Raw genomic sequence first — 104719 nt, forward strand, 5'->3', positions numbered from 1 at the left:
CGATACAATCAAAATACACTGACTGGCTTTTGCGAAGAATTATATCGTCATCAAAAACAAAAAATGTAGAGAAGGTGTTTAAATAAATTGTTAATTATGTGGAATTAACTCAGTTTTTTTATATTGAGACTTTGATTTCATTTAAAATTGGTTTGGCTAGAGCATAAGAATAAACGATAAGGCGTGTATTTAATGTTCAGAATCTATCAAAGTCTTTCACATTCAAATTGAAAAAAATGTGCAGACATCTGATCCCAATATTATACCTTCTAATTTAATTTGAGACTGTAATTCGAATTGACTCGTTTTTCATACCCGATTGTACTCCATGACATTTACCCAGGTGTGAAAGACAGGCAATATATACCTAAAGTGTGAGACATGTCTTTTACATACATGTCACAATGCATATACATGCATACTGCGTTGTTACGTGTTTATGACCAGACTATTTAAAAAATCAATAATTATATAGTGATAACAGGCACACATAGCAACAAGATGGGGAATTATCGAGGGGGTTGAAGGGGACTTATGCCCCCTTTCTGATGTTCAAAAACGGGGGGGGGGGGGGTGTATTTTCGGTAATTTTACTCTGTAAATTTAATAACTGAAATTTTAAAGACCGATCAAGACAAGACCCGCACATAGGCAAGGTTTAGAGCCTAACGCCCTTCCCTCCCAAGTTTGGCAAATTTAGGACAATCCATTTCATGCGCGGGTCTAAAAGGGGGCAGGGGGATCCAGAGCCCCCCCTCCCCCCGCAAAATTCCAATTTCTTTAAATTACATTTCATAATTACCAAAAATATGCCTCAGAGACCCCCCCCCGTCAAGCTCAAAAAACCGTCCCCCCCCCCCCCCGGAAAAAAAAATTCTGGATCATTCAGTTTTATCACGGTCAATACTGTTTGAAACTAAGTCTATAGCTTTCTCCTACCCTGCACCACACCCCTCAATGTAAAACGATCTTATGTGCCTAGAAAGGAGTCCAATTCTACAACACATGTAAGGAAAAAAATGTGAAGAGCTATCATCTCCATCGTCGCAAGCCTCGACCAAGTACGATCCTCAATCATCTTGTAGGAGAGAGCTTTGCAGACTCCGGACCGTAGCTTGAGACGATGCATCAGACCAGAATTTAATTTTTTTTCATTTAGAATTAAGAAATCAATTTATTCTTTACTAGCGATGTATCTCGGCCAAAACTTATAGGTTTTATTGGGAGATTACATGAATTTGTGTACTTGCACGTATATGCATGTTGTTTTCTTTCTGTGGTTTAGGCGGACGGGGAAATTAAGAGTTGGAGGGCATTGTCCATGATATTTCTCATTTCAGAGGCCTAAGCTAGCTTATCTCAAGAATCGTCTCTCCAATGATTCACCCCATACACATCATATAACCTCACATTTATCTGTATGGTACAGTATCCTATATTCATGCAAGCTTGGTTACGACATTTGTGCATAATTTTCAAATGACTCCTATATGTTACTAAGAACAGTTATGTTTTTATTTTATATCAATAAATAAATCAATTAAGCGAAAATACACCCAACTCCATCCCACCCAACTGAGGCAAAAATAATGTTAATCATAAAAATAAATAAAAGAACTTATCAAAAACTATATATCAAGACTTTTTATTGACATTTTAAACAAATACAAAGTAGATACTCAAAGCACAGAACATGAACATACAATATAAATAAAGCACTGAATATCTAACTTCAGAACATGAACTTTGTACCAATGGATCTCTTTCAAAAAGTACTTTGTTATCACCATAAACACTGATTCAAAAACCAAGCTACTTATAAATACATATGCAATTCACAGCGAAAATATAGGAGATAGGTTCAGTTTATAGGAAAAAATATCCTTGTAAATGAATTAAGGATTATGTACTTAATATCTTTTATAGCAACAATTCCATAGCCGAATGGAAAAAGAGCTGGGCTTCGCGTCGGTTGACAATGGTTTTCTCGGGGTGTCAATTTCAACTGTTACCCTCCCAAACAGGCACTATTTATATAGTATACATTGTATATGAAAATAATGTCCTTTTTTATTCCTGATGCTCCAGTAATCATTTAATGGATTAGTTTGTTCTAAAGTGTAAATCTACATTCAAAGTTAAACAGAGTAAGATGTTTATAGTTCTTATGAAACTTAAAAGTGTTATTAAAACAGATAGATGTATATAAATATGCAATATGTTGTGGATTTCATTTAATATATGTAGACAATTTCATACAAAATACACAGACAGTTAGGAGGGAATAGCTGATATTGTTCTTAGGTAAAACACATGTACATGTATCATATGGATGAATTTGATTGCTACAGAATTTATACTCATGTATCTACATCTTATGGAAAAAAAACCAATCAAACAAAAAACAGTTATACTGACAAAGCCCTACCCCTTTCTCACCAGTTTTAATAAATTTGTTTGTAAATATGTACCGGTATATGAATATACTCTTTCCTCAAACTTTTAAAACTGCCATTGAATAAATTTTCCAGTCATCGATGTTCAGTTAATTATGAACCAATGATATGCTCTTTTGTGGTTCATTTGGATTATGATGGGAATGATCATTTCAGAGAAAGATTACAAGTGGATTTGTGTATTTTTTTCTACAATGGTTGACCTCTTTAAAAATAGAAATATAATTTCACCGTTTGAGACAGTCATTACTGGCGTGCCACTAGTTCTCGCCAGTACATTGTGACATCACAATGTACTGGCGAGAAATGGTACTCGGCGAGAACTAGTCGCAGGCCAGTAGAGTTAAGGTATCATGATTTAATATGATTTTTTTAACGAACTGGTTTTGGGACATTTTAAACTTCAGAAATGGGGGAATGATTTATTAAAATTTAAAGGGTAGCTATTTCAATCTAATTAATATGAGGATACATTCAGTAGCAATAAAATTCACTCCCAATATTTCAATTCTCTACAACTAAGTACAGTAAAATTGTACAAAAAATACATGTAACAATAAATTTTACAAACAAAAAATCATGACTGATACTTTTTTGGCCTGAGTCAGCATAAAGTTTATACAAGTATAATCTAATTTTCATAGTCAATCAAGAAGTGCATTCAAAACAGAAACTGTATTTTTAAAACAATCCTGAAGAGAAAAATGACCAAGTAAATGACTAAACAAAAATCAGGCAAAACATGGGAAATGCAAAGAAGCAAATTCTTTTCAGTTCATCAATAAATGTTTTTCAATTAAAGCACTGTAAAGTTGAAAACACTTGATTAAAGCATCACTCTTTTTAAAAGTAAATACATGTATAAGTTTTACATGGCAACATTTTCTTTCTATGCTCAATCTACATGGATACATATAAAAATGTTCTAATCAAAGTGATAATCATTTACTGAGTTTCCTTTTTTCCTTTTCAAGGCAAATCATTCTAAATATCAAAAACATTCAACACTAACATAAAAACTCTACAACATTCCGTAAGTCTTATACATGTACTACATTTGAATTTCTCTCATGTTAATAAATAAGTGGCAAATTTGAATAACTAAGAAAGTCTGCTACAAGAACTTGGTATTGTGAAAATTCCACGATACTCCATCCCCCTCTTGTTTGACCCATGGGCAAGGGAAGAGGAACTGAATGGCCCAGTTAGGACCAAACACAGACCTCATTTGTTCCCAGAAATTAGTCTGGTAAATTTTTTGGCCTTTTACCAACTCATAGCTAGTCTGACCATTTAGGATCAGATTTATCTGCCAGAAGAAAATGTACACACAAAAAAGTCCAGTTGATATGGTGATATAAAACCAGAAAATGGCCAAGAAAGTATAAAATGATGATTTACCAACAATAGTGATGACAAGAGCATATGGCAGGAAATATTTAAAGAACTCTGTGCCTAAAAATGAGACATAATGGATGCTTAGATATTGCTCCAAATAATATAGGCCAAAAGCAGTACCAACAATGCCATAAAAGGCCCACAAGATAAAGTGCCTTTGATTGTGAAAACCAATGCAGCATCCTGTGAAAAAGCAGTGGTGGTCTCTTTTTAGTATACATCGTTCACAAATGCTACAGTGGCGAGCCCTAGGTGGGACATTTTGGTCACATTTGGTGCACTTTGTCCAATCCTGGTGCGTAGAGTCATTGAACATGGGTAGGTCAGATGCAGTGCTGTAAACAGATTTGACACTATTCAGAATGGTTAGTACCCATTGTCCGAGGGCGTTGATTGTCAGGTACCAGAAAAACAGTCGTTGATAGAAAAATGAAAAGTCTGGATCCTCCTGCAGTTCATTGTGGTATATCCCGGGGAGGCACACACTGGAAGCAACCCAGTGCAAAAGAGTGATGAAGGCCAAAACATATATCATTCCACCATAATTCAGTATCACCAGGAGGTTTTTTGTGTATACCGGCCGATGGTTGGGAGGCCGGTCTTGGTATGTGTCTAGGGTTAGCATTAGGCTTTGTGTAAACTCAAAAAACTTCACAAACAAATTCAGCATGGCTCTGAAAGAACGAAAAATAAGAACAGATTTTCAATTTCAACACAATGATCAATTCCTTTTTTATTTGAGACTTTTCAAACTGCACAGGCTTAACTTCCGGGAAAATTAATGTAATTATTGGTTGTCCAATTATTATTTCTGGCAAAATAAGTAAAAACTAACTTTTCATAACGTCTCAGATTATAAAGAAGTTAATTAATCTTTGTTGACATTATATTCTCACTGGCATTACCTTTTTAGGGCTCGAGAAACCCGAAAAAGATTCTGAATGAAGATACTGACGTACTTTCGTTTTCATTTAATGGGAACCAATTTAAGGAAAAAGCAACTTGTACGACGAATGGATAGTCATTCCACCTCTCAAAATATTTGTCTTTTTATCCAGATTAAAATTTTAATTTTATCCTTATAAATGTTGAAGACTTAAAGAATCAACCGAATTTTTATATATTTTTATTAACCAGTAAAGTACCTTAAATGTACGAAACGAATAGATCACTGTTCAACTTGTATCGCACTTATGTAAATTGGTCCTCCGCCCTTTTCTTTGTCGGTGAAGGTCATTTCCAATGCATTTGGGAAGGAAAAAACGAATTTGCAATAACTTTGAATAAATCAAGTTGTTTGAAAAAGCAGGTAAAACAATTATTTAACAAGTAATAATCTGAAGGTAAAGACTTTATCATAAACGTATTGTTGAACCAAATGAAGGCAAAGTTAGCATTGACACGAACGACCGTTCCGCCATTTTTATTATAAAGCTCAATATTTCGAAATTTGCGTTTTGTGAAACTTTTAAAAATCATAACAAACTCACGTGGATAGTTGTGAACGTTGTGAAATAAGCATGATCAAAGCCTTTGTTTTTGCCACCTGCTAAATAAAGATGATCTTACCAGTCAGACATATAAATTTGATAAATGAAAGCAGTGTTTATTTTTAAGATTAATTGAATTTGGCTGCAATTATGTCCAGCTCTCCCTTGTTTAATATTTTTATATCTGACCAACTCCCCCTCCCCCCTCCTCTCTCAACCCCCCCCCCCCCAAAAAAAAATTAAGAGGGCTAGTTAAATGTCTATTTAAGTTGTGTCATAATTTGATAAAAAAAAAAATGGCTGGAGAATGCCTTACATTATTGTATGGTTGTTAAGAAATTAACGGAAAGGCTAAGAAATTGTTTGATCAAGGTGGAGCGAACAAGGCCGGTTTAAAGCGCTAACAATTATCAGAGTGAAAGGACTCTGGGCGAATTGACTCAGGCAAACAGGTAGATTGCATGGGCAAACAAACTCATACCTTTTAAAATCATCCTCATATTAGCTCTTTGTTTGATTCATTTTTGAAATAAATCTTGCTTTAGAATCCTTAACAGGTCTGTTTATTGGCTATGGTCATGATGGTACTCAGACCATTAACAGCAGGTTAAAGTCTGTGTGCCTCAGACAGTTAATTTTGTTTTATTTTATGTGTGTTATTGAGAACAAGACATTCTTTTACAGTAATATGATAACTCAAACCATTTATGTTTGTTTATATTATTGATGCAGATTTTAGACTGGATGATCCCAATGTTATAAATCAGCAGTTGTTGACGTTCATCACATCAGATCCCTATGTAATACAGAGGCAAAGAATCCTCACAAGTACAGCTGCTGACAAATTAGATATGTATTGTCATCCTACAGCAGAATGTTATAGACAGAGAAATTTTCTTTATATTTGATCTTACAGAGGAAGGAGAACCTCAGTGAGAGGCAGATAATGCAGGAAATCAATTACCCTTCCATATATATCAAAAGTGACATGTAAGTAAATACATAAATACATATAACAATAAAGATGTCCTTATTAGAAAATGAATCATGAATGTCAAAGTCATATATTTCCAATTGCTACACTTATACATAAATGGTACTCATGTTTATTTTATAGATTGAATAGACAAGATGGGGTAAATCAAGAGAACTTGGATTACTCATATGAAGGTATCAAATTCTTTTTGTTTGAATAAAAAACTACTGTATTCATTTCTTAAATATAACATCATTCATGAAATACAATTTTATAATTAAAATGGAGAAAATGTATCACATGATTGCCGCCTAAATTTCAGAGGCAACAAGAGGCAAAATTTACACTGTAACGCAGTGGAAAGAATGTCTTTTTAATTGCATTTTTTTTTATGTACTATGTATATTGATATTAGAAGGTTTGATCCTCAACAAAACAAAACTTTTAGTAGGTTTATTAATGAATAATGACTGTTAATGAAGATCAAACATGTTCATGAGTTGATTTTCTTTTTTTAAAATGCACAATGCCTCCATGATTCCAGGTTGTAATGTATGTGGTGAAAATCATGACACAGAGTGCTGTCCAGAACTTGGACTTCTGCCCGCGGAAATCCAGAGTCCAGCTACAACCAAGTAAATTGCTTTGAGAACCTAATTTTTATCCATCACATTCTTTTGTCAGTGCAGAACCTTCTACAGATTCTCAAAAACTTAGGACCATGAATTTATTTCAACAATAAAATATTTACTCAACTGCAGAAAAAATCATTTAGCCTTAATAGGTAAACATCATATTAAGCGTTAATGATGAAAGCTTGTTTTTTTAAGTACCTGTACATGTCCACGTACTCATTAACAGAACAGAACAGAACATTACAAATGAAATGGATATAATTTTATTACTTTAATTGATAATACATGCCGATGAATGATGGTAGTTTTAAGAACAAAATGATTCAAAATTTTCTGAAGACAATGTTTCTGATCCTACACATGTAAATGTATTTCACAAATGTTGTCCATATTGATCATAGCTTGCTACATTAGTGACATAGACTGACTACAGCATTGATGTCGTTGTAACATTTTCAGGGCCCGACTGACCCTGCCACAGTCCATGCAGGCAGTGGATTTACCGGGCCAGGAGGTAGCAGTGCTCACCCAGGGGCCTATCAGCAAGAATACACATTACGGCCCATTTGAGGCCAAGAAGACAACGCATGAATTCAGTGATGACTCTTTGTTCTTATTGAAGGTTGTTCAACAATTGATGATTTTAGAATTACTAGTTAGACTCCTGATGGAAAGCTTTTTCAATTTTCTATATTTCATGCCGTGTTCGTTATCTCAGTAAATATGTTGCAGGTGATTGTCAAGGACTCCATCATCAGTTTGGATACAACCAATGAGAATGAGTGTAATTGGCTCTGCCTCGTCCGAGCTGCAACTGATGCAAGTATGTATACTGTGTACAGGATTATTTCACCACGTATAGTTTTGGCCCTTTTACCTGAATTCGCCCAGACACAGTTGTATTGAAAGAGAAATAATTGAAGACATCGGAATTTGCCCATTCTTAAATTTTCCCGCTGACAAGGGCAAAAATAAAACGGGGATTAATATTCCCCCGTATATAGTATATCAAATCTTTATTGATATTTGTAAAAGACTGTTTCTTACTAAAGTTGTTACATACTCATCAGCAGAGAAACAAAATTTAGTTACTGTCCTGCATGATTATCGTACCTACAATGTAGTTCATTTAATCGTTAGATCATTTTAAGATTTTCTCCGTGATCTTGTTTTTATCTAGCTGAACAAAACCTGATAGCATACCAGATGGGGACCAGTATATTCTACACCGCTGTCAGGGATATAGAAGCGGGAGAGGAGCTCAGAGTCTGGTACGCTGCTCCTTACGCGAAAAAAATCGGGAAAAGTATCACACCTGATGGAGTCAGCAGAGGTATTTATGAATTTTTTGTATTTGTATTCAATTGACATGATATATATTTGATAACATATAATAATAATTCATTGGTATACATGTAGTTAGTCTTAAATTTTGTTTGATTTTCCTGTACTTGTATCTTAATATTAAAAAAAATAATTGTATCACAATTTCTCTCAGTGCACTAGCTCTCTACAAAGACCTTGATTATCTATGCATGAAATGTTAAAAGTAAAAATTTTAGAATTAAAAAACTGCATGTACTGTCTATGAAAAAATAAAATACATGTCTGTCAAGTTTGTTAAAAGGTCTACAAGATATAGATAAATTGCTGTAAGTTAAGGTGGAATAACACACATTGAAAAAGCCACTCAAATTAACTATAAATTATTCAATTATGAAAGATATGATGATAAATAAACTGTACAAGTGTCAAATAAGCGAAAAATTTGCAGTTTGGGGATAAAAAATGAATATCTAAAAAATTCAATATGAAGTATCAACAAAAACCCTGCGTGATTTGAGCTTGGGATATATGGATCATAAGCCCGACACTTTATCCAACCGGCTATGGAGTAAGTTACAGATTGCTGTCGATAAAATCCTTTTAATAAATTGAAGTGTCAGAGGTCAGCCATTTTGTGATAATGTGTTATTCAACCTTAACTTGAGAAGTTAAAAGTACTTCTAAATGCATGTACATGCACCCTTTTTGATGAATATGTTGTTGATTTTTAGTCATGCTAAACATGGAGGTGATATACCCCTCCATTGAAGATGCTCCTGAAGGCTTCTCTCTGGAAGGGACCCATGAAAATCTCACCCAGGGGGAGGGAACTCCTCAGGAGACAACACTCAGCCTCCCTGATCACGAGGCTGGGTCCCAGGAACTGGTACAGGCTGCCCAACATGTGGAGATGACGGACAGAGAACAGCAGACTGTCATAATACACCAAGAGGTATTGAGCTGAGAAGACCTGGCCCAAGGGCCATAAAACTTAGACGAGCTCACTTTTGATCTCTGTCTCACTTTTTCACTATAGGTTCCTTTTGTAAAGATGAGACTTATATCAAAAGTAAGCTTGTTTAAGTTTTATGGCCCTGGGGTCTGATCAATGCTTAAGTTCTGAAGTTGAAAATTCAAGTGATTGTTTAATAATGTTCCTCTCTCTCTCTCTCTCTCTCTCTCTCTCTCTCTCTCTCGCTCTCTCTCTCCACATTATGTAAGCAATTCTGCATGTATGTTTAAATTTATACACTTGCTAACACTTCAGCAGCAGCAGTCAGCACCCAGCAGCCAAGCTGTGGTTGAGGACCAGGAGTCTGATGTTGTCACAGAGAGAACCGACCTTCCCAAGTATGGCTGTCAGCGATGTGAACAAATATTTACCACCGAGAATGACCTGGCTCATCATCTCATGCTGCACCTGTCTCAAACAGAAGAGTAAGCACATTTAGTTTATTATTGTTTATTTACTAATGTAATCAACACAAATAGTTTAAAATATTTTTGCACCAAAAAAGAGATTAAATTTTTTTTAAAGTTGTGAGTACCCCTTGGCCATGTAATGTGATAATTCAAGTGATCAATTTCTAAAAAAAAAAATTCTCATTATGTAATACAAAATTGATTTTGTTTTATTTTAGAAAGCGGAAAAGAGGAAGAAACTTCAAAAATGGTTCTTTTGATGAGGATGATAAAGACCCTGAAGACCAATTAGAGGTAAAAGAAGAGGTGAATGAAGAGGACTGGGCAGCCATTGAGGAGGATGATCCCAGTGATCCAGATTTTAAGGGGGAGGAAAACGCCGCATTTACGGTTTATGAAGTGTACAAAGGTCGACCTAGAAGAAGCATTAGAAGCAAACGCAAGATAGACAAAGATTTCCTTTATCTCTCCAATGCCAAAAAAACAAGAAAAACGGCCGCAGAAAAGAGAGATGAGAACTCCTCAGAAGAGACAACACCCTCAGAGTCGGAAGAAAGGAGGGTACAGAATGGAAAATCTGGGGATGGAAATGTGTCAAATTCTAACATTGATAGTCAGGGGCAAGAGGTTAAAGTGAAGAGAGGGAGAGGCAGACCTCGGAAGAAACCGATTGCTGTTAAAAGCACTAATCATATAGGTAGTACATCTTGCGCTAATGTACAAACTAACTCTATGCAAGGTGAAAAACAAACAGAGAATGCTGAGGATTTTGACAATGAAAATGTGTCAAAAACTGAAAGGAAAATGAAGGATGACCAGAGCAGTGACAATCACAATGATTTTGCTACTGATAATCAGTCATTACTATTAACAGAGCAACACAGAAATGATGTACAAGAGCAACATGGAAATGATGTACAAGAGCAACATGGAAATGATGTACAAGCTCAAGGAGACACTGATGATGGAACGCATCAAATTAACAATGAGGAAAATGCAGAGCTCTTGAATGAGCAACAAAAGCAGACTACTAATGTAGATTTAGATGCATCTTTGCAGGAAGGTAATGATGATTCTGTAGCAATTTCAAATGCAGAAACAACCCAAAATACAGAATTGGGTGAAACTGCTGCAGAAATGATATACCCAGAGAAAGAGGTGGCAGATATATCTGCTGTTGTAAATGAATCTATAACTGAGGGGGAAGAAGGTGTGTTGGAATCCAATGAACAAATTTCTCAAGGGTCTACTGACCAGCCCCTGATAGAAATGGACATTGCAGAGGAAGAGGAGACACAGACTCCACTTACAGAAATTGACAATCAGGCCATTATGAGTGAAATGAAAAGAATAAAAAATCTGGAAAAACTGAGAACCAAATACAAAAATCTGTGCAAGTACTGTGGGAAGCACTTTAAGAATATACATCATCTGAAATTACATCTTCCAATGCACACTGGAAAGTTTTCTTGTCGATATTGTGGTTTTAACTTTGCCCGGAAGGAGAGTATGTTGAAACATGACTGCAAGATAAAGAAAGTCATTAACTTAGTGGAGAAAGATGGTAGCGAGGTTTTTCAGTGTATTCTATGTGACAAAGAAATGGAGAATGTAAAGGAAGCAAAAGACCATTTTATGTTTCACAAGAAGGAGGTAAGATGTCTCGACTGTAACCAGATGTTTGGACGTCAACAGCTGCTAAGGGATCACATTTGTCCCAAAGCTCCACAAAAGCTTATCAAATGTGACATCTGTAAGCATCCTTTCCCTTCAGAAAAATCTCTGCTTCGACACTTAGCCATGCACACTGATATCTTTAAATGCCCAAACTGTTTGAAAACATTTGCCAGAAAAGACTCTCAGTTAAAACACATCCTGGTATGCTGTCCAGAGAAAGCAGAGGAATATAAAGTATACGCTTGTAGCAAGTGTCGGAAGGGTTTTGCCACCAAGCTAGGTCTGGATAAGCACGAGAATTTGTGTGAACAGGAATTTTGTGAAAACTGTAACAAGGTATTTGATTCAATTGAAATGCTGAAGAAGCACCAAGAGACCTGTAATCAAACTAAAATTTATGTTAAGAAAGACAAGGTCTTGTTTCCTTGTAGCATATGTAAAAAATCATTCAGGAATCTTAGCTACTTGAATCGGCATAAAGAACTGCACAATGACCAGCTTGAGTGTTCTATTTGCAAGAAGGTGTTCAAAGCAGAAAACGATTTGGACGACCACTTTAAATTCTGCTCAGCTAGCAAAACTATCAGCCAAAAAGGATTTGCACCTTGTGACATGTGTGATCAAGTTTTCTATTCTGTTAAGGAATACAAGGAACATTATTTTACTCATACCCACCCCTACTACTGCAAGAAATGCGGTAAGCGGTTTGTAAAGGTGGGGACCTTGCACACCCATCAATGTTTACAAGACACGTCATTGGTGGAGTGCCACCATTGCCAACAGCAGTTTCCCGGACAGGTAGCACTGAAGACTCACATTAGAAAGGAGCACAGGAAAAGTATTCAGTGCAAGATCTGTCAGAAGAACTACATCACTAGCAAGGAGTTTGAAACGCACATGTGCGTGGATGAATTCGGGAACCCCACAGAGTTTGTTGCAGACAAGGACTTCTCTCTACCTGGAGAAAAACCGGTCTGTCATATGTGTGGAAAAGAATTCACAACTACGAGTAATCTGAATAAACACATGAAAATACATGGCGAGAAAAATGTAGAATGTAAATACTGTGGGAAAATGTTTCATCATGAGGAATATTTGAAAGTTCATATTGATGGGGTTCATGAGAAAAAACACAAATTTCAGTGTGAAGAATGTGGAAAATTCCTCACATCTAAACCAGGGCTAACCTCTCATATGAAGCAATTCCACTCAGATGAGAAAATTGTGTACCCTTGCTCAGAATGTGGCAAAGTCTTTAGTCAGAAGGGTAACAGGAAAATGCACATGTATTCTCACATGAAGGAGAAACTGTTCAAATGTGAAGTGTGTGAAAAAACATTCAAATATCCGGAGCAGCTCAAGAAACACAAATTCATACATATGGCAGGGGAGAAACTGAAGTGTGATTCATGTGACAAATTATTTCCAAAACAAGTTGATCTTGAAAAGCACATGCAGACAGCACACAATGGTCTTATGTATGTGTGCAATTTGTGCAATGCTCGTTGTGCACACAAGCACACCTTGCTGAGACATTACAAGCGCAAACACCCGCAGTATGTAGAACAAACCAAACAGGACAGCTTTGTGAATTCACTGGCACAGAAAGTAGATATGGGAGAAGATGCATCCATGGTAACCTACACCTATGTCAATGAATCAATGGGAATCCCCATGGAAACTGTCACCATAGAAGAGAACGCTCTACCTCAAATGGCCGCCCAGGCCCTGAAGACGTTGTCAGGATTGACCTCAGATCAACAGATTCTTACCACCACCAACCTGCAGGGGTTTTCATCGGCGGACATCATCAATGTGCCCTCCATTGATGGGAATTTCCAGATTCAGAATCTGGTCCAGGATCCAAACAGTTCTGACGACCAGCAGACTGTTGTCATTCTTCAGATCGTGAACCAGGAAAATGAGCAGGGGATGGTTTCTGAAGAGGTTGAGGTCATTGGTAATGTTGTTGACCTTCCAGAAGTCAAGGACGCCGAGCATGGACAATATGTTGCGCTTACATAGGACGTTTCTTGATATATGCACCAGATATACCTCTGTCGTAATTTCCAACAAATTTGTAGTTTTAAAACAATGCAAGCATTTTCTGCAGTAAATTTTCACATGTACATTATTTACTTAATGTTAATTTGCACGAAAACAGTAAGAAGGGGAAAATCTAAGATGCATATATATTACCGGTATCAGATTCAGTTCAAAAGTAATTTTCTTTCAATTAGTATGGGTTCATACTTCATAATAGTTGTAAAACATCCCACTGTAAAAATTCAAAGACTTTGTGACATTACACCCACATGTTTTTTCTTCTGATTTTTTCCCCATCTATATGGTCTTTTCACAATTTATCCTGGTTAAGTTGGACAGTCTCAGTATATATATAATTCCAGAAGGTGTGGAATTGTTAGTCTTCCTGCGGTTTGTTTAACATTGTTGAATTGTTATCTCAGTCCAAAATTTTTAAGATTGAACTATATATTTTGTGTGATTTTTTATGGTTAACATACCTTATTTAAGATCTAAAATCAAATAAATGGTTTTTCATTTGATTGTTATTTTGTACATTTAATATTAAGTTGGCAAAAATACTGGACAGAAGGGGATTATAAGTTGTTTTCTCACAGAAAATATAAGTTAACGAAATGCCAATTTGCTTCATTAAACACGTAATGCACTATGCATATACTGTATTGAGACCTCAATGTTTGGTTTTAATTTATACCAATTGAATAAATAATGCCATGTTTATTATATTAATAGAGGGCGGTAGTGGTTTGATAAAGAGTCTAAAAACAATAATCGGACAAATATTTCGACGATTGAGATACGAGTTCGTATCGAACACTCACATACGTATATATTATCGTTAGTGAGAGGTCAAGAAAAACACCCTTAACTACATTGTATTTGATTTTGGGTTAGTTTACTATACAAATAAAAAACTAATATACATGTTTGGTTTAATTTAAGCTTTATTACATTTCATCGCTACATTTTCCATTTCTTATTCGAATTTGAAAAATATTTTTTTCCCACAATCTATAGCCCATTCTCGTTGATGATTGCACCAAATTCAATATCCTTTAGCAAAAAAATCATTATCTGTCATAAACGACGCCGGAATTCCTACCTTCGATGAAAACTAAAAATAGAACTTTAATGTAGTGAGTTGATGTTATGTGCGCAGTGAACTGTGTTCAGTTTTCAAAGCAACTGTCATACACAATTGTTGGTATTTAGAAATGGGTTTTATAATGAAGAAACTACTGGATTTGCGAACGACATTCATCTTTACTCTAGCATGTCTACTTACTATGACTACTGCAGGTATTTGTGAACAAAGTATTAATATTTCATATGGATACATTTCATACATTTGATCAATTTCAAATTGGTTATGTTATGTGATTAATGCAACTGTAATTGTAATATCTCGTATCAAGTAGCAGCAACTATGTCTTGGAAATTCTTGGTCGTCTTTGGTACCACAAATTTTTGAACATATTTGTAACTTTTGGAAAATTTAAATTCGTGATTTTTTTCTCGGGAAATAAAGGGGAAATATACATACCTTCAATAAGTGGCTATCAAATGCCTTTGGTTTTATCATTTGCTAATTTGAATCCTTGTGTAGATCTTAATGCAAACGTTTTTCGAGAGAGGGACACGAACGTGATACGATCACTACAAGACTTCACCGCGATACGAAAGACTTCATGAAAAACTTTAAATTTAGTACGACGCACGAAGAGGATTTAAAGTTATGTAACGTCTCATGTCGTATATGGACAGTCGCCATCCTTTCACGGAAACTTTGTGTAGAAATCGTATTGAAATCGTCTAATTCTTTAAAGAACATTACAGCCAGGTCATTATCATCTTGCAATACACAGAACTGGCTGTAAAGTCTTAGAGAAGTCGTTCGTTATCCTTATGAGATCGTGACCTGATCCGATCTTTAAAAAATAAGCTGTGTATTTTTTAAAACCAAACAATCATGAATACCGATTCTATCCAACAAGCAAGATCCTGGTTAATCTTGTAGGGATGTAATGTCGGGAATATATCAACGAATTTGATTGATAGGAGCTATTGTCATTAATCATGTACAATAAATTGGCGTACGCTAAAGCCCACAGTCAAATAAATTAAACACAATTTAATATAATTATTATAATAGCACGACTTAGTATTCTCCGTTACATCACTATATCAACGTGCTGTCAACTACTAAGTTAATGTATATACATGTACCAACTTTACCCATCCACCCCTTTCAAGTCTCTCTTTGAGCAAGACACTCACTCTAATTTGATCGTATGGACATACTAGTATATGGTTTACGACTTGGTTTAAATTTGCTCTTGTGTTTTGTTTTTGTATGTTTGACAAAGTAAATGTTGAATATCTTATTTTAAACCTGTCGAAATTTCACTAGTTTTGATTAAACAACGAATAACTGTCGTGTCATTGAGACGTTTTGGACATCTTTTTGTAAACAGTAGACAAATATGATCGTCAGAATGTTCTAATGAAATTTGTTACACTTTGAAAGCTAGAGGAAATATATCGCAAGTTTTAAATCAACTTTTCAAATATGTGACATCGGTTGGTTGCCTAAGGGTATTTAATTAAAAATGGATAATATGTAATTTGTCACAGTCGTAGTAATTGTTTTAATACAAGGCCTTTTTTATTTTTACATAATTGAAAATCGGGGCTTTGACACCGATGCTTAAAATGAAATGTAACTTATATAGATGAACTGCCATACCAGGGGCATATTAACGATCTCAGATCCTCAGCAATGTTCAATATCTCTAAATTATCCTGAATTTTTATATTCGTACCATATAAATCTGCCTTTTATACATAGACAAATCTAACTAGTATTATAGTGTTCATATAATACTCACAGTTATTCAACGATCTGTTGCTTGGCTTGGTGGCTCCACAGAGACCTACTACATACTAGTAAAGGTGAAGGGTTCGAACCACCATAAAGCCGTTTTTATATTTTTCTAATGTGTTCTCTTTTTGTATATTTATTCAATTATATCCATCGTGGCCCAAATTGCAATAACTTCGTAAAATGCATGGATGCCATCAAAAAATATCTTTTTATTTTTTTCATTTAGAAAGTTTGAAGGATAAATAAATTTTTTATGATGAAATAAAATACATCTTGAGGATTGGAAAACCTTAATTCCAACAAACAGACGCTCATGTTCATGTTTCATTGCAGACCACGCGAACTGTCAAAGACTTCAGGCTAGTTCTTTCAGGAAGGCCTATTGTTACCAGGAAAGCGTCTACCTGGCTTGTTCAGAACTCTGTACAGGGTCCCTACTGCTGCCGGAGAAGTACGTCGATGCTGGTAAGTGTACACGGACGCCAGTATTAAACTAAACTGTGTCTAAAAAATGCCGTTTTTAGCTTACTGAGACAAAGTCGGGAGAAGCATCCGACCTGGTTTAAGTTTTCTGAGCAGACCAGATGTATCAAATGTTATATTGACCTCCTTAGTCACGTGCAGGTGGATATAACGTTCTGGGTTTTTTCCTTGATTGTTGGATATCAGCCAATTAGAGGGCTAGGAATTAATCAATCATATAATAATATACAGTTATTGCTGTTTTAATCATATTGTACAATATTATATGATATTATAATCATATCACATGATTCAATATTGTGAATCATCAAATGATACAATGTCGTATAATACCAATATTAAATGACACAATATTATCACATGATACAATATCATAATAAATATCAAATCACATTATCATAGTATTCAATATTATATCATATGATATAATATCATATCACATGATACCAACACAATTTATGATAACATATCAAATCATGACATACTCATATTTTGATACATATAACATCGTATCATATGATACAATATTATGGTGTATCATGACACAAATTTGATGCATAGTACGATACAATATTGTATAGTAGTCTGTTAATTGATAAATATTGTAGTTTTCAATACGTCATAAAATTAACATGTAATATGATACAATATTATATCTTATGATTTTAAACAATATTGTGTCATACCAAACAATTCAATTATCCCAAAAAAATCATAAGATATGATTTTAATATAGTATGATAAAGGGCTTTAAAAAGGGGGATCTCATAAAGGTGATTCCATGTCTCGGTGAGCTCTGTAATCTTTGATGACTTATGTTTGAAAATGTGTGTTGGGAGGGGGGAGACTTATCTGAAATCTTGAAATCTCAGATGAATTCTTATCTGCAAAAATAAAGAAATAATTCCCGCCAATCTTCAAAATCCAAAAAATGGGGGGTAACCCCCCCCCCCCCCCCGCTTTTGATGCTACGTACCTGTATGTTAAGGCATTATATGTTTAGTAGCATTATTTTTTCGACCTTATCTTCCACAGATTGTCCATGGGGAAACAACGCCAACGTACTTAGTAACGCACTGGACAGTTTTTGTCTCCAGAGCATCACTCCCCCTAAATGTAGTGAAATCTGCACGGACCCTCAAACCACGGCTTCCAGAGCGCTTGGTTGGAAATGCTGCAAAGCCTGCGTTGATGTCTGCAATGACGCCCCGTCACGTGATTCGAATTTTGAGGATAGATATCCGGCTGTATATCCTTAATTTTCTACCTCATCATTGAGAAATATTAATAAATTCGTTGTATTATATTGACTTACAAAAATCTTTGCTCGTACTTTGTTCTTAATAGAAATTGTTGCATACATTAATAATAGTTATTACATGCATGTATAAACTCTTTTGCGCATTATACGAATCACCATAGAACTATATACATGTGCATGTACTTGTTAAAATAAAGTAGATATACAAGAAATCATATACCAAGAAATCTTGATTTTGTGCTTTCGTTACATGTATTGTGCCGTATCTATATTTTATACGCTTAATGTCAAACAATCTGGTGCGTGTTAAATGTACCCTTCGTACATGTGTATATATATATAGAAGAGGTTATTATGACATAGAAAGGGTCAGGGATAGGTGAATTTGTTACACTAATGCGTATCCTTATATATAGCTTGGTGAAGATATCTTAAACATTGTTTTCAAGCCGAATGAAAAAAGGAGAAAAACACAAAATCTATAAAAACAACCAAACTTCATAAATTCTGATATAAATTTTTCATACAGATCAACCTTAAATTTTGAGACACATGACTTAAAGTTAAATTGCTATCCTATAAACTAGTATTAACATGAGAAAGAAATCTTAAAACTTGACTTTAAAATTTTAGTATTTTTCTATATTTTTATAAAGAGCTAACTTCTTTTGAAGGAGATCAGTGCCGTATAAAAATGGCCACGGCCATCGAATCCTCTTAATTACAAAATTCTTGCATGCCATGTTGCATGTTGACATAGCTATCTTGTATGTCGACATAATTTATTTTACATGTCGACATATTTGACAGAAAAATAACTTGCATACATGGGGCAGAATTATGCCACCATAGAATTTCGATTTTTCCACATTATTTTGAGGAAAAAAGGTTTGTCCAACATACTCAAATGAACTGATGTTGTATACACGGTTTAAGTTCTAATGGAACGTCCTCTTCCTGATAGTTGACAACAAGATATTTCCATAGTTTCACATTATGTATATATGGTAAGAATGCACTATCTTTGTCAAGATAAGCCGTTCACTCGTATTGGTATAGTATTTGACCTTTAATTGCTTGTTGTATACCGTGAACTTTCCTGTAGTACAAACTATTCCCTTCTGTAGAGCATGATTTGGTTTATTGCTGTCGCCGTTCCTTGTTTATTATTTGGTAAGTGTCACCACATAATGAATAACTTATACAAAAGTACTTATATATTATATAACTAAATACAATGAAATTATCATACATACGGCACCGTATGCTATAAGGAACTCTGCGCTGTAAAAAAGATTTCACTTTTCATCGATCTTGCAGGCACGTAGCATCGGGGGGGGGGGGGGGGGCAGCTCCTTTTTCTGCCCCCTCCTTTTTCTGCCCCCTTTTTCTAGCAGCAAATATTTTTCTTAAATTTCCATATGAAAAATTGAATCATCATGGAGTTGCCCCCCCCCCCCCACTTTTTGGGGGTATATAAAAAAATGAAATGAATCGAAAATAAAGTAATAAAGAGTGAAATTGAAGTTATTGATATACTTCACTTCAGTGGATTAGGATTTGTGGGGGTTTTTTTGGGTGCGAGAAAGAGGGTGATCTTTTGTTTATTTTTTTGAAAAAAAAAAAATTATTGTGAGGGAGGGTAGGGGGCTGTTTCCCTTTTTTTGGAAAAAAATAATAATTGCCTTATAATTGATATTACATTTACTAGGCTCGTTACACGCACACGATCCATCATGCCGTACAGTAGAAGACTGCTACAGGTATGCTTTGATACAGGTACGATTTCATCACCTGATACAGGTAAACAAATTTAAGCAAGGTTTGGTACTGGTATGATACCGATGTTAATGGAAATGTTAAAGGTGTGTTTTGATTCTCGTGGCATTTTTGCAGACAAAATTTCCATTGCCATAGTGGGCATATTATCGTCTGCAGCGGAGATGGCCGCAAACGACACGAACCTAGATGTACTTGTAAAGGTGATGCTTTTTAATCTGAATGCAAAAATGTCAACCTTTTTCACTTTATAGCCCCCTTTTTACATATCCAGCACCATACATTGATTTTGAATCTTATTATACGTTTAAATATAATAGATCTTCATTTGTCCTCATCAACTCATGAAACCGCAACAGCAACTCAGTCTGCCATTCCATCAACTCACGCTGTCGCCACGTCAACTCACGCTGCTACAACGCTACCTCACGCTGCAATGACGACAACTCAAGAACCAAGTGGTCGGTATACAAGTATATATATATATGTAGATCTATATAATGTAAGCGAGCGATATACTGAAAGTTCCCTCAGCTGTATGCGAAAACGTGCACATACATTATACATCAATAAAGTTCCACTGTGAAACGTCTTTGGAACAGCTTTTATCGATGCGGCCATGCAATTTTCCTTCTCTAAAATATTCACAGATACGCCCGTCCTTCCTCTTTAAATTAGTTTTTATTTCAATGTATTTTATCATTCACGCCTTTAAAAAGTTAATCTCTCTCTTCGATTCGCTACTGTCACTCCTTAAAGATATTAAAACCAATGCTATCTTATCCGGAACAGTTTATTTTTAGTAAATGGTGGATGGTCATTCTGGACAGAATGGTCATCTTGCAGTGCATCATGTGACCAAGGAACTCAGACAAGAAATCGCACCTGCTCAAATCCAGCGCCCAAAAATGATGGATTGTCTTGTGCTGGCGAAAATTCTCAGATTCAGATTTGTTCCTTGTTTCCTTGTGCAGGTTAGAAAAGATCCAATCGCTCTTGCTAATTCAATAAAAAAAATGCAACAGAAAAAGATACTAATAGTTTATAATTAAATGATCGAACATGAAATCTAATATTCGTTAATATGTTATATACTAGTACTACTGTAGTTACGTATACACGTAATAGATAATATCTTTTTTTAAAAACAACAATACCCCCCCCCCCCAAAAAAAAATATGATAAGGAAGAAGTAATTGGTTATCGAAAGTAGTTATGATGTTATGTAATATGACACTGATATTGCAGTCGACGGTTACATGAGTGAGTGGGGTAGTTGGGGTGGCTGTAGCGCCACCTGTGGGGGTGGATACCAGATGAGGACAAGGACTTGTCATGACCCGATCTATGGCGGGAAACCGTGCCAGGGAGACACCGTGGAGGTCAATCCTTCCTGTAACAACCAGTCATGTCCAGGTAACTGATGATAATGTGATATATATTTACCGTGTTTATTCACTGTTATTCTATTATATTTGCGTGTGGTAAAATTTTGCGATTCGCAAATTAATCTTATGGGAAAATTAATGTGCCGGGATCGTATCATGATACGCGGTTGCAGTCTAGAAGACACACTGTTATATATTATTTCATAACGAATAAATTTTACATTCAGCTATTTAACAAAAAAATACGTTTGGTGCATGTTTTTGTTTAAAGCCTTAAAATGAAAAAATACAGATGTACATCTATTTAAGGGGCATGGTCACGATTTTGGTCAAAAATTATTTTTTCGATTTCAATGTTTACAATGCTTTAGTAAGGCATTTTTAATAGGCAACCAAAATTTGAGTGTCATTTGATGAGTTATAAGCGAGTTACAGAGCTTACAGTTCTTCGCTATGTAAACAAAGTGTTTGTTTCATTTCGAATGTTGAAGTTAAAATTCCAGTTTTAGACCTAAAATAAATGTGTTAATCGTTAGTAACTGTTTATTTATGCTTTAAATGAATAAGATAGACAAACCAGCTTTAAAAAGATTTTTTACTGGTATATTGAACCTATGTAAACAAAAACAGGGCACGAGCCTTGTTTATATGACGAAGAATTGTGAGCCCTGTATCTTGCTTAAAATTCAACGACTGGCACCCAAATTTCATTTGATCATTAGAAATGCATTCCTTAAGCATTGCAAATAATAAAAATAAAATTTGACCAACATCGTAACCATGCCCCTTTAAAGTCATATCAAATGTTTAGATCACGATTAATACCCCTCGCAGATATATAAAGCATGTGAAGTTCAATGTTTGTACTATTTAAAATATTTTTTATATGATTCTTGTGTTTTCATGCCTAACAATCTTAGATACAAGTTCATCCTCGACTCGGCCAACAATGGCACCATCAACAACTCCTGCGGCTCCAGCCCAAAACATGCCAGGTTTGTATGTCAAATGCCAGGTTTGTATGTCAACAAATCAAACCACCACCTATCTAATAATTCAGTAAAACCCGCATCTCAAATGATCTCGTGCAAATATTCCTTTTATGTCACTTTACAACAACAACAACACACCCCCCCCCCCCCCCGCCGCCAAAAGTGTGTCGCTTTTATTCGCAAAACTTTCACGTCTATTCGCGATTAATTAATTTTTTTAATCTTCAAAAATGAGATCAAAAGGCTTTCGTAAAAACTAAAATGCAAACAAAACAAAATAAAATCAACAACACCAGTTCCCTGTTACCCTCTCCGCCCCAACCAAAAAACCCCCAAAAACACAAAACAAACGCTTCAATCTAAAGAGATATTTTTGTACATATTGGCCGTAGTTTGCGATAGATTCAATGTTCTCAATCTGTAATTAATTAGAAAAGATAACTGACACCAAAGCAACGATAATAACAAACAACCGGTAGTATTTTCCTTACATTGGTTCGAAAAATTCAATTTAAGGAGGCCGAGTGATCAAATAATTTACCGCCCTGAATCTGCCTTAAATTTGAACATATGATATAATTTTCAGCTATAAAAGAAAAAATTCAATATATTTTTTCTTTGAAATCTGAGCTTGATATAGCCTAAAAATGACCATGCAGCCCTCTAAGTTTCAAATAAATGATAAATACAGGGGGCGTATTTCAGGGTTGTCTAGAATCGTGTGAGATTCTTTATCTATTACGTTCCATTGTTTGATATATCCACGTATTGTCAGGAATGAACTTTCCCAGCACCCTTGTTCTGACATTAATACAATAACAACAGAGAACACTGAATGACCTATATCCTAAATTAAGGACGTGTTTCTCCTTCCCTCCTGATCTTACACAGGCACGTAGCATCGTTTTTGAAAGTGGGGGGGCCAAACTCATCCAAAAATTCTTGACAAGCAACCCAAAATCTACAAAATCCTAATCCGTGGGGGGGGGGGGGGGGGGGGGGGGGGGGGTGTTAGCCGGCGTAGTATATAACTTCAATTTCAGTCCTCATTTCCTTATCTTCATATTAATTTTTTACATGCTCCCAAAAAAGTGGGGGGGGGGGGGCAACCCCATGATAATTCTATTTTTATATGTTAATTTAAAAAAAAAAGGTTAGTTGCTGCGAGAAAAAGTGGGCCCCTGGCCCCCTCTGATGCTACGTGCCTGTTACATCTTTAAATAAAAAAAATATTCCATGTAAGATATACACGAATTACGTGTTTAAGTGCATAGGTTCATTTCGCCAAATTCGGTAAAGCGATTTTGAATCTTGTCCAGTTTTGAGGATGCGGTTTCGTATAAACAACTATACTCTGTCCCGAGTTTTTGCTTCCACCACTTTTTGCTTGATATTTCGATAATCATAAAAATACCTATGTGCTCAAACTACGTTTATCCACTAATATGAAAAATGTCCGATTATCTTTTTTGAAACGCCCCCTCTATGCCGCTTAAGGTTTCAACACACATCCCAAAATAGAAAGTCGACGGGGATTTTGCATTGCATCAGCCATTAAAAAGCCCGGATGATTGAGAAATTGTGCGAGGTATCCCGAGTACTTCCGAATGGAGAAAAGATGTAAACATTTCCCATTATAAATCCCCGTAAGAAATTTGTTTTCGTTCCTGTGAACTTTATGAGTGAAAAATGATAATTGTTCAATGAAGATATCTTTGATATATTCCCTTTCATCGATTTCAACTGTATTTCTTTCACAGGTATGTGTATTTTTGTTAAAAATTACCAAAAAGTGATGGAAGCTGTAACTTGGGACAGACTATAAGTACTTCCAAGAAAGTTTGAAACTATGATAATTTTAATTAATTAAAATTAACTATAAGAAGTCAATATTTGATTTCAGTCATTCAGTTTTTGCAGGTCGTATACCTAAAGTATGTCAATTTTTAAAAGAAAAGGACACTCGCATTAAATAACACTGTGACTGACGCGCTCTGAAATAAAAGACTGTATGTAATTTGACACGCTTCAAATTCATTATTAGTATCTCTGGAGATAATGTCAGACTACGCAGATCTAGTACATTATATGTATATAATGCTTCTGATGTATGAACTCTTTTCAAGTACGACACCGGCGACAGATATTCTAACTAGTTTTTATAAAAATCTATTTCAACAGCAAAGTATTTTTAATTGAAAATTCGACAAAATATTCTGAACATCATGCATTTCAAAAAATTATCTCTTTGAATTTTGGCCCTACCAATTCACAAAGACTATAATTGTGATACAACTTGCTTACACAATGAATTGGATTTGTAGTGGATGGCTATATGGGCGAGTGGGGGAGCTGGAGTGCTTGTAGCGCCACCTGTGGGGGTGGCTACCAGATTAGGACGAGGACCTGTCACGACCCCCTTTTTGGCGGGAAAAATTGCACGGGAGAGGTGGTTGACCTCAATCCATCGTGTAATACTCAGTCATGTCCAAGCCAAAGTGAGGCTCTTATTTACTCGATATTTTTCTTTTTAAGATTATTTTCAAATTGACCAAAAAAGTGAAATGATTCTCAGAGTTCCGTTTTTTTTCATGTTTTTTAATTTTTTTTTAATCTTCGCTAGCCAAGGGTCCGATTCGTTTATGACGAGAATAAAGGATAGCAAAGATGTATATTTCATCTTTCCATCGCATAAAACTGTATCACATTTCCAATATATTCATGTAATGGACGTCTAACATTTGTAAGAATAATGATCCCGCGACGCAAACATTCCATTTCGCAATAAAGCATAGACGATAAGTACTCATAACAATTAACCGTCTTGAAAGTCTTAACATTGAGATCCAGAGGTTTTCGAACCTCCTCATGAATTCAAGTTACTTTTTAAATTATCAAAAGATTTATCCCGGGAACATTTTTTGAACAGTTACCGGAATGGCTTGCCCATCTTGTGATGACCAACTGAACTGTACTTGGAACCAGACCTGTATTGTTGGGAGTATATGTATGATCCGCTCCTATGATGGTTATCCCTTTACAACGCACTGCATCGACGTATGTATCTATACATAACGTGCTTCTTCAAATCAAAACATATTTTATCAAGAATCACATAATTGCGCCATGCTTACTCCCTGTGTATCAAAACATGACTATAAACTTTGACTCAAGAAATTGGCATGAACGTTCAAGAGATTAAACTTTAATTTGAAGAAAATATTTGAAAGATCCTATATGGAAGCATACCAGCTTAGTGGATACTAGTACAATTTTATCAAGTGTCAGGTAATAATTTAATTCATTTCAGGCCACAGACTGTGAGATTATGAAGAATTCGCTGCCCCATTGTGAAGTATATTGTTGTACCGACAAGGCATGTTTGTCAAAATATCTGGGGGTATAGACACATCAATCCCATATACAGCTGACCAAGTTTTGTGTTGTTTATTTGTGATAAATACAATTTGACTGGGTGTATGACACATAGGTGTCACATTTCAGTAAATGGGTCTTATGGAATGCTATGCTCACCTGGGGAAAATTTCATTTGATACATGTATAGAACCTGTATATAAATGTAAACCAAACTTTATCATCAACATTCAACAAGGTTAGTAGCCTCAATAAGACAATTGTGCTACACTTGTAAATAAAATTATTTACATGAAAGTTCATCTTAAATCTTACAAGAACCCTTCTGAGGCCTCTTCTAAAATTTGATTTGAAATAAGCAATAGAAGACACAAAAAATAGACACTCTAACCTCTCATAATGCATAATCTAATTTATTAATATAAAAAGTTTTTTTTTTCTAAAAAAAAAAATAACATAAAAATATTCATGTACAAGTATATGTTTTGCAAATAAAAGATCACAGACAACGAGGGAGATGAGATGATAAATAGTCTATCTATAAACTAGATCTTCATGTATAAAACTCTGTATAAAATGAGTCCCTTTCTCCTCTAGTATGCTCTTGGTGGACGATTCCTGGCAGATTGATCTAAAAACAGAAAACTACTCTTTGATCTTGTTCACACGTATGTTATAGATAACAATGTGAAGGTCAGTGCAACTGTCAGATAACCTACATTCCAGCACAGCAACATCCTTGTAAATCTAATATTAGTACAAGTAAACTTAAGTTTATTATTACTTATTTATTAAATATTAGTTATAATTGAGCTAAAATAAACAAAGATTCATGTAACTACATGTACAAGGTTACCATTGTATTAATTTTGATCAAGTTATTTGCAACAAATACCGGTATATGCAAAAGTTTTTCTTCTAGATTTTACAAACAATTAAAACAGATATTTTGATGGTTTACCTCCAAATTCTGAGAATTCTGTTTCTGAGTCGTAGCGTGGAATTTGCCACCCTCCACTGGTAGACCGTACTGACTCCTTGAATGGAAAATTTAATTTATTTAATGGTGATGAGTGGAAAGAAAAATACAAACATGTTATAGTACTGGTGATAGGTGGCATAAGAAAGTATTCAAGCGTATGAATCTATTAAAATCATTTTATTAACTTCTACCCTTAGTCTTGTGTACTGGTATATAAAATGAGTTAAAAAAGAAACTGAAAAAATAAAATTGTTTGAACAAGCAACAAATCTCTTAGATGGTCTAATTTCTTTTAAAAAAGTAGTTCCTATTTAAAAAATAATAAATACTGTACTCTATATAGTTGATAGATAAACAATGATTATAAGATCATTTTAATAAAAATTTACTCTTCTAAAGCATGTAAATACGACACACTGTCATACACTTCTATACATGTATTTATATTGGATAAGGCTATTATAATGACCGAACTCATGTACTTGCTCAGTAACTAAAACAGATATCTAAACTTACACAGTGTTTGCTATTCTAATATAAATCATAACCCTGCCAAAACAACTATATCTGGAAAGAATTTTATTTTGATAGGTATTAAAGAGTATGAATGAGTTGACAGACATTTATTTTGACAGCTGTACTGTGCTACTAAAGCCCTGTAACAGTGTAGGTCCAGTACATACCACCGACTGCATGCTTTGGGCGGTTGGGTTCCACGTTTTGATCGGTACACCTCTACCATGAACACTGTCCAAGGACTGAAGAGGAGAGGGTTCAAATCTCTCTGGGGCAGTTTGGTTCAAGTTTTTTCTATTGAAAGAAAACTCATGAACTTCAAAAATACTGCACAGTTCAACTGGTAATTGAAAGCCATGTATGTAAATTAAATTCTATATTGTAATTTGCTGGTGGTTTACTTCTCCATTTAAACTGAAAAAAGTTTCCTTAACTTCATAAATGAAATACCTTTCGGATATTGAGACACTTTTCCTGGATAAAGGGAGGTCTGGTGATGTTTTAGAGTTTCGAGGATAGAAAATATCACCTACAAATAAATGTATACATAAATCTATACAGCTTTACACACATATGCAATAATGTACATTATTACATTTGTCACAATCTCAGTAAGAGATTATACATGAAAAATAATTTATCTAAAACTTTTTCTTTACTGTGAAAATGAGCAAGATATTGAAATCTTTGGAACTAATCTTGTATCATATTATTTTTATATTACGTACCATCAGAATCTTCCCCAACATTCCACACTGGTCTTCTCTAAAACAAATAAAAGACAATTTAAAAAAATATATATATGGTAAATGAATGAAAAGCCCCATGGCCCACATAGCTCACCACTCTCCATCTTTGACCCAATAATTAGATATGCTTTGAATGCTGTTCAAAGAGCTGGATTTCATTACAGCAATTAGCTTTTAATAAAACACGAGGTTTAATATACATAATACCAGTACATTCATGTCAGTAAATGAAATGTGTTACTGACCGGCCCTGTGACTTGTGACACACTTTCAAATTCTTCATCGCTGTCCCCAGGGGAAGATCGGAACCCAGACATACCTAAAGACATAAAAAATGGTCATCTGTTAAAATACCTGTTACAATTATTGTAGTAATGTAAAGTAAAATGCAGGGTAAAATTAAAAAAAAAAATTATATTCCATGAAATGTTAATAAAGAGGTAATTTCTGATTAAAGTTTTTTTTTTTACAACTTAGGGAGTTGGCATATTACGATTGTTTCTCTTGATCATTTAATATCTAACTTTCAAATCTATATAATGAATATTGGTAACACTTTTTTGCAAAGTCTAGTAGTTCATGAGGTACATCAATATCATCTTATCAGTACTTGTATAAAACTAGTACCAGTACATAAATAGTGCCTATTTGGAAGGGTAAGAGTTGAAATTGACATCCCGAGAAAACCATTGTCAACCGACGCGAAGTGGAGGTTGACAAGGGTTTTCCAGGGGTGTCAATTTCAACTCTTACCCTCCCAAACAGGCACTATTTGTTTAATTATACTGAATGTCTTCATTTTAAAGATTATTTACTGCTTATATTATATATAGTAATGACATTAATTCTATGGCGAACCGTACGTGCATAATTTACGCGCATGTAACAATTCGCTGTGTTACCCGTTGCCAAGTGCGTTGCTATTGCTGAGGGTTATAGAACGGATTATCAACTGCCTCTAAACTAATCAGATTTTAGTATTTAACATTAAAGTATAATAATCATTATGGTTTTTATATATAACAGACATTTCTTCCTATCATTCTAAATATCAACTGAAGGCTGCTAGCTATAACTCCTGTTAGTTGATCTAATTACTTCAATTAAGAAACTATCACCAAAAAAATTGTATCTGACCTATTTTGAAAAATAACCCTACCAGTTGCAGGTCTTTCCTCGTCTGAGTCAAACAGATCGTCTATCTTCGAGGATTTATAGTTAACATCTCCTGCAAGCAAAAATTCATCCCCTATAATACAAGTTCATATAAATCAGAATATTTTTGTTACAGTTAAAATAGATATCTCATTTACAGATTTATACAACAAATTATCTGCATAAATCTTGCAAAAGTAAAGAATTTTTAAACTGTACAGTGATTTTTAATCATATTGTTGTTGAAAATGGCAAACTTTTAGATTATTCAAGTATTTCCACATTTATAGTGATATCTGATATTATTCCATCCAAAAAAGAATTGCATTAAGTTCAATTCTATCATTGAAAAAAATATTTTTAATTATAGGATAAATGTTTGAGTTAACGTAATTTGCGTTGTTATAAAAAAAGTTAATATAACTCTCACTATATGATAAGCTCATTTATGATTATACATTTTTCCATTGGCATTTGCTATGAAATCATCCAGTTTAAAAAGCTTATTTCTGTCAAATATTGCTTGCAAAGACAGCTGAAAACTGTGTGCATTGTAAAAAACTATCATAACATAGGTTTTTTGGGGGGAAAATCATTTTGAAAAGAGTAATAGTGATGGTGACCACTTCCAATGATCTCAAGCAGAGAATGCACAAATAAAAGACTGTTAGTATCAAAACAAATAAAAAAACAGTTATTTATACTGTCATGTCTATCAGTGAACTTCAATAATTTTAACAATCATACGGGTACTTGTTCTGTCATCATGTATGAGTGATACATCAAAATATTTATAAATTTCATAATAAAATAATATCTATAAATTTCATAATACATGTACCAGTATATGTACTTGATTTGACCTACATGTTTATCTTTATTTGGTGATGCAAAACATACATGTATACAAAGATAATTTTTCATTTTTTCATTTTTGTAAGGCAAGCACTGGTGAAGTTTGTATGAAAACAACATCTTGAAACCATTGATAGAATTAAAAGAAGGTTATTGTCATACAGACCTACGTAACTCTCTGCCGGCTCTGCACCTGCGTAAAGACTGAAAAAACGTAAAAGACTCTAAGAGAAGTTCAAGTACTATATACAGATCAAGAAAATCTACACTATTTACTAGTATCTATCAGTCTGATTGTAAAGGTTCCTCAACCCAAAACCCTGGGCCTACATCCAAAAACTCCAAAAATGCCCCCCCCCCCCCCCCCAAAGACCTTGTTTGACCTTCTTTAATCAAGTGACACTTGATTTACAAAGACATGAGCCATCTGAACAAAATCATAATTGTTTAGATGTAGAGTACCAACTATTCACCTACAGCTCAAATATTCAATACATACATACATACATACATACATGTATGTAGTAATTGTACCGGTAGTTTGTGATCAAAACTTCCTGAAACATGAAAGTTCAATCCAATAAATATATGGAGATCTTTGCTGAAACATAATTGACACCCTATAAGCAGCATCCCTATCAAAACAAATTTTGCAAACATGAGATTTAGGCCTGAAGTAACCTTGACAGGTACTTGAAAAAAAACCAAAAATGCAATCTCGTACCAGTAATTGATTTATTCCCCTCATTACTATTTATAGACATACCACAAATGGATATGTATAACCTTCACATTCAACTGAACAGAAATTAGCAGAACAACTGGAAGTGAGATTGGTTGTGGGGTAGAGACCGTTAATTGGTGTTACAGGAAAAGCCGGAAGAAAATCATAAAATTAAAAGTGCACAACAATTTTTTGTTTCAACTTAGTAGAAGAAACGTGATGAATCTCACCCCCATAAGTATCAGCAATCCTTGTTGGAATAAAAGTTGTATGTAATGATTGGAGTTCATAAATATATAAATTACAAGCATCTATCATGATAATTTTTAGTTTTCATTTACAGGTTTAATATTAAAATACAAGATTTGTAAACTTTCTATTTTTTTTTTTTTTTTTTTTTATAAAATTGTTACACTTTTTTGAAAATGAAACTTAAATTAATATTAAGAACAATATTAAAATAAAAAAATGTCTTTGAAAAAGAGTCAGTGTAAATGTCAACATACTTGATATTAAGTTTGATATTTGCGTCCTCTTGTCTTTGCTGTAGAAGCTAGAAAATTAATATAGGAAAAGTGATAATTTATAAAAGAAATTTTTTAACCAAACAAAAACATATATATATATGATATAAACATAAGAACTCTAAGCACATTTAAAATATCAGAATTATTATAATAAACTATTGGTATACATGTCCTTGACTTACTCTGCTGAGTTTGTATCCAGACTTTGGAACTTTGGTTACACCTTCATTTAACAGATCATTTGCATCCTCTGCAATCAAAAGTAATACCATGTATTTAGAAATGTTTATCAAAGGACTTTCCTATTCAATAGCAATGTAATTAAAGAAAAAACAAATCTAAAACAAATAAATAACACTATATCCATGAAGCAGGTCTTGCAATAACATGTTTAATTACATATTTTGCTATCAACAATATTCCTTTGAAAAATTTCACTGTTATATATGTATCTCTTTCCATGTATAACAACGACTTTATCTTTATGCTATAAAACCCTTTTATTCACAAACTGCACACCCAGGGATTTCCAACAAATATATAAATCAAAGCCCATTTAGAAACATTGATAACAGAAGAGCTATCCCTCACCCAGCAGCTCTATAGCATCGTCCTCTTCCTCTAGTCCGTCGTCGTACCCAGAATCCCCGGCCTTCTGGTCCGACTCTTTGATCAGTTTCTCCAACTCTTTCCTGTGTTTCTTGGCATCCACTCTCCTGCCCCTTACATGACCAGAACTGAAATCAAATTCCAATAAAGGTTTGAGAAATCAGATAAATACATTGTAATGACGTATTACATGTACTAAAACACATAATACATGTAGTTAATAAAGTGAAAACCTTGACCGAAATAAAACTTAAATGGAGAAAAGCAGAGAAAATACTTTTAAATTACATGTTCGTTTAGATTTACCTGACAACATTTGTGTCCTCTGTTTCCTCAGTGTCGTCAGTCTTGCTGTTCATCAGCTCCCCGGCTAGAGGATCGTCATCGGACAGGTGAGTCCTGGGGCCTCTGTATGCACCACTAGTGAACACCTCTCCATCTTCCTACAAAGACACGTCACCTCAATATTTTAGCTTTTGGTTCTTTAGAGAAACTAGCTCTTCCTGAAAACCCAATTAACAGATTGTTGTGGCGTATCATTTAAAATTCCAACCTTCTCTTTCATGTACAGGCACTGTGGATAAATTTTTGTACACTGCTTTCCAAAAGCATAGTGTGTAATGTTGAAAAAAAAATATATCTGTGTACCCTCCTTTCCACTTAATTTGTTTATTCACTAAATAGGCTTGGAATTCAATAAAGTTTAATCAAATGATGAAAGAACATAGAAGATAACTTTTCATTCAATCTATGAAATCAACAAAAAGTTAATCAAGCATGATTTTAACTATGTTGAAAAAGTACATGTGCACTTCAATACACACATGTGCACACACACTCACTGACCCCTAGCCCCATGGATCCCCAGGTCTGTCTGGCATCTGTCGTTCCTTCCTTTTTCTTGGTAACAACTTTTGCCTCCTCTGGATGCTCATCGAATAAATCATCAAAGCTGGTCTTTCCAACCTTTGTGTCCACGTTCCACGGTTGCTTCGGCTGCTTCCTCCCTACAATCCACCAATTCATTTTAAATCTTAGCAAGATTTGGTTTTATTATGACTTTTCTGGTCTGACAGTATAATTATTCTGTGTAGATCACTGAAACACATTTAGCTATTAAAAGCATTTAGACATTAGACAATTGTCTTAAGCTGGACATTGTATACTACATCATATCAAAAATAAATATTCATCAAAAACTGACAAAAGTTTAATTGACTTTGAAATTACCCATTACAAGCATAACCAACCCATCATCATTTCTAAAGCATAATAAGTAAAACCTTATTCAGTTTACAGGTATGAAATTAAAACATGTAATAAAATACCTTGTCCTTTGAATTATTATGGTTCATTTACTACAATTGCAAGTGAAATTCGTTTTTTTTTTCAGTATAAAGTTTGCAAAAATATTTTAAGACACTAAATGAAAAGAATTTTAATTTGAGAGTTCAAAAATCCTCTATAAAAATAAATTCCTGTAACTCATGCAGCATAACCAGGGACAACTTTAGCCATTCATTTCAACTTTCACACCAACATTCTCCATTAATGATGCAACAGATTAGTCTGCGTTCCAGCTAATAGTTTATACATTTTAATTACCGGTATACATTCATTTGTAAAAACCAAGTGCTGGACAACCAGTTGTATTATGGAATTATCAGAACTTGCACAGAATTTGCATGTTTGTAGACAAGAAATATCTGCAATCTAATGATTTGATCAGATATGCAAACATAAAAATTTGGTTACTGAATGTCAGAATTGTGAGAGTTTAGATAATTTTGATCTGATGATCATGATGTATAGACTTTTAAAACCCCTTTGACCTCTTAGTGGTTACTGGTATCTTTTAAAAAGACACTTTTTTGTTCATGCTTAAAAATGGGAAACATACAGTAATATATATATATGTAAAAACTCATTTATTGTAAGTTTTAGATGTACATGTAAAAAGGAAATGAAAGCTAATTCCACAAAAGCATACCATTTTCCTGTACCAAATTCCACAAACAGCACAAAAACCTTGATATACAGGGATCATTCACCAAGGCATCATGCTAAAAGTTCTAAAAATAACCTGGTGTGATTGGTTTCTGTTCAATGTGTAACACTTCCTGCAGTTTATCTAAGTCAGGGGAAAAAGGGGGTTTATAAGACCTTGGGGGCAGTGAGGGGGGTCGACTACCTCCCTTGCGTAAGGCAGACTTCTGAGGGGAGGGATGGGGGGAGGCTGAAAGAAATCGTGTTCTAATAAGAGTTGAAGTCTTTAAAGAGAGAATACAATACGAGAACATTGCATATAAGCAATAGCTTTCCCAGACTAGGATGAATCTATAATGTTACAGCTACTCTAGGCTAAGTCAAACTTCATTTGAAGTTTTTCAATAGACAGCTTCCATGCAAACAAGTTCATAAGAAGCCACTTTCTTACTACACTTTTTGAAAGTAGTCCATATTTACACAACAAAGGCTCAATGGGAACATAATGGGAACTTTCATACATCCAATTATTTATAATTAAATTAATAGCTTAGAACTATATAATTACATGATAACTGAAAAAAAATTAGTTTTTAATATTTTTTACCTTGTTTTGAGGCAGAAAAATCTTCCGATTTAGCTTTTACTTTCTTGCTGCTTGAGAGCCAAGGCTTGTCGTAGGATCGTTCTACGTCTACAACAAACATTGTTATTACTTGTTGTACAAGAAATATAAGTAACACAAAATATAATTGTAAAATGTTGTCATTATCTCGTCTTATAATATGCCCAATGCAGAGTTGGAGCATTTTATACTCAACCCTTATCTCAGTTAGACAAGCAATAGTACATCACACATATAATGCCAAGAAAAAAAATTAACTAATCTTTAAAATTAATACAATTATGTAATGTAAATTGCATCTCAAATTGTGTAATTGATGATATTTTAGTTGTAACATATGGACACATATAAACAAGATACACACCCATGGTAGAAGATCCCCATGTCTGTGAGGGTTTTTTGCTCATCTCTGGACTTTTACTTCTTACTGTCAACAAATTAATTCACACAGAGGTAACAAATATATCATACAGAGTCATACTTCTTTACAATACATTTATATATATCCAGTCCTCTCTATAACTTTAATTGTAAAAAGTGTTTCTGGAATACTAAAGAGATATTTTGCACGGATGAAAAATCAGAAAATATATGTCATAAAATATCATAATAGATGAAAAGATAAAGATGATAGCTTTTGAGATATGTGCTCAACAAAGGAACTAAGGAGGCCGATTTGGGATTTTTTGCAGAAAAACTACAATAGCAAAACTCTTTTAACCATATATAATTTAAACCAACTCTAGTTTATTTGGCATGCAAAGTTTTAAGAAAATCGACCGTCTGGTTCTTTTTAGGGACCATCTCAAAGTAGAGGTACATTTACTATAGGAATATATAGGTAACTGTCATTTTTTGCACATCAAAGCAGATTAAAAAAAATACTACAATAGCTTTTTATCTCAAATTGTTATAAATGTTTAGTAAAATCATTTCCTACCTTATTTGTAAACAATACTAAATTACACTGTCTGGGTTTTAGTGGGGGGCCATCTCAAAATATTAAAATGCACCAAATTTTGCTATATATTTAGATCATTATGAATGAAGATTGGAAAAATGGATTCATTCAAAAAATAAGGAAAATGTCCTTGAGGTTAGCAATAATCTGTATTTAAAATTTCAACGGCGTACAATTTTTACTTTTTCTTTTATGTTATTTCTTATAACGTACTCCTATAAAGCTTCCTTTTATCATAACGTCATAAAAGTGCAATGGCAACCCTCCCCCACAACGGAAAAATCGCTTAAAAATAAAAATTTCCATATAAAATATAAATATTTTATCTGTATTTCTTTTATTGTGTTCAATCTTATAGCGAGCGCAGCTCGCCGGCGCGCAGCGCCGGCGCGAAGCGAGCTTTACCGGCAAGGCATGTGTGAATAGAAAATTCGGACTAGTTGCCGTGACATTCATTCAACGGATTTTTTTGGCGTCAGTAAATCGGACCAGTAATGCCTTGTTTTAATCGTCCCAGTAATTCCCTGTAAATATGGTTTTCCATTTTACACTCTCACGAGAACAAGATAAAAGACTATGTACATCATGCATTGTAAATAAAACCATTACATAAGACTAACAGAGTTGTCGTTCCTTCGAGTGACGTCACAATGGTTTCTTGCACATTGATCCCACATAATTTTTCGGAGTCAGTAAATTTCGACCCACAATGCAATTTATCAATGTCGGACGATCTCACTAGACTTGATTCCTTCTCGCGAGAATCAAAGTAAAACTTTTGAGAAACAGATAAATTGTGTAATTTTAAGAATATCATGCTTTTTAAGTAAACAAAACAGTATATTTCACTTAGTTTTTTTTCCAGGGTTTTTTCAAAAAGACAGACGACACTTGACCGACGTGAACTTTGACGTCACAATAAGGGGGAATTACTCTAAATAGTTATTGTAAATCTGCTGAAATATAGATACCAAAAACTTCTCAAAATCTTGCAAAGCTAACGAATGGGGACATCTTTTTTTTTTAATAGGAAACAGTTGTAACTTGCTCTCATTTGGATGAATGCTAACATTTATTTTATTCACTATATATTTACAGTAATTTCCATGCAGGAACGTTTTTTTAAAAGGGGGCGCGGCAGCATCATTCAAAAAATATTTACAAGCAAAATTAAAAAGAAATTTTCAAAATCAGGGAAATTCTAATCCGGGTGAGGAATGGTGAGTGCGTAGTATGCATTTAGCTCTTTAACCGCTCAATGGTATCTTTATTTTCATATTTATTACATCCTCCCACGGGGGGGGGGGGGGGGGGGGTCCCAAAAACGTTTTTTTCATATGATCAGCAAATTTTTTTTATACGTAAATTTTTTTTTTTTAAACGAGATTGGGGGGGGGGGGGGGGGGGGGGACTGTATGATAAGTCAATTTTTAATATGTAAGTTTAAGAAAAATGTCTGCTGCAAGAAAAGAGGATATAAACTGCAATAAACATTATGTTAAAATCTTTATTATTCAACAACATATTGTATCTGAGATAAATTCTATTTAAATAAATAAACAATCTTATAAATTATGAATAATGAAAATTTAATAGAAAAAATAGGCATGTCTATATTTAGGGCCCCGCAAGGATTTGCGGGTGCCCTATAGTAATCACTCTGTCCGTCCGTCCTTCTGTCCGTCCGTCTGTCACTCTTCCGTCCACAAATTTTCTGTTTTTTTCTAATAACTTTTTTTATGGTTGCCCAATCAAGTTCAAATTTGTTATGGTAGTTCAGTAGGTCGAAATGCATATTTTGATGCTAAATTTGGTTCTCTATGTCTTCTGGTTTGGAGCTGGGTGGTGGGGTAGATTCCTTAACTATGCATAAGAATGAATGGGCAAAGAGAGATAACTGCTGAGAATGTTACCATTGTATACTAGGAAGGCTGTGCAATATTTGTCCTTTGGGATTAATTAACCTTCCACAGGAAGAACATCCTAAGCTTTATCTTCATCTGTCACATTGAGATTAATTACTGCACTGCAGAAAATTTAGAGGATTATCTCTATATCTGTCATATGAAGATTAATGAACACCTTTGTCTGCAACTGATGTTTGTTTTGAAGTTGAGGTCAACCCTCGGTGATGCAATGTATTTGCATTCACTGAAGGCTTGCATTTTATAAAACACCTGTTTAAATCTTTTTTAAATACACATTTAATTTATAAGACATGAGGTTATCCCTGTTTTATCATGTTCAGGAATTATCTTGAAATTTTAAAAATACAGTTGTTACTCATAATTTTCATATATATATATTTTTTTAAATGTAATCAAATCAAACTCTCATTCCATGAGCTGCACCCTTATATTTTTACCCCTCAGTTTAACACTCTAATTGTTGGATGAAAATCATATCCAACTACAAATCATGAGATCCTATATATTGCAGTTCTTACATCTTATGCCGCCGCAGCCGGGCATTTATTTTTCATCATTGTTAATATAAAGAGGATGGAATTCAAAGTTTTTTTCACTTCTGTATATTAATTGTCATAGCGGGGCCCTTCCTGACTGGTCAGTTTTCTAGTTCATTTTGCATTCAAATTCATTTACGTTACGTTGATACTTTTATTTTCATTGATTTATCATAATTCATTGTTTGATCAAATGCTGCGCTCGCCCCAACGGTCGCACCGTAAAACATATTAAATGATATTAAAAAAATTCTCATAAGGAGCATAAATTAACTGTATTATACCAGAATGCGCAAAAACATGTGCAATGAAAACTAAAATCGGCCTCCTTAAATGAAAGTTAACAAATTAAACAAGACATCAGTTACAATTATAGCATCATGGCAATAGTTACCCATCCTTTCTGGAGAGCCTCTTCTGACACCAGAAGGCCTCAAGTCTCTTGGCATCTCCAATCCGGCCTTTTTATGCAGAGCCTTGATCAAGTATATGAGGGGATCGTCAGGCTGATCATGGAGTACTTTGTTCATTAGGTTCTGAAATGGAAATCAATTATCATATTTAATCATATCCTTAAACTCCTTCTTTAGCGCTTCAGGTTTCAATACACATCCCAAAATAGAAAGTCTATAGAAAGCCCTATAGAAAGGGTTTTGCATTGCATCAGCCATGAAATAGCCCAGATGATAGTGTTGAAAAAATGTGCGAGGTGTCCGAGGTACTTTCGAATGGAGAAAAGATGTAAAATGTTTATAAATATCCATAAGAAATTTGTTTACATTCCTGTAAACTTTTATGAGTGAAAATGATGATATCTTGGTTATTTTCATCTATTTCAACTGTACTTCTTTCACAGGTATGTGTATGTGTATTAAAAATCATGAAAAAGTGATGGAAGCAATAACTTGGGACAGACTATAGGACTTATCAACACATATATAAGTCTACTTGATTTTTGGCCTCTTCGGTAATAAATATCTTTGATGTAATTAATAGCGAGCACAACTTGGCGGCGCACAGCGCCGGCGCGAAGCGAGCTCTACCGGCAAGGCTTGTGTGAATAGAAAATTCAGACTATTTGCACATTCATTCAACAGATTTTTTTGGCATCAGTAAATCGGACCAGTAATGCCTTATTTTAATCGTCCCAGTAGTTCCCTGTAATTATGGTTTCCCATTTTCACACTCTCACGAGAACAAGATATAAGACTATGTACATACTTCTGACACAACGCAAATTCCATTACATAAGACTAACGGAGTTATCGTCCTTTCGAGTGACGTCACAATGGATTTCTTACACATTGATCCCACAGAATTTTTCGGCGTCAGTTAATTTCGACCCACAATGAAATCCTTAAATGTCTGTCGATCTCACTAGACTGGATACCATCTTGCGAGAATCAAAGTAAAACTTTTGAGAAACAGTTAAATTGTGTAATTTCAAGAACATCATGCTTTTTAAATAAACAAAACAGTATATTTCGCGTAGTTTTTTTTTTCAGGGTGTTTTCAAAGAGACAGACGACACTTGACAGACGTGAACTTTGACGTAACAATAAGGGGAAACTACTCTAAGTAGTTATTGTAAATCTGCTGAAATATAAATACCAAAATCTGCTCAAAATCTTGCACAGCTAACGAATCAAGACATTTCTTCAGAGATAGGAAACAGCTGTAACTTGCTCTCATTTGGATGAATGCTCACATTTATTTTATTCACTATATTTACGGTAATTTCCAGGAACATTTTTTAAAAGGGGCGTGGCAACATCATTAAAAAAATCTTCACAAGCAAAAAGAAAAAAAAATTCTCAAAATCAGGAAAATTCTAATCAGGGTGAGGAATGGGGAGTGCGTAGTAAGCATTTAGCTCTTTAGCTGCTCAAAAGTGTCTTTATTTTCACTACCATTTATAAATGCTCCCGGGGGGTCCATTTTCCTTATATGATCAACAAATTTTTTTTATACGTAAATTTATTATTTTTTTAAACGGGGGAGGGGGGACTCTGTGATAAGTCAATTTTTTATATGTAAGTTTAAGAAAAATGTCTGATGCAAGAAAAGAGGAAATAAACTGCAATGTACATTATGTTAAAATCTTTATTATTCAACAACATTTTATTTGAGATAAATTCTATACTAGCGTGGGACCAGTAAATAAATAAATAAAAAATCTTATGAATTATGAATAATGAAAAAATAGGGATGTTTATTTTATTTTGCATTTAAATTCATTTACTTTACGTCACTAGTACTTTTATTTTTATTGATTTATCATAGTTCATTTTTTTTTATCACATATGCTGCGCTCATCCCAACGGTCGGACCGTAATACATATTATATTTCATGTAAAAGAAAAAACCCTAACATTTAAAAAAATAAATTAACTAATTTAATTCATAGAGGAAATTCTAGCCAGACCTAGTAAACATGTAAAACGCGTTCATACAAGTCTAAAATGTTTAGCGTTTCAAGAAAACTTTTAAAGCAAGTAAAGAATATAACAAGATGTACCTCAAAGAGTGGACCGATTCTGTGTCGGTCCATATATTGTTGCATTTTCTGGGGACTTGCCATGACTTTTAATGATGCATTTGCATCTGTCAAGCTCTGCAATGTTTTGGAATTCATAGACGGAAATGGAAGTGTTAGGAAAAAAATTAAGTCGTACGTTAAAATGTTTTGCATGACAACAGTTGCTATTAGTATACCACTTAATAGCGTATTTAATTAACTTTTGATTGACAAATAGAACAGAAATCTTATAACCATGTTTTCTAGGGTATCATACGAATATTTTTTGATTTTTAATACTATAGTTACGAATAATTTATACAATGTGTTAACTACATTAAATCTAGGGACCTTTCAAACGTTTTTATTTACTCAGGAATGATAATAGCATTCAAGACTATTTTAGCCACTGCAAAATAATAAATTTTTAACTTCATTTGATGTGCTAAAAGATGGACCAACAGCTTTTCAGGGGTATTTTTTGTCAATACACTAGCAGCTTATTTTGAATAACAATTGATAGGCTAAGCTAAGCGATTTGTTGGAACTGTGGAATGCAATTATCGAGTAAAATATAAGACATTAGATATACCATGTTTTATGTTCATTCATAATAGTTGTACAATGGTATACATCGTTCTGTCCTCTTAGCGTAGTCTAAACAAATTGGCTGCGCACTGACATTTCTTTTAGTTTACAAACTCTAGTACATGTCAAAATATGATTTACACTGTCTCAAACGTTGGTATTCTGAATATTTATACCTCAAATATATTTGAGAGTGAAGCGGAAGTTGTAACTACTGTTTCTCTTTAAACAATGTTAAACCTGATGCCTTGTTATTATTTAAAATTCAGTTCAGTTAAATTCGAGATAACAAGGTTTGACTGTATTTAGAGTTTTTGACTTATCAAGTCTTTTAATTTTGAAGTCATTACAGTTTTATTTTTAGAGAAATCCTTAAATATCTACTTATATTTATGATACTTTTTTATATTTTACAGATTTAAATGAAATTCATGCCAGATTATTTGATCATCGACCAATTTTACAGGGCCATATAAACTACTTTGTTAGAGAATTTGAGGTTTGTTAACTTTAAATATAATTGATTGACCCAGCCGTTACAATAGGCAGTGTATATCCTTTATAAGGAGTGCAATTCCATCTTAAGAAGCTGTTAATTGTGTGTTTATACCATGAATTAAAATATAAAACCATTTTGCTCTATCATGTCTATGTTCATAATTTTTCACACATATTAATGAAACATGATACTTTGGACCAGTGAAAAAACTGTTTTTGTTATACACATATTTTCTTTTTAATTTCATTTAATTTTAGGAAAAACGAAATGATCATGAAATAGAAAGACTGAAGAAATTAAATGAAGACATCAGGGATATGAAAGATGAACTCTTACCACAATCAACAAAAGGAATGGACCTTTTTCTGGCAAATCTTACTGCCAAATGTAATTATTAAATCTTAATTATTAAATCTTAATTATATATCATATTTGTTTATATGTATCTTGTAAATCTACCAAGGTATGCAAAAAGAATTTTCAAACAGGTTTTCCAAAATAAAATATCCGGTTATTGAGATGGTGAAAAGGTGGGTGGGTGCCACAAAGGGTACCCCTATTGTATGTTTTCAAGATAGGAAGTTGTTGTTTTGTAGATCATTCTTGCATAAATCAGAGATGAGCATATTACTTGGATATTGATTTTTGATAATTTATGAAAAAATACCAGCTGTTGAACCTAGTCAATCTCTTATAGGAGGAAATAAAGATAGAATGAATGAATGAATGAATATATATCTTTTCAGTGAAAGTAGCAACAGAAGTGTGTAATAAAGTTGAGAAGAAAGAGAACAGTATGGATGTAAGTACAATGTGTGAATATTAATAAGTCTAGGCGAACGTGTGAATGTAATTTATTTTATTTTTTCTAGGACAACGTGTTAGTGTTTATACAATGTACTTGCAGCATATAAATGTATATTTTAGTACAGTTAAACACGGTTATAGCATACACGTGTATATAATAAATTTATGCTTATAGCAAAGTGATTTTAATTCCCCGAGACTTTATTACATGTTGTAAACCTCACGTCTCATGGATGTAATAAATTACATTTATAACAAAGTAAAATCACTTGCCTCGGCACTTGGTATTAGCGTGTTTTACTGTATGTCTGATAGTGCATCATGTCTGATTCTTGTGTAGACAGAGTTTTTGGAAAAGGAACGCGTCCAGAGGAAAGATGAATGGATAGAGTTCTTGGGACAGCAGGCAAAAACGTGTGAAGAAATTGACGAGGAATTTACTGAGCAAGCAGGAATTCTGGCTAGACATTATGCTGATCTTGAGAAAAATTTAAAAGCAGTTAACAGCTCAGTACCATAAGCATTCCATTTTGAACTAAACCTTTAAAGTAGATCCAGTGTTCTGTGACGTCACACTTTTTTGTAAAACTTTGAATTCTTTAAAAATTGTGCAAGATAGTTTTATCTATTTTATGTGAATATAATCACATGGATGTAATTAGAAATATTGGTAGGTTCAAGATATTTTCGCACTTAATTTTATACTAAATTTCCAAATTTTTATATATTTTATCTATGCAAAGGGGAAATAACTCTTTTTCTGACTTTTCTTTCAGTTGTATGTCTAAATGCTATAGTTTTTCTTATTCCAACGATTAATTTTAAAATATTTTTGTAATTTTAGTTTTCTGATAAAGTTGACATTAAAATTAAACAAGAAAAACAAATTTCTGCCTACAAGATTTTACTTTTAACAGAAAAAAATACAATTTTCTAATGCTAAAATATGCTTTAGTTTATGTTTATATGGCATCTCAAAAAGTGTGATGACATGTATATTTTTTCTAACAATTGATGACATTTAAGTCTATTAAGTCGAAATCAGTTCGGTTTTTAAACTTTCCTCAGAGAATTTTACGAGTATGGAGCTACCTTAAGTTTCAGTTTTACAGCATGTATCATGTACTTGTAAAGTTTTTTAAATTAAAGACTTGTATTAGTACTACCCTGGTATTTTAGTACATAAAAAAATATATATTTTCAAACATGTATGTATGTGTTTACTATAATATAAGTGCAATAAACTTATTTGTTGATTATATGTGGAATTGCAGATTTATTACTTATAAACTGGCTTTCAAACAAATGATCTAAACAAGACGCCCATGGGCCACATCGCTCACCTGAGGAACAATAGGTATGATAAAATCAGCTTAATGGAGTCATAAAACAAACTATCTGGTCAATGTACAATAATACATGTAGATCCTGTATAAATAAAATCCATTTTTCCCCCTGGATATTCTTATGTTTATAATCATTAGTCCCTTTTCTAACAGGCTGATTTTATAGTCATATCACATTATGAGTATTGCAGTTTTCAAAAAGATTCTTAATAATTGTTTATATATGGGATATAAAGCTACATCAAACTCTGAACCTTCTTGTAAGGCCAAAGAATTGTCCTGGAGCCAAAGTCTTAACAATTATAAAGAATCATCTGGCTGATTAGTTTCTGAGAAGATCTTAAAAGATTTACTCTATATTCCTATGTAAAACTTTAACACACCCCCCCCCCCCCAAATGTGGCCCCACCCTACCCAGAGGGATCATGATTTTCACAACTTTGAATCTACACTACCTGAGGATACTTCCACACAAGTTTCAGCTTTCCTGGCTGATTAGTTTCTGAGAAGAAGATTTTTAAATATTTACTCTATATATTCCTATGTAAAACTTCGACCCCCCAATGTGGCCCCACCATACCCCCAGGGATCATGATTTTCACAACTTTGAATCTACACTACCTGAGGATTCTTACACACAAGTTTCACCTTTCCTGGCTGATTAGTTTCTGAGAAGAAGATTTTTAAATATTTACTCTATATATTCCTATGTAAAACTTCGACCCCCCAATGTGGCCCCACCATACCCCCAGGGATCATGATTTTCACAACTTTGAATCTACACTACCTGAGGATGCTTCCACACAAGTTTCAGCTTTCCTAGCTTTATGGTTCTTGAGAAGAAGATTTACTATTATATATATTCCTATGTAAAACTTCGACCCCCCCCCCCCCCCCCCCCCCCCATTGTGGCCCACCCACCCCCAGGGATCATGATTTTCACAACTTTGAATCTACACTACGTGAAGATGCTTTCACACAAGTTTCAGCTTTTCTGGCTGATTAGTTTCTGAGAAGAAGATTTTTAAAGATTTACTCTATATATTCCTATGTAAAACTTCGACCCCCCATTGTGGCCCCACCCTAACCCTGGGGGTCATGAATTTCACAACTTTGAATCTACACTACCTGAGGATGCTTCCACACATGTTTCAGATTTCCTGGCTTTATGGTTCTTGAGAAGAAGATTTTTGAAAAATTCTCGACATTTTTCATTAATTTCTAATTATCTCCCCTTGAAAACGGGTGTGGCCCTTAATTTTCACAACTTTGAATCCCCTTTGCCTAAGGATGATTTGTGCCAAGTTTGGTTGAAATTGGCCCAGTAGTTCTTGAGAAGATGTTGAAAATGTGAAAAGTTTACGGACAGACGGACGACAGACAAAATGTGATAAGAATAGCTTACTTGAGCTTTCAGCTCAGGTGAGCTAAAAATTGATAGCTGTAGATACAATAGCTGAGGATGGAGAGCAAGTAGTTCAAATCTGTTATAATAAAATTATAAAATATCATAGAAACTCAATTTTAAAGACTAGTGAGTCATTTGAATATACTCTCCTCTTGCTGTGAAATGATTTTCTTTATATAATTAATTATAGATTGAATCATTGAAAATGACATGTTTTAAAATCTGCCAAGTCTTGTTGTAGGACTTAAAATGGTGTGTTTTATACACAAATGCTGGTGCTAGCTACATGTACCATCAGCCTTTGCACAATGGTGTTCGCACCATGCTCTGTGCAATCCCAGAAAGTGAAAACTTGATAAATATTGACCATTCAAGGTAACATGTTAAGAAAATTCAGAACAAATTGTTACACAATCATCTTATTTTGTCTTCATTAGTAAGAGTTGCTAGTCTAGAATAAGGACTGGCATATACTCTACACAAGTAATTGACTCCAGGGAAGTCAGAGGTATATGAACATGTAAATGGAATATATTTCTACGGTGACATGTACTTCTACATACAGGGCGCTAAAGCAACAAACATCCGAATCAGGGTTTTTTTTGTTTGTTTTTTTTTTTTTGGGGGGGGGGGGGGGGGTATGTGGATCCAGTTGTTCTCTGTAATGCTTCAGGGGTTAACACCTGAACCTGTACTTTATAAAAAAGAATAAAAGAGAGATGTATGAAGACACAAAATGAAGTTTATTTGAAATAATCTATATCACAGATTTATGAACAGAAGCTACAACAAGTAGTTTGGTGTGTATCATTTTAAGCCAGAGAGTATATAGAATAGTCTGCCGAGTACTAAAAGACTATATCTAAATGATGTTCAGAAAAAAAATTTGTTTAAATTCAAAAGTTACTTGAGATCACAGAAGTAATTTAACAGTAAATTTCTTTTGGTTCATGGTACATGTACATATCCCACAGTAAATCATTTCTTTATAGAATGCTCTTGCGTCAACAAGAGGAAATACATATATTACGGTAATCTCTTAAAACATTAAACGGTACCCAAAACAGTTCAATAAAGATTCAGGACTTATCATATTTCCTGATAAGGTTAATCTTAAAATGTATTTTTTCCTACTAGTAAATGTATTTTGTACCTGTATTAAATTAAAACTTATTTTTGGTAAAAAATTTACGAAATTAGCATATTTACAACATTAACATAAACAAATTACTATACAGAGGACAATTAATATTTAAAGATGTGTCATGAAAATGTACAAATGCAGTTGGAAATGAAAATACAAATCAAGCAATGAAGTTCAAAATAGAAATTATCAAATGACAAAATAAAGTAATACACATTTCAAGCAATGTTTTAAATTAAACCCATTTACGAAGCTATAGCAATAAAAGTACATGTTCTGGACAACATGGTTAATATAGATAGTAACAAATACTTTAATTTTCTCTGTTTATATACAAAATTATGTACATTTTCTATAAATCTAATATCCATTTTTTGGATTTAAAATAAAAGTATAAGTCTTAGTCCTTACTAGTACATGCATTAACTTTAATCCCAAAACCATCAGAAAGCATCAAAGATAATAGTTGGTGAGAAAATTAAGGTCCATTGATTTTAGCCAATTTCTGATACAAATAATATATGGTGCCTGGATACTGCAATCAAATCAAAAATAGTGATCAAATAAACACAACAAAGAAATGGAGAACAAGTTTTTTAAACAGTTAATTTCTACATTTTACACTCTGGCATTGACCAATGTGCTCTTTTGGTCTCCTAATCAAGAGTAGGAGCTTTGTTCTCCGCTAACAGAGGGTAATGTCAGTTATTTAACTGAACTCTCTGTTCCTCAGAACCATGGGGGCCACCAGGGTCCACACGTAGAGGGCCACACACACCCAGGAGGACACGATCTTGACCCACACAGAAGGCATGTTGGCATTCAGAGACTTAAAGTCAGAGCTTGGACTGCAAAAGATGAATTTTTAAAGATACATAATTTACGTATTAATCTAGCTGTCCATAAAACATCAGAACAAGAAATCTAAGCAAATAATGCATATTTAGCAATACATGTCTACAGAGGTCAAGTGTTTTATCTTCTGATGTGAAGCAAAATCCTGATGATATAAAAATGAGGAATGCCTAAGATTATCATTACTTTACGTATTTTAGAATTAAAGCTGTTTAGAGTTATTCCCCTTGACACTCTTAACACATTCATATAGCTATTTAGAGTTATTTCCCTTGACACTCTAAACACATTCATGTAAAGAATATATAGGACTATATCTCTGCACCAGATTAAAGGAAGCGTGGAGGGAGAGGGATACGTGGTTCTTACCTGTACCAGTTGGTGAGGGTCATCATCACGTAGAGGGAGGCCAAGGCCAGCATGAAGTGGAAGAAGGAGTAACTGTAGGCCACTGTGTCTTCCTCATTGTCCCACACATGCTGCTTACCCTTCTCTTCATCTCCAGAATCAGAGGCGCCTGAAATCAAAAGCAGCCACTAAAGTCAGGATCTACCTAGCAATATGTCTCCAAGAGACATAGCTTTGCAGACATTTTTAGTTAAGTTAAAATATCTGAATATATGAATTCCACATTACGTGTATTTCAATATGATTGAAATATTTCTTTCTTTCATGATGCCAAAAATTCCTACTATTATTTCTGGACAGAAATTTATATATACATTTGTACTAGTATAGATATGTAATTATATAATAGTAATAAAAGAAAGTACACATTAACATTATAAATATTTTTTTGCTGATTTGTCTTCTTAAATTATGTCTCATAGAGTTTTTAAATTATTAAAACTATCATTTTAACTGTATAAGTCTTGCAGAAAAAAAAATCTTAATATTTTTCATATCCCCTGTATTAAGCAGACTCACATCCCAGACAGCATTATCTTACATGTGCAAAACATTAACTTGCTAAAATTAATTCAGACAAATACCAATATGTGTATTTTACAACAGATTACATGTAAACTAAACTGAATTAAAGAAAAATAATCAATAACCAATCAAAGAATAGTCAGGTATAAAGAAAATGTAGATATCATAATATCACAGCTATCATTATTGAAGCCATTTTGTCTCCTGAAGACATCATTATAGTAATTCCATCTTTTTTAATTAATTTTAAGTTAAACTTTGCAGTTCTAATTTACTAGCTTGAAATAAGAAGGACAAGATGAGGTTTCAAAGAAACAGAAAATCTAAAGCAAACATAAATGATTACATGTACTTACTTCTGATTGTAATATGGGTGCAGTGCATATACATGTGATAATTAATGATTGCATGTACTGGTGCATGCATAAAGCACCATGGAAACATTCAAATTTGTGAGGGGGGGGGGGGGGGGGAGGGGCCCAATTTTTTTTTATGTCTAAACCACATGGGTCAAGCTCGTTTTAACATTAATTATTTATGGTTACATTGAAGTTAATGTTAAACAGGGCTTGGCCCCTGTGGTCTAAACTTTGATGGTTATGGCAGTGTAATTATATGATGACAAATTTCTCTAATAATTCCCTCATGAAATAAGAAAGAAATATTTCACATTGTTATGCAAATACTTGTATGTTCATATATTCCAATGTAAGATAATAGTACTATGCTATATGATATATATTATTTATGATATAAATATCAAACAGAAGGATGACTTTGGTAGTTGTCAACATAGTAGCTAGTCTAGATAATACTAAAAGTTTCTACATTTTGCAAAGTTTTCACCCTTTTCACTTATATCAAATTCTGTATTAATTTTACAAACATCTTTCTTACTTGACAATTTCATAAGGAAATCCAAGAGAGATTTGAACTAATTTCCAAAGCCACAATTTCAAAAACACATAAAATACTAATTATACCATGGTTTCATTTCTAATTTCTTTTTTGGAATTTATATGAAAATCACACTTGGGAAGATATGTGAATTTGCTGACAATGATATTTTTGTTGGATATATATGTATCTCTCATTTGAACATCAAATCCATTGAAGAGGTGTTGAACAAATATTGTTGAAACCACAATACAGTACATTAATAATTAACTCAAATACATGTACATGCATTTGTGTTTATCATTACATGAATTGGAAATTTGATTTTCAGTTACTGGTTTAAAACATGCATTTAGTGAAGTTAGTTAATTGTTACTGGGTCATGGGTAATTTGCTATGGCTAATGTTGTCCTTAAGTTTTTAAAACTTGGAGAATATAAGGAACCTCAAGTCAATACACAAATGGATCGTTGTATTTGGACATAGATTATGTATTACCGTTAATTTCAAATAACAATATGATATCCAAGTCATTTTTACATCATTACAACAAAAAATATCATCATATAAAGAAAATACCAGGTAATTACTGTATACAGGGTTATTTTCACCCGTCTACGCTTGCAAACGGTTTCTTTCCGTCTTGAATTCACCCAGATGCAATTGTGTTATAAGAGATATTATTTGCAAGAACAAAATTTGGCAATAGCACAGTCTTAAATTTTCCCGCTAACAACGAGGGTGAAAGGGGCCAAAAATAAAACGCAGGCGAATATTTCCCTGTATACAATATCAATCTTTTGATTTCTATCTTGAAGAATATGATGAAAGAAACCAAGTTTACATGCATAAAACATGTCAATTATCCAGGTAATGATAGTATTTGAGATATTTTGTCTTGTAATGATTTTGTTTTCATTTTCAATTTCGCAATGCATTATAATTCACAAAACAATGAATCTGATCACTTATCATCTATAATAAGACTCTGTCCAAAATACCCTGAAAATGAAACCCTGTGTGCATTGTATGGAGGTTTCTTAAATGAAAACCCTGACCAACACTTTCTGCATACAATAAGTAATAGATAGTTAACTGTTTTTACTTAAAAGAGGAGTATTAAATTATTTATGGAACAGTTATCACACTTGTTTACTCACCACCGTACTTGTCAGCTGTCACAATTAATTATCAACAAAAACGGTTAAGTTTATGGCAGTACAAACTCCATGTTGCATTGCAAGAGCAACAAGGACAATCTATTATATCTTATCTATTTATACCAGCTTGCGAACCAAGTGAAATAACAAATACATATATAAATCTGTATTAAAAATTAAGTGAAGTATCAAATGAAGTAATATTCACCCTTTCTATCTATTCTTAATACTTAAAACAAATCAAATTTAGTTATATTCAAGATACATACTTATTGATGGATGAAACAGGGGCAACAAAGACTTATTTGAATCTCGTGAGAATGAGGAAAACCTAACATGGCTGCAAATGAACCTAAGGAACTCTGGTTCGAAAACTACATTAGATGATAAGAATTAATAACACGTGTCTTTTAAACAATATGCTAAAAATACATGTTTGTACATGTATACATGTACATTTTAGAAATTTTAAATGTGTATTACACTTCATATTCTGAAACAAGTGAAATAGTTTTACATTCGGGTACCGGTACAAATGATACATGTATTAGCTCTGAGTGAGTGGATGTGTGAAAAAAACAATTCAGTACAAATAAACTATGAAAACAAATGCAAATGGACTGATGCAAGCTATCTTCTTAAATCAAGCAATGAGAATAGTGAAATATGCAAGGAAATTTACAACAGGAAAGTTACGGCATGTTCATGGCTTTTTATAAATAAATAGCATGCGAAATAGCACTTTTGAAATCTTTGAACTGAATTTCTTTCTTAAATCCAAACAGTTTAAAAAATAAAGTTCCTAATAATTTTTAGAAACAAAACTCTAAAATCCTAACATTCACATCAATTTAGCATTCATATTCATACCATCAACAAGTGGAGCATCACCTAAAATTTAGACAAGATCTCGCTAAAGATACATGATAAAGTTGATCCAGACCCTTATAATGATGTATCGAACAAACATAAAAAAATATCTTGTCTGTTTCACAACATTTTGGAGGGGAAAATTAAACAATCAAAAGTATAGTGTATTTCTTCAAATTCAAACTTACCTGAATCAGACTGAAGGACAGTTTTCTCTGACAAGGTTAACTTTCCGACTTGACTGTGGCTTGAGGTACGGATACTGTGAAAAGAACAAAGAATAAACAAGACTAGTGCATAAACTGGACACACATTATTTACCATATGCAAAGATGGACCATTAGAGATAAATGCTTAATATACATGTATATATCACACAATTCCTTTGTGTAGAGGCATATGAATATCCATTCCAATCAAATATTTTACAAATGACTTGAACATGAATTAGCTAACATTGCTTGAAACTTGTCTAGCTATTTTCAAGATTAGGTAAACTTCCACTTTAACTTTTACTCTCTGAACAGAAACTATACAGTGTTTGTAAATGAATCTGATATAATATTTTGATAGGCTCTCTTATGATAATAAAAGAGTTCTATTTTGAATGAACAAACACTGGGATAAAAGGTAGTTATAAGGCATAAAATTAACATTGCTGAATATGAAAACTAAACCCATCACACACACCTGGAGTACAGAACAGCCAAGATCCACATCAGCAGAGCAAGAAGACTCTGCCAGTCAAAGTTGTCAGCTTTCACGTAGTCAGTGGGGGTGGGGGTTCCAGTTTTGTTCGAAAAGATGGTCTCAATGCTGGGGTTGCATTCCCTATCTGCAATGGTATCATCAAAACAGTCATTTTTTTTTCAGAAAGCATCTTGTAATAAGTTTATTGTCCATGTGTCCATATTCATGTAACAATTATCAAATAGAAACATCTACCAAACAACAGACTCACTCTTGTCTAAGAAAATGACTCTGATGAAATTGTTGAGTTACAGCATTAATTACCTGGGTTGTTGGACATGGCAGACCAGGTAAGATACATGATGTAAGCAGAGATGATAGAGGACTGCAGGAGACCAGAGCGGGGGTTCACTGAAAAGACAAACAAATTTAAATCAACAGATACAGGAAACCATTTTATAATCAATCTCAATCATATTAAAATAAAACTTGGATTCTCTAAAATGAAACATTTGTCGTAGCTACAATAACAGATCATTATTTGGGAGCATCCAGGATGTAGTCCTTGGGAGAAAAAAAACAAGCTTATTTTATCCTAGTCTTCCTTCACCACTATAGATCATCTTTTTGTAAAAGTAAAATTTCTGTTAGATGTGAATTTAACAAAGTATTTTGGCCAGGACTCAAATCTTATTCAGTTTGTTTCATATGTGAGATTCCAACACACTGGTTTTATCATCGAAAAGCTTATTTCCCATGGAATGCATAAATAAATAACGTAAATTCATGTCAATGTACCAGTGCACATGTACATCTGTATCTTCTAGGTAAATTAGATATTCTTACAATCTTGAATCCTTGGCAGAATGGCAATGACTGACACAGCAACAGACAGGATCAGGTTGAAGCTGACGAAGAATTTATGTAGCCCACAGTCTTCACCCTGTAACAGAAAGTCAACAGCTTTGAAATGATGAAAGGACTTTAATGTTAAAAAAAACCTAAACAATTTCACTTTATAATACTAAAATTCAGTAATGTACTTACACTTGCATAGTAGATGTAGAACATGATAACTGCCGCAATGGAAATGGCATAGAACAGGAAAGTGAAGAAAAGCAATCCTAAAATCAAAACAAGAGTAGGTATAAAGGACTATATTTGGTTCAATTTCTGCCCCCAATTTTATCAAATTTCTAAATGATATCGTATAAAAATCAAATCTTCATAAATTATTATACAGAAGATGCTTATCTTTTTAATCTTGATATTAGTCATCATAGCTCATTCGCTGTTTATCTATGATGTCACCTAAATGAGCTAATTCCCCAATTTTGCAAACAAATGAAAAGCATGTCATTTTTTCTTCCTATTTTGCATTCGGAAGTATAGAGTGCAAGTCTGCTCAAGTACGATTCTAATAAATGTTTTAGGTCATAAACATATATTATACACATCATACTAAAAAATGGTACTTGATCAATTCTGCGCTCAATGTTCCCCCATCGAAATACCCTGGAAAAACACCCATATTTTTCTACAAATTGTATGAAATATGACAATCTTCACAACATCATTTCTACATTATTACATCACTGTGGTGATAACCTTTCCCACACTTATTTTCAATATGATTTCAACTATCTTCCACCTTGTTTTTAAAGCTTTTTATAAAATTTTAATTTTGGGGGCAAACAATGCATAATACTGCAAATAGTCATTTCTATTTGCTCTTTGTAAAATAAAAAATAATTAAAATGCAAGATATTCATAATTTTACATAGGAGATAAGAAGAATCTAGCTTACCAAAGTAATAGCATTTTGATTCGGTTTCCTCGTACTTCTCCACCCAGTTCTCGGCCCAGCCATGAGCAAAGTCAATCAGAAGGATCAGTTGTATGATGATGAAGAGGAATGCTCCTGCCAGACCAATGTACATCCAAGCTGTCAATCAAATAAAAAATATGCATTCTTTTTTATAAAAGGCATTCATCTTTTGTAAACATATATATGTAGACAGGATTCTCATTAATATTTAATCATAGGTAGTTAATATGCCCTAGATTATTCCCTGAACATTGCCCAATGTATAGACTGCAATCACAGAATATACATGCATTTATATGTGTTTGCTGTTCAACTCTTTGCTTCAAAATACCACATGCTACCTGATCATTAAGGTTAGTTACATATATCTGATACATATTCTGCATCATAGGCTGAAAAATGTTGGAATAAAACTATATTGGTACACACCTATCCCAAATTCTCCTCTTGGAATAAAAAATGCTCCAACACATATGGCAATCAACACTAAAATCTTGATGGCCCAAAACCTGAAACATTTGAAGACTATGACATTCACTTCGCTGTCAAAATGACAAAATATAAATGTGCTTGTTTAGCTTATTGGGCACAAAATTGTAATGAGGAAATATATTGGCATACACTTAGCATTCACAGACTGTTTTGTAATAATCTTACCCATTCTGAATCCCAGACCGAGGGTCTTTGGAGGACTTCACATTGATCATGATTATACAGAACAATACAAAGAACCCCGTCATGGCGAAGCAGATTCTGTAAACCGAGAGGTAACCAACCAAGTCGGAGCATTTCAGGAGCTGGTCTTGAACGTTTACATTGATAGTGTCTATCTTAAGATCTTTACATAATGCTGGAATCTGTAAAGATTTTTTCATTATTGATTATAAATTATATGTTTATGTACTGCACTACTTTAAATAACTCTGAAACTGTGAAATTTTGTGAGATTCAGGACTCGCCTAAATATATATGTAATATACACATATAAACTTTTGTGTTGAAATTAATACCTTCTCTAGTTCTGTTTCCAGTCCAGGGATAAGAAAGATGCTAGCTACGATTGTTCCTACGATCAACAAGAGCGAGTAAGCAATGCGTGATGCTGTAGAATTCTTGCAAGATGGACAGGCAGCGCAGCAGAGACTGCAGGCTGCACTACCACAACAGCAGGCCAACTGTATTAAAATGAACAGTAGTCTATATAGTATATATCATATACCGGTATTAAAAATTAGTATACTTTATAAATACCCTATAAAGATGTTCTTTACTGTGGAATAAATGGATTATTAAGGACTTTGTTAAGTCTTTTTACTCCTGTTAACATCTAAATACAGGTTTAGGTCACTTAACTCACTTTTCTCACTAGAGCCAATTTGGGCGTCAAAATACATTTCATTAGGCACTTGATAATATACTTTTTTACTTTACCGTGTATACTATGTAATCATATCAGATAACTATCTTCTACTTCCAGTGCCTATGTCGAAATGGTGCGATCATTCCGCTATCATTTTAGTGTTTACCGCCACATCAAATTTATAATAACCTATATATCAAATACAAACCGAGCCAATGATACAGCCCATCACGTCTTCTTGTTCCGCTCAAAAATAAATTAAATATCTGAAAAAAAAAGACCTAATTCACTGTCATATGACAGAATTTCGATTAGTCAGAAAATGGTTCCTGCTTTGTTTACGAAATGGCGCAGGTTATATATAGCAGGTGCGTAGACTTACCCAAAAATACTCTCTTGGTTCCAGAGAAAAGAAAAATATTTTTATAAAGATCATGGACCAACATGAATAAAATAATTTCAGTTATACTTAAAAATTTATATGATAGTAACTTATAGTTCAATGCTGTCAATTAAACGTATCTATATAACAATATTCATGGACATTACAAATACATTAAAATAATATGTTGTCAAATAAAATCAAAATAATTTACAAACACGTACATTACATGCCATAATGTTATATCATTATTACATTATTTAAATTGCATAATTAACTTATGTATTGTTTATATATATATTTTGTTTAGAGTATCCGTGTTTCATCATCTGTTTGCAGTCTGTTATCATATGTCGTTCTTTTGGGTTATTTAGCGCACCAACGATGACGAACCGAAAGTAAGGAATGAAAGTTGGCGGGAACTCCGAACCATGATGAACACACAGATATGATCTATTCTAAATTTATACTTGTTGATGGATTGTTGGTTTAACGGTTGGTATGATATAGTTTTAGTTGTATAGAATAATATGTATGCGTTCTTACATTACCTTTAGCTGCGTTCCATTCAACTGTATAAGATTTAAAGTTCCAGCAAGTTAAGTTTTTTTTTATAAATAAAAACTAGACTTTGACCCGTGCGTGCACGGGTTGACATTGTATTTACAAAATAGATACATCGAAACACCGTTTATTGTTGACATTTTCATAACCAAACTCCAAGCCTACACTAATGCTATTAATTTCACTACACTCTGCTGAGTTGGAATAATCTAACTGTGTCTCGGGAAATGCTTTCATCACAGTTAAAATGCCTCCCATATACCCGTAATGTAGCAGAGAATTGCAGAATCGCTCCAAAACGATTTCGGAAAAATTTGCATTGAAAATAACAGTCAAATTGTTCACAACAAACCATTTTGAAGCTGTATATACCTTTCTTAAAAAAGTTTAATTCTATAATTGCAGAATTCAACATATTTCAACAACGTTTTTTTACACACCATGTAGACATTCGAAACTCTCAAGAATTTTTATAGTAAATGCATTGTCTTAGAGCAGAGACATAAATAACAGAGATTGGCAACAGATCGAAATCCCGCAGTCCCTATTGTAAAGTGTTCCCAGTTTAAATAGGTATATCTTTCTAATAAACAATTATATCGAAATATAAACGGCTAAAACCTATTACCAAAACATTCAAAATATTATATTTTCTTGAGTTTATCAATATGTCATATAAACCATACTAAAAGAGGAGTTTTAGGAGGCAGTTGGCTACCCGTCGTCCGAGATTTCGCCGATGTTTTATAGCTGCCAATATATTTTCTATATATTTATCTTATTTTTCAATTTTTTGTTTCAAAAATGTCTAAAACCTATGCACACTTTTCATTAAAACAATTTACTTTTGGTTTAAGATCATTATCTCAGTTTACTAAAATGTAGTTCTCAAACTCAGGTAGGTCCCGTACCATTTTTCAACAACAAAACACGCTAATGGCGGAGTTACCAATCTCTGTTATTTATGTCTCTGCTTAGAGTTATCTCCCATATTTTCTTTGATGAACAGAAAAAAAATTTCCAATGAAAATTAGCACACATTTGTTTTATCGTTTCCAAGTTTATGCATGCAAATGTGTTATTGTGGAAACATAAAATAAAGAGCCTCCCGTGATTTAGCGTGAATGTAATGTGCATGCGCGAGATTGTAAAATCCAAAAAATTCAGATGATTTCCGGAATTTTTTGAGAAATTTTCGTTGATTATTAATTAACAAAGCTTGATTGAGAAAAAATCAAATCAAATTGGTAATCTTCAAGTACCAATTATGTTTAAAATATATGAAACAAAAAACAGTACTCTCCCGATTTATCGGTATTAAAGCTAACAAATTCGAGTCTATTATTTTAATATAGTAGTATAGATATTTGTTTTTGGTATTCGCAGAAGTCAGTCGGTGTGTAATTTTGAAGTTGAACATCATATGTTTTATTATTATACATCATTTGATCTCTTTATAGCTCACCTGAGCCAAAGGCTCAAGTGAGCTTTTCTGATCACAATTTGTCCGTTGTCTGTCGTTGTCGGCGTCGTTGTAAACTTTTCACATTTTCATCTTCTTCTCAAGAACCACTGGGCAGATTTCAACCAAATTTGGCACAAAGCATCACTAGGTGAAGGGGATCCAAGTTTGTTCAAATGAAGGGCCACGCCCTCTTTAAAGGGGAGATAATTTAGAATTATTGAAAATTTGTTGGTATTTTTCAAAAATTTTCTTCTCAAAAACTATTCGGCCTGTAAAGCTTAAACTTGTGTGGAGACATCCTCAGGTAGTGTAGATTCAAGTTTATTCAAATCATGGTCCCTGGGGGTAGGGAGGGGCCACAAGAGGGGGATCAAGTTTTACATAGGAATATAGAGAAATCTTTAAAAATCTTCTTCCCAAAAACTATCAGGCCAGAAAAGCTCAAATTAAAATGGGAGCATCCTCAGATAGTGTAGATTCAAGTTTGTTCAAATTATGGTCCCTTGGGGGTAGGGTGGGGCCACAATTGGGGGATCAAGTTTTACTTAGGAATATATAGAGAAAATCTTTAAAAATCTTCTTCTCAAAAACTATTAGGCCAGGAAAGCTCAAATTAAAATGGAAACATCCTCAGGTATGTAGATTTAATTTTGTTCAAATCATGGATCCTGTAGGTAGGGTGGGGCCAAAATAGGGGGATCAAGTTTTATATAGGAATATATAGAGAAAATCTTTTAAAATCGTCTTCTCAAAAACTTTTAGGCCAGGAAAGCCCAAAATAAAATGGAAGCATCCTCAGGTAGTGTAGATTCAAGTTTGTTCAAATCATGGTCCCTGGGGCTAGGGCGGGGCTATAATGGGGGATAAATTTTCATATGTAGAGAAAATCTTTGAAAATTTTCTTCTCAAAACTATTAGGCCAGGAAAGCCCAAATTTGAGTGGAAGCACCCCCAGATCATATAGATTCAAGTTTGTTTAAATAATAGTCCAGGGGTAGGGTAAGGCCACAATGGGGGATGAATTTTTACATAGGAATATATAGAGAAAATCTTTAAAAATCTTCTTTTTAAAGACTACAGTAAAACACGCTTATAACGAAGTCCCAGGGACGGGCAATATTACTTCGTTATAAGCGTAATTCGTTATATCCGTCAAGTTTACAACATGAAATAGAGACTTGGGGATTAAAATTCACTTCGCTGTAAGCGTCAATTCATTATAAGCGTGTTCGCTATAACCGTGTTTTACTGTATTTGGCCAGAAAAGCTTAAACTTGTGTAGAGGCATCCTTGGGTAGAGTAATGCAAGTTTGCAAAATCACAGTCCCTAGTGGTTGGGCGGGGCCGTGATAGCGGTTTGAATTTTTACATAGGAATATTTAGAGAAAATCTTTAAAAATATTCTGGGAAAGCTTTCGGTCCTAAACTCAGTACTTAGTGTGAAAGCACAGGTTATGCAGATTTAAGTTTGATGAAACCATGATTCCATAGAGAAAAGTGGGGCCACGAAATGGGGGGGGGGGTATATAGGAATAGAGAAAAATCTTCTTACATGTACAACAACAAAAGGGGCTTGGTATTTACCAAAAGAAAAAGAAGTGGATAAAAATTGTCAGATTTTCAAGTTTTTTTAAAGCAAGATCTACTGTACTTAGTTGTCAAGTTATTTTGATACTGTAATGCTAATTTGATCAGAATTAAGGCAATTGTTGCTCAGGTGAGCGATGTGGCCCCTGGGCCTCTTGTTTGACTATTTGTTCTTAAAATATTTAAGGATGAAAAAGATATAAAAGACACCATGGCACAATTTGCTGTTATTGAACAAGCCAAAAAATCATTGAAGACAGTTCAGGATTATATTAAAGTAGGAATGGAAACAACTATCGATGTTGCTCAAGATATTGCAGAAAGTAAAATTGGTAAGTTTAATTCATTAATTCATTGATTTAATGTTGCTTTTTGTTATTTTTGTGTTTTTATTTTTACAGTACCAGCTGCTGGTATTAATGGTTTAAACATATACCAGTACAGGTACAGGTATGCATCTGTATGTCTTGTGTATATACTGTGTACAGGGAAATATTTGCCCCACATTTTATTTTTGCCCCTTTTGCCCTTGATGTCATCAGGCTAAATTAAGACAAGGCAAATTCCAATGTCTCAAATTATCTATCGTTAAACACAACTTTGTCTGGCCGAATTCAAGACAGCTAGGATGAAACCGTTTGCATGTGAAGAAGGGTGGAAATAATACACGGCGAAAATAACCCTATATGCATGCAGGATTATTATTAATATATTTGTCTATTTCTTGACATGGTGTTATTTTTCCTTTTTACTTATTTATAGTTCGATTCTGTAATCTCCAATCGGATCATAATATAGTACACGGCGTTTATGTTGCAGCATAAGGGGGAGACCCTGCACATGTCACAATATTAATATAAAAGGAAACCTTAGTATCAGAGGGGAATCTCGGAATATGTCATCTCAAGCCCATGCAGTTCAAAGTCCTTATAGCTTTCTCATTGTGACTGCTAAAGCATCAAAAGTCAACTTCAAACTAAGCTGTACTCGCATGTTGGTCAATCCAATCAACCCAGTATAATATACAGATGCAACAAAATATTGCTGTATATCTTGTTATGCACCATGGCAATGGGAGAGGATCAGCTTTCAAAAACATTTTTGAAAGCTAATGAATACCCAAATGGGGGGGGGGGGGGGGGGGGGGCACGTAATCCTGTTATGTAGAGCTTTTATTTTCAAAAAAATTTGTGGTCCATTGGAAGAAGAGAAAGCATATTGCTTTTAGAAGTGTGACAATACGGTGTTATATCAAACACATGCCATTGTTCATGATAGCCCATGATATATTATAAAATTCCACGAAATATATATATTTTGAGATTGTTTACAAATAATGTGTGTAAATTGTAAGTTGTGTTATGAACTTTCTGCTTTTGTACACAGAGAGTGAGAAAGAAATTGATACCTTGAAGAGTGTCATGCAAGACTATGTGCAAATGGAGCGAGATTTAGAAGATTTCATGAATTCAGTTGAAGATGTGACAAACCAGGTATTCAAGAAAGTTAATTTTAAACTCTGATATCAATGATTACTATGTGAATATAACATATTGCATGTAGTACATGTATCATTAATATGTACAACATGGTTAATTTTTATTCTGTAAGATTACACTAGATGACCAAAATACTTTTTAAAAAATGATCATAATTTGGGAGAAAATATACATGAATAAGAACACTCAAAGTTTAAAGTGTCTCCCCTACAACTTGCAAACGATTTCGCCCAGTCTTAAATTCGCCTGCTGACAAGGCTGGCGAAGGGGCGAAAATAAAACAGGGTGAATATTTCCCTATATACAGTACAGTAAAACTCAGTTATAGCGAGGTCCTAGGGACTTATGGATTTACTTCGTTATATCCATATACATGCATTTACATATCCCAGTGTCTTTGTCTGATACACTACGTATCAATTTTGTACCATATAACCCATAATACAAATGACACCAAATTGAGGCTCCAGCAGGGTTTGCTTATTTATATTTAAATATTTAATCGTACAACGGCTTAAAATTATATAAATATAAGTAATAAGGAATCATTCTTTGAATATTATGAGGTGATAATTTTGGTCGGGGCATGATCAAATCAATCATAACTGGGAAAGCCCTTCGGGCTTTATTGGATTTAATCACGCCCGAACAAAATTATCACCTCATAATACTCAAAGAATGATTCCTTATTCCTTATATAATGAATTCATAAAATTTACTATAGCGAATTCATAATATACATGTTTTCTTTAACCAGACTACAATTTTTGCTAATTGGGGCTAAGAATGAAAATACATTTGTTTGATACCTTTAAAAATTGGGTTGTAAACTGAAAAACATGTGCGAAAATAAATTCATTCAAACTATGATGTTAAATGTTAGTGCAAAACCTTTTAAAGGCCGAACATTTTACAAACGCCCCCTTTTTTACCTGTACAAACTTCAAAATGATGCCGCTTGTCAATCAAGTTTGAAAAAATAGCACCCAGTTTGATTGACGTGATCGTCCGAGCGTGATCTTGCCAGGTCCGCGGATTTCTGTTTACTAGCAATTAAGGTAGTCCTATACTCGGCACTAAATGGGCTCAATCATTAAAAGCTTAGCTTTAAATGATAAATATACATTCTAGCAATACATATACAAAAGAAAATATGCATGTTTACATGCTAGTTTGTTTGTTATCACCTCTCAGACAGGTGTACCCCCTTGCAAAAATTATTGACAATTATGAAATTTGCCAGACGTCCGTTTTTCCTAAAACTAATTACCAATTTTGGGAAAATTAGAACTGAACATACAAAATAGAGTATAAATATTTATTTAAGCCATATCTCATCAATAATTTTGCGCAAATTTTTGTAAGTAAGTACGCTTTATGGACCTGTTGTATCAAAATAGAATACAAAAAATGCAATGCTAGTATCGTGTTTGGTAATTTTTTTACTATTTTATGGACTCAAACTTAAATTCATGGTGTTTATTCTATAGATTGACATCTTAGAAAAAAGATTTGGTAAAATAAATTACATGTTGACGGATTACTTTTCACGCTATAAGCTCTAAACCAAGTAGACCCTGACGAAAAAATCCGTAAACATCACATTTTGCTACAGTTTTCTGCCTAGATCTGTCAACAATGTTAGATATCATTTAAACATTAATTAATTGACGATTGATTAAATTCGAAACAGCTTCTGTCTCTAAATTTAAACCGGTTTTAGTAAAAGAAAAATAACATTTCGGGGGGGGGGGGGGGGGGGGGGTCAAAACAAAGAAGATATAAGCATACCTGAGATCCTGGTTAATCAGAAACTTCGTTTATCATTTTACTTTAACAGAATCGAGTTTCTCAACATCAATCATTTTATCTCTCATAGAATACATATATTACCGTTCTAATTGCTTATTATTGCCATTGTTTACAACAGCGATGTAGAGCAAAATCAATACCGGGTATCTAAAACACTTTGTAAATGTCGAACCAATATTGAAAAATCTGTATTATGACGTAGTGCGATACTCGGACTACTTTAACAACGTTATCTTTGATATCTTCCGTCATGTATTAAAAGGGGGAATTGAAAATTGATTTTTAAACATTACCGGTATTAAAATTGGATGAAAAATAATTAATCAGTGATTGAAAATACGCACAATTCATATTTGAAATATGTTGAATGTGTGTGAGCTAATAAATTCCACGAAAATGCATGGAAAGCTCCAAAACATATAAAATTTTCTTTTTACAACAAACGTACAATATGCTACTAAAGCTATATTTACTGGTAAGAAGTTGGTGCATGTAAACGTCACTCCATGGAAAACGAACTCCATTAATTGTCGACATATAACTATATAATGGCTGTCTTTACATTCCACATTCTTACTGATCGTATGGTTTTCTTATACTATTATAATTGTTAAAATTAACTTTTTAAACAATGTCAAATGCTAAACACAATGTACTGAGTTCTACTTTTATAGCAGAATCAATTTACTGCATTTTTTAAATTGTGCTTTACACACGTGTGCTTAGAGAAAATTCGGACGACACATACCATTTCCGTATAAAATCGCTTCGTATGGTCATTAGAACAATAAGATATTTAAACTAAGACCAATTCTGACTAATTCTTTATTTCCTGTGTATTAATTTGCCTCCTGTGTATAGCGATTAGCAGCGTTCATGACCACAGGTAGACTGCAAGCCCCGGAGGCTTTCACACCTCTAATAATTAAGCCCCGCCCTCACCTGAGATTTACCACCCGGTAAAAATGTTCGGCCTTTAAACTAAAAACAAATTTGTTATGAAAGTGTTAAATATCGTTATTATTAACCTCTAAGGGACTAAAAATCAGTTAGCTATATCCGTAAATTTGTTATATCAGAATTCGTTAAAACCATAAAGTTTTGCAAAGATTTCATAAGAATTTTACCGGGAACTCAAAAAAAATTGGCTTTATCCAAGAATTCGCTATATCCGTGTTCGTACTAAATGAGTTTTACTGTATTTAATCTTGTACAGTAAATACAATATTTTCATGTGTCACAATTGCAAACATGAAGAAAATCTATAATGTCTATTGTGTTAATATTTACCAGGCTTGGGGCGAATTACATTGTAAAGTAATGCATTACATTACCATTACTTCATGAATTTGGGCATTAAATTACCATTACCATTACTTGATTTTCTTGAAGTAATGCATTACATTACCATTACATGAGTAAAGTAATGCATTACCATTACCATTACTTTTTTTTTTTTAAGTAAAGCTGATACAGAGTTTTTGCAAATGTTTCAAATATACAACACTCTTTAACATATCTACAGCTTCATGCTCAGTATCAGGTTCAAATTCAATGAATAAACAAGAGTCATTCTTTATTTGCTCAATATATATTGTGGCAATATGGACAACATATTACATGAGTAAAATGATATCTATAGACATTTGGCATGATACAATATCAGATATGAAATAGAGACACAGGATAACATGCGTAACAAAAACAATTAATGAAATAATATTGCGGTTTTTAAAAGCTAAATATAGATATATTCCCAGATTACACAAATCTTTATAATTTTGGACACTTAATTTTATTAATTTTTAAACAGATGATTTTTCACAGTTATATTTCTTAATATATTTTAATCGTATTTCTTTTTACGGAGTACACTTAAAGACAAAAGATTGCTGTTGCACTTTATGATCGAAGTTTCAAAGGGTTCATCTTTTAACTGCATCCTGTTAGTTTGAAAATCTTCCCAGCTATACTAAAAAAATGTTCTACAGGAGCAGTCGAAGCTTGGACTGAAAAGTACTGTTTGACGATCTTTATCTTAGGATATATTAAGTGCAATAATAGAAAAAATACATGAATCTTGTCTTTTCTATCAGTCCAAACTAATGTACAGTGTAATTAATATACAAGAGAGAGAGAGACAGAGAGAAAGAGAAAATAAGTAAGATTATTTTCAAATAGGTTATAATATTGGAAGTGATATTGATTTTCATCATGGATGGACAGTGCATTCATCATGCTTTCAAAGGTGCATGTCTGTCTCCTATTCTATTGTGACATAGCGAAAGGAAGGGGATAGGGGTGTTTAGCACTTCTTATAACAATAGATTGTTTTGATACTTAGATTATCCTGGGGGCATAGTGTGTTGTTGACACATTTCTTATTGAAGTGCAAACTAATTGGAGTAAATTGTTTAAATGATTAAAAACTCTTATCTTAATAACAACACTCTTAAAAATGTTATGAAATTGTGCTGTTATCTTTAGTAATATAAGTAATATAAACAATTCAAAAATGAATTAAAAAAAAACCTTTTTTTAATAAAACATGCACAATTAAAACATTTTTTTCTTAATTAGAATTATTTCTTTCTTCTTTGAACATAAATTTAATCAAATTCAATTTCAACTATCCATTTATTCATCACATTTTTTAAAGTGAACATGCATAAATATGCATAGTAATGCAAAGTAATGCCATGTAATGCCAGCATTACACTAGGTTTTGGAAAGTAATGCATTACATTAGCATTACTTGTAATGCTAATTTTGAGGCATTACACATTACTAGCATTACTTTGAAAACATGTAATGCATTGCAATGCATTACCATTACATTTAGCATTACCCCAAGCCTGATATTTACATAAAGCATAAACAAAAATCAAAAAAAATCAACAAAAAAAATCTGTAGCAGTATAATCATTTACAGTAATTCCTTTTATTCTTCTTTGCTTGCTTTAAGGCTGCCCAGTCTCAAGAAGCCATTGATTTAGAAGAATCGGTAGAGAAGAGGCTCCAGGATTATAAGAACAGAAGTCGGAAGCTTCCACTAGAGGGGCATGAGAAATTCTTGGATCTGACAGAAAAAATAGCAGGAATCCTAAATCCAGGTATGTGATGACAGGTACATGCCTTGGGATCATTCTAAAGTATAATTTAAAATTTTACACCATAACACCAAGCAAGTGATTGACTTGAGGTACATGCATATCTTCCCTATTTGGGATGTTTTTCTGTTCACTATTTCAGCAAAAACAGTTTTTCTGTCCTTTCTCTCTCTTATGGTTGAAGAAACTGAGCTGAATTTAGGAGTTTGTCCCCTGAGTATCTTGAGAACATTCAGATTCCTTTTAACTTATTGCAGAAAATTGAACTAAATTAATATATTGAGAACATTAAGGTTCTTTCTGAATTCGTGTTCCTTTTACCAAATCAACAGTTTTTCCCCCTTTTTGTTGTTGTGCTTGTACTTTGGATTTTAACTGCCATAATATGAAGAATTTTCTGATTCATTCTTTTTATCAACGAACAGACGGGGAGGTGAACTGTATCCCACAGACCCCGGTCTGTGGTGGGGACGAGGAGATGGTGCTGACCCAGTCTGACGTCAACACGAGGTGTCCCTACACAGGCAAGGACATGGTGAACCCAGTCACCAACAAACACTGTAAACACAACTATGACAGGGACGGAATCTATTACTACATCAAAATCAAGAAGAACAAGGCAAAGTAAGAGTTTCATTAGCATGTTAAAATAGTACTGTAAGGAGTGAAGGGTTTTTATGTTGCTATTGAAGGTCGAGGGTTAAAAGGTTCAAACTACTCTGAAAATTTATAGATATATATACATGTATCTCAATTTTTTGAGAACCCTTTCTTTGTCCTTTGTGTATCTTTGTGTTAATTGAATTTCATTGTTTTGCACCTGGTGTTCAGTCAGTTGGTATGTTGTTTGGTTGTTGGAACATACTGTTGATGTCTGCTTATCTTGAGAACCCTTTCTTTAAAAACAATACTTGGTATACTAGTACCCAGTAAAGAGTAGAGAACCCATATTGATTTTGAGTACAGTAAGGTAATATGGGACACCTTCATATTGTGATGTATACATACTTCCTATCGAAATAATAAAATCAAGTATGATTTTATGAATGTTTTCTTTCCCAAAACTTTAACTAACAGTACAGCACAATGGGTTAGAGCGTTCATTAATTTATATTAACATCTACCAAGTATTATTCCCTCTATTTCTTACGGAAACTTATAGTTAATTCATAGCTCTATAGAAACAGCCAGATTGATATCTACACGCCCCGTTTAATGATTGGTCGATATCTACAGCGGCTGAAACTGACAAGAAAGTGACAGGACCAAACTTGACACGCCCAGTTTATCGATTGGTCGAGACCTACAACTACCTAGGAAAAATCACAGACTGCACGAAATAATCATGACGACGTCAGACTCAAAGTCACACAGGAGAGGATTTGGCTGTTTCTTTTAGTTAACGTACTTACGTACATTAACAGTCATTCAGTGAATTTTACTTACTTTTCATAATCAATTTATCAATTGGCTAAAAAGAAAGATGTTAATATAAACAATAAAATGCTTTCTTTGATGATTCATTCGGGTAATGAAGGTAGCGATCATTGCAGAAAAAATTTACATAACCCGCGTTTGCGGGTTATGTATTTTTTCTGCAATGTCGCTACCTTCATATCCCGAATGAATCGCCAAAGACAGCATTTTATTGTTTAAATGCATCTGTAAGTCTTGAGTTCTACTACCGCTGAGGCTCTTCTGATTTTTCCTTTCCAAAAAATTTCAAAACATTTTTTTTTGGTCAAATATTATAAAATTTGAAAATTCTAAATCAGTGAAAGTATTTGATTTTAATGTACTTTTATCCATGTGGATATCAACAGATGCCCCATATCACCTTAAGTTTAGAATAATACTAATCTAGACAAAGATATTGTCCCTCGGCCGGTATCTTCAGAATTATCCATTGTCTGTCTGCCTTGTACCTTGTATGAAAGTTGACCCCTTTCAATGTTGAGGAGGGAAGGGGTACTTTTAACAAATATTGTCATTAAATTGTGTCTTTATGAAAAAAAAGGGTAGTTTACATCAAGTATATTTATCAGTACATGCGTTGTATTTTCAGGTGCCCAGTTGGTGGTTGTATGAATGAAAATCCAATCAAAAAGGAAGATTTAGTGGAAAACAAAGAACTTAAGAGATATATTGAGAAGAAAATCCGCCAAGAAAAGAAATCGAAGAAATAAAAGTGAATCATCATCATTTAGAAATAGTCTAAATCACTCCGTATCTTATGCGAGATAAAAAAATCATTCAATGCTACATGTACATGCATGTATGTTAAACATGTATGTCAAAATGCCACTATGTGTTTCAAGGTTTTCTGATATTTTTAGGCAGAGAACTGTTTTTATTCTGAATAAATTTTACAATGATGATTAATATTGTTAGTTATTTTTAGCCCACCTGAGCTGAAACCTCAAGTGAGCTTTTCTGATCACATTTTGTCTGTCGTCCGTCTGTCTGTCTGTCCTTCTGTAAACTTTTAACATTTTCAACATCTTCTCAAGAACTACTGGGCCAATTTCAACCAAACTTAGCATCAACCAAACTGAAACTTGTGTGGTAGCATCCTCAGGTAGTGTATATTCAAAGTTGTGAAAATCATGATCCCCGAGGGTAGGGTGGGGCCACAATGGGGGACAAAGTTTTACATAGGAATATATAGAGTAAATCTTTAAAAATCTTCTTCTCATAAAATAATCAGCCAGGAAAGCTGAAGCTTGTGTGGAAGCATCCACAGGTAGTGTATAATCAAAGTTGTGAAAATCATGATCTCTGGGGGTAGGGTGGGGCCACAATGGAGGGTCGAAGTTTTACATAGGAATATATAGAGTAAATCTTTAAAAATCTTCTTCTCAGAAACTAATCAGCCAGGAAAGCTGAAACTTGTGTGGAAGCATCCTCAGGTAGTGTATAATCAAAGTTGTGAAAATCATGATCTATTGGGGTAGGATGGGGCTACATTGGTGGGGGGGTGTTGTGTTAAAGTTTTACATAGGAATATATAGAGTACAGGTAAATCTTCTCAGAAACTAATCAGCCAGATGATTCTTTATAATTGTTAAGACTTTGGCCCCAGGACAATTCTTCGAGCTTACAAGAAGGTTCAGAGTTTGATGTAGCTTTATATCCCATATACATGTATAAACAATTGTTAAGGATCTTTTTGAGAACTCCAATACTCAACATGTGATATGAATATAAATCATCTTGTTAGAAAAGGGACTAATGATTATAAACATAAGAATATCCAGGGGGAAAATGGATTTCATTTATACAGGATCTACATGTATTTTTGTACATTGTCCAGATAGTTTGTATCATGACTCCATTAAGCTGATTTTATCATACCTATTGTTCCTCAGGTGAGTGATGTGGCCATGGGCCTCTTGTTTTTATATATAAATTCATCATTTTGCATAGATACGTTTGCTCTTTAGATCTATGCAAACTATAGTATGCACACTTCTGTAAATATAGATAAAAATAACAAAGAAATGTGTTGATTACTGTATTTATTGAACATGTATTAATATAAAACTGTGAATTATGAAATAAACATAATTTATATACATGTACATGTATAAGGAGCTCTATAAAAATATATACTTTTAAAAGCATGATGTATGCATTTTCAAATCCTTTTGAAAGGAGTGGAAGGAAGGATTAAAAGGCTTTTAGTTTAAATATATATCATATTTATGATTATCCTAATGAAATTATATAAAAAATACATTTCAATACAAAAGTACCACATGCAATGTATACTGCACATAAATATCTCCAAATTTATAACAATGTAAAGCAATATATTTCATTTACTGGTAAATGTCTAACAATTTAAAAGATATTAAAATATTGAACATGTTTCCATTGATATTATGCATATACTTGTACATGCTATTATGATGAATAATAAATACAATTTGGCAGCAATTCATCGTAAAAATAGAATTCCTAAAAATTAAATAACTGGTAAAATAAAAGGTCAATGCAATTTATTATCTCATAAAATTTGAAAAAAAAAAACATGTATATATAACATATAAATAAAATATGTATGACATCAGTTCCTGTATTTCACTAACAAAATGTACATATGGTGCATTATGTACATTGAGTTTAATATACTAAATACAATCACAAGAATTAACTGTGAATTGTTTTAAGCACAGAATTTTACTACAATTGTCCGTTGACATGATTTTTCATAGATTCTAAATATTAAATTCTCTTTTTAAAATGGCTATCTCCTTGTGATCGTATGTGTAGAATATGAATTTCATTTTAATACATGTATTTTGGTTTTGTTAATCAAGAAAGTGGGTATATGACTAGAAAAGGGTAGGAAAGGTAAAACAAATTCAAACTGCAAATTTACATATGCTAAGAGGCATATATGTATACATCTCTTCACTTTTTCATGAGAGATTTTGTTTGAACATCTTGACACACGTAAGAAATGCTTGCTATATTCCTATAGAGTGTAATGTACTGCACAACCTTTGACATCTGAGGTAGAATAATGTCATGGGTCAGAGCACTCCTGCTCTCAGCAGAGAGATTTTGTCTGCTGAACCCAACCTGCTTCAAGAAGAAGATCACAAAATCAAAGCAGTTGTGACGGTCCTCAATGTACCTTCAAAAGACAAACAGAAAAATATAAGATACCAAAGTATATGTGTATCCGTTACATCATGACTAATTTCAAAAGCTGGTATTTTTTCATAAAAATATCAGAAAACAAAATCCTAGCATTATGCCCACCTCTATTATATGTACAATTGATCTGCAAAAAAACAACCTCCTATATTGAAAACTGTAGGAGGAGTTTTCCGTACAATGAGGGTACCCTATGTGCAATATTTTGCCAAAAAATGACTGAAGTTCAAAAGCTGGTATTTTTTTCATGAATTATAAGAAATCAAATCCTAGCAATATGCAAACCTCTGATATATGTACAATTGATCTGCAAAAGAACAATATTCTATCTTGAAAACTATAGGATACCCATTCAATGAGGGTACCCTTTTGGCAGCCGCCTGCCCGCCAACCTGCCATTTTCACTTTTTAATAACCGGATTTTTCCGTAGGAAAACCCGGTTAAAAAATTTCAATCCAATTACATGTAATATGCACATGCATCTCTGACATATATGTACAGTACAATGATAAGCAAAACAAAATTTTCACATCTTGAAAACTGTATGAGGAATTTATTTGTACACTTGGGGTACCCTATATCCAATATTTGCAAAATACATGGCTAAGTTTTACAGTTGGTATATTTTTGCATAAATGATCAAAAATCAAAATCCATGTAACATAAACATCACTGATATACACTGTACCAGTATGTACAATTGATCTGCAAAACAAAAATTTCCTATCCTGAAAACTGTAGGAGGATTTATCTGTATACAAAAGGGGTACTCTATGTGCAATATTATGCCCCCCCCCAAAAAAAAATTCAAGTAATATGCACATCTCTAATATATATACAATTGATTTGCAAAACAGAAAACTTTCTAATGTAAAAACTGTAAGAGGAGTTATGTTAGCTGGTTGAAAGAGGGCAGACAAAGTGTAATATTTCCAAGGTAGAATAAAAGTGCATGGTCACTTACTTGGACTTTGTCCACATATTGGACTGAGATAGGTTATAAAGCGTGGCATCCCAGAGGTGGTAGATCTGGGGTGTGACGCCTCTATTTGACAGTGGAATCACGAGGCATTCCTCCCACCCAGCTACCCCTACATGAACCCCATCTTCATCATAGTCATACACTGTGCCTGAAATCCACATTGGTAACTATTGTTAGAGTCTTTTCTTCTTGTTATCTTGCAGTGAATTATAAACATTTGGAAATCTTATACTGATACATGTTCAACATATTCTTTTTGTTAATAGATATTTTTATATCTCACCTTTTGTATCAGTCACTCCTATGTGTAGATTGACAGAATTGTCATAATTTCTGCAAAAAACATTACCAAAAGGATAAAATAAACATGCATGCAAAAGCTAAGGAGACATAGAAGTCATCATTATCTGTGAAGAAGTTGACATCAACTTTTAACAGGAAAAATGATCTTTGCTAGCCAAAGATTTTTGGTCAACTCTACTCCCAAAAAACCAAGGTAATGGGCGAGCTTGTTTTAACAGGTTGGGACCAATCAATCAAATGGGATAAAATAACCCGTTCGGGAAATAAAAGCCCAAATGGGATATAAATTTAAAGTGCATCAATAAAAATTTTTGATTTTGAAATTTTTGATATAAATCTGCATTAATATGTATCAAATACAAGAACTTTTGGTTAAGAAGTTTTTCTATATGTCTATAGTTTGTAAAATTGATCCCCAAGAAGTTTTGGATATACTGAGGGATTAATCTCCATAATTATAGTATGGCTACAGAAAAAGTTGATACATTTCATCTATAATTCTATTAATGTGGATAAAATTTATACATGTATCTGAAATTTCAAAATCAAAATTTTTCTATTTTTTGCACTTTAAATTTATATCCCATTTGGGCTATTATATCCAGAACGGGCTACTATATCCTATTTGGGCGTTTGGTCCAAACCTGTTTAATGAGTTTTTTTTTTTTTTAGATCTGACTGGTTTGTGGGAACTGGAATGGACCAGGAAACCTTGGAGCTCTAGCATAGATAGTAATAATCAGTTATACCGGTACTTTGTAGGTCTTCTTTTGAATTTTTTTGTGTTCAAATAAGAAATTAAATGATCAACATACCTGAGAAAAGTTCCAACTGTTGGTCTTACAACCAGTGACACCGGTGACTCACCAGCATTGGTGAGGGGTGAGGGGAGCTTGTATGGGGGGATACGACTAGGCGAGTGAGTCGTATTATAGTGACACAGAGGACAGACAGGAGGGACAGAAAAACACAGAATATTGGTCAGCTTGTCACAGTGCTGCCAGCACAAGATATCTGGCGTGCTTCTGGACATCGTTTTCCTGATTTTCTGTGCAAAGAAACCAAGGTAAATCCAAACGTTTACAATGAATTGGATTAAAAATAACTTGTTATTTAAGGCTCTGATACAAACATATTTAACACAGTCTGGGACTGTGTCCCTCGGGCGACAACTTGTAGATGTTCCTCTTGTTTCTTTATTTGGCACAGTGACAGTCAAAACAAACACCTGTCTCACCTGCAGCAAGTTTGTTTGGGTTGGTTCGAAAGTAGGTAAAGCGTTCACGAAATATTCGTGGAAAATGTTAAAGCAAAAGTTATGAAATGTGTGGTTAAAAACATAAGTTTGAGATTTAAGAAACACATATTTTTTATAATCTTTTTTTTTTAAATAACAAACTAGATTGTAGAAGAATCCGTACGAGTTAACCAAACAAACTAGTCCTCTTTGTGCCACTGCAAATCGCCCTACGTCAATTCAACACCCTTTCCCCGAAACAACTAACACCATTTGAAAAATTCTACATAATATTTTAAGTAAAATTCGATCAAACTATATTAGGAAGATCAAATTTTTATTTACTCATGGTTTTATAAAATAGACTTTTTAACTGCGAATCCGTTTGATAAAATCTCTTTAGGGGGATGAATTTGCAATGGGACAATATTTGGGCTAGTCAAGAGAACCAGTCAAAAACGCAAAGATGTCGGTACAGTCTCTTGTTAGTGCTAAAAAGAAAACGTTTATTGGGTTGCCTGCCCCGTTAGGCTACGTGCCAGGTCTTGGAAGAGGGTAAAATAAATATTTTGAATATCATGGAGAAGTAAATTACTCTTTTAAACTGGAATATAACATCTCAAACAAGTATTGGTGGTTTTTATTTTACTAAAGCAGAAGCCGGTAGTTTTTCACATTGTGTACTACTTTAAATCATGTTTTAGTACTAGTAAGTCAGGAGAAGAGCTTTCTTTTTTTATGTAATACTATAGCTGATTTTGCTCTTAATTTGGTCGGACAACTTTCATTTTATTTTGAACTTGATTGCCTGATATAATGCACACGGTGGCTACTTATTATACCAAGTATTTTCATTTGTATTTTTGTTTTTTCAGTGCAACCGGCTTTACAACAAGATCTGATATTGGTCCGGCAAGAGATATAGATGATATTTCGTAAGTACATGCATGTAAAGGCTGGCTTTTTGCATAGTTTATAACCTTCTCTTTTGCTGTTATGCTTTGTATAACAATCTGGATTTTTAAATAACTGGAAATATAAGTTTTAAACATGTGCCCATCATCCTGTTATGTTTTTAGTGATGATCGTCATGCACCACCCATAAAGAAGAGCAAAAATGATGATGAAGAGGAGGAAGATTTGAATGATGCTAATTATGATGAGGTATGATCTATCATTAGAAGAAAGGGTTATAGAAATTTGTTTGTATTTTAAAGAAAAGTTGAAATTCCTGGACAATTTTGAACTCTATTCCTAAAAATTAACATTATTAATGCCTGTCCAGTCGTTAAGTTATGTGGGAAGTTAGGTTTTGATTGATTTTAATATTCAATTAGTGGAGCACATGGCTCAGTGGTAAAAGGTGCTGGGCCAGTTGCACAAAGGTCACAAGTTTGTGCCCGGTTGTGGTCACGCCCAGTTGTTGTCACTTGATCTTATGTTTTGAGTTCTTAGACAAGTGATTTTATCTGCATTGTCTCATTCCACCAACTGCAATTGAGAACCGGCTTATGCTGGGGTTAACTTGTGATGGACTGGTGTCCCATCTAGGAGGAGTAAATGACTATTATCTGCTTAGCACCATGAAAACTGGAGATAAGCACCAACCCTATGCACCTTCATGGCTCGGAGAAGAATTTTACTTAATTTGATATTCAATAAATCTTAATCTAGGACATTAATGCATTATGTAAATAATAAGTAAAATATAGCATATGGTCATTAGTCGTTGGTATGACTTAGCAATTTATTATTTGAAGATACCTTAGATATCATTGAAGTGGATTAGGAAATGTAAATATTAATAATATATAAAGGTAAATTTTGAATGGACTTTTCATTGTTTTCATGATCACTATACAACATCTAAGTGACATTTAATTTCATATAAATCACAGTGATACTGTAACTAAAATTATCTCCCAATGTATGTACACTTTATTAACAAGTGTCTTTTGTTTCCTTCTACCTTATAGTTTACTGGTTATGGAGGAAGTTTATGCGCAAAAGATCCATACGACAAAGATGATGAGGAGGCAGATGCTATATACGAGGAAATTGACAAGAGAATGGATGACAAACGTAGGGAAAGGAGAGAGCTGAAACTGAAAGAGGAATTAGAGAAATATCGTCAGGAAAGACCAAAAATTCAGCAGCAGTTTTCAGATTTAAAGGTACTTATAAGAAATGTGTTGAAAATAAAAAACAAAAATCTAAGTTAAGACAACACATGTAAGATTTGATTATAGGCCTTCATGTAATGTTGTTTTTAAAAATTTTGATTTGCAGAGAGATTTGGCTGCTGTCAGCGAAGATGAGTGGTTGAACATACCAGAGGTAGGGGATGCCAGAAACAAGAAACAGAGGAATGCGCGTGCTGAAAAGTAAGAGTTGTATCATGATAAATGTATTGAGAAAAAAAATTAAACCAGAAGATATTAAAAACATGCATACATCTACATACCTGTACCTGTACACATATTAGTTTTAAATGAAAATCCTCTTTATTCTTGACATACATGTATCATACAATTTTTTCTTTCAGATTTACACCAGTTCCAGACAGTGTGTTAGCTAGAGCAGCAGCCAGCACAGGGACAGCAAACACCATATCTGACAGGGACCAGGTATGTCTGTCAATTTTTTTTTTTTTTGAGTTTGAATTTTTGCAGTTTCTGATGAATTGGCATCATCATCATTAGATACCAATGACTGAATTTTCTTTAGATAAAAGACAATTTAAGAATATGAGAATCAAATGAAAATAGATGACATTGTCTTGGACAAAAGATCATACTTAACTAACATTAATTAAATAACCTCCAATACTTTGTTATTAATAGAATAAAATAATAGAGATATAACTACATATATAATAATTATAATAAATACATGTAAATGTTGGCAAGTGCCAGTTGTTACCTCAAAATAGTTTTATGACCTTTTTAAGTATTGAGCATTTGTATCAACTTTGAAGTTTTTGAATTATTGCTTTTTGTCTACAGAAGTTTGGTGGCTTAAACACCCCATTTGGTGCCATCACCCCTCTAGGAACCTCAACACCCAGTGCAGACATTGACATGAAGAAGATTGGGCAGGCCAGAAACACTTTGATGGATATAAAACTTACACAGGTAACTGTTGATAATGTTGAGGAAATTTCTTTGGTAAAAGCAACAAATATAAAGTACAAATGCTTATCTATTTCTGCTGTGAAATTGAAATGTTTTGTAAAATTATCAGTGGTACACGTATATAATGTCTATTTGCACATTTACTTTATGTATGAGATTCTTCTGTTTTCAGGTGTCGGACTCGGTCAGTGGACAGACAGTGGTGGATCCCAAAGGTTACCTGACAGACTTACAGTCCATGCTGCCTTCTCATGGGGGAGACATCAAGTAAGACTACACACCTATCTGTCCATTAATTGGCTAATAAATCAAACCTCGGATATCAAATAAGACTATTATGCAATATCTATCTATAAACTGGCTAATAAAGTCAAATCTCGGACATCAAATAAGACTATTAGGCAAAACAGTGTATCTATCTATAAACTGACTGATACAGTCAAATCTTGTTATCTAGAACTCCAAGGGAGTTAATCTATACATAAGCATAGTCTTTTTTCAAGTGTAATTTTTCATGATTGAAAGTAAGTTTTCAAATGCCTTTTATAAAACTTTTTAAAATTCAAATTTTTGTTACTGATGTTAATCACCTGTCATGTTTTGTAGTGATGTGAAAAAAGCCAGACTTCTTCTCAAGTCAGTCAGAGAGACAAACCCCAAACATCCACCAGGTACATTATAAGTTTCATTGGTCTTCTTTTCATCATAACAAAGTAATGTATAATTATATGCAGTTTCAATGTATTAGATTCATTGCATGAAATAACACACAAGTACATGTACATTTAAATGTATAAGTACTTTATACAGAGTACTGTAAACATATTATATATTTTGCGTGTACAATATTTGGCCAAAAGTGATTTTTAAACAAGATGGCATGGATTTGAATCAGCATATTTGTAAAAGTACCTATTCTTCTACACGTATGCAAGGCATTTAGGGATGTACGATAATTCATTTAGCAGAAGCCGCTTTGTGGTTAAAACAGTAAAAAATACATGGCCTAATGTTATACATCTACAAAACCTCACTCGCCCAGTAAAATTAGAAGGGAGCTTGAAATATATATAAAAGAGTTTATCATGCAGTAACTGGGGTGTTATACTTTGGCCTTTCTATATAAAAAGGGGATTGAGATTGTTATTTTTATTGCTCTTGAGTGAAAGTGAACACTGTGAACAGTGCTGAGAAAAAAAAACAACGCAACAATTACGAAATAAGATTGGACAACAGGACAGTAGGGATGTACAATGTATTGGAGTTTTCTATATTGGGATCAAAAACAGGATTTTAAGCTAGAGTTGTTAAAATTCCAGCTTGATCCCCAAAATTGTGATACATACAAACTGCCTGCACTGTACAGTCTTTCCGATTTTATCCATATTTTCACAATTACTTGAAATGATTCAATTTTTTTCCTTTATGGATAGCTTGGATTGCCTCTGCTAGGTTAGAGGAAGTGACAGGAAAGATGCAGATAGCCAGGAATCTGATCATGAAGGGCTGTGAGGAATGTCCAAAGAGTGAAGATGTGTGGCTGGAGGCGGCGAGACTAATGGTCAGTGGCCTTGATACATTAATGCCTGGTGAAACCTGTAGCAAGAATTTAATTGCCTATAGCCTTGTGTATTGAAATTTGTATTGTGCATGTCAATATTCTAATTTTTAAAGTCAACAGAGATACAAGATTTCATACATTTAGCCTGTAAAAAGTTGGCTCAATGAAATAATTCATATTGAGAAATTATAAGAAATACCGTTTACATGGAAATATTCGCCCCCATTTTTATTTTCGTCTCTTTCGCCCTGGTTTTCAGTGGGCATATTTAAGACTTCCAGTATCTCATATTATCCCTCAGTCTTTAAAAACAACTGTGTCTGGACAAATTCAAGACTGAGCAAAACTGTTTGCAAGACTAGTGTAGAAAGGCGAAAATTACACGGAGCATAAATACAATGTAACCCTATATACATTACAGCAAATTCTGCTTAAACTTGTGGTAAATTTGTTACAAGAAAATTATTAGATTAACCAAATATTATATTATGTACAGATTGCTGCAGAATAAAAAATAATGTGTTTAAGGCTCAATTTATCAATAGACAGATATATATGTGCATGTCATATGCATGATAGTTGTTTATGTAAGTAGTTCAAGTATTTAATACTTTGATACATAACTGCTTTTATAGCCAGGAGACCAGGCCAAAGCGGTGATTGCCCAGGCAGTGCGACACCTCCCCACTGCTGTCAGGGTCTGGATCAAGGCTGCTGACCTGGAGTCAGAGATCAAGGCCAAGAAAAGGGTCTTCAGGAAAGGTATAAATACTAACAGCAAATCAGGGTACTTTTACTGATGAAAAGACTATACATGTATAATTAAAAGTGATTCCAAGTTCAATTGTACCATGATTCAGTGATTTTGTATTGATTTTTTGGTTTCATAATCTTGTATTGACAAAAGTGAATTAGACTATAAATGGTGCATGAATCCTGTTAATTTTTACAGCACTAGAGATGATCCCAAACTCTGTTAGACTATGGAAGCAGGCTGTTGAGTTGGAGAATGAGGAGGATGCAAGAATCATGCTGAGTCGAGCCGTGGAGTGTTGCCCAACTAGTGTTGAGGTAGGCATATTTTATATGAATATTTCACAATACAAATGTTCTCCTTACAAGTATTTCTTTAGGTTTACCCACAATTTAGGTGAATCATAAAAATCAAGTTATTTTTAAATTGGTTTTATTCTCTTTTAGGTTTTTTGTTGTCTTAAAAGTTTTTTTTTTTAAAAACATAAAATGTAAAAATTTTATTTGTGTTAAAATGAATACATATACAGTGGTATGTTATATTTTTCAACTGCATTTCAAACTAGTTCAAACCAGTTTTCAATGAATCTGATAAATCATTGTTAACCTTTGATTTTACAGCTCTGGTTGGCTCTCGCACGTCTAGAGACATATGAGAATGCCAGAAAAGTCTTGAACAAGGCCAGAGAAAACATCCCGACAGACCGACAAATCTGGATCACAGCCGCCAAACTGGAGGAGGCAAATGGAAACATACACATGGTGGAGAAGATTATAGACAGAGGTAAAGGCTGATGAGGTGATAGGAGAATTTGTCGGTCATTTGGATGGTCTAGAGAAATACAGTAATGTGAAGCTGTATACTTGTATAACTGGAATATTTTTAATCATTATTCAATATCCTGAGTAGTGGAAAGTTCAGGCTGAGTGGTAGAAAGTATAGCTAGATGGTTCTTCTTGAGAATTTATATCGGAGACTCTCTCAAAAATTTCATACTTCTTCGTTTGTTTGATCATAGTCAAATTTGAGACTTGAATTTTCACGTACTGTAATTATGTACATGTGCATTGATACTCAAAAATGATTTTTCACAACAGCTTTGAGTTCTCTAAGAGCCAACATGGTAGAAATCAACAGAGAATTGTGGATCAAGGATGCAGAGGATTGTGAACAAGCAGGCAGCATTCACACCTGTCAGGCCATTGTGTGAGTATAATTAAAATTCATTTATTCTCAAGGTTTAAACTTGTCAATTTATCAGATTTTGTCCTGTGTTTATTCATTGAGTATGGTTCTATTTTTCATTTATTTTTTGAAATTCAAACCACACAAAATCTTGCTTTCCTTGTGATCTTCATCCTCCTTGTGTAAATGATTCCAGAAAAAGTTGTTATGTTTTGTTTTTAATGTAGAACATCGCCTACCGGGTATGTTTTTTTTTTAGCCGAGCTGTAATTGGTGTTGGAGTGGAAGATGAGGACAAGAAACATACATGGATGGAGGATGCCGAATCTGTAAGTATTCTCATAATTTATTCAGTCAAGAGTACAGTTTAATACATGTATGACAAAAAGAGCACTGATTTAAAAAATTTGCCAATACTTGGTATATCTTATTCAATGTTTGAGATTTTGTCTGGCCCACATGTTTTTGGTTTTGTCTTTCCTAGCTTAAATAGAGTTTAAGTGAACAAAAATGACAGATTTAGAAATTAGGGACAATTAGGATTATCTTGAAAATGTATTGATTAAGTACATGTATATGTAAATGTGCCTCCACAACATGTATTGACTTTTAAATAAAATTTACTTCATTTGAATTAATCCATGAATTTGATTTTTCAGTGTGCTGCCCATGAGGCTTATGAATGTGCCCGGGCCATTTTTGCACATGCTTTGTCAGTCTATCCAAGCAAGAAGAGTATCTGGCTCAGGGCAGCTTACTTTGAGAAAAGTCATGGGACAAGGTAAAAAAAAATATTGAAACATCAAATAAGAATATTTTGTAATGATTTTATATACATGTACATCATGATCCCTTGTTACTCTAAACTCTTCTAGTAAAACTGTTTGCTCAGTACATGTACATTGTCATAATGTAAATTCTAACTGCAGTGTGTGGGGTTAAAAACCAGATGTTTCTTTTTATTACAACTTCCAATTTTTAACTGACCTAACTTTCCCAGGGAGTCTCTGGAATCTCTGCTACAGAGGGCAGTGGCCCATTGTCCAAAGGCTGAGGTTCTCTGGCTGATGGGAGCCAAATCCAAGTGGTTGGCTGTAAGTGTTGATTTTATTAATGCATGTAATCCAATTGAATTCTCAGTTATCATTCTCTGATTTAAGTCTCCAGAAGTTAACTTTATTTGATATTCCCTGTGTAATTGGACTCATTTATTTTTTTGTGCAAATACAGGCTTTTTGCACAACATGCTTTAGCAATATTTTGCAAATATCAATATAAAAAAATGTTGCTATCTAAATGTATCTACATGTGTACTTAAATTTGCAGTTTTCATTCTCTGATTTTAAGTCTCCAGAACTAAACTTTATTTGATATTCCCTGTGTAATTGAATTCATTTATTATTATTTTTTGTGTGCAAATACAGGCTTTTTGCATTAAAAGTTTTGGCAATATTTTACAATTATAAACATAAAAAAAAAGTTGTTACCTAAAATGAAAATCACGAAATGTTTAATTTCTAACTACAACAGGGAGATGTGCCCGCTGCCAGAAGCATCTTGGCCTTGGCTTTCCAGGCCAATCCCAACAGTGAAGAAATCTGGCTGGCTGCCGTGAAGCTGGAGTCGGAGAACAATGAGTTTGAAAGAGCCAGGCGACTGCTACAGAAGGCCCGAGCCAGTGCTCCTACAGCCAGGGTAACTGAATGTACTGTATGCAGAGAAATATTCGCTCCTGTTTTAATTTTGCCATTTTCGTCCTTGTGGTCAGTTGGCAAATTTAAGACTGGATTTAATGTCTCATATTATCTCTCTGTGTCTTGGCAAATTCAAGACAGGGCAAACTGTTTGCAAGTGTAGAAGGGCAAAAACTACATGTGGCAGAAATAAACCTGTATACAGTATATGATTGTGTGTTTGGGGATTGGGGTTTAGGTTTGAGTTTGCAAGTGGACAACAACTTCATTTCACATTCAGTATGCGCAGACAAATTTGAATTGAACTATAATAAATAAACTACTTTTTACCTGATTATCCCTAAAGGATATTTGCATTTTTTTGAAATACCAGCAATTAAGAGAATTGCATCTATAGCTAACAATTTCTAATTTCATTGACTAGGTGATGATGAAATCTATCAAACTGGAATGGTGTCTTGGAGAAATCAAGAATGCACACACATTGCTACAGGAAGCTGTCAAACATTATCCAGACTTTGCTAAGGTCAGTAAAAGGAGAGAGAGAGAGAGAGAGAGAGAGAGAGAGAGAGAGAGAGAGAGAGAGAGAGAGAGAGAGAGAGAGAGAGAGAGAGAGAGAGGAGAGAGAGAGAGAGAGAGAGAGAGAGAGAGAGAGAGAGAGAGAGATTTAATGTTTTATTAAATGATTAAATTATTAATTCTGCTACTTACAACTTATACATCAGTGTACATGTGGTTATGTATAGAGTATTAATTCTTGTTATCCATGTAGCTGTGGATGATGAAGGGACAGATTGAAGAGCAAAATAACAACAAAGAATTGGCAAGAGAGGCCTACAACCAAGGGGTAAGTCATGTGGTTACAGGGTCATTACACTTGTTAGTTTCGGCACAGGTTGCGTTGTCAATTTCTTTGCTCATATACCCATCACTTATTGTGCTATGAATTTTCTACAAAAAATATCCTTCAAATTTTTAAAATAAATCTTTATAAATTTTGCTGTTTTAATATAAAATTCATTGCACTTTTCTGTTCCATTAAATCATACTGGTCAGTTTCACATCTTTATTAGGAACAAAAAGTTTAATCTTTTTATCAAAGAAAATTGTTTAGATTCTAAGAAATACAAATAAACGTATTTAAACCTTGCAGCTGAAGAAATGTCCCCGGGCCATTCCTTTATGGCTACTGATGTCACGCTTGGAGGAGAAGTCAGGGCAGCTGATTAAGGCCAGGTCTATTCTGGAGAAAGCCAGGTTAAAAAATCCACAGTGTGCTGAACTGTGGTAAGTATCAAACCTTTATAGTAATATTTTGTGTAGTTTTAGGGAGCAGTAACATGAAACAGAGGGTTTTCCTTTGAAATCTCTTTTTAATGCATTGAGAACTGCCAACATTGAAATAGCTTGTTAAGTCTTATTTTGTAATACATTTTGTGTTGTCAGAGCACAGTGAAATAAACATAAGTATTAAAATTCACATGTAACTGACATGAAAAATATTTATTTTTAAAAAAAAAAAGCTTTGTATTTTTTTATGATTTTTTTCTTCTGAAATGTACATGTATTTTTCATTGTTTTCTTAAGGCTAGAAGCAGTTCGAGTAGAGAACAGGGGCGGTCTGAAGAATATAGCACAAACACTTATGGCAAGAGGTATTCTTCCAAATTTGTACATGTATATATAAAACTGGCATTTGGGGTGTATGTATTACACGTATTAATGAGAACAATTTAAAGAAGGAAAGAATTTTTTCAATGTATACTAATTTTTCGGAATCATGTTTTTGTTACCTGTATTAAAAGATCTGTTTTACAGATGTACCTTCTACCTTGTATTTAGAGGACTTAATAAACCAAGATTCTCCATTGTTTTGTAGCTTTACAGGAGTGTCCAAACTCTGGAATTCTGTGGGCTGAATCTATCGCAATGGAGCCAAGACCTCAACGAAAGACAAAATCAGTTGATGCTCTGCGCAAATGTGAACACGACCCTCATGTACTTCTAGCAGCCTCCAAGTAAGGATGCTGAGTACTTTATCAAATGTTTATCAAACTGAATGAATTAATAGCATGTTAAAGATCCAACTCAATAGTACCTTCCTTTTAGAGCAAACTAGAGGAAAAAATTAGAGTACACAAAAATTAATAAGTTGTTAAATCCATTACTTTTCAGATACATATTTTGGGCAGAAAGAAAGGTAGCCAAGGCCAGGGAGTGGTTTAATCGTACGGTCAAAATAGAGCCGGACCTGGGTGATGCCTGGGCGTATTTCTACAAGTTTGAGCAGGCTCACGGTGATGAGGTATGGTAGCGAGTTTATTCCGATTTTTAAGATTACACTAGTCTCAAAAACATTTTTGTTATGTAAATGAATAAGAGTTAATTTTTTGGATGGTAATGAGCAAAAAACCTATTGCATTGATTGTTTATTATGCAAGATTATGTCATACATTATGTAATAAGCATTTTCATTTTCAGGATTCCCAGGCAGACATTAAGAAGAGATGTATTAATGCCGACCCTAAGCATGGAGAGTTTTGGTGTCAAGTGTCCAAAGATATAAAAAACTGGAGACTCAGAACGGAGCAGATTCTGCCATTGGTGGCAGACTGCCTACCATTGCCCACATGAGGGAAATAATGGTGTCTTGATGATAAAACTTTTTTATTTGGCACAATGTCTTACAATGAGATTTTGTCATTTTAATCAAAAGTTTTATGAAGAAGAAGTTAGGTCTGTTGAAGAAGGAAGTTTTATGATTGTAACTTTCAATGAAAGGCCATTAAAGATAGTGACATGTAACTTGGATGAAATGAATTGTCATCTGTGAACTGTTACCCATCTTCTGTATTTGTATGATTCAATATTGATGAGATGTACATGTACATATACATATATTGCTGCATCCATTAGAATTTACTGATAATACAGACATTTTGTAAATGTGTATGGTTTTTGTATTTATTTTATACTTGTACTCATCAAGAGTTTTTGATTTTTTCAGGCACGTAGCATCAGGGGGGGCCAGGGGGGGCCTGGCCCCCCCTGATGCTATGTGCCTTTTTCTTGCAGCAACCAATTTTTTATAATTACATATAAAAAAAAGAATAATAATGGAGTTGGCCCCCCCACTTTTTAGGAAGTTTAATAGTAAAAAATTGATATGAAAATAAGGAAATGAGTAGTCAAATTGAAGTTACCCCCCCCCCCCCCCCCCCCCCAGATTAGGAATTGAATGATTTGAAGGAAATAAAATTTTGGTAGGGAAGAATTTTTTTTTGGAAGTATAGTTGAGTATACCCCCCCCCCCTACGGATTAGGATTTTGAAGATTTGTGGAAACTTTAAATTTCCTTTTTTATTTCTTCTTTTTTTTCTGCTTGTCAAGTTTTTTTGGATGGTCTGGCCCCCCCCCCCCCCCACTTTCAAAAACGATGCTACGTGCCTGTTTTTACTTCAATTCGGAAGATATTAATACCTGTAGTTCATATGAGCACATTTTAAAGTGACTAAGTACAAGTACACAGCCTTTGTTCTGAGAAGAAATCATTTGACATCAACAAAATAATTATTTTCTTTAAAGTTTAGGTTTGTGTTTAGTTTTGGCTCCATCCCCGGTTCTTCCAGTACACATTTTGTTACGAATCAAGACAGTCCACAGGTAAAATCAGTCTTTTCTGCAAGTTAACTGTAAACAGAGATGAAAATTAACATTTAATTGCCTCTTGAGTGAAAGGTCATAAAGAAGGAAGATCTTTATTTTCTCTACACAGGTTTGGAATGTTTTGTGAGAATTTTTTTTTCTGGTCATCACTTATGTTTATTGTGTAGGGGAAAAATTGGAAGCACAATCCTGTATGTTTTATGAAGTGATTAATTTGAATTGAAGGAACCTTTGCAAAGTAAACACTATGTAATGCATCTCTTAACATTGAGTATTTTGGCGAGGTTCTTGTCACTAGTTTAATAATCTAAATAGTTTTAAGGTTCATAAAGTCTCGGAGTACTGGAGTAAAATATTTACTTGTGAGGTGATTATAAATTCTAATTAGGAATTAAAATGAAACGCTTGAGCATGCCTTGGAATTTGTAAGCATAATTGAACAGGTATGAGGCGACACTTAACTTGACAAATGGCCATTAACCCAATGGGGGTTGTCTCGCTTTATAAAAAGATCTTGCACCTAAATATATTTTTTTGGGAAGAACTAAAGCCTATTGATACATCACCCATTAATATATTGTGATGTGTGACGATGTTAACTTTCATTTTGATTTTACTTTTTGCATAACTTTGTAGCAATGGTATGTTTATAACGTTCGGCGTAGTAATGTCAGATATATGGTCTGGCTAATTGAAATCAATTAAAATTGTATTAATCAACTAAACCTTACACATGCTGGTTCAACACATTGGAAAGTCGTTTACTGTTAAATTATATTTTCTTGCCAAATTTGAATGTGTCTCTCTATTATAATTATATTTTTGTGAACAAAATCATATCATCAAAAGTAAATCAGCAACATATAAATTTAGCAGCATTTAACGTTTGTTATTGTTGATGACAGCTTCAAGAAGTCTCAAGGAATGTAAACCTTAGAAACATGAAATTACGCAGTTTGGAAATACGGTTAAGACTAAGGCAATATAATACTGGGTTTTTTATTGAGTGAATGTTGAAGAATGTTCTTAGAAATATGGATTACACAAGTAACTGGAATTCAAAATTTTGTTGTTTGTTTGGTTGGTTGGTTGGATGACCGTTGGTTGGGTTGGAGGCAAATAGCAAGCTTGGGCTCTATAAATTTTTAGCATTCGACTAATCGAATTGAAAGACTTCAATGTGCTGTTAGCATTAACATATAGGAATCTCTCTCTCTCTCTCTCTCTCTCTCTCTCTCTCTCTCTCTCTCTCTCTCTCTCTCTCTCTGTGTGTGTGTGTGTGTGTGTGTGTGTGTGTGTGTGTGTGTGTGTGTGTGCGTTTGTATCATGCCGACACCTACGACATGTACTAGTTTACACACGTGTAACTTACTACATTTTCAAAACCTACGACACAAATCCGTGTAGTAAGTTTGCAGAACCCCGTAAATCGGGTTTTTCGACCATGATTTACCCAGAAAATACAAAATTACAAAAAGTGTGAGTTTCCGGTTTACACATGAATTTTGTTACACACGATATCGAGTCTTAATGGGGATGTTACACACTTTGCCCCCTTGCCACATTTGCGCATGCGCAAATTCAACTTCCTATGGAAATAATGGAAACGCAAAAGAAGGTACGATCACTTATTTCTTTCATGAAAAATTAATCTTTTGTTGATTTTTACACCAATTTTCTTTCGAATATATAATTTTAGATCATTTGTTTAAATGCGACATCTGATTTTTCGTTATTCTGCAGCTAAATTGAGGAAAATTTACATGTCTTTGTGTGTGTCACCTCATAAAGTTGTAGATGGTTAAGATGGTTTTTTTTTACGTTTAACTGGGTTTAATTTCGGTAGTAGTCAAACACATGTAGTGTGTGCTTTTTTTAATTTGTGTTTTAAATAATCATTTATTTCATTACAATTTTAGTATACCATTGAAATTTTTGATAAACTCTCAAAAAGTTAGAATTTCCTCTAGACTTTAACAAGTTGCATGTAGCACAATCGAGAATTATGTGCCTCCTGCATGTTCTTCTAAACATTTTTGGGGTTTTAATTGTGAAAATGTGTTGTTATTAGTTCGGGTAATTAAAGAATAATGAAGAAAAAATTAACATTAACTTGGAACTTTTCAAATTTAGACTCTCTACAGTATATACTTTTTATCAAGAGGAGAAAAATATGGATTTCCTCAAGGGGGTCAACAATTTTTCATAGGCCTTAACTGGGGAATCTTTTCATTATATTCTCTTTTGGAATTCACAACAAACAATTAATCATGAAGAAATAAACAATATGTTTCTTAACTTTCAAATTTACACCCAACATATTTTATCCAAAATAAAGAAATATTTTCTGTTCAACGGCTTTAATTGTGGAGTTTCTTAGTAAAGTTCTCTTCAATCAATCAAGAAAAATTAGCAAATTGATGCTCTATATTAATCACATATTAATTCTTTCATTAAATTACACCCTCATGAGAAAACTCTATGTTTCAATTTAATGCCCCCCAAAAAATCAGTACGGTAAATCACTTATAAAAACCCTTTAATTTCATGAGCTTAATTTTTGCACCATAATTTACTCTTCCTTGCATTAAAACAAAGAAATGATTATTAGAATAATTATTAGGAAAAATCCTATTATTATTTACATAAACACCCATGGGGAAACCCAAACTTTTCATTTTAACGTTAAAAAATCAGTAATGTTAAACCCTAATTTATCCTTAATGACATTAAAACAAAGTAATAATCAGTATTAGTTTAAGGGAAAGGCTCATTTACAAATTGCACCCCAAAGGAAAAACCGTGTTTTTCATTTTAATGTTAAAAATCAGTATTAATTAAATTGAAAACCCCTTTTATCCTTTTTTTTTGAAAATCCTATTATCATAAACTATGACCCATATGAGGAAACACATTATTTTCTTTTTATCGTTGAAAGATCTGACAGGTATAGTTAAACATTTAGGAAACCACATGCATCTTTCAGGACCAGAATGTACACCCTAATTCCCCCTAATGACATTATTACAAACAAATAATCAGCATTAGTTTGAGGAAAACCCTTTTATTAAGAAATTACACCCCCATAAGGAAACCAATAATTTTTAATTTAATGTTTAAAATTTAATACATGCAGTAAATCACTTAGAAAACTCTCTAAATCTTTTTTTTTTATTATTATTATTATCATTTGCACCCTTATTTATCTTTCATTACATTGATACAAAGAAATGGTTCTAATAAGTTTAAGGAAAGATCCTATATGTAGATATATATGAAGTTTGATCCCCATGAGGAAACTCATTTTTTTTTTCATTTTAAAATTTAATAAATCATTATAAAAACAATATCCCCCCCCCCCAATCTTTCGGGATCAATTTTAACACCATATTCATCCTCATAATTAATGACATCAATGCAAACTTGTAAAACAAAAACAAAAAACCTACAAGAGAGCTAAATAAATACTGAATCTTGTAAACACTCTCCAAAAGTAAAAAAAATATTCTTTAACAAGGTAATTATTTAAACAATTTTACTCTGCTTCATTTTCAAATTCATTGAAGTTTACCTCTTTTTTTTTTTTTAATTGAAGTTTATTGATTTGAGTGACTGTAATACATATGAGAACAATTCTTTGTATACGAGTTGACCTGTATACGAATTGGTCTGTGTACGACTTGACCTGACAGTGTTACGACGCGACATATCCGGTAAAGAAAATGTCACAAAACAAACCCCTCCATCCTGCATGCTTTATACGAATTACTACAGCCCCCCAAAAAGGAAAAGAAGCTACGTAAGAACTGTAAGTCGTTTGAATAATTAGTGACAATCTTGTAGGAGAAGTTGAACGTGTGAACAAGTGTAGAACCTCTCTGCGTTTCGTCAGCATGTGCATGTGTTTAACAGCTGCACTTGTAATGTAACGTGATCAAGTCCAGCACAATCTCCTAATTTAGCTACATAGCTTGGTTATAACACTTTTTTTAAAAATTGACATTTTAAATAACATGTCTTTTATTCTTGTATTATTTTCATAAAATTATTTTGCTAAATAAATGATAAATCTTTGGAACATATTAGTATGATTTTGATCAACGAAATCGATGCAATGCAATGATAAACAATAATTATTACCGTCGATTGACTAGATAGAATGGTCTTTTCTTAAAATGACACATGTCCAACTAACCCGGTTAAATGATAGAATTTGTGCCCTTTACTGTAATTCTTAGTAGCAAATGAAAAAAGAAATATCTCGGTTGTATCTTGCCTATATTTTCATTTGATTGGTCTCATATACCTACAATGTTGCTCATTTATATTCCCATTTTACCACATTAACGGTTTTGGCAATGAAATCACTGGTCGCCATGTTAATGATAAAATCCGAGATATTTCGAGTGCAAAATGGCAGGCAAATTCAAACAGAGACACTTTTTGCCTCTGCTGGGGTTTGAACCAGGGTCCTCTGGCACGCCAGTCAAGCACTCTACCGAGCGAGATAAAGGGTTAACCCACTAGCCAGAGCTAGTAGGAATGCAATATACCTGACTCTACCACAGTTATATTAACAAAATGCCTTTGTATGACCCATTATATTAATAATGAATATTTTGTGGACTTAATTACATATGCATTTTCAAAAAGGTTTGTAATATAAATGCTGTGTTTTACCCCTGCAGATTGTTTTTAACAGACTTAAAGTCGATGCAAGCAGATCCGCTTTGCAGCTGCTACATTACAAGTATATGGGACGAATTCTTACTGTGACCTGAGCGTAGCCTGGTCACGGTAAGATTATTCTTTCTATAGAATGACCAGTACTGAATAGGGTATAGATTTGGCGGTGCTAAATATTCCTGGGTGTTGTTTTGAAATCTTTTTTTTTTCTTTGGCTGATGTACGCTATATTATTGCTGATAGTAATGCAATATTGCTTTATTTAGAATTTTGTCCTAAAAACTTATATTGGAAGCCATTTTACCATTTACGAATAAATCAATAAGTTCTGAATAGCATAGCTGTTTCCTGGGAAATCGAATGCAGATAAAAAAAAATTAGCCCTATTTAAACACCATCAATTGAACCTATTGAAAAAGAGGTTTGATGCATACCAACCAGCTATTGGCAATTCTTTTAACCTATACAGTTAATTTAATTTGCATGGATTTAACAAACAAGATCACTATAACAATACTTTAGACTACATGTAGTTTCTAAATTCTAATATCTTGTCGGAGTACAGTTGCCGCACCTCCATTTATCATTACTGTGGTTCAATATGATTTATTTAAGACTTAGTAAGAAAATTTAATGAATTCCAGAAGTAATTGTTTTAATCTATTTCTTCATATAATCCTGAAACAGCTAAACAAAAACAAATTGAGTTTTTGCAATTTGTAAAATGGCAGCTTAATAAGATTTTTCATCCTTCTGCATTTTTAAAATTTATATCCTGCATGCTTATATGGGTATGTAAGAATAATACCAAAACAACTTTTGATAGAAGAAATCTTGTTACATGTGAAAATATAAGGCGTCAACAGACTATTTTATGCACATGATAACGTTGCAATCTGGCAAAGCAAAAGTTTAATATTGGTTGACTAATGTAAGACTGTAGTATTGAATACGTACATGTATATGACCGCAAAAAATGAAACTACTGCAAAATTTAAACAAGCATTATAAGTGTATTATATTAAAGGTAATGATTTTTTCTCCAACTTTTATTTCCATAACTATTTGCTATTCAACATATGAACTATTCGGAACTGGTCAACGACTGTATGAATAAAATTAAAGATTTTCTATAAATTACAAAAGAGGTAGCCTAAGGGGACATTTACTTTTAAGTTGAAGTTTCTGACTAGCTTAATGATAATTCGGATGCTAAAAAGTTAAAGTCAAGTGAAGAAAAAGAGTAAAAATAGATATCAAAAACAGTTTCTGTGGTTAAGGAATAAGGTGCACCATCCAGTCTTTAATCTATCTTTCTATAGACTATCAGATGATGAATCAAATTGCCTGAAAAATAAGCCCCTTTCTGAGTTTCACATCACTTTATAGCAAGATACAGGAATGCCTATTGGGGGCAGTCTGCAGAAATCCAACCCAGAATATTGGTAACAAAAAACACTAAATTCCTCTCTGATACAAACAAATAAAACTATTTCAGGGGGAGGGGATTGTAGCAGCTCATCTCATGACTTGAGGGTGGTACATTTAAAGGAAAAATTCAAATTCTAGATGGGGAGGGGGTGGTATATCTGGATGGAACAATGCATATAAAAAATGGCAGGTGAATAAACAAGGATGTTTTGCAAATAGGGCACATGTTGAAACATTAGATTGAAGTCATCATGGTAATACATGTAATTCATGAATTGTTCATGTCTAGTTGTCTATTTCTTGAACACCCAGCTAGCTACATGTACATCATTTTGACTATGTCTGTGGTTATCTGAATCTAAGATCAAGCAAGAGGAGATTTGATATTAGTATTGACCCAAATTGTTGTTTTAAAAATTACAAGAGCCTTTTTTATTTATATTACAGAGATAAAACAAATACATACATGTATGGAGAACTCTCTCGGTAGTGTGCGCATGATGTATGAGTTGTCTAATTGTATGGTCTAATTTCAATTTGGTTGGACTGACAATTTATGAATATGAGCATTTTTACTTTCTAATTTTCTGTCTAAAATGTTAATCAATTAAACCTTAAAATGAGTTGTTTAATCTGCGCAATTCTCATCTGGTTTAAGGTTGAGGCTGACTTTAGTTTGCATGGTTCATGTTTTTGTGCATTCTGATCGAGTAAAATACAGTGTATTTCAACCTTTTATGATTTTTATATAGATATAGACATTTATTAAATTGAACACAATAAACACATGATAAACAATTTTTTTTCACCAATTTTTCTGTGGTTTGGTAGGTGAGCATTGCCATTGATCTTGCTTTATATGTCGACATTATGATAAAATGAAGCTTTGTAGGAGTATATAGGAAAAAAGAAAAAGTAAAAATCGTAACCCTTTGAAATTGTATACACTAAATGATGGTATCTCCAGGGTTATTTTGCTTCATTTTGAATGAATCCATCATAGCAATTAATCTACATTTGTAATACATGTACCCAAAATACATGTATATAGCAAAATTTATCAACTGTTCATATTTTGAGATGACCCTCACTTAAACTAGATGGTTGAATTTAATATTTTTTACATATAAGGTTCAAAATGATATTGCTAATCGCGATATCACAATTCATAGAAAATCTCTATTGTAGTATTTTTTTAAATCTGCTACGAAGTGCGGAAAATGAAAATTCTCTAAATATTCCTATAGAAAAATATACCTGTATTTTGAGATTGCCCCCAAAAAGAACCAGATGGTTGCTTTTTCTTTTTTTTTAAACTAGAGCTGATGTAAATTACATATGGTTAAAAATAAAGAGGTTTTCTAATGGGTTTTTTTTATGCACCCCCCCCCTTCCCCAATCGACCAGCTTAAATTATACTTGAGTTCAGGAAATCAGGGACATATACATGTATGTACACTCAGGTGCCAAAAGTAGGTCAATTTATTTTTTCTTTTCACCATATATTAATTGAAAATTAATTTAAAATGAAACCCTTTGACCATGTACATTGAAAAGACTTGGATTGATACATTAAGAATTTTTCTAGCTCTTTTTGCATCTTATTTGAATATTTTTCCAACCTTCTATTACTGAAATTTAATATAAACAGTTCAAAGTAAGATTTTTCGGCTCATACATTGCAAAAAATATATAGTAGAGCTCTTAAAAACTATCTCAGTGTTGTGTTTGAAATATTCAAATTTTACAAATGAGTTGTCAAAAACTAATGTACGACAACAAGTGGAAATTGAATCTACTATGCTGGAAATCAATATCAACTTCTTCAAAATCTGACCAATAATCTGACCTGAAAACCTTTTAAAAAAAAGTCTTGTTTTCGATGAAATATATAGGGAAAAACAAAAAATTGACATACTTTTGGCGCATAAGTGGACAATCATGTAATAATGCCTGATATTCATGGTCTGTGTGTTGCCTCTTTACCAATCTTGTGCAGTAAGTTTCAATTGAATAACATATACATTATTTTATACATGTGAATCAACCCACCTTGTGTAATGAGTTTTCTTGCAACCAACATTTACCATGGTTGGTTGCATTGCCAACAATTTTATGTATTTCATATGCACATGTAGTGTCAATTTTCTTGCCAGTATAATATATATTTCCTAGACACATATAGCAAGTTTCCCAATTACACCAGTATAAATTCACCTCACAGATGTAGTGAGTTTCATTGCCAATTAATGTAAATTCCTACACACATGTAGTGAGTTTCTTGTCCATATTCATTTAAATTACCACACACATGTAGTGAGTTTCCTTGTCCATATTCATTTAAATTACCACACACATGTAGTGAGTTTCCTTGTCCATATTCATTTAAATTACCACACACATGTAGTGAGTTTCCTTGTCCATATTCATTTAAATTACCACACACATGTAGTGAGTTTCATTGCCAATATACAGGTAACTCTCAATGGCTCGAACTTTGATTGGATCGAAGTTCTTGATCGCTGGAAGTGAGTCTAGGGTCCCGATTTTTTCCCCTATATAACTAAGCAAATTTACTATTGATTTCTCAAACTCTTGATCTCTCGAAAACCCTAGCTTGATCTCTCTAAGTCAAACTGCAGTCCCGTTCATAATCTATAGTTTCTTACTCTCGATACCTCAAAGTCTCCGTGTATCTCCAAGCGCTATACCTAAATAGCACCTTAGACGCGGGACTTAGGTCACGAGTTGTTTGTTCAGGCAGCACTTGTCCTGCAAGGTGATAATTGTTTGATGACTGACTATACCAATACCTAATCTATCATTATCACAACCGTTTTACGATAATTTGGAGACGCAATGAAAATGAGAAATTAATTGAGATGAAACGATAATATTGAGCCATGGTCAAATTTTAGAATTATAAAACTGTTAAAAGTATGCTTATCAGCATCATTGTCATTGTAATGATTATATTGCTGAACAAGTTCTTACAGCTGGTGAAGGACCCTTACGGTGGGAACAATGGTTGATACTTAGTTATCACATTTATGACATGTTAATCGTCTCGCACTCCAGTATTACTGAGCAATTTGGTCTTAATATGGTGCATAAAATAAATAATTATATTATGAATTTATTCAATAGTTGTTTGAATTTAGTTTTAAAAACATCCAGTTCTGTATATTTTACTGAAAAGAAAACGTTGTTTAAGCATGAGCGTAAGGTTAGCACTAATTAAATGGCTTAATCATAACATCCGGTAAGACTAATTTTAAAACCCATTGGTAAACCCAGAAAATTCCGAACTCTTGAAAACTCGAACTCTTGAAACTTCAAAGTTTTTCCTTGGACCCATGGACTTCCAGCTATCGAGAGTTACCTGTACAATCCTACACACATGTAGTGAGTCTCCTTGTCCATATTTATTTAAATTACCACACACATGTGGTGAGTTTCATTGCAAATATACCTTTCCACACACATGTAGTGAGTCTCCTTGTCCATATTCATTTAAATTACCACACACATGTAGTGAGTTTCCTTGTCCATATACATTTCCACACACATCATGTACATGTATAGTGATTTTCACTGAATTGGATTTCATGTGATAAATCAATAGTCATCATGAGGTGATAATGATAATAATAACTAGACTCTTGTTGCAAAAGCAACAAAAAGGTCTTCCGTTTTGATATACATGTATCAATTTAACTGTAAGACATTGCTTCTCTCAGTATTTCATAACCATTAGACAACAGGACTTAATTGACTATCAATTTGTCTTACTTTGTCAAACAGAAGCAGTAAATCTCTTAAACAACATGAATTGTTTGAACTCTTCCGGTGTGGACCGGAATTGACGGTTGACAAAATAAAAACGGTTAAACACATCTTCTATCAAATGTCTATCATCCGTGTAAGTTTCGTGTCTTGGTCACTTACAGTTTATGAGACTTCGCAGTCATAATATTTGTTTTAAAAAGACTACCTGAGATATTTGAGATATCTCACCGGAGGTAATTTTTTTTGTTTATTAATCATCGGATAGATGACATATGAAAGTGTTTATACCTTTATATCATTTCAGTGTTAAACAAATAAAATGCGTAAAAACATAATTTTTGAAGAGCTTCCGGTGACGACCGGAAGTTACGACGAACAAAACAAAATAGTTTAAACACATCTACAGCTATAGGTCTATCATCCCTCAAAGTTTGGATGTTCAAGTCTTTATCGTTTCTGAGATCTCATTGTCCATAGCTTTTTATCGCGGGACAGGAAACGGACGACAGGAAGTGAATTTTGAAAAAATGAAAAAAACGCCTAGAGATATTTTCGTTCTCTATCAGTCCTATAAATATCAAGAAAATCCATCCATGCATCTCTGAAAAATCGAGTTAAACTTTTAAAAAACTTGATTTGTTTGAACTCTTCCTGTGTGGACCGGAAGTGACGGTCGACCAAATAAAAACGGTTAAACACATCTTCTATCAAATGTCTATCATCCCTGTAAGTTTCGTGTTTTGATCACTTACAGTTTCTGAGATCTCGGGGTTCAAACATTTACTTTAAAAAAGGCTTCATGAGATATTTGAGATATCTCACCGGAAGTAGAATTTTTATGTTTACTAATCATCGGATAGATGACATATGTAAGCATTTATACTTATATTTCAATTCTCCGAGAAATATATTAAATGCGTAAAAGCATAATTTTTGAAGAGCTTCCGGTGACGACCGGAAGTTACGACGAACAAAACAAAATAGTTTAAACACATCTACAACTATAGGTCTATCATCCCTCAAAGTTTGGATGTTCAACTCTTTATCGTTTCTGAGATCTCATTGTCCATAGCTTTTTGTCGCGGGACAGGAAACGGACGACAGGAAGTGAATTTTGAAAAAATGAAAAAAACGCCTGGAGATATTATAATTTTCTGTCAGTCCTGAAAATTTCAAGAAAATCCATCCAGCCATCTCTGAGAAATCTTGTGGACAAAAAACGGACAAAAAAAAATAATAATAATAATAATAAGAAACATTACAATCACTATAAGGTCTTCCGTTGGAAACGGAAGACCTTAATTAAGTGAAAAGTTGATAATTATCCACCTTATATACATTTAGTATAATATCTCATAACTCACATTAATGAAATATGGCATCTCATATAACTCACATTTTAATTTGTATTGGCATTCATGTACAACTTCTTCTTCTTCTTTTTTCTAGCTTATGTAAGTTATAAAGCAGTCAACTAAAAAGATGGCAGCTTATTCAAGGGGGAAAATTGCAGTAAGTGAAATTTTTAACATTGTACATACAGTTGAACTTTTAAGGTATATTTCAAACAACAGTACATGTGTATCGAATACCATTGATATGTTAAAGTTATTTGGGTGTGCATATCTCTCATTCTTTAAGTAAACATTTTACCGGTGATATCTCAAATTCTCATATTTAGATGTTTATTCTTGTTTTTGCTTAGTGTAACATATTGAAGTTTTCTATAATTGTCATACAGTCACAATATATGCTCAAATTGTTTTATCAGCAATTTGAACAAAATCAGTTGCTCGGTCTGTTTTGTTTGTAAGTGAAATTATCACAACAGGAAAGTGAATTAATCAATGGTTTTATCAAATTTATGATAATAAAAAAAACAATGCGACAGTATTAAGTATTACAGTCCCTTAAACCATCTACTTTCCCATTTTTTCGTGCATTCACCATGCGCTCACCGTGCATTCACCGTGCGCTCACCGTGCACTCACAGTGCGTTCACTTGCACTCTTCACTCCGCTCCTTTTGTGCACACCGTTCAGAAAGCGCTCATTGTGCGTTCACCTTTGTTCACTTATCGTTCACCGTTCACTTATCGTTCGAATTCAGTCCGTTTTCATTCATTTTCATTCGGAACTTCAAAAATGAAAGAATCGATCTCAGTAAAATGAGGAAAAAAACCTTGCGTTAAGGTGAAAGGAAACTAATATTACACATAAAGCATCATTTTAATTAGAATTTAATCCGTGGAATTTAAAGTACTCATTCTTGAGCAGGTCTGTTTTTTGCTGTTGTTGTTTTTTATCACTCTCCTAAACAGGCATTTTTTTTGTTGATCCGAAAATGGCTTAAGTATGCAGTTACTGTGAAAATTTTATGTTACACAATACAGCGATAAATTGATACACAAATAATATTTAATGATTCATTTTAAGATAGTCAGTCCAGTCGTTTAAAAACAGAAGAATTCAATCAACTAACGATTCGACACATATATATATATATATATATATAAATATAAGAAACAGACATTGTATTTGTGTATTTTTCACGATTCAAATAATAATTCCTTCGATTCCAAATCACAAACATATCCATGTTCGACAATAAACTGTCTTACTGAACAGATCAACTTAAGATAGTAAACATAAATGCGTGTTAATTTATAGATTAACAATGGTTTTATGTATTATTAATTTAGACATTTTTATCATTACATTACTCGATTATCTGTTGATAAAATTAATATTATGGTCTTAAATTTGACTGTTATTCCTAAACATGCATAAATGGTATGGTATAACTTTAAAGATAATACAGGATAGATATTATTTGCAGGATAGTCGATAGGATAGGACTGTTTTGTCAACTTTCAAGATAGCAGCACTGTACGTGTAGTTTATTAGCATGTTTTTCCTGATTTCCGTCAAAATACAATGTAAGGATAACCATCGAGACACTCCGAATAAATCTTCATCTTGCGTTCACATATCGTTCACCCTTCATCTTTCAGCGCTTCATGTGCACTCTGCCTTTGCTCATTGTTCACCTTTCATTAGCGTTCACCAGATTCCGTTCAACGTGTGCTTACGTAGAATGTTTCAGGGACTGTTTGTGTAAAATTAGCATTCTAATTTATGTATGTAATATATCTTTTTTATGTATGCACGGTGTCAGGGCTCTACATTAACTTTTTTTCCTTCTTGTCCATTCGGACAAGTGATTATGACCGTGTGCATTATATAAGTAATATTGATAACGTTTTTATTTTGATCTTGAAATAGTTGAAAAGGAGTTTGCAAACCAAAATGGAAGGCCTTAAGATAATTTGATTTTAAAATCAATGTGATAGTTTAAAAGACAAATTTTGCATATTTTGAAATAAAACTTTTTTCTAATGAGTAATTTATTTATGTGCTAGAAACAACGAATAAGCCCTAAAAGAGAGGCAGAATTTATGGACTGGACTGGACTGTGATGCATTAAAAGTTGAATTGATCAACAGAAGAATTGGTGAGTTGATACACATCTATTACTACTATACATTAAAATAAAAGACTCGAATTTTTGGGCTTTAATATCGAGAAATCAGAAGAGAACTGTCTTTTGTTTTTATTTTTAAACATCATTGGTATTTGAAGATTACCAGTTTGTTTTTATTTTTTCTCAATCAAGCTTCGCTTATTAATAATCAACGAAAATTCCTTATAAAAATCCGGAATCATCTGGATTTTTTTTATTCTACAATCTTGCGCATGTGCATTCCATTCACGCTAAATCACGGGAGGCTCTTTAGTTTATGTTTCCACAATATCACACTTGCATGGATAAACTCAGAAACGATAATACACATATGTTTAAATTTTCATTGAAAATTTGCTATATCCTGAGAGTTTGAACGTCAACATGTTGTGTAAATTCGAAGTGAGTAAAAAACATTGGTAAAAAAGTGTTGAATTCTTCATTAATATGAATTAAATTTTTAGAAGAAAGGTATTTACAGTCTCAAAATGGTTTGTTATGGATAATTTGACTGTTAATCACAATGCAGCTTCAATAATTTTCTCCAAAACCGTTTCGAAGCGATTATGCAATTTTTTGCTACATTACGGGTATATGAGAGGCATTTCAACTGTGGTGAAGGCCTGTCCCGAGACACAGTTAGATTATTCTAACTAAGCAGAGTGTAGTGAAATTAATAGCATTATTGTAGGCTTAAAGCTTGGTTATGTAAATATGGTGTGTCGATGTATCTATTTCGTGAATGTCCGATATCATATGCAATATGTCAAACAGTGCATGCATGGGTCAGAGTCTAGTGTAATAGAAAATATATAGTATCATTTCTTTGTTTTTATGTACCAATCTACTCAGTTTCACACATTTGTTTCCCTTGATTATGCAGATCCTTAAATGAAAATTGTCATTAGTTTCTGGAACAATTTTAGCCCCTTGCATTTGATAATCACAATTATACAAATAATTCCATAATAAAAGGCATTTATAAATAAATTAGGTTTTGTACATGATTTGTGAACACACTGTACAATCATGTAATGCAAAATATTCACCAATATTTTTTTTTTTATTTTAAGGATATGGGGTTTTTGCAACTCAAAATTTTCCAAAAGGAAGCTTTTTGGTAGAATATGTTGGAGAGAGAATTGTGCCCAAGGAAGCAGAAGAAAGAGAAAAGAAGCGCAAAATAAAACATACTAGTTATATGTTTTACTTTAAGTGGAATGGTCTGAAGTGGTAAGCAAATATAATATATTTATTGTGATTGTTATGAGAAAGAGAGAGAGAGAGAGAGAGAGAGAGAGAGAGATACAATTGTTTTATTTACCTATTTTAGATTTTTTGTAATACAACTTTTTCTGGTTCTTATGAGAATGTGAAATTGATATCCATATACAGTTTACTAGATGCTGGGAATTGTACAATTTAGGTCAGATTTTGATGACAGAAAATTAATTAGAAATTAATAAAAAAAAAATTGTGTTTGAATATTCTCACCACCCTGGCAATTTGTTTTTAGAAATTGCAGTGATTGCGGCAGGTTATGAGTTCTGAGAATTGGCAAAAAACCATTGTTACGTACATTTCAACTAAATATGGAGATGAAAATGATATCCTGTATAACTATTTGCACTTTATAAAGGAAAGTAAAGTGAGCATGAGATAAAAAGTTTTATACAATGATTAGGTATTTTCTATTACCATGATTACACTATAATTCAGTGAATAAATCATTCTGACATCTTTGCTTGATGACTAAAATAACACCATGCATACGTAACAGGATTGGAAATATAATGACGGCCAAACAGAGATTTGAACCAGGGCATCCAGAATCACTAGATATGTACTCTACCAACTGAGCTATATATAACCACCGATGATCAAACCAGTCCCACTTTCACACATATATGTGTAAATTCATTTTCATTAAATACTGGGTGCAACCCTGCAAAAATCTATAAAATTGCTTTTTTTGTTTGTAGCATTGATGCAACTAACACTGAAAGAAAGGGGAAGTATATAAAGGACGAGGAAGTCGGAAGTCCGTTGAATAACTGTGTTATGCGCCTTTTGGTTACCGAGAATTATCCAAGGCTCTGCCTCTTTGCAAATAGAGATATTAAAGCTGGAGAAGAGTTAAGATATGATTATGGGGAAGCCAACCTACCTTGGCGACAAGTATGTGACAATTTTAATAATTGTTGATGTGTTAATGTGATTTAAATGTCAAAAGGATTTCAAAAAAAAATGCACATGGTTTATCATTTCATATTGTTTTTTACAACAAGAATTAGTATAATCAGTGAATCAATTAATTTTTATCCTGTATAATATTGAGTTTACTGCGCGAGAGTACATGTAGTTCAGAACTGCACAGTAATAAATACTATATAATTTAATAATAAATTGTTACAACTATTGTTCTCTTTAAGATTCACCTGATGATAATCCATTTGATGATAACCCATTTGATGTCAACCAGGACAGTGAGGAGAACAATGAAGGTTACTTTTACTTAATGTTTCTAGTGTTCATTTTGATTTGATACATGTACATGTATTAAAATGTATTTAATAGTTATGTGTAACATATGTCATAACAAATACTGGTACACATTTCCTGCACATGTGGTGAATTTCCTTTCCATTTTGAATGCATTTCCCACACACATATGAGTGAATTTCTTCGCCAGTGTACATTTACTACACATGTAGTGAGTTTCATTGTCCATATTCATTTAAATTACTACACACATGTAGTGAGTTTCCTTGTCCATATTCATTTAAATTACCACACACATGTAGTGAGTTTCCTTGCCATTATACATTTCCACACACATGTAGTAAATTTCCTTGTCCATATTCATTTAAATTAACTTTTTCAGTGTTTTTGCTTGTGATAACATATGATAACACAGTTGATTTTGTACTATACAGTCCATTAAATTCAAATAATGTATGATTTGGGCGCAAGCAGGGTTTGCTTATTTATATTCAAATATTTAATTGTACAACTGCTGGAAATTGTCAAATCCATCATAAAGCCCTCGAGCTTCGTTGGATTTGATCAAGCCCCGACCAAAATTATCACCCCATAATACATGTACTGAAAGAATGATTCCTTATTCCTTAATAACTACCACACACATGTAGTGAGTTTCCTTGCCAATATACATTATCTTCACACACGTAGTGAGTTTTCTTTTCAATATACATTAATCATGCACATTTAAAAAGCAGACTTTGATGAAATTGATTTCGCTGACAAAGGTGTGTTTATAAATCATGTTTTTATTTTCTGTCTATTCCCCAAGAATTTTCAAGGCTGTTTATTGATGTGTCTTTTCTTCAATATAGAAACTATTGATACTGAAACAGAGAGTGAAAAAGAAGTTGATGATGATTCCAACACTGCATCCCCTATGGAAGGTACTTTTCATTCAGTTGATTAGATCCAGATCTTTTTTGATATTCCAGAGTTAGGTAGCCTATTAAAGTAGAAGGTATTGCAACAAGTGTTTCAAATATAAGTAGGGTGTGCACTGTTCAACCTGCCAACTGTGCAATCCGGTACACTGGACATTCTGACCTCATACTTGTATTTTATTCCCAATTTTTTTTATAATGTATCTAGGATAAAACACTACACTGTAAGTTTCATAACCTGAGGTTTTATTTGGTCAAAGTACTTTAAGTAATTCAACACATTACATAATGTACATGCACAGTAATTGCTTGTTGGCTAGGTTACCGGTACAAAGATGTCCTGTAAGGTTAAAAGTTATGGTCGTTTTAGAGCATAGTTAACTACATTTTCTAGTTAATAGTAAATAGTGTATACTGTGTAATTTCATACCTTTTGTGCTACTTGAGGTGAATTTTTATCGAGATGTAATTAACATTGTATATTGTATTGCAGTTCCATGTAAAAGTAAAAAGCTAAGCACAGAGAGATCATCATGCCCACCCCATGCAAAACCTGAGGCTCAAGGACAAGGTATTATCTTTGATTATATAAATTTAAAACTTTTTACGGACACCACCTGCCAGTTGCCATTAGTGACAGTAACTTAATTGCATATAAATTAGGTATTGTAGATTCAAGTTTGTTCAAATTATGGTCCCTGGGGGTAGGGTGGGGCTACAATGGGGGATAAATTATATATAGAATTATTAGAGAAAATCTTTAAAAATCTTTTTCTCAAAACTATTAGGCCAGAAAAGCTCAAATTAAAATGGAAGCATCCTCAGGTAGTGTAGATCCAAGTTTGTTCAAATCATAGTCCCTGGGTGTAGGGTGGGGCCACAATTGGAAGATCAAGTTTTACATAGGAATATATAGAGAAAATCTTTAAAAATCTTCTTTTTTAAGACTATTACAAGTAAAGGCTTAAACTTGTGTAGAGGCATCCGTGGGTAACTATGTAAATTCAAGTTTGCGAAATCACAGTCCCTAGTGGTAGGGCGGGGCCGTGATGGCGGTTTGGATTTTTACATAGGAATATATAGAGAAAATCTTTAAAAATATTCTGGGAAAGTTTTCGGTCCTAAACTCAGTACTTAGTGTGAAAGCACGGGTTATGCAGATTTAAGTCTGATGAAACCCTGATTCCATAACGAAAAGTGGTGCCACAAAATGGGGGGGGGGGGGGGGGGGCTATTTAGGAAAAAAGAAAAATCTTCTTACAAGTACAACAACAAAAGGGGCTTGGTATTTACCAAAAATAAAGAGGTGGATAAAAATTGGCAGATTTTCAAGTTTTTACTGTACTTAGTTGTCAAGATATTTTGATACTGTTATGCTAATTTGATCAGAATTAAGGCAATTGTTGCTCAGGTGAGCGATGTGGCCCCTGGGCCTCTTGTTTAAATTCTTGGATACAATGAATGAATGAATATCTTTTTACTATATTTCATACAGTTTTAACATTCAAAGGAAGGATACCAATTTTTGAATAAAGACTATACATTTGGGCTGAAGAACAAATAACCTTAATGACAAAAATATGATAAAGATACAGCAATTTTAAAATAATAAAATCTTATTTTTTTTCACAGCCAGTGTTCAACGTCACACATGGACTGCTGTAGAAAGGCATCCTTGGAGCGACAGTTTAATAACTTTATCAAACTAGGGAAAACTCCTGGTCAGCTTGACTGTTTAAACGCCATTAGGAAGGAAAAGGCATTATCAGGCTTCACTTGGCGCAATGTGAAGTTTGCTGTCAAAAACATAATACCTCTCGTCTGAGAAGTTGCAGAAAATGAAATTCCAGGTGGTCGCAATGTTAAATTTCTATGTGTTATAATTATGTTACCGTAATGAAGTTCGAATGCATACTGTTTGTGCTGTATTATCAATTTGTTAATATTAACATTATGCCAGTATCTAAATTTAATACAGGGTCCATGCATTTGTGACAAATGCTTATTGGCTTATACAAATGTACATTTATTTTTTTGTCTGTTATTCTACTTCCTATTCCATGAAACATTTTGAAATGGCAGAAATGGGTAGACATTATTTGATATTTTAATTGATAAAATATGATCAGAAATGTAAAGAAGGGCACGCATCATGCATGATAATGTCAATAATTGATTGAAATTATTTGAATTCATAAACAAAATTCCATATATCATGAATTACTATGAAATTATGTACTTTTAAATTTTAGCTTAAAGCTGTTTGATCCAAAAATAAAATGAATTATAATTAAGATTCTGCAGTTGATTTATGTTCTGTTTGAAGAAGTGTTCAAAGTCCACAGGTCTAGATTTTACAAAGCAAGTGGCAAATAGGAATTTATTTAATTTAAACAGTATATGTTTTTAAAGAAATGAAACACACATGAAGACTTTTCAATTCAATTAGATTTTCTTATAAATTCAGTCTTGATAGGGTGCGTAAAAATTAGCAAGAAATCCTAATTATTTAAGTCATACAGTGATAGTGTAAAGTGTCTTTTATAGGCAAAACAGTTAATAAAAGCATACAAGTTGCAATGGTACTAGACTGTGCATGTCCTTTGATAAGAAATATTACTGTCTCGTATATGTTTCAAATTACAATACATATAACATAAAATGTTGAATGAATTTACATAATTGAATTATATATGTAATTAACATAAGATTCTTTGTATCGAAGTAGGGTCTGGTGCTAAATATAATGTAGTTTAAATAGAAAACGTGCATATGTGGAGAAAAGTGTGAAATGCAGTCTAATCTTATTTATCCAGAATTCACTTAGTATATATTGTTCTCCACAAATTTGACAATATATGCATCTTGAGTATACCATAATGAATTGATTAGATTAGCCTGAGTATTAGAATTAGTATTAGAATAATTCGTCTTGCAGCTTGCTGAAATTATTAGATCTCTCTCTCTCTCTCTCTCTCTCTCTCTCTCTCTCTCTCTCTCTCTCTCTCTCTGTGTTCAGTAATGAATGGTTTATGTGGTAAATTTCCTTTAAATCTTCAATCGATCACATGACTAGCTAGATGTATTGACTTTGGGGTAAATTAGGAAGAAATACACACTGTAGTGAGTTTCTGGTGTGTATTCACAATGAGTCATGTGACCTCATGTAGTGACTATCAGGTATAAAATCATAAACTTTTACAAAGAGATTTTGCCTATTTCAAATAGCAGAATAGTAAAAAGATGTCTTATATTACTTAAAGATATTAATATATATTGAATAGCACAACTAGAACATAGTGTAGTGAATTTCAGGTGTAAAGTCTGATGTAGTGAGTTTCGGCATAATGCAAGTATGTGTGTGTGTGTGTGTGTGAAATGGCGTGAAAATCGAGACGTCACGACGAAAGTACTCCATTCAAAACACCACAAAATGTGCAATGATACCAACTTCCCGTACCTGATGCATACTGTGTTTTTAAAAAAGGAAAAGTACATTCGAATATAAATAGGGAATGAAATAAGTACTATTAAATGCAATGTAATAACTTACATGTATTTTAAAACTAAAATATAATAATCATAATATATGAATATGATATGAAGACTTTACTTTTACCC

General features: G+C 33.4%; 10 protein-coding genes and 1 long non-coding RNA gene across 25 annotated transcripts; 7 read left to right on the forward strand and 4 right to left on the reverse strand.

Annotated features, from left to right (window-relative positions):
- Positions 1-2549: 2549 nt before the first annotated feature.
- LOC105348559 (palmitoyltransferase ZDHHC22) lies at positions 2550-5137 on the reverse strand. 4 transcript variants are annotated; one of them, XM_034461612.2, is made up of 2 exons: positions 5000-5137; positions 2550-4528 (listed from the first exon to the last, which is right to left on the reverse strand). In XM_034461612.2, exon 2 carries the CDS (start codon positions 4522-4524, stop codon positions 3571-3573), a length of 954 nt encoding a protein of 317 aa, XP_034317503.2. In that variant the 5' UTR covers positions 4525-4528; positions 5000-5137; the 3' UTR covers positions 2550-3570. The 4 variants fall into 4 exon arrangements, with proteins under 4 accessions (XP_034317503.2, XP_011456338.3, XP_034317502.2 ...); XM_011458036.4 differs by lacking the exon at positions 5000-5137 and adding an exon at positions 4760-4860; XM_034461611.2 differs by lacking the exon at positions 5000-5137 and adding an exon at positions 4690-4824.
- LOC105348561 (uncharacterized) lies at positions 5055-13688 on the forward strand. Of its 4 annotated transcripts, none has more exons than XM_011458044.4 (10): positions 5055-5163; positions 6077-6334; positions 6462-6514; positions 6865-6955; positions 7415-7577; positions 7688-7778; positions 8136-8288; positions 9013-9233; positions 9549-9718; positions 9922-13688. In XM_011458044.4, exons 2-10 carry the CDS (start codon positions 6291-6293, stop codon positions 13403-13405), a joined length of 4470 nt encoding a protein of 1489 aa, XP_011456346.3. In that variant the 5' UTR covers positions 5055-5163; positions 6077-6290; the 3' UTR covers positions 13406-13688. The 4 variants fall into 4 exon arrangements, with proteins under 4 accessions (XP_011456346.3, XP_065942356.1, XP_065942355.1 ...); XM_066086284.1 differs by having other exon boundaries at positions 5069-5163; positions 6259-6334; XM_066086283.1 differs by having other exon boundaries at positions 5070-5163; positions 6084-6334.
- An 875-nt stretch (positions 13689-14563) lies between these two features.
- LOC105318934 (uncharacterized) lies at positions 14564-18260 on the forward strand. Its single transcript, XR_010713991.1, has 3 exons — positions 14564-14725; positions 16644-16775; positions 17829-18260. It is a non-coding gene; the product is annotated as an uncharacterized lncRNA (long non-coding RNA).
- Positions 18261-19086: 826 nt separating this feature from the next.
- On the forward strand, positions 19087-25644 carry LOC117686526 (coadhesin). The gene is made up of 10 exons (XM_066084660.1): positions 19087-19227; positions 19766-19817; positions 19951-20036; positions 20154-20294; positions 20637-20807; positions 21082-21249; positions 22142-22216; positions 24538-24711; positions 25143-25270; positions 25524-25644. Exons 1-10 carry the CDS (start codon positions 19185-19187, stop codon positions 25617-25619), a joined length of 1134 nt encoding a protein of 377 aa, XP_065940732.1. The 5' UTR covers positions 19087-19184; the 3' UTR covers positions 25620-25644.
- A 336-nt stretch (positions 25645-25980) lies between these two features.
- Positions 25981-40400, reverse strand: LOC105343779 (uncharacterized protein C8orf34). Of its 4 annotated transcripts, none has more exons than XM_066084656.1 (18): positions 40260-40400; positions 38136-38277; positions 34681-34743; positions 34299-34385; positions 33789-33941; positions 32552-32712; positions 32012-32148; positions 31688-31833; positions 31279-31346; positions 31076-31122; positions 30012-30049; positions 28995-29063; positions 28081-28154; positions 27815-27851; positions 27537-27615; positions 27254-27380; positions 26550-26625; positions 25981-26219 (listed from the first exon to the last, which is right to left on the reverse strand). In XM_066084656.1, the coding sequence occupies exons 1-18, from the start codon at positions 40374-40376 to the stop codon at positions 26182-26184; spliced, it is 1659 nt and encodes a 552-aa protein (XP_065940728.1). In that variant the 5' UTR covers positions 40377-40400; the 3' UTR covers positions 25981-26181. The 4 variants fall into 4 exon arrangements, with proteins under 4 accessions (XP_065940728.1, XP_065940729.1, XP_065940730.1 ...); XM_066084657.1 differs by lacking the exon at positions 30012-30049 and adding an exon at positions 30800-30819; XM_066084658.1 differs by lacking the exon at positions 33789-33941.
- Positions 40401-40674: 274 nt separating this feature from the next.
- Positions 40675-42707, forward strand: LOC105343778 (biogenesis of lysosome-related organelles complex 1 subunit 5). The gene is made up of 5 exons (XM_011451253.4): positions 40675-40733; positions 41264-41346; positions 41604-41733; positions 42093-42148; positions 42494-42707. The coding sequence occupies exons 1-5, from the start codon at positions 40712-40714 to the stop codon at positions 42671-42673; spliced, it is 471 nt and encodes a 156-aa protein (XP_011449555.2). The 5' UTR covers positions 40675-40711; the 3' UTR covers positions 42674-42707.
- Positions 42708-46063: 3356 nt separating this feature from the next.
- LOC105343776 (serine incorporator 1) lies at positions 46064-55015 on the reverse strand. 4 transcript variants are annotated; one of them, XM_011451246.4, is made up of 14 exons: positions 54853-55015; positions 54295-54459; positions 53942-54141; positions 53714-53793; positions 53264-53401; positions 52504-52580; positions 52303-52399; positions 51781-51867; positions 51457-51601; positions 50955-51028; positions 50767-50787; positions 49897-49911; positions 47276-47423; positions 46064-46899 (listed from the first exon to the last, which is right to left on the reverse strand). In XM_011451246.4, the coding sequence occupies exons 1-14, from the start codon at positions 54871-54873 to the stop codon at positions 46761-46763; spliced, it is 1407 nt and encodes a 468-aa protein (XP_011449548.3). In that variant the 5' UTR covers positions 54874-55015; the 3' UTR covers positions 46064-46760. The 4 variants fall into 4 exon arrangements, with proteins under 4 accessions (XP_011449548.3, XP_011449551.3, XP_011449550.3 ...); XM_011451249.4 differs by lacking the exon at positions 50767-50787; XM_011451248.4 differs by lacking the exon at positions 49897-49911.
- A 374-nt stretch (positions 55016-55389) lies between these two features.
- Positions 55390-67441, forward strand: LOC105343777 (E3 SUMO-protein ligase NSE2). 2 transcript variants are annotated; one of them, XM_034461601.2, is made up of 6 exons: positions 55390-55521; positions 58830-58974; positions 60029-60135; positions 64919-65066; positions 65489-65687; positions 67129-67441. In XM_034461601.2, exons 2-6 carry the CDS (start codon positions 58854-58856, stop codon positions 67247-67249), a joined length of 696 nt encoding a protein of 231 aa, XP_034317492.1. In that variant the 5' UTR covers positions 55390-55521; positions 58830-58853; the 3' UTR covers positions 67250-67441. The 2 variants fall into 2 exon arrangements, with proteins under 2 accessions (XP_034317492.1, XP_034317493.1); XM_034461602.2 differs by having other exon boundaries at positions 55402-55525.
- A 1871-nt stretch (positions 67442-69312) lies between these two features.
- LOC105343775 (MKRN2 opposite strand protein) lies at positions 69313-72368 on the reverse strand. Its single transcript, XM_066085548.1, has 5 exons — positions 72252-72368; positions 71830-72062; positions 70995-71044; positions 70694-70859; positions 69313-69705 (listed from the first exon to the last, which is right to left on the reverse strand). The coding sequence occupies exons 2-5, from the start codon at positions 72045-72047 to the stop codon at positions 69480-69482; spliced, it is 660 nt and encodes a 219-aa protein (XP_065941620.1). The 5' UTR covers positions 72048-72062; positions 72252-72368; the 3' UTR covers positions 69313-69479.
- A 328-nt stretch (positions 72369-72696) lies between these two features.
- Positions 72697-83529, forward strand: LOC109617927 (pre-mRNA-processing factor 6). The gene is made up of 25 exons (XM_066086286.1): positions 72697-72806; positions 73127-73186; positions 73331-73415; positions 74228-74425; positions 74541-74635; positions 74797-74878; positions 75257-75385; positions 75558-75652; positions 75992-76056; positions 76819-76946; positions 77582-77708; positions 77899-78017; positions 78321-78483; positions 78798-78906; positions 79145-79214; positions 79545-79666; positions 79886-79979; positions 80416-80580; positions 81004-81105; positions 81352-81426; positions 81733-81866; positions 82167-82234; positions 82459-82597; positions 82755-82884; positions 83061-83529. The coding sequence occupies exons 1-25, from the start codon at positions 72718-72720 to the stop codon at positions 83211-83213; spliced, it is 2796 nt and encodes a 931-aa protein (XP_065942358.1). The 5' UTR covers positions 72697-72717; the 3' UTR covers positions 83214-83529.
- A 4396-nt stretch (positions 83530-87925) lies between these two features.
- LOC117692869 (N-lysine methyltransferase KMT5A-like) lies at positions 87926-103342 on the forward strand. Of its 2 annotated transcripts, XM_066084892.1 has the most exons (9): positions 87926-88053; positions 95601-95663; positions 97573-97664; positions 98747-98906; positions 99656-99851; positions 100106-100177; positions 101030-101101; positions 101592-101669; positions 102731-103342. In XM_066084892.1, the coding sequence occupies exons 4-8, from the start codon at positions 98875-98877 to the stop codon at positions 101613-101615; spliced, it is 396 nt and encodes a 131-aa protein (XP_065940964.1). In that variant the 5' UTR covers positions 87926-88053; positions 95601-95663; positions 97573-97664; positions 98747-98874; the 3' UTR covers positions 101616-101669; positions 102731-103342. The 2 variants fall into 2 exon arrangements, with proteins under 2 accessions (XP_065940964.1, XP_065940965.1); XM_066084893.1 differs by lacking the exon at positions 97573-97664.
- Positions 103343-104719: the final 1377 nt, after the last annotated feature.

Source organism: Magallana gigas, chromosome 5 (assembly GCF_963853765.1).
Source record: "Magallana gigas chromosome 5, xbMagGiga1.1, whole genome shotgun sequence".
NCBI lineage: Eukaryota > Metazoa > Mollusca > Bivalvia > Ostreida > Ostreidae > Magallana > Magallana gigas.

Bases quoted from the DNA above. Each gene is read 5' to 3' on its own strand.
- LOC105348559 (XM_034461612.2), bottom strand. From the start codon at position 4,524: ATGCTGAATTTGTTTGTGAAGTTTTTTGAGTTTACACAAAGCCTAATG.
- LOC105348561 (XM_011458044.4), top strand. From the start codon at position 6,291: ATGCAGGAAATCAATTACCCTTCCATATATATCAAAAGTGACAT. The intron at 7,779-8,135 runs GTATGTATACTG...GTTTTTATCTAG, and splicing joins CCGAGCTGCAACTGATGCAA to CTGAACAAAACCTGATAGCA. The intron at 9,719-9,921 runs GTAAGCACATTT...GTTTTATTTTAG, and splicing joins CACCTGTCTCAAACAGAAGA to AAAGCGGAAAAGAGGAAGAA.
- LOC117686526 (XM_066084660.1), top strand. From the start codon at position 19,185: ATGATTTGGTTTATTGCTGTCGCCGTTCCTTGTTTATTATTTG. The intron at 21,250-22,141 runs GTAACTGATGAT...TAACAATCTTAG, and splicing joins TAACAACCAGTCATGTCCAG to ATACAAGTTCATCCTCGACT. The intron at 24,712-25,142 runs GTGAGGCTCTTA...TTTTTTGAACAG, and splicing joins TCAGTCATGTCCAAGCCAAA to TTACCGGAATGGCTTGCCCA.
- LOC105343779 (XM_066084656.1), bottom strand. From the start codon at position 40,376: ATGAATTCCAAAACATTGCAGAGCTTGACAGATGCAAATGCATCATTA. The intron at 26,626-27,253 runs GTATGTACTGGA...TTTCCATTCAAG, and splicing joins CCCAAAGCATGCAGTCGGTG to GAGTCAGTACGGTCTACCAG. The intron at 26,220-26,549 runs GTAAACCATCAA...TTCTGTTTTTAG, and splicing joins AGAATTCTCAGAATTTGGAG to ATCAATCTGCCAGGAATCGT.
- LOC105343778 (XM_011451253.4), top strand. From the start codon at position 40,712: ATGGACCAACAGCTTTTCAGGG. The intron at 41,734-42,092 runs GTAATTATTAAA...ATATCTTTTCAG, and splicing joins GGCAAATCTTACTGCCAAAT to TGAAAGTAGCAACAGAAGTG. The intron at 42,149-42,493 runs GTAAGTACAATG...ATTCTTGTGTAG, and splicing joins AGAAAGAGAACAGTATGGAT to ACAGAGTTTTTGGAAAAGGA.
- LOC105343776 (XM_011451246.4), bottom strand. From the start codon at position 54,873: ATGGGCTGTATCATTGGCTCG. The intron at 54,460-54,852 runs GTTTGTATTTGA...ATTTTAATACAG, and splicing joins TGGGCTGTATCATTGGCTCG to TTGGCCTGCTGTTGTGGTAG. The intron at 50,788-50,954 runs GTAAGTTTGAAT...TCTAAATTTTAG, and splicing joins TGTCCTTCAGTCTGATTCAG to GTGATGCTCCACTTGTTGAT.
- LOC105343777 (XM_034461601.2), top strand. From the start codon at position 58,854: ATGGCACAATTTGCTGTTATTGAACAAGCCAAAAAATCATTGAAGACA. The intron at 58,975-60,028 runs GTAAGTTTAATT...TTTTGTACACAG, and splicing joins TATTGCAGAAAGTAAAATTG to AGAGTGAGAAAGAAATTGAT. The intron at 60,136-64,918 runs GTATTCAAGAAA...GCTTGCTTTAAG, and splicing joins TTGAAGATGTGACAAACCAG to GCTGCCCAGTCTCAAGAAGC.
- LOC105343775 (XM_066085548.1), bottom strand. From the start codon at position 72,047: ATGTCCAGAAGCACGCCAGATATCTTGTGCTGGCAGCACTGTGACAAG. The intron at 70,860-70,994 runs GTGAGATATAAA...TGTGGATTTCAG, and splicing joins AGGAGTGACTGATACAAAAG to GCACAGTGTATGACTATGAT. The intron at 69,706-70,693 runs GTAAGTGACCAT...TGTCTTTTGAAG, and splicing joins AATATGTGGACAAAGTCCAA to GTACATTGAGGACCGTCACA.
- LOC109617927 (XM_066086286.1), top strand. From the start codon at position 72,718: ATGTCGGTACAGTCTCTTGTTAGTGCTAAAAAGAAAACGTTTATTGGG. The intron at 78,484-78,797 runs GTAAAGGCTGAT...TTTTCACAACAG, and splicing joins GGAGAAGATTATAGACAGAG to CTTTGAGTTCTCTAAGAGCC. The intron at 82,885-83,060 runs GTATGGTAGCGA...TTTCATTTTCAG, and splicing joins AGCAGGCTCACGGTGATGAG to GATTCCCAGGCAGACATTAA.
- LOC117692869 (XM_066084892.1), top strand. From the start codon at position 98,875: ATGTTTTACTTTAAGTGGAATGGTCTGAAGTG. The intron at 100,178-101,029 runs GTTACTTTTACT...TCTTCAATATAG, and splicing joins CAGTGAGGAGAACAATGAAG to AAACTATTGATACTGAAACA. The intron at 101,102-101,591 runs GTACTTTTCATT...ATTGTATTGCAG, and splicing joins CACTGCATCCCCTATGGAAG to TTCCATGTAAAAGTAAAAAG.